General features: G+C 43.1%; 1 protein-coding gene and 1 long non-coding RNA gene across 2 annotated transcripts; both read right to left on the bottom strand.

The window, feature by feature from the left end:
- Positions 1-33,815: 33,815 nt before the first annotated feature.
- LOC143185943 (uncharacterized) lies at positions 33,816-34,970 on the bottom strand. The gene is made up of 2 exons (XR_013002972.1): positions 34,429-34,970; positions 33,816-34,188 (listed from the first exon to the last, which is right to left on the bottom strand). It is a non-coding gene; the product is annotated as an uncharacterized LOC143185943 (long non-coding RNA).
- Positions 34,971-39,622: 4,652 nt separating this feature from the next.
- Positions 39,623-143,663, bottom strand: LOC143185942 (uncharacterized). Its single transcript, XM_076389277.1, has 9 exons — positions 143,584-143,663; positions 70,890-71,033; positions 67,074-68,125; positions 63,855-63,952; positions 63,476-63,594; positions 55,747-55,915; positions 55,108-55,262; positions 46,707-46,818; positions 39,623-39,690 (listed from the first exon to the last, which is right to left on the bottom strand). The coding sequence occupies exons 2-8, from the start codon at positions 70,972-70,974 to the stop codon at positions 46,718-46,720; spliced, it is 1,779 nt and encodes a 592-aa protein (XP_076245392.1). The 5' UTR covers positions 70,975-71,033; positions 143,584-143,663; the 3' UTR covers positions 39,623-39,690; positions 46,707-46,717.
- Positions 143,664-144,179: the final 516 nt, after the last annotated feature.

The raw sequence follows: 144,179 nt of genomic DNA, 5'->3' as shown, positions 1-144,179 counted from the left end.
CGACGACGTGAACTGTCTTGCATCGGTAACGAAGGTACGACAGTCGTTCCACGTTAAGGGATGTCTCAAGAGATGCATAAGGTTTCGATATAGTGTCGTGACTGTCATCCGATGTTGGGTGTTAAGAAGTCAGAAGGGCATTCAGTTTGAAATCCACTGATTGGGAATGATGATGGAATATCATTTGAATAACTAGCCTCAAGTAGAATTTCTGAGTACTCTGAACAAACAGGATTAGCTGTTACGAATTTGTGTTTAAAAAAGAAGTCATCAGAACATTTCCAGAGGCAGAAAAAGCTTTTGTTGGTGTAATTACACGCACTGGACGTGAATTCTGCTCTCGCGATGAGATTAGGTTACTGCCACAGTTCGCATTATTCCAAATAACGCGAGAAGGTAATTGGGGTTCGCGCGAGCTTGGGGGTGGAGGCAAGATTGCGAGACGCGATATTCGCAATGATTACGTTCGCCGTTTATATCTCAGACATAATTGAATTCACGATAATATCTTTCGATCCGGGTATTCTTCGCGACGGCACGAATCGATTACCCTCGATCCTGACTCGTTTCTTGATTTTTACAACCCTCCATCTGGATCTGGACTCCCCTCCCATTTAATGAATTAAAAATGAGCGTGGATCGGCCAAAAACGGAGAAAACGTTCGTTACACGCCAATCTACCCTTCCATCGTTTTGTCGTTTCTAAAAAATTCATTAGACTCTTCCAGAGTTTTGAGTTTAATACCTTCTTTTGTTGCAGGCGATCGGAATAAAGTAACCAAAACTTTTCCTCGACGGAATCACTTTATTATCCTCCATTTGATGGGAAATAATTTTCGTTCTAAATATTCTGGCAAGGGTAGACACGGACCAATCCATTTTTATTACCATCCCACCTTACGCCATCGATCCATTTTTATTCGACACGGATCGGTTACTGCTTTCTCCTCGCGCTCCTCCTCCATCGTTTCCTGATAGATTCTTGTAGAATTCGTGTCTCCCGTCGCGGCTTGTTCCGCGATGTACTTTAATGCATTAAAAATGAGGAGGGCGTCGGCTTAACGACGAGTAAAGTCGACGAACGGAAGACGGAAACACTTTGGCAGAGGCTTTCGCAATTTATGATTCGCAACACATTTTGTCTCTACCCTTCTTCCGCGCCCCCGTGCGATCATCATATCGTGTTTACGCGCGCGATCGCTTTCAGAGAATCTCATCTTCCTAAATGCAGTCGTTATTATTCGCGATTGAATTTGGAATTTATACAGGTTATCGCGACTCGGCTGGAATAGCAAAATTTAAGGTCAGAGTATGATAGTCTGGAATTTTTACGGCGTGAAAGAAATACAAGCGATTTGGGGCGTCAGAGGTTTAGAATTTTATAGCTTAGCGATATCACATTTTCAATGTTTGTGGACTTTTTCAAATTTTAAATAATAGAAATATGAAGTATTATATTTCTCCTCTCTGTGACTTGTAGCTTTTAATTTCTGTCTCTGAATAAGCCCAGACAGGGTTATGAACGAACGTCGAGAAGTAAGAACACCGAAGGACGTTTCTTTTCTCGAAATAAACCGCCTTAATTGATATAATCAGACTACTGAAGGGGTGAACTCGTATTTCCAGCAAAGGAGAAGGCGATCTTTCATTGCACGTGGAAAGAAGAAGCGAGATACTGTTTCAGTTTACGGTCAACAGGGCTACACTGTGCGACAGAATAATGCGCGCATGAAAACCTCTCACGTTACAATTAATTTCTTTCACCCTCTTTCTAGCTTTCAACGGAATTACGCGCACAAGCATACGTACTGTGCGAGTGTTCACAGGGGCACTAAATTGTAACGATTATGTTGTACATTTGATAAATAATAACTAGGGTGCACTTATTCGCGCAGGAATTTTCTTTGCTACGGTTGTGGAAAAAGGGACTTGAAAACTCAGGTGAGAGGAAAGCTGCTAATTATAAAAGTGAATTCGTGCTTACCATCGCAATGAAGTGACGATGAAACGACACGTTTCTTCATGTCATTCGGGGAATAAACTACAACATATAGAATTTTAATCCGCTATAACGATTTCGTCATCGTTTTAGTATGAGCATAATTTTCGCATTATCCCCTCTTTGGCACTCTTTTAATTGTTTAAACGCATATTGATAAACGTTTACTATCTATTTATCGTGCGAATTAACGTGGCTATATGCGTCGAGATCAGCAAACAGCGAACTGTTTACTCGTATCGATGAAACAAACACGAATGTTTGCATATAATAATGATTTATTAATTTCGTACGCGTATCGTGACTTTTTGCAATTTATCTGGACGCGTTTGCAGTGTCAGCGACATTAATATTAATTCGAGCACCGAGGGTCGTTTGAGTCACAAATTCCTCTCTTTCCGTTCCTCGATACTCCGCGCTCGATACGTTAAATAAATAATTACGAACGATTCGAGTACCCTTCGCAATAATAAAATTTTCATCTTCTATCAATTTTCAGAAATATTATTGTGACCGTAATATTTTATTTTACGTGTTTTCGTAAATTATCGGCATACCGCTTGTTTAGTATTTTATCGTTTCAACGCGAGAACGTAATCTGGAATTCCCGATACTATTTGGAACTTTGTCACTTCGATCATGAATTTTTTTATACAGATCAGGTCGAACGTACGCTATCGAACCGATCTTTCGCAGCGAGACTGTTGTCGTTTAAGAAAGCAACGTTGGCTGGTTATGCGAAACGGCGGGAGGAAGCCGAGGTGCGATCACCCATCCAATTTGCGCTTAACAAAGCTGCTCCATTTCTGCCATCTACTTTTATAGGTGGTTGTGACGCGGTTGCGTTCTTTCACGTATGAAAATCAGGAGCTCGTCTCTTAATTCTCGTCATCTCTACTCCATTTTCGAAAAAATATATGTAGACGGGCGAAAGCTTTGCAATTTTATAACATATGTAGCCAGATATGCAATAAGTAGTATAAGAATCCCTGTGCATAAACAGAAAATCAGTAGTACAAGTCTTTATAGCGAGACACTTGCGCCAAGTAGTCTAACCAGACGTATGGGAAGACACTCGGTAAGTAGAATATCCCAGTATGTGGTCAGGCATGGGATAGCTTGACGGATTCACGGGAATGTCAATCTCTTATCTTCGATGAATCATTTCGTCTCTTAAAGAGTAGATCTTCCCCTTCAGAAATGGCGGAGCATAAGCGAACCGAGCGAAAGTACTGCAATTTTTCACGATTTTACGAGGAGTAAATTTCTTTCACGTGGGTGATTTTAAAATGCGAAAGAGCAGAGGCAAAGGGGAGGCGTGGATAGTGAAAAGGCGGAGATAAGACGGGCGTGGAACGTGTAACGCGACTAGTCACGCAATTAAGGCCAAACAAAGGGACTTCCTTTTTGTCGTGCATGAAAAACGGTCCTGTGTTTCTGTTAATCCCTTTCCTTTTATCTCTCCTCCGACGCGCGACTATATACGAGTCGTTCGAATCCTCGGCCCTTTCCCATACAGACCGTAATTAACTCTGCGCTTAATCTTTTGTGCTCCCTGAGTCCGTCTCTTTTGTTTTCCGCGTCCGCCACGACTTTTTCCTGAAACGTTCGCCAAGTTTGCGTCGGGCCACGGAAGGGAGGAATTAAGCGTCGATCCGAAAAGCCAGGATGCATTTTGCTGTTTTCTTTAATGCTTTCCTTCCTTGATCTGCATACGCTCCCTCGTGTTGAGTTTCTCTTTCTTCTTGCCAAGAACAATTAATTTGCGCATGGTCCAAACAGAGGATTCCTCAATTAGCTATACCAATTGCTGAATCAAACGTATCGTTTAATCTGTGGAAATAGCGAGAGCTGGGCCCCAATTCGCGGAGAAATTTATTGCAGGGGTATTATTAGAGCATCGCAAATTAATAGCAACAACAAAACTATTTGCAACGGCGTGATTAACGTTAGCGATTCATAATGGGAATTCAATGCCTCGATTCAGAAGGGTGAACCTGAAATGCTTTAGGTATCGATTGGGATTGTTTAAAATAATACTTTCAATTCTGATTGCAGTTTCGTTGCATTCCATAATTTTAATTCTTCTTTTTAAAGCTTTGTCTGTGACTGAATGTAACTAGAGGTGAATCACAAGTAGGTGTAGCAGCATCTTCCACTACTTGTCGCAGTAATTTTCCTTCTAAATGATTTAAATTGGATTGTCCACAGCACTTAAGTGATCATGATACCTTCAGTGAACGACATGTGCGTGATATAACACCATGTCAAATTAGGTATATAATACAATTCTCCTATTTTGATGCAAGGATGCAGATGGTTTGATGTAGTATCCTTAGGAGCTTCTGAGATTTCCAGGAAGGAAGTATCTTTTTCCAAGATTCTATCATCCCAGGTGCACACGTATAAGCTCTCAGGCGTTCACAATCAATCAGTCTGCACTAGTTATTCTTCATCGAGTCAAGCTGATCGATACTTGCCAACATCTAACGATATCGATAGCGTGATTCAATTTCTAACATCCATTCTTCCTCCGCTAGAGTGACACATGTACAAACACATCTAAGACGTAGTCGTAGCTTCTCCAAATCCCAAAGGCAAACGACACAGCCTGAGGTCGTCGCGGAAATCCTGAATGCGGAAGATAGTCACGCAGCTGTCGGATGCACAACCATGCCAGGCATAATGCACCCTCGGTTTGCTGAAATTTTGTGCTTAGAGCAGAGGTCCCTTCTGGCCAGGACTTCTCTCACACCTTGCTTAGAACCTCTGCGATTTCCTTCTTGTTCTCCACTTTTTTTTTCCTTCAGAAGCAGTAGTTTAAATAAACGAGTTATTCCAGGGAAAGGGTGGAAGACAGTGCTTCCTCGTGCTAGTTTGTATGTGTTCTAACTTTCTACTGCTCCTGCACCACGGAGGCAGAGATCGTTGGGACTCCAAGCGGAAATCGGCGTTTCCTATGCACAGTTACAGCGAGCGCGTAAATCCTCGCCAAAATCCAGAGGCTTTGGAACATTAATAAAATATTTCGAGCTCCACCAGCAGGTATCGTGGTTTATTTTGTCTTAGGTAGGGATCAGACCAGCTAACTAGAGATAATTGAAATCCATACAACTGTACCAGCGACGATAAATAACCGCGACAGTCTCGAGACGTTTGGAAACCTTGTAAAATCTCCCTGAGTAGAGTTTGCGAAATCATAGATATTATTGCAACACAGGGGGTGTTTAATGTCTCGCAATAAAATTATCGTGATAGTCTTCTGGCTAAGAGAAATACGACTCGGTCGTAAAGTGGAATCCTTGCTGGTCGCGAATTACAAATCAGCCAGGTCACAAATCACGGAAGGTGAAGAAAATGAGGATGGGAAAAATGTCATAATGTTGCAGAAAATGCGGCGGTGTGTCGAGTCGCGTCGTAATTTAATGGGATGTCGCGTAGCAGTGATACACGAATCATGGAATGAACGAGTCGCATTGTGCACCTTACGCGGAGAAAACTGGCAAGCATTTTTACGATGCTCCAGATGCCCTTTTTATCGGTGTTACATTTTATTTTATACGATTTTCTTCGAGCACAATGCGGGGTGTTTCGTTATTGGTGGTTTTACGACTCCAGGGGTTAATGCAAAAGAATAAAAAAAGTTCTTTACGTCTGTGACGTGCACAGCAAATCGCAGAAATCGTATTTCCTAATAATGATGTACTTTGAATATTTTAGTGCTCCGAGCAGGGTTTCTTAAAATCAGACTCAGTGAATTTGTAATACATTGGATCCATTTATCGAAGGAAATAGTGTAATATCGTACGAGTCTCACGTGGATGCTATAATTAATTCTTCCTCGAAGGGGATCTCATTAATATTTAATTCACAGTATGGCCGCCACTCAATCGGAATCCATAAAAGTTTTCATCAATATTCAATGCGTAATCACAATCCTGCGATGCTTCAATTTCGATCTGAAACGAACTTTACGATCGCAAATTTGCATCTCAGCTTTTACTCGTTCCAGTTTTATAGTAGTTCAGTCTTTATCGTAGAATAATTTTCTCTCTACTTGACAAATTTGACTCCTATCCCCCGCTGTGAGATTTTTTATTCATTATAATGGTACTGTATTTCGATAGTTACATTTCTCCTTTACCAGATCCTGAAATCTAATTACCTTCAGTTCTTGATCGGTTATCGCCCACATAAATTTCGATTAATAATTCACGGTCGTCCCGCGAACAACTTCACCGATCGATCACGGGCCAAGTTCACTGATTTGCATATGCGAGATATGGTATTCAGCTTCTGAGTGTCCTAGGGTAGAAGAGTTCACTGACTATTTGATCCACGCTAGTTCTGCTATCGGAACAGAGTCAGCCCTAGGACTAGTCTTGGCCTAGCATTTGGTCTACCACTATGGACTAGCAATTGGAGTGACTCTTACTCTAGCCCTTGGATACCAGGGCTTGGATAGCCCAGTATCCAGTACACACATACAGATCAGTTGTCAAGTTCCATACAGTTAGGGCATCGTTATGCAATTGTCGCTGATTGTCATTAATCACGACGATGTACGCGCGCTAACGTAATAAAGGCTAATTCGCGTATTCTAATCGATAGTAGCTGTACAGTCACGGTCCATTTAATGAAGCGCCACTAGTCGAAAATCTATCGACACGATTTTCGTCAGTCTAAAGGATTTCATCGGGACAGGTAAAGACGTTAATGGAGAGGACACTTTCAAACTCAGCGATTCATGAACTCAAAAGACTCGGGGAAACTTGGGTAGAGCCTCGTTTCCTTCCCTTTTTTCCTTTTATTCAGCTGCCGCTTATCGATCAGTCGCGCCGTCTCCTTTAATCAAGTAACCAGGGCTCGGACAAGTGGAGGAAATTACTAAATATATTTCTGGTGGAAACGCGACCAAACGTTGCTCAAAGTTGTGATAAGTACTTCTATTACCGGTCTTGAATATTGCATTATCACACTGTAATATTCACAAAGAGTATCTGATGGAACCTTTTTACGATGGCGCACCTGCGCCATTCATGACACGATTTATTTCAAGGGCTCAGGGATATAGATAATCTTCCCAGATTGCTGATTGATAAAGCTGGTTTTGAGCTATTAAAACGAAACTCAAGGATGCAATTTGGGATTATTTTCAGTGCTAAATTATTCCTTCTTACTATTTCCTCAAGACTTGAAGCACTCAGTAATGGATTAATACTAATTCAAGAACTACACCAAGCTTTCCTTTTAATTAAAGCAATCCCTAATGTTAGATAAAGATTGGTTCGACGATCGCACGCAACCTGTACCTCCATTTACAACGAAGCAAGGGGCGAAGAGAGGCAAAGCGAATTCCATGACGTCTGAACGATGGATGTGCGTGAAACAAACGATGCCCATCAGTGGTCGAACGATACGCCACAGATACTACAACTTTACTTGGGAATCCGTATATCAGTCGAACGATAACTGAACACGATACGAAGTATACACCTCGCGCGGACCAACAGTCTTTGTGCAAATACCGAAACCTGATAGTCGGTGGACAACCAACCACGATCGCAGTTGTAACGCAATCAGAGCGTACTTCAAAACGACAAAATTTCGTGTATTTGCAAGACCCAGTTCGGTTTTTCTATGCGTGTTTTTTTCGATTCCTCCCACTCGACACCTGTCACGCTTTTTTCATTTTTTGTTCATCACTTGCAGTTTGGACATTTCTGTGCCACTATTTTACTATTGAAACATATTGTTGAAAAATTTCGATGTAAAAGGTTGCGTTTAGAAACGTTATTTTGATATCTAAGCCACTAAATTAGGCTGTTTGGAATTTTATCTGAGGAAACTTCACACGATCATCGAGCATTACAATTAGAGTTAAAATGCGAATTTATGATGTGAATGACTCATTCGAGTATAAAAGAAAGTACGATATTTCGCGAGGCTGGGTTCAATCTGAATCACTCAAACGTTCTAGTGAATCGCGATTTAGTAGAACGCTGATAAAATACGCCAAGCTGTATTGCAAGTATACGAAGCTAGCAGGATTCAAGTATTTCGTGGAGTCTGAAACGACATGGTTCGACAGGTAGTTTGAATCAGCGGGAGCGAACGTTATTTCGAAATTTATGAAATTTTAATCATCTGAGTCTCTAACGATGAAACAAGTTCAATATTATTTCAACGACTGCTGCTCGTGACACTCCATTCGCGACATTAAATAATTTTAATTCACAACGATGGAACTTGTTAATTAATATTTGTGTCACTATATAGTTCTTGCTGTGCCGCTAGTGGAAATTTTTGTGACATTTTTAGAGCACTGTGGTCCCTGCTGTACGTGGTCACCGTCCCAACGATGATCTACACGATTTACTACGGCTACATGGACATTATAGACAATCCTTGCTTAACAAACGTGGAGACCGAGTACTTCCCTACGCAGCATATAAATTTTCCAGGTGACTCAAGCGCGCTTTCCACTAAAAGCACTAATTTCACCCTTTTCACTTTTATCAGACTTCATTATTATACTTCGCCTACTACAATATATAAATTAAAGAACGATAATTAACTCTTTAGTCTACTGCTCTTTTTCATACTTTAATATTACCTTCAACGATAAAAACCAGGGAGCAGAAATTGTAGAAGGCAGTTAGTACTTAACACGATGTCCTCAAATAGGACACTACGTTTTTACATTTTTCCAGAAATGAATGTCTAATTTCTCGGAGTACGTACGTCTGCACAGTTCTCGTAGCTAAAGAGTTAAGTAGCATCTAATGAGCACGGTTCAGCGAAGCACGAATTCATTTGAATGCGCCAACATCTTTGTTCAAATTTAAAGAACATTCATACTTCATTTACGCATATTAAAGTATTCATTACTCACATAATGAGACGAGTACGTAATGGCTTCAGCAGACGCGGGAACGTTCGTTTTCAGGCGTGTCCATCTGCACCGTTAATCGGATAAGTCGTCAGGCGGCCCTGGAAATGGCGAACGAAGTGTGAGGAGCTTCCGGTGTTAAATGAACACGACTGCCATTCACGGGTTGCGCACCGCGGCCACAGCGGTCGAAAAGAGTGCAATCGAGTGGGGGATGGTTTGGGTGCCGGTTCATTGGACGACACCAAATTGCACTGCATGGATAATTTCGATTGTGGTTGACGTTGCATTGCGCGTTGTTACACCGTGCACTGGCACCTTGCTGTTGGCTTTCGCAAACAAATACCCTCATTGTTCCCACCATTCGAAAAATTCAGGTTCGACATGCTTATTGTAAATTTTGCGAAATTTTTGTAGGATTGAATTCTATGAAAGGAATACTTGGAAAATGTACGAAGTAGGTGTCTTAATTTTAGCATTTAAATTGCGATGGTACTTTGCAAATTTACAAAAGTTCTCTGCTCTGATATGTAAGTACATGAAAGGGAAGAACTTCAGTGAAAGGAGATCTATAAATGTGCCCTTAATTAGCTTCAAATTCGTGAGAACTCTCGTTAATATTCCATCTGCAAGACCTATTTTAAGTTTGCTTCTATAAAAAAAAGTCTGCATTAGTATGCAACACGTACAGTGGCAGCTCTAATTAATTCCGGTCCGCAAAAATGTCCATTAATATTGAGATCGTGACTGCGGTTTCACTTAATCGCGATTCTCGACAATACCAGATAAATATTTAACCCCGTTTCTGTAATTCCGTCCGAACGCGTGTTGCCCGCGGATTTTTCGCGCGGATATTATGTGCTCGTCGCTATGGACCTCGTTAGTATTTCACGAGATAGAATTTTTAATTTAATTTTTAACCAAAAATGTTTCAAAACTTCGATGGCAATTTCCGCTTTTTGATATTTTATCGTCACCCAATCTAGACAAACCGACCATTTGCACGACTTTTTTGTTGAATTGAAAGATTTCGTTACGTGTTTGAAACGCACACCCCTTTAAAACTTTTTTATATCCTTAATGACATTGCTTTAAATGAATCTCGCAAATATTTAAACAACACGAAAAAGTTTTACGTTTATGTATATATTATATGAGGTATACAAATATTTAAAGTTATAATATTGGTTAGTTTCCAGGCAAACATTTCTTCATTATCCGTTAAAGAGATTCTTGACTCGATTTCGCAACTGGGCAATTTATATGATTCCGCGTTTATAACCCAAAATGAGACTTATCCAATTGATCAACTTTTGATGCAATTTTATCACGTATCCAACATCACGAGCATAATGAAGCGTGTAAGTGGTATCAGTTCCCCAAATATTAGTGATTCTATTTAAGTTCCACTTTTACCTACACCTTTACCCTTCACGTTTGATGAATAATTAAATTACAAACATCGGAGGTATTTTAGCTAACGCCAGAATGTTCAGAAGTACTAGCGATGTGTCGTTTTCTCGACGAGGAAAAAAACTGCTCCGAAGTATTCTCATTTCGTAAGACGCAAGACGGGTTCTGTTGTACGTTCAACTACGCCACCATGGGAGATGACATACCCTTGTGAGTTCCAAAGACTCCTAATTTCTCTTCACGTGGTTTGCAGTATCTCGTAGTCTGTATAACGAAAGCTCATTTTCCACTGTATTTGTTAAAGGTGCATGTAAAGTTTCTCATATTTTGTGCTTCCTTTTCGTACTAACCACGGTGTAGCTGGCTTCTACTGCTCAGTTCTTGTATCTCTTGAAATTATTTCATGGATAACGATGGTATTTCGTGTCACTGTGTGCTTCTTTGGTAAAATTTCTCTCGTTCTGTTTTCGCAGAGATGATGGCATCGATCACAGATTAAAGCCGCTCGACGTGGGGAATTTGGGTGAGAGGAACGGTTTAACTGTCCTGTTGGAGTCAAACATGGACGACTACTTCTACTCTATTTTGCCCATGACTGGCTGGAAGGTGAATTTTCGCAATAAAGTGAAATATTGATGGTATAACAATTACTGGAAACTGTGTAATCACTATATAGATTATGTTTCAATATTAGTCCTCGTTCGATCGCGTGAAATTCTATGATCGTTGAGTTAATTGCCTGTTAATTGTGCCTTCGCTCCCTGAATTCGCCCATTCGAACGCCTCGATGACCTTTGGGTCAAATTATTATCGACGGTTCTCAGTGTTTAAATCCGTAATTGTGTTAGGAGTTCAGTCGAAATGTTAGCCAATTACATGAAATAATCATTTTCGGGAAATTAGAAATATTGACTGTTTCAGAAAAACGTGGTTCATATAATAATCCAATATCTATTCGACAGGTGATGATTTTCAATCCCCACGATTATCCTGATGTGGCCAGCGGTGGTGTCATAGAGATCCTTATGTCACCAAAGGTGCAGAGAAACATAAACTTAGAAGGATTAATGTCTTACAGTACAACAAATGTTCTACCATACGCGACTAACCAGCGACACTGTGTATTCTCTGAGGAGATGGTTTCGATACGAGCTTCTTATACATACAGCGACTGTATCGTCGATTGCAAAATTGAAGAAGTACTACAGCTCTGCAACTGCATACCCTTTTACTGGCCTAATCGAAGTGAGAGCCCGCAATAAACATTTTAATTTCATTATAATTTGTATAATTTTTAAGTAAGGCAAAAGTAATAAGATCTCTTACACTACTTCATATATTTCACATAACCACGATAAAATTAATAACGAATATTCGCAATTAATCCCTGCTGTATCATATTATCAAAAGAATTTTTCTGTACAGAAAACTATTTTACAAAGTTAAAGGTTTAGATTAACGAGTGTGTACACATTTCTAGCCTTTGATTAATTTTATGCGAGTTATTTACTGAATAAATTCCCTTCAGAGGCAAACCCACAGACGATGTCGTTGCTACCGCTTTGCTCGTCATATTTAACAAAATTCTGCATGACTCTTCTCTCGACCGAGAAATCAATTTACTGGAAAGTGGAAACTCGTGACGAACCGCATTTACCCGTACCAAAAACACATTAGTCGTTTAAAGCCGCTTTTGATCTACCACTATTTAAGAAAGCTTCCTTTAATGGATTCCCTTGATTTTTTACTTTTAAATCTTCCTTACTAGTTTACTTTCTATTTCTCAAAATTCCATAATGTATCGATATTGCCCTACTTTCTTCTTTCGAAAACACTTGTTACTTGAATCCATTTATTTCATTTGAATCCTATTAGGCACTCCCCAATCAAGATCTTAATTATTTGGCCATTGTGGGGGCTTGAAAAATACCATGGATCGGATAGCGTAAGGCCAAGGGCAGACCCAGGTCCTCAAAGAACCCTTCTGTTTCTTAGTTTTACTTTTATCCCTAGACGCGTAAACTAACCACACGACGTAGGCTCGAGGAACTATTTCTAAGAAGTTAACAATCCCTAGCACCCTTTCTCCCTTGGGATTAGAAACAACGAGCTCCCAGCAATCTGCGAAGGAACTGGTACCGCAACGTGCGCGAGCTTTCTCTAACGAGGCTTCCTCGTGGCTCGGCTTAAAGCGTTAAAGCGGATCGCGCCAAGCGCGGAATTAAACCCAAAGAAAAGGACGCGGTGGACCGTCGCGAATCCGAGATCAACTTCGAGGCGTTCCTTCTACCCTTTCACGCCCCAAAACGATCCCCAAGCTTCTCGGTTGCTTATTAAAATAATACGAAACGTCCTAGCGGAGGCAGCCGAGGCGAGAAGCTAAAAAGTGGGATTTTGTAACAGGCAGTACTTTAAGTAGTTTTTATTCCGACGCTTAAACTTGTCTGTAGATAAAGCTGCTTCATCATGCAACTTTGTGGATTATTAATGGAGGACTATGAATTATTCATACTCTCCTCGTGAGATGCTAAACAGTGGCTTCTCTAGATCGTAGGATTTTTTCCCACATTACGTTTCGAGTTTATAAATTAGATTTCCAACGAAGCTAATTTTCTATGTAGAATCGTTTTATTTTTATAGTGGCTTTTCAGTACTTCTGAGAAACGATTTCGATTGAGACAGTTCACTGGGAGCTTCCACATTTTATAAATAGTTCAAAGCTGTTTTCTGTCCACATATGTTTGCTGTTTGACTGTCCTCTGAGCGGTACAAAATTCTGCTTCCTTTCAGATTCACAGAGGATCTGCAAGCTCGAAGACCTACCCTGCCTGAACAAGCACAAACGTAAGCACCATCGAAATCCTAGCGGCATTAATTACATCCCTCCTCCAATTAGTCAGTATTCACAGCTGCATGCACGCCTGACCAATTAACGAACCCGTTACTATCGACTTCGGCCCCTCTTAATCGTTATCTCTGCAATTTCCTCGCAGTTGCTTCTATTTCTGTTTTAATAAAATATACTTCTTACACTCCAGTCAAATGGATCTCAGTCATTCCGCACGAGGACGAGTTCGACGACTACGATACGGAGGATTTGGGTGTACTGCGTTGCTATCATTGCTACCCTGTATGCAACGACGTGAGATACATCGCGAAGATATCCGAGGCTCGTCTGGCAGCCGACTACCATGGCACTCTTCTGATGTGAGTAAACGCGACAGGCGGTGTTCGATATCGACCTGTCTCGTTGCTTCTCTAATTGGTCACGTTTGAACGATTCGAAGGGAGGACGATCGGAATCACAGCCTCCTGCACGTGTACTTTAGCCGCTTCGGAACGATACAGTTGAAGCAGGACGTGCTTTTTCGTTGGTACGAACTTCTCAGTGAGTATCCTGTTTACGTCTTAAAGATATATCTAGTTTATCCTCCTCGGTGGAAACAAGTATCTTTGGCAGTGAGAAGTTGCGAAGAGTAGGATATAAGTTTTCATGCTTATTCGGGTTACTTGAAATGTGAGATTCCTGGAGATCTGTTTCAATGAAGGGCCTCTGAAGTATTCTAAATTTTATACGAACATTTAGGACTGAATAGTTTTTCCAGATTTTTGCATTTGATCTTAGATAATATTTGGTGAATCTAATATTGGTTCAATGAAATTACATTTGATCACGACTTACGTAGCTCGAGGTACGGTAGGCGAAGCTAGAGAGCCAAGAATGCAAAGATCACGGCAGAGAGGATCTCGTTGTGTAACGTAGGGATTCGTAACATAAAGTTTCCGCGCGCGACTATAATCTGTTGCCTCAGAAAGTCGGAGGAAATAAAAGCGCGCGGAATGGCTCCGCCACGAGTTGATCCATTATGTTACAGACACGGTCGCCTCGGTACACGTTACAAGTGCTGTAATGCCCTCCCGGGATGAAGGACTTACAATTTTTTGCCGCGGAAATCCACTTGCAGCCGCTGGAATGCGACCAGCGCGGCGCAGCCAGAGAAAGGAACGTTTTTGCACCGCGGCGCGCGATGACGTACATAATTTCGGGTCCCCGTAACAGAAAAATATGGCGGTTCTTCTTACGAGCCCTTAACAGCGTTTCAGATACGCAAATTCGATGTAAATTTCGCGGTGGATAAAAAAGGAGAGACCGACGCCGAGAGATTAAGCCCTTTCTTTCGTCCGCGAGGAATTACAATTTTAAAACCTGCCCCTACGGTGCTCAACCTTCAGCTTCTTTAAACAACGAGCTCTCATACCTTGAAGCTGAAGTGGCTCTCCTGCTTCTATGAAACTAATTTTTGATGCATGGTGTTTAGACGAGAATTCTTTCAACTAATTTGATTGTTAGAAAAATATTACTTGTGTTTTATAGGTGATGCTAGTGGCATCGGAGGGATCTTCATTGGTTTCAGCTTAATTTGCGTCATGGAACTGTTCTATTTTTTTTGGATCTTCGTGTGCGATCTTTTAAAGGAATCACCCTCTTACAATGATAATGGCATCGAAGTCGTGAGTAAGCCATCGGGGGTGCAGACGATTTATTGGGACGAGTTGTATCCCAGTATGAGACCTAATGTGATGACACGCAGACACCGAAATTTTGATAAGTATTAGCGAAATCTTGCATACTTAAATGGGATTTCTATGTACTTGGAATCTGAAGAAGATATTTAGTTGTATTCAGGAAATAAGAAGAAAAATTCTATTCATTTCACTACTGTTTCTAGTTAGCCTTGAGTGAAAATCCATAAGGAGAAATGTGAATGTAGTAGTAATAGGAGATATTTTAATGTGTTGCTCCATATTTTCACTTTCAACCGCAAGTACATTCGAGAGGAAGACATACATGTATCTTCTAGAGAAATTGGTAAACCTTCTACGGTTCTTTCCTCAAGGATTTAGTAGGAGTAGCCCCCAATCCACTAGGAACGCCATATTGCACCATAAGCTTGCGAGCTTTCTAATGAGGCTTCGCAGCGAGTTGGCTTCAAGCATTAAAGCGGATCGCATCAAGCGTGGCATAGAATCGAGTATAGAAAAGTTCTGGTAAACCAAAAATGATATTTAATTAGAGATCATTGCCATGAGATTTCAAAGATTTGTTATCAGAATATCAAGGTGCCTATCTTAAAAATTATTGAAGTCTACTGCCACTTTAATCAAATTTTAATCATTGTAAGTTCATTGATATGAGAGTGAACAGTGACAAATTTAATAAATCCTACCTTGAAGAATAGATTTAATAAAGCTTACTGGCACAGTTTAAAATATTGAAGAATGTTCTGCAAATAATTACACGCTGAAAATGTTTGATATTAGCTTTCATAATGTGGTTGGAGCAAAACGTTTCATTACATAGAAATTATTTCTGACGTCTTGCACACTACTGCAATACTTTTATAAGTATTTTATACTTGTATAATATCAATTAATATAGGAATCTACAAATTAACATCAATTTTCTGTTTTATATAATAGCGATCTCTATTGTACTGTTCAAAGCAGAGAAATTTGTAATAATGTACAGGATCATGCTAATTGAAGATAATTGTAATTTTACCCTATAATTTCCATTCCACATAAATGAGCTCCCCAATACTCCTTTAATTAGAGAAGTTAGTTTTAATACTGTACTTTCTCAACAAGAGAAATTTCTCTAATTTGTGATTTTTCTAGAATGAACGAGCAGATATTAAGTTACAATTTCATAAAGTCGAGTCACTCTTCCCATAAGATTATTATGAAATAGCGTGGCGATTAATCCTCCGAGCTCCCATTGAACTCGTATCTACTTTCAGTTCGCCTATCAAAGCTCGTAATTCAAGCTGCTATATCTGCTTTATCAGAAATACAAGGGAAGTGAAAACAATTGGAAAGCTCAGAGTCAACACTCTTTCAGCTCTCGAATTTGTACCTTGAAAGTGACGACACGTAGCATAGTATAACGTTTCGGTTGGCTTTAACAGCGGTATTGTTATGAAATTCGATCGTCTCGGTGTGCTCGAGGCTTCGAGAGGATCGCCTTGCACCAGGAGAACCGGGATGAAGATGAAATTCAGCGTGAACAGGCGATCTACCCAAGTGAATTATTGCCACGCTCGAGGAGCCCGTGTAGCTTTGTGGAAATAGATATTGATATCTCCTAATTGTTGCTCGAATATCACAATGGACTCCCTTCCACTCCGATAGGGAAGTCGAGGGCCAGGTGATGGCTTTTGTAATCTACGTCCGAATTGCATTACTGTTCCATTGCATTACCTAATAGCCTCCCTTAAACCTACACTAGAAATTTCGAAATTAAGCAAGAAAATATTTAGAAAAAAAATTTCCAGGGAATTGTGACGGCACATAAAAGAATATTTGATCTTCCCAAGGCTTCGTCGAAATGAACAATTAGACCAGCCACGAGTCCCCCATTGCGAAACAGAATAGAATCCCAGGGAATTTTTATCCAGATTCTCGTTGTCACGTTACCATGTCAACGGCCATTGAACAAATTCGCTTCTGTAGCATTAGTTTCAGTCAATTTTCGACGTCCCGTGATGCATCGATATCCCTAAATACGCCATTCGGGAACAAAAGCGATAACGGGAGAGCGTACGGGCGAATTTGAGGAAAAAAGGACAAACTACAAAAGCGCATCGCGATGCAGTGGAACGCGTGTTCAAAGCCGTGGCACAATGAAATCGTCACGTTTCGATTCTCATTGTCGGTCGCCTGTGCGAATTAGCAGTGCGATTCGCGTGCTCTCGTAAAACGGTGTTAAAGGATTCAAGGGATTCGCGAGCGGAAGGTCCAGCGATCGATGATGAAAAACCGAGAGCGATCCGTGTTCCGCTGGAAATGAAATTGTTGTGTGTTCCCACGGTCAAGTGTTCGCTGGGCAATTCCGTCGGCTCTTTGTTTGTGATAATCTTCGCCCTGATGAATTCTGAAAATAAACAGCCGAACGCGCGTGGAGGGGGACGCGGATTGTTGCAGCGATGCACGCGCACGGTCGCATCGATTTTCGCCGAGCACCACGGTACTACAAAGGGCAAGGCGGAAGTATGCTGTTCCCCGTCGCGTGAATTATCGTCTGGTCTAATCTAATGCCCAGCCGACACGGTTATGGGGAGCAAAGCGTCGACACAGTGTCATTAATTATTCATCTGAGCGGCGCTTTGATTCTAAACGCTATGCCAGAATGAATGCACTTAACTGGGGCATCTTTTGCGATAGTGTGCGAATCAAAATATTGGCGAAAACCTACACTCTGGGAAATGAAATTACAAACTATATTAGGTGACTCGCCAATATTACATTCGTTTAAACTAAACTTCGCATAATTTGGTTTCAATCAGCGGTTACGGTTTACGTGAAAAAGAATACCCTCTGGTCAGCCGCATGAAATAAACGAACCAAAAAGCTAACAAAATATTGGACCAATTTTATAAATCTTTTTTCCCCGTAACGTATCATGAAAATATCAAATATAAATCCAGCAATTGTTGCATTTAACGGTACACAAATCTCCAGTGAATGGTTGCCGATAAAATCCCTTTTTGAGCATCGCTACATTGGAGATGCAACAGAGGCTACATCGCAGATGTGCTGGGGACAAGTTCACGATTGTAGGTGGAGACAGGAAGCCACGTACAGACGTTCACGTATCGAGGGTGTGAGGGGCTGTAAAATGGTACAGTATGGAGATTCGATTAACGTCGTGTAAACTTAATCTAATTTACGTGCACTCACTCGTTTCTAGCCCCGTGTCGGGGTTGCAAGGTTGCAGCCGACGGATGCACGTGCGTCGCCCTTCGCCCTTGTAATGTATTCACTAGCATCACGTCCAACAGACGACGCGTTTTCGTAACGGCACACGTACCTAACACGAGGCAGGCACGAGGTGTACCTTCGACGATGTAGCGTGAGATACACCGCGACTAAAGGGGTATAGAGACCTCACTAGATCATTCCAGTCACGAACCTAACACCTGATGAACTTCTGAAGTTTTATTGGCTTAATAACAGATCGGTGGAGAAGTTCAAGGGCAGCTAGTCGATACGATAATTCTCGACCCTGGGGACTACTTGTTGAACTAGAACCTGTGGACCCCTACCTTTTTAACTAAGAAAAGTAATCTGCTTTTAAAAAGTGTTGTGTTTTAAATTTAGAGGGCCCACTTGGGATTTCTATACTGACCGAGGACTTTTAGATTATTCTATCGTGAAGAGGAACCCTCCTTAATTTGGGTCATCAATAATGAATCACCCGGTAGAGAAGACTCATAGCTCGAGTACAACACACGGAAGTTTCGTGTCCAAGCGAGGACTGTCGTTTCCCAGCAATAGAGCAACTGACCGTGCGTGAGATAAGCGGGACGAATCGGTAACTGAACGACGAGCGAGATACGCGATCTTCTCCAAGTAGAATCGCCATGTCATGCGTCAGACACGTATAATCAGCGAAATGAGGCCGCGAGCGTTTTACGGTTCAGTAGGTAAGCTCACGTTATTTCCAGTCGTATAGGAAGTCGACGTATCGTAACAATAGGTGCACGACGCTGCATCGAAGTGCATTTGCTTCTTTAATCGTCGGAATTTCCTGCTTCAACGAGTAAAACTATACTTTCCACTCAATTTAGCGTTACTGACACGAAATAGGACAAACACCGAGAAATTTTTCCCTGTTTTCTCCGAGTTTTCGCGAGTTAACTAATATCAGTACTTTATACAAACTTCGTCTATTGTTTGAGCGTGCTTTTGTAGAGTCCAATGGATTGAGTTCAGGTTAGAAACCTACATCTCATCGCAATGTAAAGCTATTGTTATCTAGAACGGTTTGAGCGAACGATCATTGGTAATTACAGACACGAATCGCTTACGTTCACAAACGAATACCTCGTCGAAATCCAGCCTTCTCTCTTTACCAGAACGATGGCTACAAAGAACGGAGAGGGAAGCATAAGCGAGGAACATAGAGGAAAACTCACCACCGTTTCGTACGAATGGGTTTCGACGGTTACACGCAAACGCTCCGCGCAATCAAGCTGCTTTCAAACATTAATAAAATACTTCAAGCTGTACTGCAAACATTCCAGTTTGGTCGGCCTCAAGTATCTCGTGGAGGAACGAGTAACGTGGATCGAAAGGTAATAGAAATTTGTAGAAGACAGAGATTCAAAAGGATATTTTAAAACACGGGCTTTATCTACATTTTTTGAGAATTCAGAGAAGCAAGTAGAACGTTCTCAATTTTGCGCCGTCAGATTGTAGCTTAGAAAAAATTTACACAAATGCATAATTCTGCGAGAGCGTTAAAGTAAACAACCATAAATCTTGTCGACTCTTACGAGTGGAGTGTACACATTCTGAGTTTACACGGAAATATTGTTTTAAGAATTGATTAGGTGCGTCGTGCAGGGTGAAATTTACGATGCGATTAAGATTAGAGCCACGTACCTTTGCTAGAATCAAAGGGGATAAAAGGCGATGAAATTTCGCGAGATATTCAGGTTGCGAAGCAATCACCGTAATTGAAGGTGAAACAACGTATCGCGTGAACCTTGTAACCTGAATCGGTAATAAACGGCACTCATTTTCCCTGGTCGTTTTACGAGACGACTTTGAGTATTATTTTTTATAGGAGCTCGCGTTGCAATCAGGCCTGCTTAATGGCAGTCGAACGCGTTTTACGCTCTCGAAGGGAAGGAGTTGCGAACTTTTTCCCTTCGCCCTTCGATACGAGCTTTTTTACGAGACTTTATACTGCGACGAAAACTTGATTAAAAAATTCGGTATTATCGATGACGTTTTTATGGAACCGTGTATCTAGTTACGAAGTTGATGTCTGTACATGGATTCTGTTTCCATTCCTTGGTGTTTTTAGATTTTTATGGATCGCTGTGTATGCATACATCGTACGACTCGTGTCTTCTTATACGTGGGCAGTTTACGAAGAGTACGTTAATACGCCTATAACCACTACACTCGACGGAGAATACTTTCTCACTCAGAACTTGGAATTTCCTGGTAAACATTTAAGTAATGGATTTTAATCCAACTCAAGATAACTCAACTTTTTTATATTTTCAGCTGTTGCGATTTGCTCTGTTAATCGAATGAGCCGTCGAGCAGCTAAGAAACTTGCTACAGATATGTGAGAAATTTTAAATAACTGCATTCACATTGTATTGTACGTTTTTTAATAAAAAAATTGGAACTCTTTTCGAAATAGGTTTAATGCAAATATCTCTACTCTAAGTGCTGAGGAGATTCTCAAAAGGATCTTGGTAGTCGGTGATGTGTACAGTTCATCATTTATGAGGGACGACGATTATAGCGAAGCCATTGATCTTTTAACAAATTTTTATGGTAAAGATTACGATATCACCAACATGATGAAAAATGTAAGTAACATGAAAGGTTAATTTTTGGAAACAAAAATTCAGTCTTAAGTGAAAATTACAGCTGACACCGCAATGTTCGGATATGCTACAACTTTGTTCCTTCCGTGCTGAAGTACGAAACTGTTCAGAGCTCTTTCAAATGCACAAAACACAGGAAGGATTCTGCTGCATTTTTAACTACGGTACTGAATCTGAGGAAATAATCAAGTAAGTTCCTAAAGATTAAAGAATTCAACATTTTCAGGAAGAAATACTTTATAGAATTTGGAAACTTCATTTGCTGAATATTTTCTGCTCTGATAATCAAAAGTTCTGTATAATTTTAGTCAGGCTGGGAAGCCAGAAAAATCACCTCTTGTTCATAAGGTAGGAGAGATAGGCCTAATGTATGGCCTACACGTAGTAATGGAACCCTTTCTAGACGATTACTTCTACCCCATCATCCCTGCCACTGGTTGGAAGGTAACTCTAACACTAATCCCAGCTCAATCTCATATCTATGCTAATTACACTCTGTTCCATCATTCGCCTATTGATATATCCCACATATTCCAGTATTCACGAAAAAAAGCCATTTTCCTGTTGTGCCACGCGATTCAGTGGCCCTAATCGCTGCCTTTTTTCACGGTCGGTCACCAACGGTCATCGCATTTCGTAGTGCAGATGCCCCCCGATAAAAAGCCCGGAAAAGTCATTAGCAGGACGATGCAACATTTCCCTTTACATTGTAAAAAGTCCGTGGCCAGCGACGTTTACAACAGTTCCGAACGTTTCCCGTGGTGTGACCCATTTAACAGTCCTTTAAAAGTTGCCCTTAGGTTATTGGACATTAGAACACCCTTACCGTATTCTTCCCCCACGTACCCAACAAATTCTTGTCGAAATATTCGAGAGAGCGCGTTGGGAAAAGGCGGACTCTTTTATGCCGCGGCGTCCATTCAGACATATCACGCGAAAGAAAGTGTGCTGCGTCTGACGAAACAAACTGTAATCGCGTTTTTCGTTTAAGCACGCTGCTCCCCTTCTAAACGGATCGCGTTTTCTGGCCCCGTAAATGCGCGCAAAGAAGCGAACGAAAAATGAAAGACGAAAGAGGAAGTCTTCACGTGAATTTGAAATGCGGTTCGTTTCATCATGCGTTGCCCTTTGAAAACGGAAGAACGTAACACTTTTTAATGGAACAGGGTCATGGATAACTCAGGCTGCGTTGTGGATGCAGCTTAGATGCACCACGTGATAAATTCTCTCTGTACAAATGCATGAGCGTTGATACTTCTCCTCGTCTAACATTAATTATTGTCTCAACGAATAAAAAATTCACTAGGTGATGATACTCAATCCCTTCGATTATCTCGACACGGCCAGTGGTGGAGTTATCGAGGCTTTGGTCGCAGCTTCCACAGAGAAATATCTGGAAGTGCGGGCAGTTGGACTGGAAAGCACGGAGGACATTCGAAAGTATCCTATACAGAAACGCAGATGCATATTCGCGGACGAGAAGACTTCGATTTCGTCGAAATACAGCGACAGCGATTGCATACTCGAATGTAAGATGGAGGACCTGTGGAAGGCGTGCAGGTGCAGGCCGTTTTTCTACCCGTTCCAGGGAATTGCGAAACGTTAGTAAAAAGACCGTGCCTCATTTGCCTGGTTAGAATTCTTAACTTCTCGGGCTTGGTTGAAAGCCACGCTAGGTGCCCTCGTATTTAATTCAAGCTTACGTTCGTACGCATTCTACCATTGTCAGAGGTATTGTGGGAGTCAAGTATTAAACAGGCGCCGTCCCATTTGAGAAAGGATGAAAATGTGTGGAGGATGTCCCGAAAGACAAAGGAACATTCTCGATTTTTTTTTTTTTAAGAGTAGAAATAAGATGAAAAAAAACATGTGAATTTCAGGCTTGAAAAAAGTTTGAAAGGGGAGGATGAATAGAAGACTACAGGCCAGAGGGATGTTGAAATTTGTAGAAATTGTGTCGTGGTTAGTAGCGCGAATTTGACTTCAGAGACAAAACCGTAAATTTTGTGAAAGGGAGTAATTTTAGAAAAGTTGCTTCATACTGTGACATTCACGAAAACTTTAACGCGAATTGTTTTAAAGTGTTAAAGTAGACGGCACCGTATAGACATCAATTCTGATGTATTTATAATTTATGCTTTCACCGAAATATTCACCGAAATATGTACATAGATAATTTTTATTTTAAGAGTCTAAAGAGTACCTTTCTACTGAATTAATGATCTTCCATTGTCAATTATTTAGATATAAACCGAACATGCGGTGTAGAAGATATATACTGTTTATGGGATTACAAAGGTAAGCAGGATTACATCGTAAATCTATAATAATTTATTGCATAAGCTACTACTAGGATGTCCCAGAGAATTTAATATTCAATACTGTAATCCCCAAATACAATACTTATAACCATCGAGAGCTATCGAATTTTGCAAAAGAATCTAAATTTTGTACCATTTTTGTGATGATAGGTAAGATTGATCACATCGTAACTTTTATGGAAGATTCTTTGAAAGATTTAATAGACGATGCAAATAGAACCCTATATTGCAACAACTGTTATCCTCCATGCAACGCTATAACTTATATTACGAGAAGTATGATATTTGCAATGCAATCTGGACAGTACAAATCGCAAGTACTGTAAGAATCTATTGTCATTTGTACTATATTGTATTATATAATTTTTACTATATTTTTCGACCCATTTTTAGCCCTGCTATTAACATAACAAACCAGAGTGTTCTTCACATATTTTTCTCTGAAGGGCGAACTACGTATCTTAAGCAAGACGAGAGCTATCGATGGTACGAATATATGAGTGAGTATATTTTGCTTATTACCGCTAACATAGAACCGTAAAAAAATATTTCTCTTACCTGTTGACGATTCACAAATAGCCATGCACTCCAGCGATCTTCTGTTTCGCAAGTTCGATAAGCAAACACTTCAAAGCACTAATACGTAGAAACACACCCAACTTTACACTATCGTAGCCCACGCGTAAATGATAGGTCAAGGTGTAGAAATAGCCGGTTTCATTCCTTACTGACAATGAGTCGCTCGTGTCGTTTTACCGCCTTTGCTTACCTCACAATAATGGCCGACCTGCTGAACTGTGGACGAAAAAGTGTACAAAATTTAGACCAAGATTTTAAGTGTTATGAGCAAGGTAGAACTTAATACTAGTGTTTAATTGATTCCATAAATATTAAATACAACACGGATAGCTTATTTTAGTTCAATTAAGCGAAAATTACCTTAATTTTGGCTAAATATCGGTGGATCGACCAGCACGACACGCATTTCAAAACTCTAGACGCACTGGGCTGCTCACACGTCAAGGCGCATGCGCGGTGTTAGAGCGCGGGTTATCCTGCGCATGCGTCGTGGTTAGAGCACGGACTACGGTAGCGCGCGAAATTTTGAAACTGCTTCCCGTGTGGAAAGTGAATTTCTTTAATGAAAGTAACGATTTTAATCGGGTTTTTATAAAAATAGCTTTAAACCAATTGCTTGATTATAAAAGGAAGTTTCCCTACAGGCGACGCTTGCGGAATTATCGCGTTCTTCGTTGGCTTTAGTCTCATCAGCCTCGTGGAGCTGTTTTATTTTAACGTGCTCCTTTTATTGGATCTCCTGGAACCCGATCCCGATCCCAGGACGATAAGGGAAGATGAAATTCCGCATAAGCAGTCTCCGGTGCGAGCTATCTACTGGAACGAGCTATTTCCACGTTCAAAGGATGACATGGAAAAACTTGGACGAAGTGGTCTCTTATTCTAAAAATATTCTTGTTTCTGTATTGTTTTCTTTCATTCACTTTAAGGTGTATAATAAATTCAGCAAAGAAAAATTTCCTCTGTGTCTCTTAAACGTTTCCCCGAATTCCCCGCATATTCTCTTGATCGGAATTTCTCTTCGTCGAAGAGAAATTTCGTCGAAGCTAAAAAATTACAGGAGCGACAAAATTCCGTCTACCTTCCACGTACGAACCGAATTGCGTCGTTTTATTCCAAGAACCCAAAATCGAACTTCGTTTCCGTTGATGGAGTCTTTGACGATAAAAATTGTGGTCATTGACCTTCTCATGCCTGACAAGTTCCGATTTCGCGGAAACAATTCATCGAATTTGGACTCGAACGTTTGATAGGGGAACGTATAACTCTGGATGTGGCCCCAAAGAGTTTCCGCAACTTTTCCATTCGGCGGAAGGAACATAATGCTCCGTGGCAGAGCAGTATCCAGGAAGATCGAGGTGGTAGTAGAGGGAAGAAGGTGTTATTAACGAGTCACATACTCAACGGCCTTGTGGTATTGATGGTGGGTCAAGGGAACGAGTTGGTCGCAGGAGAAAAATGTAGTTATCAAGAACCTAGCAGAGTTGTAATCCTTGGTCGCAGTTGTAGGATATCGAACGAATAACTTGTTTCGGATCGAGGGCAAAAAATGGACCAATCGGTGCCTGAAATATCGTGGAAGCTCCGCGATTTTTAACCCGTGACAAATTCGTGACATTTAACCCATGATATCGTTCCATAGTTTGCGTCGAAAGTACTTCAGCTTTTACCTCAAATTTAGCACGCTATTAAATTAACTTGCTATTCAGTAATTGCCACGTGTTTAAAATGCAGACCTACAATCAAAGTACAATTGAGACAGATTGTAGAAAGAATTAATCGTTTCCTTGTATTTGATCTCGTAACCGCACAGAGTTCGTGGAGGTTTGCCATCTGGATATCACGGAACGAGTTTCACCGCAATTCCGTCCGATGCAATTCGAACTTTCCGTACTCGCAGCGTTCAAGAATTTTCGTATGAGCAAACAAAACGACGGCATTGTGTACACGCCGGAAGATAACCATCCGCGTCTTCCAGCGGTGGCTGGAGCAATAAAATTTGAGACCTACTCTCCAGCTGGAAACGCGATTCACGGGGAGGGAAATGAGAACTACTCTGCGCGAAGTTTACTAGGGTCCGAGAGTTGCCTGGTGTAATGGATCACAGGGAAAATATTCTTCAAATATACGGCTTCGAATATTTTGCTTCGAATATTCTAAACTCTTATTAAACAATCCCCTAACATACTGTGTAATTCCTCTAGCTTCAACAATTCTTTTTCTACTTTTCTTCCATCTTTTCTCAAGGACTCTGGCAGCCATCTTAAATCATCCGTTCGCTTGGAGCAACTTCCAGGGCCAAGAAGTTCGCAGAATTCGCGCGTGCAGGGAACTGAGATGGGATAACTCATCAGTCGTAGATATTGATGCCTAAGAGCCCCAGGGCTGTGGTTCTTCGCCACCAAAACAAAGTAATTTGTCTGGCCTCTGACGTGGAGATCCCGTGTTTCACGTTCTGAATTGCCCCAGCACGCGGCTAGCCCTCGTTACAAATTGCCCTGTAACATCGCTCCTGTTCGACGGTCATCCGAATTCGCCGCAGGTGTTTCCGGACAGTGGGAATTTGGATCGAACCGCGCGACTTCCTCCTCTCGCTCGGTTGTGAGTGAAGTGTCCCTGGTGCAATTTGCCGTGAATGATCGTGGGATCGAAACGGAAGCTCCAATGGAAGCTCTTGAAATCTTTCAACTATTTCAAGTCCCAGATGAAGTATAAACAAATGAATAGATTAAGTCTGTTCTACTCTTGCGAAGCTTTTCATCGGTATTAATGGCTGAGTATTTCTTGAAAGTTTACTGAATCAGAAACTGTGGTAAGTGGAACAGCAATCCCTTGTCCCTGCGTTATTGCATTACGTTATTGTTCGAAGCTGGAAAAAGAACGGGCGAACGAACACGGCAGAAGCGTGCAGTGTAATCAAGGAAAGGATCCCACGGACATCAAAGGCCGAGACTTCGAAAATCCAATACCCGTCGTTGCGACTAGAAATTCAGGATGCAACTTATCAGTGCACAGAAAGGATTCTTCTAAAAAGATCGCCGACATCCTCGAATCAGAGGAAGAAATTAAATTAAACGTCCGTTTAAGTAGTGTCCAATTCTAGACGTTATTTGTTCTTTTATTGCTTCTTTTAGAACGGAAGACGATTTTCCAGTTCGATGTTCGACCCTCGGAGATGCTTCTTTCGACCGCAGCTTCCGTTGCATTCCCGCGTTGATGCCAATTTTCGAGGGAAATCGATAGCTCTTTCCTAGGTTCACTAAAATTGCAACAATACTTTGGTTCTGCGTGAACCATATTTTGTGGGGCGATCGATTCATGCACAGTGACCTATATCATGGAGACTTCTTGATTGTTGGTTTCAGTTGCAACAGTTCGTCTTCGAAACAGGTAGGATGTTACAGTATTTTATGTTTCTAATCATGAAGTTTTCATCGAGAGTAGCGAGTTTGTTTTTTCTGAAGAAACTGGGATGGAGAATAAATGAGCATGCCAACTTATGTTAATGCCCCAAGCTCCTGGATGCAGATCGGCGATTTAACTTTTAAAAGGAGCATCGATATCCCGCATAAAGGTATGCACATACGCCTCCATAAATACAGAAAGCAGAGATATAAAGCACAGCTGGAGACGCCACATTCGTGATTTATAAAGCGGTATTGGAAACCTTTTTATTGGAAAATTTTTGGACGTCTCCGAAGGCAAATAAGTCGGACAATTTAAACGAAAGGCTATTCGAAAGTTTGGATTCAGGAAGGATTTGAAATCATCATAATCCTTCATTATCTTATCGAAAGGGTTTGGCCCAATCCAATTTCCTTATGTATAAAAATATCTTGTGAAAAGGTCGCCGTAGCAATTGAATCAAACATCGGTAGCAGGACCAAGCCGCAAATTCGTTTTGCCCCAATCAGCCACTTGTGAGCTGCCTGTTAGCTTTCCACGTACCTTCGATTTTCTTCCGCTCCAGCTTCCAATGATTTGCCGTTCATCCCTTTCTCTCACCCCTTCGGCTACACCTCGAAAGTTTTATCGGTGCACGCGCTAACATTCTTGCTCCTTACGTCGCTTTATAGCTTTCCATTCCTCCCTCCTCCAGCGTTTTCCTATTTTTACTCTGTGCTTCCTTGTTCCCTCCTTCTTCACTCCTCTTCGGCAGTATCACGTTTCAACCACTCATATGGTTCTCTTACACTATTTTCTTTTCAGTTCCCTTTTTTGTTCTCGTTGCAGCCTCTATTTTCCTTTCTGTTATCTGGTCTTTATTTTTCTTTAATCATCTCTATTATTTTGCGTCTTCTTCTTATATTTATTTCTGTTTATTTAATTTCACCAGTGCTCGGATCTTTTCCCAGATGTATTTTGTAATAGGCCTTATTCCAATCACACCTTAGTCACTCGCGTAAACTTTACGAGGAACAGTCACTCTCCTCTTCATTCTCTTACGACGTCGCGTATCAGGGTAGCGAACAGAATGGGGGTGGCTTTTGCCGCGGCTCGAACTACCGATACGTGAATGCAGAACGGAGGGTTCTCCTGATAAGATTTTATAGTAAAAGTGATGCAACCAAGTGCTTCATTCGGGATGCGCTCGATGCGTTCTTTTGTTCTTCGCTCTCCGCAGAGTGCCTCGGATCGACTGGATTTCGATGAAGAGAACCGTCGTCTGGAAGTTGATATTTCAATGAGTGCCTTCATGTGATCCTTCTTCAGTCTTTCTGTAATGCTTTCACGTCATTGAAAAATGTTAACTCCTATTCTGCAGGGACGCCATAGCAGAAATAAACGTTAAAGGCTTGCACGTCAAAGAGAGCGGTATATGTAGTTATAGAACAAGACTTTAACTAAGTAATAAAATTCCTATTTTAAAACACATCTTTTAATTTCATTTTTCGACATCCATTAGTAGGAATTGTCTCCTGTCGCTCTTTTCTGATCTCCAAAGGTTTTTGGTGTCCTTTATAAATTGTTCCAGGCTTGCAATTAATGGCGCAACATTCGTTTCAATTTCTGAACGAGGGTGGGATGCATTTCTATTTCCTCTACGCTGGAAAGCCCGTGCAAAACGTCAGATAAATCGGCGAGCATATATCCCGCGATCTATTTCGATAGAACTAGCCACGATGGACGTACTTGGCGGATTCCCTTCCCCTCTTTCGAATCGGATTTTCGGTCGTAAAGGGAGAAGCTCGTTCCACGGTCTTGGTGAAGTGGCGAGATTTTCGAATGTTCCGTGGGCACCCCTGTGCAGGGGTTGCCGACCCGTCGGCGTATATCTTTATAAGCCCGTATTTCGCAGGCGATGAATATATTCGAGGGGACCTCGACGCTAGTCGAAGTCGATGCGATCGTCGACATCGATCCACTTATCGGCGGTGGCGGTGAATTTTTGTGGCGAGCCACGATGGACGATAAATTTGTTTGCAGATGGCAAACGACAGGAAAGAGGACAGCAAATTGGAGGCCCAGTTATGCGGGCAGGATTTGTTAACGAGAAATGGAGATTTTGTTGCATAAGAGAAGCACAATTTGCGGTTGATCATCCGAATGCCCAGCAGATTTGCATTTATGGTCCATATTTAGACTTTACTGGCAGTTTGTGAGAGATACTTTGCTGTGACCTGCATCAGAACGCGATTCAGCATGTCAGCTGAGTTATTTGTCGACGGGAAATGTTCCATCCGCGGTTAAAAACAATTAAAGGGCAATTAACTCAGTAGATCGTGGCAAATGTGCATCGTATGCAATGTTATGCATAATCCTGGAGGATAAATTTCATGATTTACACCTCGGCCACTAATAAATTTCAACTTCTGCCCGTTGCTTAATTACCGTTCGAACATATTATTTATGGAAAGCGTGTAAATGAGAATTTGCGGAATACATGATCGGTCACTGAATAAGGTGCTAGCTCGATATCAATCGATTAACCCAAAGCATTGGTCCCATGTCTGTGATCGCTCACTCCGTGCAAATTAACGCCTCATGGTCAATTGCTCGGTGGGTATAGAGTGCAGAGAGTTCCGCGATACCCTCGGAATTCGACCATCTCGCGGAGATGAATTTCGGTGGGCTACGATTTCGTATTTTTTATCGTTTAAATTTCCCAGTCGATAGCTATTGGCAGCAGTTCTCTCGCACCCTCGATATTTCGTTAGCACTGTTCTGTTCCCGTTTCTCCTTTCTGCATTTTTGTCTGGATGGAATTTGGGACTCGAGCACGAGTTATTTGGTATGCATGGTGAGAAAGTAAGAAAAGTATGAGGGATGATTATTCTGTGAAATCTGTGGCAGAAAGTCAGATAATAATGTTTCTTCCGAAAAAAGAAGCTCGATGATGCAAATGTAATTGTTTTAATATAAAGAAATTCCCATTACTGTAGAAAGAAAATTGTAGCAGCGTAATACGAAGAACGATGATTAAATAAAATCTTATTAAAACTGCAAATTAATTTCACTGAACATATAATGTATTAATCTCATGGTGATCGTTAGCAACTGTCGGACACGGTATTAATATTAATATCAAGGAGGATTCTCATTGATTTGAAATGTAGAATGGAGCAGAAAGAAAGACAAGGCATAGCAGGGGTGGCGCTGCTTATATAAGCGGAATATATTAATTTTTGGTGGAACACAGGAACGCGCGCGGCTGCGGTGAATAAATTTTGAAACTGGCCGTACCTCAAAACTTTGGTACACAGCACAAACTTTCGAGCCTGCTTGACGCTTTTTACCATCGCCCGCTGTTCTCTCCACCCCCTCACACTAGGTTAAATTTCCTACTTCAATGTAACCAAAGGAGCACTTTCCACAGCTTTGATAATCGCTGACACGTTGCGCGTTATGGGAATTTTTTAATTGTAGGACGATGTCAGAATAATAAAACTACACCTTGGGCTACTGTCGAGCATAAATTAAGAACTGTTTTCGAGCCTGTAACGTGAAAAAATTGATGGCAAGCCTCTTAAAACAATAAACGATAGCTTCAAAAAACTATTATTCCATTTTGTTTCCTTGTTTCGAATTCTTTTTAGAGGAGTGGACAAAAAGTTACAACTAATTCTCACCGGTAGCGAAACGAAATACATTTAAAAATACACCCTTTTCACTGTGAACCTGCCACACAGCACGGAAACTGCGGATCCATCAAAGCGTCAATTGTTTTTACTTTCACACGCATACTATCCACCGAAGGATGGAATTGTTTCTCGGCGTTGCTCTTTTTGCTTTGAAAAACGGTATAAAAAGAGGGAACGCGTACGACCAGTTTAAATTGGAAAAGGCCACCGAAGGGTTAGCCATTTTTTCGAGTCTCGTTCGACTCCCTCGGGTTCAGAAACTCGCCACATTCTGGGAGAGTTACAGCAAAGAAGAGTGAAGAATGAAATATCTACAGAAGTATTCGGTTTAGAACTGTACGATAAAAATACACTGGCGAAATGGATAGGAGGACTCACGAAAACAATCGCGAATGCAGTTTTTATGTCCATGGAATAAATTTCGCTTGCATCTCGCCCTTCATTGAATTTCATAGTTCACTGGCGATGGGATCGAATCAAGAACCTAGGGCTTTGATCGTTTCCCGAAGGCTCGTCGAAAAATATTCTGTCGAAAATTGAGTCTGCAATAGCGTGCTGTGATTTTAAATCATGACGCCTTCTTGCAGTAATTTTTAGGCGATTGATAAAACACATAGCATATAGAAGCTACACAGAAACAAGGAAGGCGAAAAAGTAGGTTGCTATGATTTAACTATCGAAGACAGACGAGTCAGGAAACGTATAAAAAATTTTAATCGAAAACCTCGAAACTAGCGTCGTAAATCATAGTGTCCATCAACGTAACACACAAAAGCATGACGGTGGAAAAGGCGAGGGAGCGTGGTATCGTATCGACGATAGGAGGACTTAACAAGAATGTCATGCGATCGATCGATCGCCGACAAATCGGTTCGCACCGACGACGGACAAACACTCGCATCAGACGTGTTACCGTCGACGAGGGTGGGAAAAAAGCACGTTCTACACGGGTATAAATCCTACCGCGAGCGGAACACGTCGATCGGCACTTTATCTTTTCGCTGAACGACTCCGAATCACGGTCCAGCGAAAGGATCGCGAGATACGTTGTCAATTGCCATAAAGTTTCCACGCTATCCAGCCAAGTCGTTCTACTGTCTATGTTCAGTTTTCGAGAAGTCTGACTCTTACTGTTTTGTGACAGAATAGCTACGAATAGGCTGCGTATCCTGGGAAATAAGTGGCTAAACTTTGGGAAATTGTCCGACCTATTTTGGAGAGCAACGAAGCACTATTCTTTACAAGATATAAATAGTATCAGTTTCCTCCAGTTCCATAACTGCTTTGATTATTATAAACTCTTTCAAACGCGGCTAATTCAATTTCAGTCTCTGTTTTCCAACTCTCTCATTCCCCTCTATGTATCACAAGTTTGCCTTGGAATTCAAATGAGGCCGATATAATGGCAATATGCATTCCGAACTATCGGAATGGTCCTTTTTATTTTTGCTGTGGGTTATGAAGCGAGTTTTCGAAGTTGGTTTCGAGTTAACTGAATGTTCATCAGGGCAAAGTATCTTATAACTTATAGTAGGAAAGTTTTTCCTGTTGTAGAATTACAAATTCTAGCGCATTAAGTTTCATTAATGTTTACAGTAGAATTAAATTCCAGTTCTCTTTAAAGCAGAACGAAGCTTAATCTACTAGAACCCAGGTGTCTGACCAGTGACTGGTTAATTCTACTTTCTACTTGCGATTCCGCGTACTATACAATCAACGTTTCCTGCCACAGTTATTTTAGCCCTTTCATCTTCTATATACTCCTTTCTCAATCTACTTTCAAAGCCCAATTGTCCTGCGAAACTTTCTCCATAGAGCTTTCGTTTCCCACGACTTCTAATTTTGCTAAATACATGGGCGAATGGTACGTTAAACGCGGGATAAATCAGGGAAGAAACGAAACGTCAGCGTATCACTATATTATGTATATGTAGGACCCCGGATTAAATACGAATTTAATCGCGTGAAAAATGAAAAGCTTCATTGGAAAGTGCCCGGCGTGTACCGTTAATCGCAGAGAGTACGTAATATCGCGCTAAACGGATAATTCGATGTTAAATAGCGTGTTTTCGATTACGGAGCATCGTTGGAGCGCGTTCATTGCTGTTTTATATTCCCGTGAATCGCTGAAGCACATTACAGCCGGATTATCCTGGAAACGAGTTCCATCCCTTCACGCGCTGCTTCGCGATCCTTTATTTCCACGGACAAAGCGTCTCCCTCGATCTTTCATGATTATCGTTCATCGGTTACTCTGGTACCGTGAATAAATAAACTCAACATGGATAATCTGATTACATTCCGCCTACGTAATGGCGCTGGTCGTAATTCGGGGGAAACGCGGATTTCCATTAAACCGTTCTTTTTTGACAGTTTATATTTCATATCGCCATGGATTTCGACTTCATTTTTAATATAATTCATAACGAACAAGATTCCATTTATGCATCAGCGAATACACGCGTTTACGTATTAAACGCATACACGGTGAGTCTTAATAAATTTAATAATTAGTGGAGTTCCATCGCGCGAGGGTAAGCAAAGAAAATGAATAGCACGAGAGAGATGGGATAGAAGATTTGGTCAGACAATACTGAGCGAGGGAATCTCTTCGCCCGTTTGATTCATTAACTAATACTTCGTCGAGGAATATTTATCATTCCTCGTCCACTCGGCGCAGTTTGCACAGTTGTTGAACGTGCACTGAGTTCCGTGTTGAATCTGCGCGAACTTCTCTGCCGTCGAACGACGTCACTGTTGCAATCGCTCTCCCGTTGTATTAATCAAATAAACTTAAATAAGCGTGCCTCGAGAAAGCGTGTTTAGACGGGGCCTGTTTAGACTTTGCCCACTGGCAAAATTACCGATATTGTTTCGTCTAAGCTGCTATTGGCTTTTTAGGCAAGACAAATTTGGATGAAGCGTGTTTACTCTGAACGATTCAATTAATGAATTTAATTCAGCACTTACCGTGGTGATGTCGGTAGACTGCTCAGCAACTTCAAACCTTTGGAAACATAAAAAGAATATAAAAATAAGGAGATTGAATAAAAAAAACTTGTGGTGTAAATGAAATTGTAATAAATTACCCTTGGTCCGAGGAATCAATGGCTGGAATGGTGCTTTCAAGTTGTTTATTTAATAACTCACAATTGCTTTACATATACAGCTTCGGAGCAAACGCGACCAACCGCTTCTATGATCTATCCACTCTCCTGTTCAGCTTCTCAGTTCGATCTTTGCTCCTTAACTTGGTTCAGCCGCGTCGAATTACTTCGTCATAACGTTTTCTTTTTCCTTTTTACAGCGGTGATGTCGATAAGTGCGAGGGACCTTAAGGTATTATGTATGTATCGTATCGTAGTACGGTTTTATATATAAACAGCTATACAACTTATTCGCTAGATCGTAGTCGTAGAATTTCTCATTCACATTCCTTGTTCTCCTTCTGGCAGGCAGAAGCACCGATATCTTTCGCACATAACTATAGCTAAAACATTAACTCTAGTTAAACAAGTATAGTAATTATTGAAAAGATTGGAAGAGAACACGAAACAAATTTGATTTATTTTTTGTGTACCTGCACAGAAACATTTAATCAGAATTCGAAAGAAAATTCCAACAGTAATTTCAATTTAACTTTCTGAACAAATATTCCGGTGCATGCTTAATGAGAAACGTTATTACGTATAAAAGCATAATTTTAAGTAAAACCTTTCCAGGTACATACCAATGCATGTTCATTGCAACAACAGCGATACAAGCATGAACAACGTAACACGATGCGTGGTGCTGTTAATTAAACATCCAAATGTATCATCTGTAATACTCCCACAAAAGAGAATGAGAATGTGCTACCGTGGCTGTAACGTTCTTGAAAACATTGCTTTAGTTTAACAAACAATTGCGTTTCCAATCCAGTGGATATTTTATCCCCGATCCCCATACTCATCCAACTTTTTATTTTCCAGGAGCGACATTTATCCACCACGAATTTCTGCTTCATTTCCCGCCACCAAAATGTTCAATTACCTTTCGCGACGTTTGACCCTTCACCGAACCGAGAAGCCTCCTCGACACTCGGTTCCAGAAATTGGTGCCCTTCCAGCGGCCAAATTCTCGCTGCAAAGGCGGTGCATCCAAGGAATGCAGGCTGCAGCCGGAAGATGGGTACAGAGCCGCGGGAAGAATGCTCAATTGCATTCGACCAGAAGGTGCTCCCTGGCTCGTTGTGTCCCGCGTGTTATTGCGAATGCCTAGTTCGTTTCGCATTTGCGGCTTCCAATTGGTACTGGCACGATCGAATCAGCGCTGCGTTACTCCTCTGACCTCGGTTGTAGAGGGAAAGCTCGCGAAAGGAGGGGAAGTCGTAATTTCTCAGGATGAATCGCGAATTAATTTAACGATGCTACGTGAATCGCGTGCACCGAACGGCCGGAACAAAACGATAAATAATTATTCGACGCGGCTTCCTTCCTCCTCGAATAATTCGTGGCCGAAGCGGAAACGGAAGAAAAACAAAATTTCGTGGCGCAACTGTGGGAGAATTAAATGTTACGCATTCCCCAGGCACAGAGTGTATTGAATATTTTTGAGAGATTAGAAACTGGATGAAGAAGGGCGTTTCGACAAATTCGTAGGGATTCTAGAAATCTAGTACGAGAAAGAAAGGTCGAAAAGGGAAGTAGAGTTTTATGCACGCACGCGCGATGAAATAGGACGAAATGGGGTTAACCGCGTGAACTGTTTGATGCGACAATGAATGGTGAAAAACTGACGTCTTTTTTTTTCTTCTCTGCACGCGCTACGCCCGTTTTTTCGCAATTTTTAGATGGTACGAGGAAGGCTGCGATCGTGACACGTTGCTGACAGCGCAATTTCGCTAAAGCCTGACGTATGCATTGCATGTGTATTTTCTCGGGATGGCAGCGCGGCTAGATTTGCGAGTCGCGATTCGTTGGCCGAAATTAGCGCGCCGTGATGAGGGAAATTTTCTTTGACTAGGATATTTCCCTTTGGAGCCACCTACGCAGCGAAATGTTCGTCGAAACAGGAATTCGTGGTGGTGCGTATTGCGATACTAATCGCACAGCGAACACAGAATTTCGACCCAGCCTGCGACACGATTCCACAGATCTCAGCTCTGCTGGGCCGCGTGCAATGTTTCCCTGTTGCATCGTGTTGCTGCATCGCGAACATAATGTCATTACGAGCGCGACAAGCCCCGAAACTCGACTGGACCGACGCACCAGCGCATTTAATGGATGCATGCCCCACACGCCATTTATTTTTGCATACAGTTAGTGTTGTGACACAGCTGACTAGGCAGGATCGATATTTTTCTCCAAATAGGCAGAAGTAATAAGGTCTGTTAGGAATTTTCCAATAGTTTTCCAAAAATTTCAAGAGAGATTTCAGTTGCATTGAACCAATTTTGAACAAGCTTGCATTTATGAATTTTGCAATGGAATGCTTCCTGCACTCTACGGGGAGCTTTCTGCATTTGATCGACTAGTTTTATTGTACGCGGAAGATTGATAACCGTGCGTGCGAATTCGCCCAAACGAATAAACGTCATACACAGAACACTCAAACAGCAGCATTTAAAGGCTATTTTAGAGAATCTATGACTCTAGAATAGTTTTTTATTGTACATTGCACAATTTCTAAAATTGTTCATGAAGGCAATAAATATTTGTTAAAACCCGTATGGAAGCTTTTTGCTCCCCTGATAAATGAATGCTCTCTAATAAAAATTTGTTAGCGAAGCAATTGGTATAAGGATTAAAAATTGTTAGTCAAGTGGTTGCAATCACACTAAAAACGTCAGAAATGACTGGGCGCTCGAGGGTATAGCAGAGATCGAACGAGCCTGTTTCCCACACGAAATAAGATATTACCGGCGTCAGACGAATACCGATCGTGCCCAGCAGGCTCGATGTCTGGCTTTGAAATCGGTGCTTCCCCTGCTCCCCGTTTCTTATGAAACATTCATGGGGCAAAGCAATTCGTCTGTTTCGAGGTGCCGCCCATTCACGATGGGCGATCGTTCTTTCGCATCGACAAATTCGATCGACGCCCCTGATCGCGGCGCTCATCGCGTTTTTATCTACCTCGTCGATATTTTATCGTTTAATGAGATAACAAGAAGGAACGCCATATTTACATATAAAAATATAATCTTATCGCGATCGATCGGGCCTATTTATAATATGTATATCGTGTGTGTACGGTAATTAAGTGTAGATAAAATTTCTTCCCTCTTCCCAACGTCACCCCCTCTTGCTCTGATACGTTTTCACACATCACAAGTACTTACCACCGTGAGAGTCTTACGATCGGTCCACTGTCATCCGGAAACGTAAGGAAGAGTGACCAGAGCGATGGTGAAGTACAGCATCGTTGCTGGCGACAGCTAATCGCGAACGTTGCGGTCGTAATCGGATGAAAACTTTCGTCTCTCAGCTCGACGATTGGGAGAAAGGAGACTGGTCTAAATTGATACGCTCTTAATTGCCAGGTTGTGTCCTCTCGATATCGATCAGTCCTTAAGAAGGGAATTCCAGAGATATTTCATGAGAAATGGGATCGAAAACGGCAGAGGAAAACAAGCGATGGGCTCTCCTAGAATTATCATTTATCTTCTTTGAAGAAAAAAGAAAGAAACTTTCGATTAATCAAATTCTTGCTGAAAAGTGTTCAAATATTCATGCCGAAAGTTCTCCTAGAACCGAGGAAGTGTCAAGAAAACGTAACAAGATAAATGCATATACGTTCCACCACTTTTCGTTCTTGCAGTGATTGAATTACTCTCACAGAATATTGCATCGCCTCTTGCCAACCTGAAGGTCGAGTGGAAGAGCACTTCTCCCAGGAAAATTGCGCGTTCTATTGCCTTGAACCTCGCCCTCGAGGGCTGCTGTTCCGTTGATCCTGTTGGCACTCGCGTCGTCCTTGTATCACGGATATTGAAAACGTTGGCGTGGCCTGAGTGCAGAGTTTTATGATCATCGAGAGACTCGAAAAAGGGGAGGAACGGCGTTTCGTTTTTGCGGCGTTCAAGTTAAACCAGTTTCCTTCTCTTCCTGGACCAAATCGTTCGTTTTGACGTAGATAACGCCACGGTTCTTATCGCTAGAGCGCAGGTAAAATTAAATCGCCTGAATTATAAATAGATGTATGTATATTCGACGAGTTTCTTCTTAAAATGGAAAAGGTCAACGTTCTTTTAATTGCATTTCCTTCTCGAGACGCTTTCTTTTAACAGCAGAACTATTAAAAAAGGAAGAGAAGAAAAATTTAGGATTATATCCTGAATTTTTCAAGCTCTCAATACCTTTTCCAAAATTGCGATAAATGCACGTGCAGCACAGGAAGTAGGAAATTGATTAGCGATTTGTTGTAGCTCGTTGAAAATATTTTCGAGCAAAGAATCCTGGCCTGTGAAAAGCGGTTCCTGTCGATCGACGTCTTGCAGCCTTCAAACGCACTGAATGCACCCTCTTCTCGTTCAAGGAAGTGCTCCCTTCTTCTCTACTCTCGAAGGAGTTCATCCAACACAACCATCTCCAGTTTTCCGTGGTGGCCCCTTCCCGGATCTCGGACCAAGCGAGGATATCCCTTTTCTACTTTCAGTCTTGTACTCGTCTAAAGTATAGCAGGCGGTATACAAATAATTCACTCTGGTATTTCAAGTAGAAGTACTTCCAGGCAGAAAGTTCCTTGTCCAGGACATAGAACTGAAGGAGCTCTCACAGGGAGCTATGGATGAGACAAGGATGGGTAAAAAAGAACAAATGTTGAGAAAAGCAAAAGGAAGAATATTGAGAGGTTCAGGAATGTCATAACAGAAGATATTTCCATCGTCGATCAACTTTCTTCCGCTTAGGGACCGATCGTTTTCTACGATGTAAGAGATAGTTGAACAGAAGTTTGATAACTCGGCTAATTATCCTTCCTCGTCCAACATTCTCCTTACCAAACTATTTGAAAATTTAAAGTCAATGATGTTTCGCAGAATTTGGGTCAAGCTGAAAATCCTGATGCGGACCACGGAAGGTGATATCAAGGGCCACGTTCCCTACTAGATATTCCCTACACTATTGCATCCAGCAATTGCAGTTGCAATCTGAAGTTTCTGATATTGGAGGCTACTGATTTCTGGGAAGTTTTCTCCAAGAATCCCAAAATCGGTTCAGGAAATTTCGACTCGTTGTATCAAATTTCCCCACTTCAAGACTTCTTCAGAGGCATCACATTTACGAAGGAAATGCAATTAGTGTATCAAATAAACAACCATTAATCTTCGTAAAAACAATACTCAATTACAACACCGCTTTCTCACTCAACATTCCCGAGCCAACAATATTTCTCTTCTTCAATCCCAACGCATGATAAATCATCTACTAACCTCTACCAATTCAACATCAAAAACTGTTCGAGCTCCTTCCCAAATCCACTATCCCTCAATCCACCATCCCTCAATACACTTCCCCACACTCTGTACACCCTCCAATCGCAGTCCACTTGTCAATCCCCAGTAGTCCATCACCGCGACAACGAACACTAGGAATAATGAAGAACGTCGCGCACCATGGAGCGTCCACCTAAATTAGACTGTACAATAATGGCCCACAGTGTAACGGCGATCCGTCTTTTCCATCGAGATGGTGCAGGACCTCTCGCGGAGGTCCTGCCAAATGTCTTTGTTGACGAAACGATCACCGAGTCCGTCGAGGTTGCGCTACCGATCAATCGAAGAGAGGATATCTATTAAAGGTAAAAACGTTTCACCGACTGGTTCCGCGTGGCTGGATCGATCGGTCCAGGATAATCCACGACGACGGTGGAACAGGCGTTTAATCCACGTTCAGTTGAGTCGATCGAGTGTATGCGCCTGCATCGTGCAGCTGTCCACGTGTGCCCCGCGATGTTCCGCGCCGCGAGATTGAATCCAGATTGCCGGTGAACCCCTCGGCGCTGATAAAATGGCCTGCAACAAATGAAACCAGGGCTTTGTGTACTTTCGCCACGGATCCAGGGCATAAATACGGCTGTCTGTGTTTCATCGCACGGGCACGGGTATGAAAAGCTCGCTATGTCTGAATTTACGGCGCAATGGCACGAAAGGAATGCTAGATTGCGCTTTGGATTGGGATCCTTTGCTTTTTCGACGAAATAATATAACCTGTTATGAGTAGAATGTTATTCTATGGAGAGGAGGGAAAAGGAGTGGAGGGATTGCAATTCGCGATGAAGAAAGTGTGTCAGAGTGGTTAAAATATTCTCAAGTATAAGGCTAGTAGAGTATCAAAGCCATTCAACGTGCTTCTGAAAGAAAAGTCCCTGTTTAACGAGCCAGATGGCGAAGTCGATCTCAGTTTCACAGCCGTCATTCACCAAGAGCGGGACAATAAACGCGAAACAACGTATTAACACAGAAAATAAAGGGGTACCGAGATGAGATTTTTTTAACACCTACAGTTCCTTCTTTTCCACTTGACGACTATTTGTAGGAGGGCCCTGCGTAACAGCTCTCCAAGAAATAAACGGGTTCCTTCGTGGAGTGGAAATCATCCCCTGCATCTTCGCCAGCAGAAACTTTGGGAAGAAGAAAATCGTCCTTTTCCTTTCCCAGGCGTATCGCTTATTAAACTATTCGAACGTTGCTCGAGAATCAAGATGAAAAATTCAAGCTGGCCAGTCGGTCCAGGGCGTTATTATGAATTTCAAGCGACTAAAATACGAGCGCTATCTCGGTCCAATCTACCGCAGGGATTGAAGTACCGATCGTGGGGATGTAACTTCGAATATGAATATATTGAACAGAAGCGTGTACAGTCGTCCAACGGAGTATTGTCAGGTACACGCGCCTCCACCCAAGTTCTGCCCGCTCTGTACATGCGAATTCAAATCAGATCAGCCGCGTGTGGATACGTGCGTGTAATGGATATTTGGACAGATAGAGGTGTACACGCCGCGAAAACCGTCGGCAGAGTGCCACTACACAGTGTTTAAGTGTGTTCCATTTGAATATATTAATTATTCATTTTACACGCCGCGTTACCGTCGCGTACCAATCCCCTGACTGTTACGCGCGGCGCCGTTCAACCCTCGCGATGCTCGAGCATCGATTGCCTAAGTATTTCGGGCACGATTGGACGTCGATGCCGATTTATTGCCCACCGATGCGTGGGCCGATACGTCCGTGTAATGAGAACATCCTGGATTCCAGGTTACATCGGATTATCGTATCAGTCATTAGGTGGGGAATGCTGGTGCGCCGCTGGGAACTCGATTATTTGCTGGCTGCTGAACAAGGCTCGGAACAAGCTATGCGAATGCATTCATTATCCACGGTTTATGGGTTGGAAGAAAGATTGTAATGGGTAGGATGATGGTAAGAAGATTTCGATGTAATACCTATTTAGATACTATTTCTGTAGGGATGACGTTCGATGGTCTGATATGGAAATTCGAGTACACGTAGGAGGAAAATATAATCCTTGTATTTGAGGATAGAGATAATCTTATTATTTAAATCCAGTTACCAAAATGAAACTATTCTGAGCTTTATCAAAGAAGGTATTTCACTACTTCATTCTCGGATTCAGTCACTGGAATCGATACAGCCTTTTCTGCATTCATCCAAAGCAACCCATCCATCACTGCGTCATTGTATCAAAGATATATAAATCAAGCGAAGTCTGTCGACCTCCAGCATGCACTTGAGTTCTGAATGCAGTGATACTTTTAGAATCTAATGTTCGAACGTGTCCAGTTCTGTGGACCAAACTTGCTGAACAAAGGGCATTGTTTGAATAATGGTTGCGAGAATCACCCAATAAAACGATAATAAATTCCGATCTCTGGCAGGAGGTGGCCTTAGAGAAAAAATATTCGCGCGAAAATGTGAATTCAACCTTCTGTGAGGGGTTTCTCTAATAGATATTTAAATTTTACGGCTCTGTTTCCGTTGATGTCATCGACCACTAACACCGTCTCGCTCTATTTGGGTATCGCGCCTGGGTACCGGAAGTGAAAAGTCGGGACGCTGCAGTGCAGTGACAATCGCTCCTGCTTTTTAAATTACTAACAAAAAATATTTTTGCTTGAGGTATTCAATGAAATTTGATAAAAACGAAGAATAGAAAAGCACTGACTACTCCGCGAACATCAACCAGTTTGGGAGGTACGTCAACCGTCAGGCCGCTGCAGATTCTGCAAAATCTGCAACGTGCAACCGTTGCAGGAGTGACGGATAAAAAAAATATAGGGAAAGAAAATTGAAAATTCGGAGTGGATCACAGAGGAAAACGGTGACGGAGATAAAACGCGATCGAACAATGGAATGCGTCGGTTATAACTCGCTCACCGAAGATTTATTACGGTTTGACGAGAGGACGTCAAATTTCTCTTTTAATATCTTCCGTTCTCTATCGTATATTTCTTAAATATTTACATTTAAATATTGATATGCTGTGACGTGAAAATTTCCATTTTTTTTTGTGCACATCGAGGTCCGAAAAAATTGTTCGAATCACTCGCACAGAATTCCGGCGACATACGCGACGTTTGCAAAAATCCGTGTGTTTTCCCAGCGGTCTGTTAAAAAATCTGGCTCGCCGCGTCACTTTCGCGTTTCGAAAATTTAAATAAAAATCGTTATGAGTTTTAACGTTTTGCAGCTTCTGCCATGACGATTAGTTGTACCGCTAACTTTATTATTCAAATACTTTAATTGAATTCCGCGATCGATAGGGGGTTTGGAACGAGGAAACGGACAATTTTCTCAAAGCATACGTGTTTAACATTTCGCCCACTGATACGAAAGTTCAGAAGCATTAGTAATTCCAAACTACGCTCATACATCAAGAAACGTGTAAAAAGAAATCTTCGCGAAACGAACTTCATGGACGAAGTTGAAAAGTTTTCGTCTTGGAAATAACTTTTCGTTCCAGGAAACGTTGCGAAATTTTTGCAACTGGAGCCAAATATCCCTGTTCTAACACAGACGTTCAAATAAAGTGCTTAGTAGTTCTCTTTATCAAATTGTCTGGAAAATTCTTTAAACGGGAGAACGAAAATTATCCTACGTTCTTCCAATGTACTGAGAGCGATGTATAAATTACAAAATACAAAGGATTACCGAGTAGTAGACATTATCAAGACTTGATTATCGAAGAGAAGACGTTTCTAGTTTAGAGCTTTGGACCTTTCTCCCATTGGGCTGACTGAAGCAGACGGCGAGGGCCCAGCTAGACAAGCCACAGGATTTAATGAAGAATCCGCTTTGCGCACTTTTCCCAAGGATAATTGGCACTTCGGTCTGCCCTTAACTGACAGACCGATTTTATCCTCTTTATACCGCTTATGGGAAATTGACTGTAGAGAACGAGACTACAATTAATGCACAGGCCATTTGCAGCGTTCCCTTCACCCAAGGAACGCTTTAAGATCACTGTCGAATTATTCAATCGCGTTGCTTCTGCTCAACTAAATTCCCTAGAAAATTTATTGGAGCTCGTTCCAGGGTTTTCGAAATCCTTTAAAAGACTGGCGCAATATTGAAGCTGAGTCCGTGCACCGACGACAAACAGGGGATTTTCATGGAAACAATATTTACGTGCGTTCTCGCGCAATAGTCCAAGGATTAAGGAACGCCCTCGGGGCGTCGGGAATCGACGGTGAACGACTGAAATTTATGAATTCGCCTTAAAGCCGGTCTGTGTCTCTGGAGATAGCGTGGGGCCGCCCAGTAATTGGATTAAACCGATGAATCACGGTCGTTAAACTGTTTACGTCGCGGATCAGTGTTCTTCTGCATTCCTTCTTTCCCTGTTCGAGTGCGTAATAACTGGGCTTTCCTCGCACAAGCGAGATATTAAGCCTGAAGCAGAGTATTCCTGCCGATACTATGGCTATAGTGTTCCTGACTGCATCACTCTCGGTTTACAAATGCAGCCTGAGAGAAATTGCATTACATCGTGTTTAAAGTTTCTGCTTTAATATTCTGGACAAGATCTCGTTGAAGTATCTCAAATATTGGCTCGGTTTACGGTTGTAAACCGAGACAGGGAGATTGAATTTTAGATGGCCAGATACTTGGCGGTGAGAAACCGATGCAACTGAAATCTTAATTCCTCGATCGCTCGATGAGTCCGTAAATTTCGGTGCATTTATCTCGGATGAAAGTGATCTAAATTTCTGCGGGTATGGCGCTGTAGAAAGGGGATGCTGCGCTATGTCATTGGCCGAGTGCAACGCCGCAATGAAGGATGGACGGATGCGATGTCATTGGGATCCACGCGGTGATCTATGGTAGTTGATAATGAAAGCACGGAAGGTGAGATACCGCGTTGCATAAGCTATAGTCCCCGCGGAAACCGTCACATGGTGTCCCGGCTTCCTTCTCCCCTGCCATCGCGAAATTACACCTTCACAATACGGGGATACCTGCGATAAAAGCTTGAATTATGAATATCGGTTAATTCACGGCTGCTATCGTTCCCGATACACCTGTCCGCGATATATTCTCTGGGAATCGCGACACGGAGGGATGCGCGCTGAAGTGGAAATGAAAAACGACTGTGGGATGATGTAATAATGGGAGATAACGAGCTATCATTATATCAACGACCCCCTTCGTATCTCATTCACGAGATTACGGCATTCGAAATAATTTACAGTAGCTTTTAATCCCGATTTGGTGACAATATTTCGTTTGTTTTAAAGTTCTCGGAAAGGATATGAATTCTTTCAGAATTTTCGATATTTCTAGGTAGTAGAACTCGTTAGTTTGAAGAAAGCAACAAGCGTGACGGCCTTTAGAGACATTTCGGTTACTCGAATTTCCTTGTCAGATAAGGTTCTAGTTGTTTCCCATTAAACGAACTCTGTTAGTGTTCTACACTGCGATAGGATTCTATTAAACGTGGAGGCGGGCATTTCACAGTGAGCCTTTTCACAGGAGTTGTGTTTATTCCAGCGACTCGGGCAGCGTGAAACGTAAACCGTGTGAAATCCAATTAAGTGGATTTCGATTTCGTAAGGGGTCGTGATCGAGGCGGTGCTCGTATAAATTCAATCGATCCTTACTATTTATTCTTGCAGTTTTATATCGAAGTAAAACGAACGACAAAAATTAATTTCCTCTTTCTCTTTCTTTGAAGGAAGAAAGTTTCTTGTATCGAGATCAAGGATCCGTAGGACTTTTATTAATTCACTCAAGTGTTGATACTTTCACGAAGATTCCTGTGAACTTTAACGAAGGAAATGTAATTTCCACAAATATTAATCAAGAAAATTTAATCAGTCAAGGAACTCGATTACTCAAGAAAACCTTCTTTAAACTTCGGGAATTAAGATCGATGAACTGGAACTTTCCATTTCAACTGAGAAAATATAACGTAGAGCGGATTCAGGTGCAAAATTTTTGTAATTAACGAGTCTTCGCTTGTTTAATGGCCAGCGTACTTACAGCCTGCTCTCCAGGCGAATATTAAATTTAACGTTAGGCTAGAGCACGCGGTGACACGTAGAGACCTCCAGGCAATTTGTTGCTCATTAAAGCGTCATCGTATTCTTCCGGTTTCTGTCGCCCAGCAAGATTTCGCATTAACCTAGCAAACTTTGCGTAACTTTCTTGCGACTCGATGGACTTCCGAGCGGTCTGGAAACTCATCTAAAACTAAGATTGGGGTATCTCGTTAAAAAAATAATTGATGGAAAAAATGGAAAGAACGTGTTAGGAAAGCGCGACTGGCACGTGGAAGGAACACCTAGAAACGAATAGGAATTTCGAGCGCATTTGAATATCGAGAGATAAAACGAAAAAGTGCACCCTGCGAAGGAAAGAAAAGGATAGCGATTTTCTGTTCAGGAAGCAGGGGAACTACGAATAAAAAGAAGAAAGGAAAATAAAATAAGAATTACGGAGATCATGGGTTGAGGGAAATCCTGATGGAAAACAAAGTGGCGAGTCCAGTATGTAAAGATAGGGGGAGCGGAAGGTGAGCGGTGTCTCGGGCAGAGGGGAAGGGTAAAGCGAAAATAGAGGTCATAAAGTGGTGAAAAAGAACGAGCAAGATGGGCGAGCGGGTAAGGGAAGGTGAAAGAGGGCAAAGGGGAAAAATGGAAACAGAGTAGCGGAGGGAGTTCTCAACCCTGGGAAAAGGAATCTGGGGGAAACGTGTCGTGCAAGAAAAGTCACGTGGGGAAAGTAAAGAAAAGCGTGGCGAGCTAAATTGACAGGCATTAAGGGCGATAGACGTTGGGAAAGCTGCAAACGAGTTTCTATCGCAAATAAAAGCATCACAGAGAACACAAGGAACTTTGAAAGTGTAGTCAAATAAATTACGAAATAATTACAGGGAAATGAGAGGCAAGACGAAAGAGTCCAATACAAAATTTCATTATACAACGAACAATAGACGAAGTAAGTACTTTGACAAGGTGTCGAAGGCAAACTGAAGCAGCACAAGGGGAGACAGGAAGGGCGATGATAATTGCAAAAGGAGTTGTCGAATTCGAAGAGGGTTCCAATGATTCTCGAACAGTGAGAAAGGGATATCGAACGATTTAAACGCTTTACGACGTCTTGGCGTCAATAATTACGGAAATCGACGAAGTTCCAGCGGAAATCTCGACGGATGTAATAATACTCGACCATTCTCGTAATCATAGTTTGTGGACGGTTTTATACGATTGCCAGCCTGTTGGCAGAGAGTTTGCACCAGAGTATTCATAGCGATTCTGAGGAAGACCTTATCGAATCGACAGAATTTTCTTCGTTCCTGGTGACGATTTCACGATGGGTGAAATTGAAATTTCATCCCAATTTCAGTGGAACTGAATTTCGAGGGAAGTATATCGACATCTAATATCGAAATCCTTGACACTGCTTTATCATTCATCATTTTAACAAGATACTGTCACAATTGAAACTATGTACATATAAAAGTAAAGTTAGGAGAGAGGAAACAGTTCAGACTCGAAAAGTCGACTCACCCTTAGTATTGTCATCTGGAAAACACGTAGCTCATCGTTAAGTGAATTAGCCAGAGGTTGAGAAACGCCCTGGAGACTCCGTTCCCGTCGTGCACCGCAGCTGGTAGCTCCCCTGGAACCAAGAAAAAGGATTCCTAGTTTAACTAACATTGACATTTTGATATATCGATGCCAACAGCTTCACCTGTGAAAAAAGAACCCTCCTAATTTCTCCAAAACTAATTAAACCTCGAATCTCCTATTAGAGCACCAATTTCGCTTCATAAATCCACGCGTCACGCTCTTACCCGACGTCGATCGCCTTATCAAAGCGAACTGATCGCAAGAAGGCTACATACCAGCTCCAGGCAACGTCAGATCACGAGAGCGATCAATCGGGGCTGCTCTTGTTCGGCGTCGAGAGCTACGAGACGCATCATAGAGTCGCGTTCGTAAATCATGCGGTCGAATATATTTTATTTTCCAGCGCGGCCTGGCGACAGGCTTGTAAACTCTCGCTCGTGCTCTCGCGGCTGACTGCTCGTGCCGTCGACAAGAACACATTTGTCATTTCATTAATGGTTGTTCCGTCTATAGGTTTTCTGTCAGGCGCAGCCCGCCGCAGCTTGACGTATTTTGGTGGCGTCCGTTTAATCGCTCTTCGACCGAGTTACGTTTCCTAGATAATAGTTCGAGGCTGCTGGCTTTCATGAAATTAGGCACTCCTTATTAATGGCTGCTGCACCGCGGCCTACTGCTTCTCGACGGTTGTTCGTTTGTGCAACTGGAAGCGCGCCCTTTGCTTCAACTTCGGTTCAACCCTGAGCGCGACCTATTAACCTAGCATAAGTCACACGGTATTATACACAGGAACGCCACTGAAGGAATGGATAATACATAGTGTAAGCGTTAAAGAACTGAGGTTCGTTGAATCACGGAACTGTGAACGTTCCTTGAAGCTCGAAGAAAAAAATTCCAGCTCAGATTGAAATGGAACTTAATCACCAGTGTCCGAGATTCGAGATTCCCAGAGGTTGCGAAAAATACCTGGCTCTGGAAGCCACCGTGATTATCGATCGTTCGATTCCTTCGAAGGATCGGCGAGGGAAAATCCTTCCGGCTCGACGCGAGGCTCTGATAGGAAACGTGCTTCTGGCCGGTGTCCAAGATCGCTCTGGAATTTGTCTCTCTTGATGCCCCTTTTCCGGCGAACCTGCCTCCCCGCCCTTTTCGTTTTCTTCCTGGAATTTTTCAATTCGATGCCTGTTCGTGTCCCTGCCCCACTCCTTCCATCTCTTCCTACGATTTTCCGCCGATCCCTTGCGCATACGTCTGCCCGCTGTACTCTACTCAGCGGAATTCTCTCTTCCGGTTTTTCATCGTCCACCCTTTGATCTCTCAATTTCTTTCCCTTTCTGTCGCCTCCTCGAATGCGAGATTTATCCCTTCCGCGACATTCACTCGCAACAGTTTTTATTTTCTTCCTTCATTATTTCCTGTTGCAATTTCTATATTTTATTCTTCAGCCGATTCTTCTTATTGCCTTTCATCCGACTACCTTCTTTCACCACATCGAGCTTACCTTCTTCCACCTCATTGCTTCCTTCGCTTCCAGCAGCCCCTTTTCATCTTCTTTAAATCTGTCACCGCAGCTCGCGTTTTACCTTCCATTTCTTCCAATTTCATCTGGCCGTTCTCCTTTCTACCGTCGAATGGAAATGTTAGTATTCGTGTTACTTTCTTTAATTGGCCCGTCGATAAGGAAGCTACGAGAATTCTCGAAATCATTCTCGAATTTGCTAAGTGATTCAACGATTGTCAAACGAGTTTCTTTCTTTATAACCTGTTTGGAGCTATCCAAGTATCCTTGTATTCTGGTTTAGCTTTGCCCCAATTTCGGCGCCACGTTAGCGTTCTAAAGTTCGAAACAATATTGAACAGTCGCTGCTTCGATATTCCCTCGATAATCAATGGAACGTCTGGTAAGCCAATAAACGAGGCTATAACGTTAATTAATTCACGCTGGGATCGAAGTTACACTGAATTCCTTACGAAACTGTTTGGCGAATGGTTTTCAATAAAAAGGCTGCGCCTCGAAAAAATTCGGTCATCTGCGGTCGTTGAAAGGCTCGCGGTGGATCGATAAAAGTAATATTGGGATACTGAGGCTGGTCTGTGTTTGAAGTTCCAGGAACAAGAAAATAACCAAATCTATATACATTGAGAGTAATTAGCCGCTATAAATGCTCGGCTAGCCAATGAACAAGCGTGTTCGGTGAACGCTGCACTCGTAACTTGTTCATCTACTGTTCCTTGTTATTTTGATTCAGCCCAGTCGGCTGCGTTTCCTATACGCGGGTCAGTGTTCAGGGACGACGGTGCACGTAGTAGAACTTCCTATTGACCACTTCCTGCCTCACTCGGTCTGGAGTCAGGCATTCCAATTCCAAGGCCCTCGAGCTGTGGTCAGCCCTGGGATCGTCCTTTTGCTTTTTCGAATTCGTAACTTCCTCTGACGCTTCGCTAACTTCTCTTTGTTTTATTCCTCTTTTTGGGCTAACTTCGCGCACAGTAAGGAAGTTTCGCAACTATTTTGTTGACTACTCTTGAAATATGCAGCTTTTCCTTATCCTGGAACCCGTATGTTTGTTTTCTAGACTACTTTTACGACCGTATTCCTCTTTAGGTCAAGATTTTTTGCACACGAAGCTTTTATCAAGCTGTTGTAAAGCGCATGCGACTATTTTTCTGCTTGCTGCGAGAAAGTCGCAGTTTTTTTCGTTCCAGAAGTTTTGAGAAATATCGTTCACGTTAATGTGTCAAGGGTACGCATGTAGCCCATTTATATCTGCGTTATTTGAGAAATATATCAAGCATCAGGGTTGCCAGGTTCCACCGACAATTTCCCCATCGCATATTTCACGATTTCATGTTCCCTGGGCGAACCCCTTCTTTGATAAAGACAAAGGGATCTTTCGTGTTCCCGTTTTATCATACACCATCCGGTGATAAACTTGCTGAAATGACGGCGCGCGAGGGATGAAACGGAAGGTGGGTCAGAGGGTCGTTTCGGCTCATATGTGGCCACGTTTCCTAAAGACGGAACCCTCGTTTCGGAAGCACGCACTGGAAGTTAGAATTGACCACTTCCTGGCTTTGCAACTGTGGCCTAGAAATCCAAGACGCAAGCCTCTTTTTTCTGCCGCTATCGACTTTTATTATACATAGTGTACTTGTAAAGTCTGTGTAATTGGAATTTACTTTAAAAGCTCAAGTGCAGGTCCTTCAGTGAAACAACAACGTTGTTCTTAGGTGGCCCTTTGAACCCTTTAAAAGCCATAGGTACAAGAGGCTCTTCCATTTATTCCTGTTATTTTAACGATGATATCTCATGCAGCAATTTTTTACGGATTTATGTATCTGAAAATACACAGTCGATTAGATACGAGAGTGATCATGTATCAAAGGTGGCGAAAATAATTCCCAAATAAAGCGCTGTCGACGAATTAAATTGGTTAGGGCTTAATCAAGCGAAGACGTGGATCACAGACGAGAACCTCGAATTATCGAGACCCCAGAGGTACTTTAATTAGACCCATGTGATCTTAGCGTTGCCAATCTTTGATTTTCTCTCTGTGGCGTCAGAGCAGACAGAGAAATTAGTAGATTAAGCCCCGTCTCAGTCAGCCCAGCGTCCACCGTCCAACGATTTTTCTCGACGCTGAAAATGTCATGCTCGGCCAAGAAATATCCTAGTGGGGTGTCGGTTCAGTGTCACCTCGGTGGAAATAAAGCAGCCACTGCGATCGAGGAGCACGGAAGAGCTATTGGTCGCTTCTTCGATTATCGGGTTTCCCTGAATCCGAGGCACGTAGGGGCAGTAAGTTATTTCGTTTAAGAAGAGCCGACGTGACGCGTTAGCTGCATGATTTTTCGGCGTTCGTAGACGATAGTTCAAGCTCGTGCCCCAATAAAACTGACGCGACGCGTGGGGAACATTTTAAAAAGGAGAATATTTCTTGCTTTCTTCGCGACTCGAACACTCCACACAAGAAGTATGGAACTTGATTTTTTCTACTTTCATCGCGTCGAGGAAATCGTGTACCCGAGTTTTATATACCCCGTGTCGCCGGAAATGGATTCTTTCGAGGCGTGAATTCCGCAATAGAGATCGCAGCAAATTCTCGATTTCAGCGGGAATCGGAAAAGGGGTTTCTGTATAATTTGAATTATTAATTAGTACGACAGTAGCGGTCGACTATGATCATCCACGAAACTCTCTTCGAATCCTTTCGAAATTTCCTCGTTAATGAATTCGTTTAGAAAAGTGAATCCTCCATTAGCTACGATTAATATTCAATTATGAGTATTATCACGCCTGTTAAATCGTTCTTTGAAATGTACGTTCCCATATAAATCATAACTGAAATTATGAAATAAATGTAGCTTCGACGAGTGACAAATTTCGCTCAGATTTAAATCTCCGTTTTGCCTTGGCGATACATCATGCAAACTTCCCTCGTGATCTCGCGAGGATCAACGAGTGGGATTTACACGGATTCTGCTTCTTGCGCTGGTTCACGAGTTTAAGCGGTCGCGTATCACAGGGAACAATGCTGTAAAACCAGGCAGGACCATTTTTGCGAGCAGAATTTCGCGTGCGCGAACTGTCAGAAGAGCCACGTAGTTTGCAGTTTGCTACCTGCTCGAAAGCTGGACGATGTTCGTCGTTTGGAACTGGTCAAACGGATCGAAATCGTCTGGCTATCGTGTTTATCGCGACGATGGACATTAAAGCGAGATCACGTTGGTCGGTATAAAATTTTAATGCTACCGTAGCGCTTTAGACGCCAAGTTAAAGTTTAAGCGAGTTGAGGAAATAATGAGTTGGCGGCAGAGATTTACGTTGAATGCTCAAGTGCGCTAGAATTGATTACGCTGGAGGCCAAGATGCGAGTTAAGGATAAGTTTTTACCAGAAACTTTTAAAGTGGAAGTTTCTTTTATCGCGATATATTGATATTTTAATTGCAAATTCCGTGATGGAAAATGTCTGCGGATACTCAGTTCAGAAACAAGGATTAGTCTCAAAGGTAGGAGGGACCTCGTTTCATACCTTAAAAGTCAGTTTTCTGCCCGCCGATAATTAACCTCTTTAGAAGCTGAGCATTCAAGACCAGCCTGGAATTGGTCTAATTTTCTAATTACTCGAATCAGCTCAAAGGCTCTGAGCAATTAGAATACCATGGCCTTTGATGTTGGGCGAATTACAGAGTCCCTAACCTGAGCCCTATTGTCTCATCTAGACCTTCACCTAAAGGTGATTTATGAGTATCTCTAAAAAGATGCACGATTCATTGATCCTCTCAATTTTCAATTAATGCACTCTCCCTACAGCTACATAAAACTACATGGTTGAAGCAAAAAGCCCTCAATGAACGCAATCGATTAAATCGCGACAGTCCATACATGTATTCCATAAACTCCACTCTGCACGCGAGAGTCCCACCCTCTCCACCCGAGCACCATGTTCAATCAAAATTCATTTCTCCCCTAAGTTGGCGTTTTTCCCTTTCCAAAGAAAATCACGAGTTCTCGTGGCACGAATCTACCGTGCCGCTGGATCGTCCATCTTCCTTCAGCGGCTTATTATGCTCGTCCGAGTGGAGCGGTGTTCTTATGGCGGATCGCGCGGAGCCTCAGGTCAGGAAGCATTAGCAGTTGCCTCCAGACTTGTACGGTCACGAACAGTCGAAGATTTTCGAGCAGCCGTGGGGGATAAGGCTTGCAAATGGCGGAAAAAAGTGGCCCGCACGATAACGCGATTCCTCTCTCCGCCCTTCGCTTCTTTCACGCGGGTTGCTCGCGCTTTTCCACACCCATTCCACGGCAGCCCTTCTCGACGCGTTCTTCCGGTTCGTCAGTGGCGCTTGGTCCCTTCGTTTTGAACTGCGTCGTCACATTAGGCTGCAGGCGCTTCCATTTTCATGAAACGCGCGTCGTTTACGGCAACGACGGTCTGCTAACGGCGGAACGAAGCTGCTGCTATGAAGATTGCATCCACACGACGGGTGAGCCTTGCTGGTTAATCTGCATTAGCGTCCGCGCGTCGCATCAGGGCGAGTCAACGCGGCTCAAATTTAAACAGGGGACTCGAAATGGACGAGGGTGGAGTGGAATGGGTGAATGGGTGAGTGGAAGGTTGCGGTTGAACTTTTTGGTAGAGGAAAGAATATGGCGAGCGACCTGGTGGATTGTATTTTACGGGATTTTCAGATGTCGCTTCGAAAGAAGTGCAATAAGCTGTTGGGGAACTGGAATTTGGGAGACATGGAGTTGGGGCATTGAAATCACTATTAGTTATTTGTTTTAAGGGAGGGGTTCTGGTTAAGTTCGAGCAAAAACTCGGTCAAGATTTCGAGGAAATCCAAGATCAACGTCCACTCGTGTCGATTCACAATACAAAGCTGTTCCAGCCGGAAAACTGGGGTTATATCCGCTTTGCGACTGACCCCGTTCGTGGAATGACTGTTATGTTTGTTCAGTCGCCGTTCGAGTTCGAAAAGTCGACGCGAATTCGATGGAGGAATGGAAAAGGAGTGGAAGCCTCTGGAGACATTTTCAAGAGGTTTAGCACTCGTCAGACGAGTAATCGATACCTGCCTTAGCTGCAATGCTGACGGGCCATTCGAATTTTTATACAGATATATTTTACACTCACTGTAATAATTATTACTTACTGTAATAATTCAAGCATCGAAACTGCAGAAAGAGAAATCGTTATAACTACAACTCATTCAATTCCAAAAAACAAAGAAGTAGAATGGGTCTGTAAGAAACGGACGCTGAGGAAAGAGGTCAAAGTAATTCGATGGCGGATTACCTTTCTAACGACCAGATTAATCTCGCGTTATCCCTCCGCTACTCCCACTGCAACAGTGGTCGGAAGCGATTTGTAATTCCAACGAGAACGACGGTTATTAGGGCTCGAGTTGAGGAAGATCGAAGTATCGAAACGACGGCGGGATGGTTAAAGTCCTTTTTCCCACAGCGTAGAAAATTTCGAGCGTGGGATACCCTTGACGAAAGTATAAACGTCTGTTAGATCTGTGATCGCGCAATCGAGGACGAGGACAGGCGAGCTTCTCTTCTGTATCTAAAGAGCGGAAGAATCTCTGGCGAAAAAGTGCTTTTCCGCGAGAGCTCTCAACTTCCTCCAACCCGAAAACGTGAGCCACGTTATAATGCGAACGGGTTCGTCGCGACGCCGTCGTGCCTCCGAAATTCACGTGACTCCTGCCGATACGACCGAGCATATTGTCGCTTCCCTCCTTTCAAACGTTCAAATGGTTTTTCGTCAACTGTCTCGCCGTCCATCCGCTCCGCTTTTCTTGCTCTTCCTTACGCGAGAAGAACGCTAAATAAACGAGAGCAGGGACCAGTTTCAGCTGGGAAGGTTGACACTGTCGCATTTTCACCTGCTGCTTTTTGCGAATCGTTATAATCGCGAACAGTTGCGCGATTCAAATGTCCCTCGCTGTAATTGCAAGAGAAAAAGCCGACGCGCGATAAATCGCGACCCCTCGGGGAACGAGCCCATTTTTTACAGGAATCGCCCTTTATCACGCCCTCGAGCGCTTTAATATACGATCGCGCGATTTAAATTAATGAATTTTTCAACGTGACCGCGCCAACGCGGCGAAGGCATTAATTTCACTACGAAGGCATTCGACCGTTCGACGGTAATTAATGTTCGCTCGCTTAAAAATTTATGCAATGAGTTCTAAATGAGTCTCGTATTGCGTCCATTTCCTTTAATGTATTTGCGGTGTCCTGCAAGGCGTGAAGTTGAAAAGGTAGATTCATTGGGCAATGAGCGGTATAATTGTAGGTAGTAGAACAAGTCAGTCATTCGTCAGACGCGGTATTAACAAGTCTGTCGCCGATGGCGCAATAATCAGACAGTGAAATAGGTATGTCAATAGTCAGCCACATGCACAGGCATAGCATTAAGTAAAGTGAGTACGAAATAAGTCAGACACTTCTATAAGTAGAATAGGTCCATCACTTCTGAAATATATTCCCTGAACAGAAATGGTATCCCTTCCAGTTTGTTAAATAATAAAAAAAAGATTCAGCTCGCACATCTTATCCCTTTATCCTTCATTCCATAGATCCATCCATTGGCTCAAGGAAACAACACCCCATCCTGTCCCATGATTAAAAATTTATCCAAGCAAAACTCTTCATCCCCCGTAAGAGAAACATATCTAGCAATCCACCCCCCATTTTCCCGAGGACCTATATTCATCTCCTTCAGGAGCATCGTAAACTCAGCTCGTTCCCCATTTCCTCGTCCCATTATCCCCTGGATCGCAAGCTTCTCCTCCCCAGGGGGAGGTGTGAAAATTAAAAACACTCACCGTTGAGAACGTGCACAGCGATGGTGGTCTTGGCCTTTCCTGGCACCACACAGCTGTAGTTCCCAGCATGCCTGGGGCTGGCCCTCTCGACGATCAGCGTGCTGACGATCACGAGGACCTCCTTGCCGGCCGAGATCTCCATCGTCCTGTTCTCGCTGGAAACGAGATATCCTGGGTTAACCTACATCCGACTCACGTACAGAGGTAATATTGGCGTGCAGGAATACGTATTCGCGTAATGGCGTCGAGGAATACAAGCTGACGAAAAGGCAGACCAGAAGGGAAAGTCGCTAGTTTCCTGCAGCTTTTCGATGTTCACGTTCTTGATAATTTCATTAACGGACGGCAGTAAGGCGAAATAGCTTTTCGCGAAATTGCTCCTGCGCGATGGGTTTCTATTTGTCTGCGTTACATGACGTCTTTTGTGGTTCGTGATAGTTACGGATTGAATGTGAGTGGTCGTTTGATTTCTGTCTAAAGGGCTATCTTTGATCTGGACGGAAATGTAGAGTTGACTCTTTGCAGGGACTTGAGAGTTGAATTAGTATTGTAGGGGAGATGTTACTTCTCCTTTAAGAGTATGGGGAAAAAGGTGGGACTGGAGGGAATGAGGAGAACAAAGGCTCTGGGGAGACTTACCTAACATCCTCGGTGAGTGTCTCGTCTCCTCTCGTCCAAATGACAGACTCTTGAAGGGACTCGAGGACATCTCTGGCTTCGCACCTGAGTTTGAGAGCACTGCCTGCTTTCAGGTGTCTCTCTTTAGGCACTACTCGACCGGAATCGTCTGTTATTGTCAATTCCGGAGCTGAAATTGAACACAGGTTCAGTGAGTGATACTGTTGTACATAATAAGCGAAGTGTTTACGAATAGATGTCATAATATCTCGATGTTTCACTTATAATTGAATATTGTATTGAACTGAAATAAAAATATGTATTAGTAGAGTAGTAGATGCCTACTGTACTGTCGTAGAGGATTTCCATTGCAACAATTTCCAACGTCGTTAACAATTTCCCAACCCACCCTTCAACCCTTCTCGATCACAGAAACAAATTTCCCACAAACAAGTTACGAACGTAATTGCACGAATTCCAGTTAAATTGCCTCTCGACGAATGCGTTTACAACCTATAAGTCGTAAAACTAAGACTCCTTCGAAACTTTGAGTACCTGATTTACATCGTATAATTGAACCATCCCGCGAATCGCTTCTCTTGGATTATCCCGTTAACGAGAGTTTCGTCGATTAAATGGAAACCGAACTGACATCTGTTCCATTGATCATCATCGCCGAATGCGCTATCTGGTGATTGTCAGAGGACCGTGAAGATACAACCAACCGGAAGTCGAAGAGATATCGGGTGTAGAGCTATCTTTCTGCGAAACAAACGCTGTGCGGTGACAAATGGGGCACAGATAGGAACGTATCGGACGTGATCGTCCATACGAATTAGAAAAGAGCTCGAGAACTGGGGTTTCCGCTTGAGGGCTTCGTGACAGAAAATCGACGTTGCAGAGCGTCCGTGACCGGGAGTGCAAACGTTTCGAAACAGTTAAACGTCGTAAGCCTCTTCTAGTCGCGTCTCGGCGCTGAATCTTTAGATTCGATGCCTTGAGCATGCTTCTTTCTCGAGCCAGTCGTTAGGATTCAGCGCAACCACGTTGACTATGATTCACGAGTCGACCGCTATGCAAATTTGTGCAGCCTCAGTTTTCCTTTTCTTCTTTGCTTTCTCGTCTGTTTGCATAAGAACAGAGAAGTATTTCGAGCTGACGAGGAGTATCTGCTTCGAATTAATCCTTTCCATGCCATCTGTTGTGCAGCAGATCCTGCAATAGTTTGCATCCTCGTTCCGTCAATTTCGTCACGGTTATAGTTACGTTAACACAATTTTCTGATTTAAGTGTCAAGCGAGTTGTGGCTGTTGCACGATCATTCACGTTCAATTGCCTCGTTTCATGAATTTACCACCCAGAGGAGAGTCAGACCGACACAATACCATTTACTGTCGGGGGACTGTTTCAGTGACTAGCGCTCGCCAAGTCGAGACAGTTTCCAGGACGAAACGGCAGTTTCGACTTCATCGAGGACAGTACTTACGAGGAAATGTAACGATATATGAGGGACTTTAAGGAGGGCAGAGGAGATCCTTCCTTCCCACCGTGGCCCTGCTATCATCCCACACGACTTTCGTATAATTCAGCGATCTTCCCTTCTGGATGACCAATGTTCTACACGCTTGAACGAGGAGAAGGTACGAGGACGTAGGGAGGTATAGACAAAATGACGACTTCTACGACTGGGAGTCGAGTCGTTGATCTATGCTAATACGATCCTTTTCCAGCTAAGGTGTCCAGTACTAAATTTATCGTTACAATTGCAATAATCTTACGACACTGTTCTAGTAAAATCGTTTGAATTCTTGGAACTGTTCGAGTTCTTAATACTAAATTATTTCAGTCTTTCCTCGTTTCTCAGAATGTTTCTCTTTTTCAGATATCTGTGTGGATCAGCGAGAAGCCTTGCACATAGTCGTGCACTCGAGAATTGTTAAACACAGCTGTATAACACGGAATTTCAGAGATGCAGACGCCGTTGCGGCGAGGAAGAACAAAGCGTCACGCGCGTAAACTCAAATTTTATTCCGGAACGTTGCGCGTCGCGGAGGCCGGGTCGTTCTACGAAGTCTCGTACAGCTTTTTGAGAATTTCAAACGTGAGGAACGCTGGGAATTACGAGACACATGGGGCTGCGGTCGTGGACGTCTCTATGTTAATAAAATTTCTATGTGAGCGCGCATCCGCGTCCTTCCGTGGTCCCTAATCTGAACCCTGAAACATCCGGGAGACTCGACGCGACCATACCTCAGAAAGAACATGCATTTTTCACCGTTAAAAGGGTGCCTCTGAAGTTATGAGGATTTCCCAACTTTTTTATTAAAAAAGAAGTGATGTTACGGCGCGTAGAAGTGTATGCAGCGGACGCTCTAAATGAAAAAGTGGCATTTTGATACTCGCGAAACCTGCCGGCGTCTCGGAGCAAGTATTACAAGCGAGTGAATAAATGAATTTAAGATTTCAACTCAGACTTCACAATTAATCATGGTAGAGATACCTTTGCTAAACTGGTGATCTTGCAGTTTGGTAGATAAATAAAAATGCTTCGTAAGTAGTGAAAGTAAATGACATACTATCGATTATAATATCTTGCAGGCTACTGTATAATCGGATAGCAATATTCTAAGTAGAATGAGATGGTAATTTGCTTAGAATTTGAGAAATTAAATGCATTCCTTCGCTTATTAGGTATTTTTAGTAGAATACCCCTGACATTGGTCAGACGCGCCAATAAGTAGAATAGGTCCGCCATAAAAGCTCCAGTACTAAAATACTACACAATGTACTTCACTAAAAGAACCTATTAGTCCCTCTGGCATACATTCTTCTACCAAATTAAAGAAATTTAGTCTTGACTAAATATATCCACCTGTAAGATAATCGTGTGTGCCTACTCCCAAGCCAGGGATGGATCTTTTACAATATTTGCGTCACTTCTAAGTTATCAATTTCTATGCAACTTTTCCTGCAGCAGCGAGCACGTTATTGAAAACGACAGATTCTGTCGGGAATTTTGTCGAAACTCTCGAGCCCCGGAAAATCTGTAAACTCGATCGTATAGGTCTGTTGAACGTATGGGATCCGAGCTGCGGGTGACTGGGGTATGGGACACGATGGATCCGCCCTGTCAACTACTCGAAAACGAAAAGCCTGTAACGCCGATAGATCGGCTAAATCCGGATGTTAGTGTCGCGTGACGCGAATCACCGTGCCGAGGATGTAGGTTTCCCGCGAGCAAACGTCCCTGACGAAAAAGCAACCCCGTATCGTGTGGTACACACGGATGGATCACTTAAAATAGTCGGCTCGCGCAATTTATCATGTCACGCAAGCTCGTCGAAGCTTGTGTTCCGACTGATCGAGGTTGGTAAATAATTGTACAGCGAACCACGGCCCCTAAGCCCTATCGAAACCACGAATAAGCATTTAGAAACAATATCATTTCCATAATATCCTCGTGAACCAGGGAAAAGAATACTTGAAGTAGTGCAATGAGATTCCTTTGGTCGGTACCCATAAGTACTGTTGCCTCGAGGTCTTTTACATCTCATTAGCTGCTTTAACGAATCGCTAACTTTGTATCCGTAGAATATTTTTCTTGTTATACTGCTGGAAGTTGTACAGTTGTAATTATTATCGCTGAAGTAGAATTCCAGCGAGAAGTTCAACTTATTTTCTGGCAGAGGCGATCTACGGAATAACATCGAAAGGGGATAACCATTCTCGAGGAGGAAGCGTCGAATCGACGACGTAGGGACGCAAGCGGAATTCAATGGAAAATTTAATCCCGTGGAACAGGACGACGGGAGACGAACGTTCGAATCGCGTTCGAAATTTTCTTTCGACGGATCTTTTTTTAAGCTCCCTTGGGATGAACAGTCACAGATGACAGGGGGATGGTGCACATCCGGATGCTTTCCCATAGAGACGCCAGAAGTCGCGGATAGAAGGAAAGAAAGGCGAGTATTATTTAAATTGAATTCTATATGTCGTGGCTTCCACACTGCCTCTATCTTCCTATTCTCTGTTAGTTTCGCCAATCGATTTCTCTTCGCTGCTGATACATTAAGCTTCTTAAAGTTAACGTATTTGTATGAGGTATTTTCTGATATTGTTGAGGAAAGTTGGTCTACTTTTCTGGAAATTGGATTTCCCAGATAATTTTCTAAAAATACCTCTGTTAACATAAATCAAATTTAATTTTTGTCAATTTTCCTCATTCATATAAAATATTCGTCCAGAAATATACTGTCAAAGTAACAGAACCATTAACTTTATTAATCGCCTGTTTGCACCTGAACTCTAATTTTAGACCAGAAACTTCTCAAACTCATTTTTTTTTGGTTCTTATTCACTCCACTTTCTTCAGACTTCATACTCGGCGCAATGCAAATCCAGCGCGCCCGAAAATCTCCATATTCACGAAGGAAGTTCGATTAAGTGGAGTCTAACGTCCTCGAACCAAGATATAGGGACTGTTATTTTTCTCCAGAGACATTCACTCGTTGTGTGGATTGTTTAAAACGCCCACGCCACGAAATATTTTCCTGAGGGTTAGTTTATTACGCAAATAGGGCTGGAGGCTCCATTAAGCATGGTGGTCGTGCGTAAATTTTGCCTCGAGATGTCCACGAACGTTTAGAAGAAAATTCGTTTCGCTGGCGTTTTGGTAGCTAAATCATTGTTCCTCTATTTGCCACAAGACTAACCAAATTTCACGAGCTCCTCGTGCTTGAACGCTGGGAATCAGCTCTCGAACATGGTGGTGGTGGTTTAAAGGCAAGGAGAACATGATTCGAGGATCCTTTAATTAGAGGAGAGCTCACGTTGACGGTTCCAACGACACCAGACTTGGAAATTATCGTCGGCTTTTTGCTGGGAGCTCCTGTTGAAGAATCTGGCTTTTTTGGCTAGTGTCATTGAAATCACAGTTTACGATGGGCTTTGCGAAACCTGTTACTCTACCAAACATTTTCATTTGCCTTGAAATGATTCAAAATTTCAATCAAGTATTTGGAGTGTATTTTAAAATTAGTCTTTCACAAAATTAGCTACTTTGAAATTTGACATATGATCTATGATTGGATTCTGGATACTTTAGGATCGAACACCTAAATTTAAATACGAGATGTCAACTGTCAGGGAAAGCGGCAACGTCCATGAATATTGAGCGCAGTTTTAAATAAATTTAATTGGATATTCATAAAATTTGAATATTCATTGAAATTATTGACAAATGTCTCATAGTTTATTGACAAACGTCTCATAGTTTATTGACGCAGCCCGTGTCACTTCCACTGTTTCCGATCAACCATTTACGCAATTAATCTTCCTTCTGTCCGATCTTTCGATCACTGAAGCTGCTTTTAAATTGTGTAACGACTTGATGCAATTGTAACTCAATACATAAAACATTCCAGCGTATTGGTTTCAAATAATCTATTTACAAACTCATTGATAATCTTCTCAGTTTATGAAAGTACATGGACCACTCCAATTTTCCTTTTCGTTAATTATAGAGATTAGAATGTTTTAGATGCCAATATTTAGCAAGAATTTCGTCGACAATTCCAGCATTTCAACTTTTTTAAATTATGAACACGCACGTACTCAACTCCAAGTCAATATCCACTGTGGCAACATTGAACACACGTGTTTGGTACCAACACGTGATCCTAAGGCTCCTCCCAAGATCTCTCGAGTATGTCCAATAAATATCTGACGAAGAAAAGCCTGTTACCTCCATCGGGAGTATCCCACAAGGAAGCGACGTGATAAAGAATTTAATAAATCGCCCTGCGCGAGTACAGGCGTCCTCCGTGGCAAATATTGTCACAGCTTTCACCATCCAATGAATGGAGTTCGATGAAACCGTATCAATCTCCGTACTAATTTTATCGGTGATCGATGATCGGCTGACGTTGAGTACTTTTCCCTCCAAAAAAGTCAGTGCACTCCAGAAACGATTTCATCCTCGCAGTCGTTGACAAGAAATATCTAACAGAAGAACGAAGTGCAGAAAATTGAAGTTTTCAAGCTTGCATCGTAGTTCCCTCGATTTTTCTTCGCTCCCGAGATTTCACTCCAAGGTGAAACAGCTAAAAGCTTGTTTTCTTTCAGAGAAAACAGAAATGTCCCCGATAAAAATGTTGCATTGTCTCTCAGGGCTGTTTACCTCCATATCGCCTTCAAGATTTAACGTAGCTGAATCTTCCAAAACTTTCTTACAGTTCAGATCCTCTTTAATTCGACTTCTTCTCTTACGTTGCGTCACCGTAAATCGCGATTCAACGAGTGCTGTCCCTCAGCCATCCCCATTCCAACAATGCAATCGTTTCGAGCGAATTAAGTAGCACGATCAATCACTCCGCCAATGTCTCCATTCCCTCGGTTAACCACTGTCCGAGGGAGGCGGCCCTCCGTTGATACTTACTTAATCGGGAGCCAAAAACCGTCGCTCATCGATCCTCCCACGCCGAAATTACCCAGCCGCGATATCCCTGAATTTCCTGCCGCCCTCGTCAACTTGGAGGACCGCAGAAAGGGGTCAAAGAAATTCCAGCGAGCGATGGACGGAGAGCAGACGGGGGTGGTGTCGGAAGACGGGCAGAGACAGGGGAGGGAAGGAGTCGTGTAACAGCGACGGTCTATCCGGGTTTGTTCTGCCCTGCTTGGTCCTTACGGCGGCTTTTGTTCGACGGCCAGCCCTCTTCGGATCAGATCAGATTACCGGCCACGGGGCGCTTTAGCCGAGGAAATGCGGGTTTCCATTGCACCGAATTGGCGACGTAAGGGGATTGGGGATACGCGAGAGCCATTGGGCTATACCTATCCCGAACCTAACCCTTTCCATACCTTTCTCAGTCCCGAATGTCACCCCCCTGAGCACCTCTGTCCTGGAGCTCGTGCTCGTTCTTCGTTTCGTCCCAGCCGAGATTCGCTCCTCTAACGTCGATGGGATTTTCTGTCGGAGGAAAGATGCTCGATGGACACGACCGGGGAAAATGGGATAAGGGAAAAGTGGCTTCCGTGGTCCACGGGCGAAATTTTGTTTGCGCGCCACGCGGTTTTGTTTACGTTCCCCTGTGTCGACACGTTGGTTCTTTATCGAGAGGGTGTCCGGGTTAAATGGTCCTGCAGAGTGGATTGGAACGTTTTGGGGCTTGTCTAATTGCGTTAGGGATTGTGGGGGGAGGATTCCTTGAGTTGGAGGACAATTTTTCTGTGGACCGTCGAGAATGGACCAAGACCTCTTTTACTAACAATAAGAATGAACTTCTTTTGAAAGTGAATTGATGAACTGAGGGAGAGTGTTGTTAGAAAATATACGAAACAGTATGGTCACTGGAAGTGGTAACGACCCATACATGGTCAGCCAGATTCGATAAATGATGCAAGTACGCTACAAATGGTTCCAAGCTAGACTCAGGGATCGCCAGTAGAATAGGACTGGTTATAGTCAGACATCGAATAAATGTATAATATTCGAAACAGTATAGGATTATTTTATCTAATTTAACTAATCTAGGAATGATTATTTTAATACCACACCCCATCGTCTATCCTTTTACTAATAGAACGAGGTAAATTGAAAGCTCTCCGTCACTTTCATCAATAAGCAAATACTGAACGAGCCTCTCCAGTTTCCAACGACGTTCACGGCACATTCAGCTTAAATGAAACTTGTCAAACGCATCGGTGCACTTTTTCGGCGAGGGCCAGAGACACGAGAAAAAGGTTGACTCACCCGTGACGACGACGTTAATCTTTTTAACCAGCGGTGGATGCGTCGCAACTTGGCACTTGTACAGGCCCGAGTCCCTCGGGGTAGCGTACTGGATCTGCAATCTCCAATTGCTCGGGTACCTGCGGAGTCAAACAGATAGAAAATTTCATTTGCTTGATATCGATAGAGCATCGACGGACATAGAAACTTCAACCCCCTAGCGACAGTGTTTGCACATTCCAAATGCTTTGACCATTCATTTTTAAACTTAGAAGCAAAATTGACGACTATTACTATTGTTCCCTCAGTTCTATAAGAAATGAAATTTCACGTAACAGAATTTTCAATTTAATTTTCAAATAATTGAATAGTAGATCTTTGTCTTGAGAGTTTCTCTTACCGGAAATTCAAGCTGATCCTCTGGTCCACGCTGTACGGCATCCTGCCGACGGTGAGCAGTCGAAAGGAGTCCTTGTTGTGCTGCTGCACCCACGTCACCTGAATCGCCACACAGAAAGCATTCTTCGTTATTGCCTCGTAAATCACGGATATAGCGCGAGGGGAGGCAACGCCTCCGCTGCAGGGAAAAGACGTCGTCGCATTGTCTCCGACGGGCGAGCGAAATTAAACGGGATCTCGTCGAAAATTAATAATTTCGCGGCGAGGAATCGAGAAGACCTTTCGCCAGGGAATCGTCCCTCGCGAATGAATGCAACGAGCAATTTCTCGCTAAGCGTTCGAGAAAGACCGGCTTTAGCCTCTCGCTCCCTCGGGTCACCTTTTCATTGCTCTTCTCGCCGCTCGACCGTCATTTTTTCTCTCCACCTTTCGCTCGGAGAACTCGATTTCGTGCCGTACGTGTCGAGTGTCGCGATGGAGGGATACAGATCCAGAGAAACGACGACGAGTTTATCAGGCTCTCCCTCTGAGAGTAAAAAGGTGGAGGACGCGAAGGGAATTTCCTCCCTACCCTATACAACTACTTTTCTTGTGTTTAGCATAACTGTTACGTAATTGCTGATTTTTTTGACACTTTAATGGAAGCATTTGTGGGTGACTGGGAGTGGTAACCTTTTAGGATCGTCACAGATGGTATCGCTTTCCTTTTATATTCTAAGGATGTTTATTATAATATTAGAACCGTATAAAGTTCTGAAATGACAAAGTCTATAACATCTTTTCTGATTCAGGATTAAACGATTTTATCGCTGGTGCAGCCGGGAAAATTTAACAGATTAAATAGTATCTCGCGTTGACATTAAACCAACCTGCACCCACCCAAATATGCTCAATAATAGCCTGAACGGTATATCGTTCACACGTTGCCTCTGTTACGCGATATTACGTGAACGTTCGGCTTTGAACACGGCAGAAAGTTATAAGCCATTAAGCGAGCAACGTTTTATGCAAATGTCCCGTAGAATCCACGCGGCGGAATTGTTAATTAATCGACTGCAAACGGACCATGTGCTCGTAGCGATTTTAAATAGGGTGCATTTAACGAGGGCCCTGTGTTTGAAATGCTTTCTAAATACCATCAACAGTGTATGCATAATAATTCAAGAGGATTCCCGCGCTTCCACAGATTCATTAAACTTAGGGGAAAATAGATAAACACCATATCTAACTTTTCCTTTGAGCACTGAAGTATCGTGAGTCATATAAAACTTCTCCTAGATAAATTATGTGGTTGGAATTTTGATCTATCGTATCAAAGTCGCAGCAGAGATTCGGCGCATCAAAAAATAGGCTGGCCAGTCCCGTTGTTGTTTCGCGATTAACTCCGCGGGTCGAGAGCTCGCTCGATATTCTCGAGGCGTATCCGCTCGTACGACTGAGGTCGCTACATTTCCTTCTTGGAATCGGTTTCGCATTACGTATTCCGGCGAACATGAATCCATCTGGAATCTAAAACCGACCGAGCGTTTCTCTCCCGTCGACGAAACCAGAGGCAAAGAAAAACGCGTTCGATGGGAGTCGTTCTGATTACGATGCGAAAAGTTGCTCGCCTGAGCGCACGACGCTAACGAATCGCGATCGTTCGTGTTTCCGTACTCATTCTCCGATTTTCCAGTCGCATTTCAAGGCGAACGAGCGAGCAGAAACTTTCCAGAGTTTCTACTTAAACGATCATTACGATGGCCTGAGTTGAGGTTCTTTCTCTGAACAGAGGACTGTTTGATGCGCCCTCGCGGGACAGTGAGTCGCTGAGATGCTGTTGTCTTAAAGTAAGGGATGCCTCAAGTTATTCGAATCTTGAATATTATTCTAGGTCAAAGCGCTTCGCGTTATACAGTGGATATTCTGTTTCGCGCAGGGAACGAAGGGATTTAGTATTCAGTAACCAGTGGCTCGTGATATGTCTCTGAGAGCTGTCTACATAGAATTACGTCGTTCAATGTTTACATATCAATCTCAATATTCCCGATTCAACGCAGCAAAATGTTTGACTTGGAGGAGCAGGCAGGAAACTGTAACGTATGATCCCATTCGTCATCGTTACCTACTATTTTCCTCGTCCAGCGGACAAAAAGGTCTTCGAAGTGCAAGCGCACCAGTTACATGGCGCGCCGCGTACAAATAGACAGACCGACGATTTTCAGGGGATGGTGTACCGTCGCGTGTCAGCCAGTATGTAACGAAGGGTGGCAAAGGCCGAAAGAATAAAATTGATCCGTGTTCTCGCCTCTCTTCATCATTTTCATCTGAGGGACCTCTTCTATCGTGCAACGCGCGGTGATCATAAAAATATAACAAGGCCGTTGCAGCCGGTTTTTCATCATGTCATCGCCCATCCTATTTTCCGACTTGCATCAGACACGCCCTCGTAAAAGCGACGGAATAATAAGGGTAGCTGAAAGGCAATGGGAGGAAGAGGACGAGAGGGACGACGCGAGCGCAAAATAGATAAACTTTCGCGACGACAAAGCAAATGTCGCGCACTTCTTCAACGCTGAATGAAAAAACCGCGGCGCGGTGACTAAGCATTCTCCGCGGTACGCGGCATTTCTGTCTCGTGTTCAAAAATAAACATGAAATTCTTTAAGCACTGTCTCATTATCGACTACTGGAATGGGAACTCATTCGGTGGTCTGGGACATTCTTACTGTGACAGCCCAGATATTTCTGTTAGCTAGACATTGTAGAAATTAATCGCGAGGTCCCATGAAAAGAAATATATAAAAATTTTAAATACTTCCAATCACTTAGTTCCCTAATTCTTGAGAATCCTTAAAGATCCCATTTGAAGATCATAGGGGAAGAATTTAATAAGTTATGGAAAGCAATTTTAAAATATGAAACGTTTTAAACCAACTCGCAGAAGCTTTTTCAATAAAATGATTAGAAATTATTTAATAACTTTGAGTCAGCAAACTATTCTCCTATTTGACATGGACATATCAAGTCACTTCCCTCTACATTGATAATGAGAGTAGCTAATCTTGGAACTTGTCAAGATCTCCATCTTCTCAACTCTGACACATACACCCTTTCTTTCAGCTTCCAGATGACATAAAAACCAGAGACTCGATAAAAATGAACACGAAGACAGCCCTAGGTAAGAGCAAATTTAGTCATCAAGTAAATTTCGTCATGGAAGAGACCTTCGACCACTCACCTGCTTATCCCCAAGCATGCCAATCTTGCAGTCCAGTAGCATGGTGCTCCCGATCCTAGCCGTGATGTTCATCTCTTCATCGCCGTCCTCGAAGTAAGGGCCGAACTTGCCGAAGGCGCTGTCTACGCTGGGAAGCACGAACTTCCTGCCAGCGAGGCTCCTCTGCGTGGTGCTGGGAAGCTGTTGATCGTGCTCATTCTCCATCTCGGTCTTGATCGAGGGTTTTATCTCGTAGAAGCCTTTGGTGGACTTGCCGCCGCCCAGCAGGAGATTGTTCACCGGCCTGGAATGATCTTTCTTCGGCTCTACGAGCTTTCTTGCCTCCTCCCCCTGCTGACGAGTCTCCTGCCGCTCGGGCAACACGTCGATGGGTGATGGCACTTGGAACGAGATTGCCCTGATGTCTTCCACGTTTTTCTGCTCCATAGGCCACTGCTCCGTCGCTAGCTCCTTCATCGACGTCACCGTGAGGCCCAGGGAGTCTCTGTTGTGTTTCTGGTGCTGGAAACCGCCCACCTCGGTGTCCTCGTGCTCAACGACGTTCGACAGTCCCTCGTCGTCCACCTGGATATCGTCTAACAGGTCCCTCATTTTTGCATCGACTGACTGACCGTCCCTGAGGCCAACATTCGATTCGATTTCCGCTCGACTCGGTCTCGTCGAGGTTTGGTAATCCCTGCTCGTGTCCTGTAGCTTGCTCCCTGAGCTACCGTGCTCTGCTAGCCTCTGCTCCGCTCCCAACAGGTCACGCTCTCCATCGTGGGCGTCGTTCAATGCCATGGGGGAAGGGAAAGAGTCGCTTTGATCCCGTAGAGGTTCGACGTTTGTTTTCGAATCGATTCGCGAAATGTTTGTCATGTCGAAGGTTATAGGAACGCCAGTGGAATCTCTGGGTAGTGTCATCTCGCTGGCAGTGTCGTTTCGGTGGCTTGGAACTGTTGGAAAGGTGGAGTCGCTGTTGTTCGCGGTCCTCTCGTTCTCCTGGACCCGTCGATCCTCTTCAGCGACCGCCAGAGGATTGATACTGTGCTCGATGGCGCTGCTCTCCGTTTCTACGACAGAGGAATAAGGATTTTGTTGATCGTGGACTTTCTCTTTGATCGTGACTCTCGGGGAAAGTGTGCTTTGAGGATCTACTTTCTTTAGGATCCGAAATATAAACCTTTGTAACTCGCTTCCTCTGAATTATAGACAAAAATCGATTGCACACGTTTCGCTTGTTTTTCTTGCAACCACCCACCCTTTCCTCTGTCACGTCTCAGTGAACACCTCATGCACCACTGTGAAAGCCAGTAACAGCATTAAACGGAAGATAAAACACAAATTTGACGGGAGCGAATCGCTCGTACGTGTTCCAGGCTCAAGGGAGGAGTGCTCGGGGGGAGGGGACAGAAAAGGAAAAAGTCGATACTCAACCTACATCCTCCACCTGCAGAGAAAGGGAGTAGGTAACGGGTATATTGCTCGCGAGATCCTGTTCGACGTAAAATTACAAATGACGCGCATTTCTCTTCAAAGTCCTGAAAAGTACAGAGCACCGTGCCCGAGGGCTACAATATTCTCCTCCGCTTGTTATCTGCTCCACGCGCCGTTCCTCGTCGAGCGGTGCTCCGCCGTGGAGAGAGTTACACATTCATGAAACGCAGGGAACCGAGTCGCTTTCGTGCGATGATAAAACGTCACTTTCCGATGGGTACTGAAAGATGCATCGATGGCGGGACGTAACAACGGGAGAAACTCTAGCGAGCAGTCCTTCGAGTTGACTTTGTACAAAGAAAAAACGCCTCGATCTCTATAAAAAGAAATAGACTGGAAATGAGATAAGATCTGCCAGCATCTGGAAAGGTTTTTAATAAACATCAGCTTGATCATCGTAGAGAAGGCAACTCTGGAGCTCCAGTTACTATGTCACGGTATTAAACGCGCAAAGAGTAATTGAGAAATCTTCGCTATGGGCCGCGTGACTCGCGTCATTTAATGGCGAAATTACAGGAGGGATTAAAATTTCGTTGCATTCTTCTGCGGTGGAATGCCCTTCTCGAGCGAAATATCTACTGCGCCCGGAAAAATTCCAGACGCTGCGCGCGCGGTAACAATGCCATCTAATTTCTTTGTTCAGAGACCTTGGCGTATTCCCACGTTCCCGAAAAAAATATTGCTGCGGGAATTTCATTTTGAACACACAACGAAAAATGCGAGTATTGAGTACAGTTTCTCTGGAGAAGAAGTTTCGAATTTTTTAGCCCGACAAACTTTGTAAAAATTCACCCCTTTTTCTAAAAGTACCTCGTTGACAACATTCTGTAATTTCGGTTGGAAGTTCCTGAACCCCACGTACTTGGGAAAATTTTAACAAAAACGACCGACACACAAACTTTTGAAACGATCTTTCATTACTCGCAATATCAAAGCAGCAAAACACAATTTCTTCCACAATGCACGAAATGAAGTTCCTTGCAACGTGCACGTTGATTCGCGAAAAAAGTAGAACAGGAATGAGGGTTGAAACGAAAAAGTCGTGCTAATTTCGCCATAATTACAGACCAAGGTACGAATGATCGGTCACGTAACCTCGTTTGATCGTAGAAGCATAGTTCATCGATCATAATTTGCTGATGTTGTCAGTGAATTTACAACACGCGCGAACTGCCTGATTCGAAGAAGTACTTTCGCGATGGAATCGTTTGAACGCTTTCATCCTTTCTGCGATTATCATTTTATATCCTTTTTCGAGGCTACTGGAAAATGTTCATTATAGACAAGTTTATTACAGGTCTGAATGATGGGACGCGAGTAGAAAAATTATTTTTGGAAAGTTTTGATTGAGTAACTCGATTTGTTGTTGAGGATGAAGAAGAGATAGTTTTTCAAGAGAAATTTTCGAGAATCGGTCTCATTAAAAGAAAATGAAAAATTGGGGAACTTGGCAAATAGTTTGAAAAACCGTGTCACATGGAATTAAATTTGGACTAACAGAGGAAATATATATCTAGTATATCATTGTAACACAACTTTCCATCACGTTCTGTCAAAAATATCCGACAATGTCCCATTTTCGACTGCAGTCACGATTGATTTTCGGTACTCGCGCGTTGTTTGCGCGTAAACGAATTTCAGAGATTATTTCCGGCCCGCGAACCGCGTCATAAAAAGCGACGAACTGTGATCTCTCCGTGTTATGTATTTTTTTCCCGTCCAAACGATCGAGCGCGGTAAACGATCGAAGCGTTTATCTGGTGGCCGTGTCGGAATCGCTTACGTAGCGGTACGTGTACGAACCGAGTAAATAATCGCGTTCGTTAGGAAAATTCGGTCGACGGGGGAACAGAGGGGACCAATATAGAAGAGCTTTTAACTGGCCACGGATGTAACAACAAAGGAAAATTAACCCGTTGTCTCGATGTTCCGACGGGTTTTCGGGAAACGCTATTCTGCGTACATATCCACTAAAGCCATGCAAATTCCTTATTTTCCTACTTCAGAAAAAAAAGTGCTGCAAGTTCTCATTGAAGCTTAAACTTAATAAACTTTACACTTTCTGGCTACAGAACAAAGTTTTCGAAGTTACCAGTGCTGTAGTAATATATCACTACAATATTGTAAAGTTTTGTTATGAAGAAAATTTTGGACACCACAATTTGGAGCTCACAAAGTAAAACAAAGTTACTACCTTCTAGAACACTCAATTTCCCTCAAAGTTGAACAAGCATATCGCTAAGCAAGAGCCAGATATACATCTTCCCCGGAAGTAGCACACAAGTGGCTAGTAAAAATTCCTGGTAAAGGGATGAAAAGACAGCGAAAGAGGGTGCTCACCTGACGCCGTGGCAGTGATCATGACGGAGAGGATGGCGATGACGCCGAGCGCCGATGCAGTCGGCTGCATTCTCCAGCCGGTCATATCGAGGATCCGCTCGCTCTCAGCCTTCGGGGATCTGCTCCATCTCGTTCATCTTCCCTCTGCGCAGAAACGCGAAATAGCTGCGTTAAAGTCTTACGATCGGAGTCGTCGTTTTCGCATAGGGCTCCTTCCTTCCTCGCGTCCCGACGCTGTTAAGGAGCCCTCGTAAAGACGGTCGCGAAACTTAGTTTCAGCCGTTCCACGAGATTTAAGACTTCGACCCAGAGTTTCGACGATTAAGTTCGCGCCCAGCTGCAACTTTCCTCGATTATTCACGCTGAGAGATCGCGTCGATGCGGATACACGCGGGACAATCCGCGAGATTAATTGGCGCGATCGTTTCAGGGTGTTGGATCGTTGAAGATTGTTTCTGACAAGAGACTTCGAGTAAGTATTGTTGGATCAGGGAAGAGATTTATTTTTCTGTGGGCTTAGTTTCCTTAGTTCCTTGTTTCAGATTAAGTTCTCTAAGATTTATTTTCCACTGTAAAATATCGAGGAAGATAAAGGATGGAACGGATTAATGAATCCGCTAACAAGTTTGGAGTCTCATAATCTCTTGCATCACTCGCCACTTGTGCAAGAAATTTGTTATGTGACTTATTCGAAGTTCGATGATTTAATGAATACCATGAGGGGACCAAAGTTCGCGAAACTTCGTAGCATGCCGAGACACCCTGCGATACTAATTGGCGAGAGCAAACGCGCCAATTGTCAAAGAGTCGGAGGAACATTCAGCTGAAATAATTCGCCAAGACAAAAGTTTCGGATGGTAGTTAACGGTCTCTGCTAATGAATGAAACTGCACAAAAACTCTTCGTGTCATCATATAGAAGAAATACATTGGAGTACTCTACCGATTATTGGAGTAACGCGCTCGCTATCGGGATTAACGCAACTTTCGTATAAAACACTCGACAAATGTGTCTACCGCAAAAGTTGGATCAATTAAAGTTCTAGGGAATGTAGAATATTTCAAGACAACTCTCTATTTCTTTCTCTCTTAATTTATAGATTCCTGAAGTCCACTTCTTATACTCCCAGCACGATGTTAATTAAATTCCGCGGTCGTTCCGCGTTTCGACGCATTCCAACGAGCCTTTAATTGAGAGAAACTTTTACCCATTCCCGAACACTGCTTTTTAAATTTTCTACAAAATCCGAGTCACCCGTGGGTGTAGTGTATTTTCCAAGATTTATGGGAATTGCCTGCTCTTCCAACATTTTCGTGAATAATAGTTAATTCAAAAAGAAAGTGATCAATTTTTACGAATTCTTCAAGGAAAACCTTCAAAATCCCTTTAAATTGTTATAATTAAGCATTTTCAATATTAATATCAAATTTTTAATAATATAAACATAACGTAAAACCTCCTTCAGAAATTTTGGGGCTTAGAAACCTTCGTTGCTCTTGTGAAAGGCGATCGTGTAATTTACGCCTGATCCATTATTGGCTTATCTACTGACAATAGCGTTACAGGTGTCCAGCGACGTACAAACTCGCGGGACGCGAACGCTGTTGCTCCGTCGAGCGTTCGTAAATTCCCGTGGGGGTGTGTGGTTGAAATTTTCAGGATATACACGACTCTACGTCGGTGTCACCTAACACGGCCGCAATTCTCTGTCCCTGAGCACGGGGACGAAGTAAACGTCCCGCGACACGTCAGCGAACCGAACGTACCGGATATAACTTGGGCGTATCGATGAAAACGACGGGCGAGATCGATCGAGGCTTACCGTGGAAATACGCTCGATCGGAGAGCTAGCGGCGATCGAAACCCTCGTGTCGCCAGGGCGATTCAATTACCTCGGACGGGGCCATCGTTTGTAATTTACAAATGGATTCGTTTTACGTGTAACGGGTTACATCGCTGAGTGTTCTGCCGAAGATTGATGAGGATGGTTTTGATCGACGATGACCAGCGGGTTAGACTGATTTCGTTGTAATGCTCTGCAGCTTGTCGATGCAGAATGAAAAGGAGGTCAGCAGGACTCCTCGAATAAAAATACCTCGAGTATACTAGAGTCATGTACATGGAATTCTAATTGAAAATAAAAGGTACATATGACGAGTGACTTTATGTTCCCTGATTAATAAGACTAGCTTTGGAATTTATGGATCCTCGAATGTACATAGATCTACGTATGTACCTACACATTGCTAGTTGATTACAGGATCATATTTTTCTAATCTATTTTTTTTCTAAATTATTTTCCACACGAAGACATCAGCATCAGATATTAATCTGATATCTCTTGTAGCCTGACTCGCTCATTATTGGAACAGGTTAGCGGAACCATCCCCGACCTCGTTTCTTCCGCGACCGAATTACAACGCGTTCAAGAGACTCGGAAGGCTGGAACAGACACGTCTGATAGGGACACCGCAAGGCCGCCGCAGTCGCTCGTGACAAATCTCGGCTGACTCGCAATTGTAATGTTTAATCAGACGTGTAATTATGTCTACGAAGCGCGGCGGCGCAGGGCGGCTGCCACTTGCTAACCAGAGGCGAATGAAATTTGCCTAGCACGTTGCAAAGTCAAATATTCTCGCCACGAATACGATTACACGATTTAACACGGCCCCGCACGCCGCTTCCGGGGCTTTCGTGCAGCTTTGCGCATACTTCCGGCCGTGCCTCTTCACCGCCGAGTAATAAACGCTTGCGAGACGCTTCCGCGAGAGCGTTTCCTCGAGCAGCCACCCCCCTCGGCTGATTATTCGATTATAGCGAGAAGCAGTATAATTGGTAAGCGGATTTCGAGCGTTTTTACCAATTCCAGCCACTTTTAGAGCTGCTTCATTAATCTGTTTTAGCTTTCTTTGAATTTCAGAGGAAACGAAAATATGAGTTTCATTTTTTAATCTTCTCGATCTTATTTTAGTATTTCCTTCACGGAAATGCGATTTGAGAAATATTGCGAGAGGAGGTTCGACTTCCCTTTCCGTGATTTATTAGTCAAAGAACGAGAATCTTACCGAATGTTATTAGAAAAGTTTAAAAAGGTTCCGAAGTTTATACGTTTGCCCTCGCCGGAAGCTTGTGGAGCAACTCGAGATTTCGAGCTGTTTTAACAAGTTCGAGAACAGGCAGGCGCAAAAAGTTGTCAGTTTGTTTTTTCAGGGGAGTCAAAATGGCGGTCTAGCTTCTAATTTAAATTGAGGGCGGGCTGAAAGGTGTCTTGTTAAGTTGCTCGGCTACGAAAGCTACTTCAGAGGGGTAAACTTCCCTCTGTCATTGAGTTCTAAAGCTGTACACACTCCCGTTTCGATCTCGAATGTAAATAACAAAAAACGGAGAAGAGGATTTGATAGAAAGAGTGGTTCCAATCTTCTTTGCCCGTAGATTCCATTCGACAGGCTTACGATCCTGTAGATATCTTACTATCAATTTCTATAGCCCTTAGAGACTTAGAACAATTTTTTCAAGGTATCTATTTCCTAAGTATTATAACTTTGATTCAATTCTCAACAAAAATTTCTGTTCTTGACACCTAAAGAATTATGCTTATTAATATACTCGATAGCTTGCCTTCTATGACGCGATACAATCGTAGATATTAGTCCTTCCAATTTCTAGCAGGAACTTGTCGCCATACGGTTACCTTTCACAACCCTCTGCGCTCACGAAGGCAATATAGCCACCCTTCTCCATCGATCCTCGCGGGACAAAACAACCGAACTCGATTGAACTAAGTTTAGATCCAGTTGGATACCATGGACGTTGCAAATAAGGATAGTCATATCGAGAAACATGTCTGCACGTGTTGCTTCTAATGTCTGTCAGGAGTTTCCACTCAGAAATACATATAAAAAATTGTCCAGAATTCAGAGTTACTATTTTCTTTGCTTTTCCTGACTCAAGAAGTAATTCCTCACTTCCAGTCAACGTCAAATACCTATTCCTAATCTTATTGAAATATCACTGTTATCTACACGTGTGTCCTCAGGACATCCAGTTCTATAATCTCGAAGGATTAAAGCAAATAGCGTTTTAAAACTTGAATGTACTCGGTGACTGTTAATCAAGACCATCGTAAACCTTAGCGACACGGTGCAGAAAGTTTCCTCGCGTCGATCAGGAACGATCGATGCGCGATCGGTGCTGTACATCGAGTCGCAGGAAATGCAGGTCCTGGCAGAGATATCAGCGAAGACGATTTGACGGGAACTTCTGTGATCGAGTTACAGGCTGGTTCTGATATTCGAGTTAATGGTAATTCTCCACAGAGACCGCAGCTGACTGATGGAAATTACGTGCAAGATAATCGAGCTTCAAAGGGGCGTAATATGTAATATCAAATGCAATTTCACGGAGGTACAGCCTCTGTCAAAAAGTTTTGCAGGTGCATGTTCTGCGGTGAATTACATGCTCCACTTTGAGCCGACATTATCAACGTCAAACGAGAGACGGTAATCAGGATTGTCGAATGTGATGAACAGAGCCGCGATTGAGTACTATTGGAACAAGTTCTATCGGATCGAGTTAAAGGGATTTGATAATTAAAGAGAAGTGAAGAGTTTGCGTTTCTATAGTATCTAATCGATCAGAAGAGGAGCTTTGATTTGGTCATTAAATGCAACATGCACCACTTGGCACCTGTAATGTACAGAAGCCAGGGAGCTGGACTCTGTGTAATGATGGGAAAAGGAGTCGCTGAGTGGTCAAGATCCATCACGCAACACTCTCCTCAGGGTGAACCCAAATGAACTGTAAGGACAGTATCAACTCCGTTTTATGGAGAATCATTTGTTCAAGTCTGGAGCAACAGGGGTAGATTCTAAATTCTATCTCTATCTCAAGAGTCGATCGGTTCTAAATTTCTAGTCACATGGAATCAATTGCATCTACTTTTTGCACTCAACAGGCGCATCATGACTTAACAAAGTTAGTTGTTCCTGGACTTGGTCTCTTCCAGAGAAACTTCTACGATCCCGAATAAAACAAGATCGAAAAAAGGCAGAGAGCTTTCCTTCCACCGATTTCGGTATTCCAAAACACGTAAATCGACTACATCCGTCGATAGCCTGCCAAATTGTCCCAGCCAGAGTGACGGATTTTATTAAATAATCAAGCCTGTCCAGACAATTTTTTTTCGTCCCTTCCCACGGAAGGTAGCGATTGGAAAAATCAACGGCGACGGTAGCTTTAGCCAGAGGAAACAATATAGCCTTCGATTCAGGGGTGAAAGGGGTTGGAGGGCTGGAGGTCTCCCGCTGAAAATTCAATTTTTAATTGTGTTCGATCTATTTGACGAGCGCCAGTTTAATCTCGACGCACGTTCACGCGTACGTATTCCGCCGACGTTCTCTGCACACAGTGCTCAGAATTCATGAGAATTTGCTAGTCTGCTGGCAGAAAAAAGGAGTAAAAAATAGAGGAATGGGCTATTTAGACGAAGATCAAAATACATGGTGTTAAGCGTTTAATTCTCGATCTTCTTTGAACCAGAACACGATTATTATACTAAAACTTTTCTCCAGAATATCCAGATAATTTTTCCATCTCGAAGGGATCATAGTTCTCCAAGTTCCATCCCTATTTTTCAATTATGTGGTCCACATAATGAGTTATAAATCAACCACAAGTAGATTAGGACGTTAGTGGTCAGACCACTTGTATCTAACCTCGATTTTTATTAGCCAAAGCGAGACCAAATTTTTCTAGATTACTTTTTGCCATCTCAACGTGGACATTGAGCGTACTACCCCTCAGGTCCTCAGTGTCACTCATCAGCAATTTAAAATTCGTCCCTCGACAAGGAAGGTTGTCGACTTAAAGAGGCGTCGAATCACATCTAAAGATAATAGGAGCTGGCCTCGCACGCGGCCTTTGCCGCGTTAACGACGTGTGTGCTTCCTCGTTGTTCAATCTCTCCACTTGTTTCTGTCCTTTTTACAGCAGAGATATTGTAACGAGCTCGTTCCGCTCCGAGGGTAGCAGAGAGCAGGGGACGCGCGGTAGCTTTTTCCAGGCGTCGTTGATCCCGAGCAGCGCGAACTTTGACTCTTCCTGATTGCGCGCAGATTGCCCGTCACTTTGTTAGTCGGAGAAGCGAAGCGTATCCGGTTGGGTAAAAATATAGCACGACGTTGCGGCTGTTCTTCGTTGCTTGTGCTTCTTTAAAACACGATCGATTGGAAGAAAAATATAAAAATGATAAGAAGAACTACGTATCGTTCTCTAATTGAATAATATTTCGCGCTTCGAGTAAACTACCGAGGGAAGAAACATCCGTTCGCTGTCATGATTCCCTTCATTATCAAGAAATGTTCTATGCGCAGCCATACCCTGCTGAGGGCTCATTAGACAGAGGAATAGCCTCTCGAGGCTAATTAGTACCTCATCAACAGTCATTCAGCTGCCACCCTTGAGAATTGATGGGTATTCAATTAATGATCACTGTGATTGGATGATCACTGTCAAGGAGTAATAACCAGTGTTTATTGAGATGTAAGTAGAAGCTTCTCTGGTGGTCAGACCGTACGATGTGCTGAGGAAATAAGGATTCGATTGAGGGCAGGAATCTATGCACGGTTCGAATCACTAACTCGGCTGAAAAGCGTTTCATCGCCGAGACGGAACGCAAAATGGTCCACATAGTATTTAACGTCCCCTAATCTGATCCCTTTAATCCTATTCGCAGACACCGGGCGCGCACGTTTCTCTCTGCGCTCCTCGTCAGGAGCACACGGCCCATGCCATCTCCTCTGCTCGCTAACGTCGTTTTAACGATTCATAAATTTCATCGTTCCTCGCTGCTCGTATTTGTTGGCCACGCCATTCTGAAAGTTCTCAGGAAAATCTAGGTCAACGTCGCGCGGCAGGTTTCAGAATATTCCAGGATTAACCGAGGATCGATTCTCGAACGTGGATACTACGGACGTCGGGATTACGTTAACACACCGCGGGAATGAATAATTCACGCCTACTCGTTCCACGGTCAATAAAATTTATACTCGACCCGTCCCTTGGAATGATCGAGTGCTTGCGACAATTTTTGCTCCCTTCGATTTCGCGAGTAGATATTTTCTTTGGGATTTCGTTCAAGCGAGATATTTCATTCGAATGAAAATCTAAAGTCTCCACTTTGTAATTTTAGAGTGGTTACAAAAATTGTTCTTTCTCAATTGCTCAGGATGTAAGGCAAGAATCGTCGTGCAAGAAAGCAGAGTAAACGGTCAGACAAGGTTCAAAATTAAGTCCTTAATTAAACAACCTCGAACTTCTAGCTTCCTTTCGGTCTTAGTTGGCAAGGGTGGACGAGAAATGAGAAGACAAGGGTACGACTAAATCCACCCCCGCGGAAGGATCTAATTTCACCCGAGTCGTCTGTACACGTGTAATCGCTTTCGTGGACGTGTCTTGCGAAAGATAATGAATATATTGCAGCTAGTAGGGACATAAGAAACTTTTCTTAACTGTAAGACAGTCTTATAACTTGCAGTGTACTTTCCTTAAGACTTTAAATTTTCGCAACTATGGTAAAATCTTGAGCACTTTTTCTTCTTTAGCTTCTCTTCTAGAATATGTAGCATTCATTTAAGAAATGAAGAAAGAACGAAGATATGACAGCGAGTTCTACATACTGATTTTGATGAAAATTCCTTGCAAGCAAAAGTCGTCATTAGATTCCGTCTCGTTCGATGTCCTGGAGAAACGAGAAGTTTTCTTCCTTCTCCGAGTAGCCGCGAAACTTGCCTCGCATTGTGTAAAAATTCCAAACGTGAGTTTCCTACAGTTCAATTTGCGCGAGTGCGACATTGCTCGCTGTTGTCCCCCGGTTTGCGTTACACGTTCCCCTAATTAAACGTGATATTTGAGTTTGTCCTTTGTGCAAAGTTTCATCTTACTGCTTGAAAGGGGAGGCGCGGAAGGCTAAAGAAAACTAATTTCGCCGTTGGCCCGGGCTGGCACGCGTATTTATTTTCAGAAGTGTATTCCTCCGGCTCTAATGAATATATGGCGAGGAGAGGGCTGAATACACCGGGAGAACCGTAAAAAAGTTTCGCGTCTTTCTCTCTTCGTATAATGGCGGTGTTTTTGTTTTCGGGAACGACAACTCGTAAAAAACGAGGAAAGAAAAAACGCAGTTTCACGCCAGTGTCTTGAACTTATGAGAATTCACCGTAAAATTTTGACCCAAATCAACGACGAAATTCCGACGAGACCTGCAGCTGCATCGTGTATTAAGCGAAGATTAATTTGCAGATACAAGCTGCTTTTAAGATTGACTTGCTGATTAAGCTTGCTTACTCTGCTCTGGAATATTAATGAGAGTCGTCAGCGTTCTTGAATCTCTTCGCCGTATCGGCCCGGTTAATGCGAGCACCGCCATTTTTATCATGTCGAAAAGATGCCGCAGTGTAATTTAGTGACGATGAATAAGTCGGTCACATACTTTCGCTTGAATCATCGATACACGATATTATATACATTTATCTAGCAGCTGAATAGATCTTGTTCACCGGAGCGACACGAATGGAGATTTAGAATTTGAAACCTATACGACTGGTCCTTTTTCTCAAGTTTTCGAGTTCTAGTCTGTACTAGAATACTATTTTCTGTATAAAAACACTTCCTTTATATCACTGACCATTAATGTGAAACCATTTTATCCTATTTTGACCTAAGACAATGATCAACATCCCTTCTGTCTCCAGACGCATTAGCCTAATATCTATAACGAATCCTACGTTACGCAATAGTTCCAAACTGTCTGCCCCTGTGTCCTTGCCACGACCAATTACAGAAGCTCTCGCGAAAACTTATCCGCCACGGGGATAACTTCGATAATGACGTTTCGCCGTCGCGTTCGTCGCCAAGAATTAGCAAACTTGTCGACGTTGCGGAGGTTTTTTTTTCGACGTCCACGTAGAAGCTCAATGGCTTTCTCTCCCGAACGAATTCTCCCTAACCATGACTTCCACGAGCTTTCCTTCCCTTTCCACAGCAATTAGAGGCTAAATGACGAGCTAAACGATTCGAGGGTGAAATTAGTGAGGCGCAGAGAAGGCGCAAGCGCCGATTGAGGGGTGCATCCGCGTTGCAGCTGTCTGACGCCTCGAGGGAGCCGTCTCCGAGTTGATTCGCGGTGCCTAGGTGAAAATGCAGCTCCGTAATCGTTGCCAGGCTCCCAGTCACGTGTTACGTTAACGACGAGTCGACTTCTCGGGACGATTTCGAGTCTGGAAGCGTGCTGGACTAATAAACGAGCTGGTGGTCGCGCAGAGTTCGACGATCGACGAACGAGCGCTCTGGGAGCGTTAATTGCGTCCGTTTGGTTCTGGCTTTACCTCAGCGCCCGCGATATTTAATCCTCTAATCCGTAATGAAATTAACTGTTCGAGTCTTGCGACGAAATTGATTCCCCCTGGAACTGAGTTCAAGTCTGTCGAGCCTCGCGAACCGAAATTCACCGAAATAAAACGCAGGTACGATTTTTTGCTCATCGTTTATCCGCAAGGCGTATCTATAAAGTTCCTGGCTTTGCTTCAACCTCAGCTCGTATATTTGACGTGAACTGGCTCGCGCGGTAAGCGGAAAGTTTTTAAGATATTTCGCCCCTAAGAATAAGAGGGAAAAGGACGCGTGCAGGAATAAAAGCAGTCTATCGTTATTCGCCCTGCAGAAGGGAACTTCCGTGAGGCACTTGGATGCTGGTCACCCTCCGATATCCGCCATAAAGCACGCACGTGAGAAACTTTCAGTTCTGGCTTCTCGTCCTCGGTCCTTTCTCGCGGTGGCTGTACCGACAATCTGTGCCGTATGCATTTTCCACGTGATTGAATCGAGGAATCGTCCACTGCAGCAGACGAAACTTTATTCGAGGTATTTTACTGACGACAGAATTCGTAAATTATTTTCGATTCCTAGGATAATATAAACGATAATTGAATTATGATCCATTATAAATTGGCTACTATTGTCAGTGAAAATTTGTAAAAGAATGAATAAAGTACCAACTAAAAATAGTCCCAATTTCTCTTAAAATGTTTTCGCGTTGAGTTTTCTCTCCAAAATCTTTCCCTGCGCAATTCACCGTGAAATAGTACTTATTGACCATACGCTCGATGAATTTGTCCAAATAATTTTCCTGTGCGTAAAGTTGCCGCATGCACATGAATAGGAATGATTTAAGTAATGCCACTGACCCACATAGAATAGATCGAAAAGGGGCAGAGGGGAAAAGAAGCATCGCTGATACGGCGTCTCGACGCGAACGACCGAAACAAAAAGCTGACCCACTTGAATTTCTGGGAACGCGGGGTGGAAAACCTGCGTCGACGACAAGAAAACCGCTGAATTCCTGCATTCCATCGGAGCTAGACAAAACATGTCTTTCCTTCCTCTGGTTTTTTATTAAATAATATTTCAATGCACGTAGAATACAGACATTCATGCTTTCCAACGAAATATCCATTGGAACTGGTCTGTGCTTAAAAAGTCACAGAAACATTGGAAGATGTCTTTAGTATTTCCCTTTTCTTTGTTTCATTTTTTGGACGAACACTGCACGCTCTGTCTTGCGTTTAATAAACGTGTGACAGCGCTGTGGGAGGATCTCGGGGCTTGTTATTAAAATACACACAGTGCGGAAAAAGTTTAATGAAGGTTCCTCTATATGAAAATTCACGCGGAAAACTATTTCGGTATGGAGGCAACTCGCTCGTGGAAATAGGATAGTAGGGATGGCATATTAAAAAAGGTTTGTACATATTTCGCGGAGAACTGACCAAGATTTTTCCATTTGTTGCTTAATACGCTTCGCGTGGATTTTACCTAGTAAACATTCGCACGTAGATATTTGCTAAACGCGAAAAATTCGCTTAATGAAAAAATTGATCTCTTTCTACCCTGAATATACCTCAACGTCACAATTACAGTACGAACCTGGCGTGGACGATTAATTTCTCCTCGTTTCTTCAATATTCACGAAACCCGGCTATACAATTCTCCAGTTTTTTGCCAAAGCAGCGCAGGAGTTCAAACGATACCCCGAGAAACTTCAGCACCTAACCGCGCGGAACCTGATATCCCCCAAGATGTGGAAATAAGCTTATCAGTCAAGACGGGGGTGGAAATATCCCCAGCTGACTGCAGTTCCAGCCAGTCTTATCCGTCGTGAAAGTCGGTGGCCACCGGTTGTCGCGAATAAAACCGACGTTTCGCTGCGCTGCCTTCGGGGCAAAAACAGGATATACTGACAGACGCTTTACAACCGTTGGACTTCCGGCAGAGTACGACATCCGGTCGAAGTGTCTCGTTCCCGAGCACGCCTGTGAGACACCACTGCTGGTCGTCTCCGGTATGGACATTCACGGTTGAACGAAGCGTTCTATGCATCCCCTGGCGATTGGGTTTCACGAATCAGCACGTTTCTCGAAACTGCTCTGCCTCTCAGGCAGAAGTTGCTGGAAAATTTGAAAGAATTTCGCAGAAGGTTTAACGCGGAGTGTCCAGAGTGGTCGACGTGGAATTTTCAAAGTTATTCGAGAGAGATTTTTTTTCGGTCAAATAAAAAAAATCACTAATTTTCGGGCTAAAATTGTCGATATTTCACCTACTGTAACTTCGTGAAAATGAATCGTACGGTAGTGAAACTAGAGTCATTTCAAAGAGCAAAGCCTCTAATTTTTCACTCCAGTATTGAATTTCTTCGGAGGATTCTTTATACTGGGGTATGAGGCTAGAGAGAGAGGGTGGTTTTTACCTTAATATCATCCAACTTCGAACGCCTGTACAGAGCTTAATAAATTTTTTTCACGGTCAGATTTAGGGTGAAATTTTCTGCTCAGAATTAGTGATCACTCAATTTTGCTCCGAAATATATACAAGAAAAACTGAATGTTTCGGTTATTATTGATCTTTACTACTGAAGAAGAGAATGTTCAGAAGACATTATCTGCGAGAATGTGAAATATAGTTCTGAGAAATTGCAGAGAGGTGGCAAAGTACTTCCACCTTCTTATTCTTGCATCAATGGTCAGATTCCCGAAAGTTTCACCCCCTAATTAAATTCTCTACTCGGCAACCCTTAAATCGTGATAATTATCAGAATCGAATTACCAAAGTTGACTGTCCTCCGGCCGCTAAGAGGAAAGTTGAGTAATCGAATAAATACTCTACTATGTTCTTCCATTCGGTACAGTTCGTCGGGGCTCTTAAGGTAATTAGAAAAAGTTAGTTTCGTCCTTGCTACTATGCCTGGAATGGAAATTCATTCTTCGACGTAGTCATTGAAAATAGTAAAAATATTAACAGCTTCTTTCATTTTATCCAGGTAAAAGAACACACAAGATATCTCAGATAGAGAAGATCTCAGGCAGAAGATATTTCTTTTACCCTTCGAAATTTCCCTTACAGTATAAGCAAATACCATAGGACATCCTTAATTCCAAGATTTCATCGTCCTTCGTTTCAGTTACCCTAATCGAATAGCGCTAAACGCGAGTACACGCTGTGAGCGAAAGAGAAGCTGCTTTTCTTTATTTCATTACGGTTTCCTCGGCCGAGAGAAAAAAGGAAAATTGCTTGGCGGTAAGTCCTTTTAGTGGCTGGCCTCGGGCGTAAAGCTGGACCACCGTCTTCGCCATTATTTCAACAACATTGCAGCGACGAAGACTGCTTTAAAGGGCGGTATAAATATCAGCTTTGTCGATATAAATTTTTATTGGTCCCGCTCGCCGCGGGCATGGACGTTCTCCTGCATTGTCTTCCTCGAATATCGCTTTGATCAATGTCCTTTCATCGTCTTTCCTTTCGCACAATTGCCTGTATCGATGCTTGAACACTTTTGTTGATCAATGAGATGATCTCCTCTTCTCTATTTTGAAACTTTCGGAGAATTGTGGTATTCATAAATCTCAGGTAATTAAATTTGAGATTCTAGTTAATTTCTACGTCCTCCAAGACCGACGAAGTCTAATTTTAGATTTCTCTTGGAACGTTTATCTTCAAGAATCCCTTAATTGCGCGAAGAGATTCGTTTGCAGGCGACAATAAAACTAACAATCTTAGCGCGCGGGAGCAACCATTATATCCTCTTCTCGCAAGACAACCCTGATGCTTCTCCGCGATGCGACGCGGCGAAAGCTTCGGCCCGTATTTTCTGGTTTGCACTCATTTACAATTAGGATCCAGCGAGAAGAGGCTGCTGCACCGAAACACCACGCCGCTTGTAATTTCAAGGTTTTAAGTGGCGTTGGGGGAGAAAGCAACCGGGACAGGAGTATAATGAGCTGGTCGGATGAATTGGACTATTCTCGAGCGCGTCCTCCCTTCCTTTGCAACGTTCGCGTCGCCATGAAAAGAAGCTTCTTCTTTAAGTTGCAAAGTTGCGCTCATTTTGAAATTTTCTGCTCTGAGTGATTTCCACTGCTGGTCGTCATTTTCTATGGTCACACCCTTGTAATCTGATTTCACTGGCGCGGCAGCGTAAATTTTTCAAAGTTTTTGTTCGCTGTCCTTTGTGAAGACTTTCTTGAATGGGAAGCTCGTTACCTAAGAACTCGAAGTCATCTTGGATGGCTGTTTTCGCAAAAAATTACCCCTAGAGGACCATTAAGTCTCTTTCATGTCGACTCCAGTTCTATGTTCCAAGCGTTCCAAGGTCAGTAGATAAAAAAATATTTTGTGAGGCTTACCGCGAGTGGAAAGTGTCGGACTTGTGCTACTTTGCGGTGGCTAGTCGCAATAAATAATCGATAAGCAAAAGAGAGGCATTAAGGGTGGGTTAGGTAGCGTTATCGCGAAAGTTCTAAACGCCAAAGCACGCGCATTAAGTGCATCAACTTTGCGTATCTCCTCGTTCCAGTTCACAAAAGCACAGTTTATGTCTTGGTCATAAACGTCCAAGTGTCCCTCGTAAAAGTAGGGATTCAACCGTATTAAGCACGTGTGCTTGATGCCTCGACGTGTTTAGTTCCGATTATCCTGCACGCGTCATGCGTTCGCGAGCATAAGGTGAGCCATAATCGTGCATTTCGAGCAAAAACGACGAAAGCGTTGAATGACAGTATTAAGCTCTAAAGGGCAGCTTATCTCTGGAAACATTCATTCAGGAAACTATTTCAGATTTGGGGAATTAAATTTTTAGGATCCACGTGAACCCAGAGGTGTCTTAATAAAAACGTTATCATTACTTAATAAAATAGGTAATGAATCCTTGGAAAGATTAATAACTGAGTAAATTTCTGAATAAAATGAATCTGGAGTTTTTAGAGTAAGTATCTAGTAGTACAGGCAAGAAAATAGTCAGCCTTTCGTAAAAGCTGTAGCCTTGTAATTGCCGAAAAAGTCGTGCTGCAGGCAACGACCAAGGTTGGCGACAAGAAGCGATTCCAAGTCCTTCGAGCCTCCTCATAATATCCTGCGAAGATTTATCGCGGCTTTTTAGAGTCGTTGCCCGTAATGTGCCACTTAGCAGGTAGCAATACTAGTTTAGTTCTTCCCGGGAAGCTACTGCACCAACAATATTTTTCTCTGCGCGAACGTAAAAGCGACGAGGCGAACTGCGAGCAAACCTTTTATGCCTCATAAGTTGGCGTGTGCGGGAACAATAGAATTTAGTGTTCCATGGACGATGATCTATAAAGAGCAGCGACGGTGATATCAACGCGGAAATTGCTAATAGCTTCTTCCTTTAATTAAATTGCAAAAATGAACGAGGGTTTACGTAGAAAAGATCGACTGTTATTCGAACATCTTGAAACACGATTCGAGTGGGGGAATGCAATTTGTCGCGCACAAGCAGGTACTGTAGCTGGTTCGCTTCGTTTCCGATTAACGTGTGTCGACTCCTTTGAAGAGAAACGTGGGGAACGCGGACCCGCGCGAAGAATTTAATTTTACGAGAGGGTCGGGTTGTTGGGAAAAGGCGTTGTAAACGAGACACCTGCGCGGAATGAACTTTTTTCCGAATGGAAAAGAAAACAGAGATAAAGGAAGATGATTCCTGTGTCACACAAGCCTCTCAGACGCGTCAATTTCCACTTCTGTTGTCAACAATTATACTTTGAGAAAGAATACGTCTATATTCAGGCTCTTTCATTCTCAATCGCTTTTAGTCAATTGTATTTTCTTCTGTATTCTATGCAGTGAAGGTGATACTGATTCAAATGAGATTCAGATTAAGCTTCAGCGAAACATGATTTAAGTCCGACTTGGATCAGGGTGAAACACCTTGTCCATCGATGAATATGCAAGTGCAACACCTTTATGCAGCATCAGACTTCCAGGGAGGTTCCCCAGTCGAATTCCATGTTCCCAGGCGATCCTCCATTCACAGGTCAGTCTGAATTCGCGGCGTTTTCAGCAGTGACCGTCGATTGCAGTGCCGAAGGGAGATTGCAGTCCTCCGGCGGCGATGCATTCTCCCCGACCGCATTCCCAGCCTGCTCCATGCGCTCGCTCAAAAATGCTCCGACGACTTTCGTCCCATTTCTTTCACGCTCCTCTCCTTTCCCATTCCTATTTCTCGGCCACTGCTTCTCCCTTCGTCCCTTACCTTTTTTATCTCTACCATTTCCCTGATTCTCTGGCTTGCCACCGCTGCGACCTCATCTGCATTCCACTTTTGCATCACGAACATTCCGTCTCTCGCTAATGGTAAACGCGGGTCTGACCGCAGAGCGAGAGGAGATAGGGAAAAAGTAGAAATTCGCGGCGGTGTGGCCTTCTGGCTTCGTTTTGTACTCGTTCCCAGTTTGCTTGGGGCAGGTCCAGTTGCTAGGAGCGCCAAGGAGTTAAGCGCTTAATTTAGCGCGCCTGATCTCCCTCGCGCTCGATTTCGTCTCGTGACCATTCTTGAATGTACCTCTACATTTTCATGGGTAGCAGGATGTTTACTTCCTCGGGAACTGTTTGAGAGTGAAGTTGGCGAAGTGTAGGGAAACGTGGAGAATTTTGATGAATTCTAGTTTCAAGTAGTCGAGTAGAACACAGTTGGAAATTTAACTCACGGATTTTTGGTAATGAGCTTCAGGAATCTCGGATGTAATTTTTAGAACAGATATGTCTCTTTTTGATCTTTTTAAAGACTTTTCCTTTGAAGAATCGACAGTCTACGGAAAAGTTCAAGTTTGGCTCGAGTCTCCAAGACGGTGACAGTTTAATCAATATCCGATACGCATTTTTCTTCATCTCGTAACAGGTGTTGGACGCAACGAAGGTTGCAGGGGAAGATCGTAAACTGTAGAGTGCATTAATCGATGGGATGGCCTCGCATCTTCCTATTTTATTTTTGCAGCGAATCCTTGATGGCAAGTACCAGGCGCACTTTCTCATTATTATTCTCCATTATACTTTATCACATAACAATTCCTGCACTCACTTGTGAAAGCTCCGTATTCACCAACTCCCACTACAATAAACTGCGCAATTTAAGAGAACATCTCCAACAATTAATCCCAAATTGCGTGCCAATGGTTCGAAAACAGTTGGATATAAACTCCCTCAGAGCTTCTGGTGATTCGAACGACGCGTTAATGTAAACGATGTACCGCGATTAGCCGGACGTTTACGTTTAATTTCCGCTGAAACGACGCGCAAACTGGTTTCGTTATCCCCCAATTTTCGTGGAAACCCGCCCCACGAGGGACGAATTACCCCTGAAAACGATTCCCTCGAACCCCTAGGTTCAATTTCAATCCAAACGAATCGACTTTCCCAGAGACGATTTCCAACCGATCGGCTCGAAAATCTTTACTTTCACGACTCGATTCGCGCTCGATTGGCAACGATTTACATCCCTCGCGTTCCAGTCGCCCCATTATGCTAAAACAGGACCAGTCACGTGGCGGAAACGGAGCCCCTGGCCGGGACATCAGGCCGTTTCCCTCAAGTTTTTCCATAAAGCTCTTACACTGGCCATTTGATCGCTTATTCTCAATATCGATCGCATTGACGCAAGTACGTGCTCGCTATTATAAGTTAATGGATCCTCTAGCTTAACTCCGAGCTGCATTAATATCGGCCCCCTACCAAGGGTTTATTGCAATCCCCGCCGTGTTATTACTGATTGCGTACCATCGCAAATCATCCTTGATTCCCTGAATGGCCCCTCGTATTTATGCCATCAGTGAGTGTTCCCGATGAATGGTCGTTGCAGCTGCTACACGCTGCACCTATTCCTCTGTGCTTCATTTGTTTTTCCCATTTCGAGTTTTAGTTGGCCCCATGGTTGCGGATGAATAAATCGTTCTCCAGGAGGGTTAATTTGGGGACTTTCGATGCAATATTGAAGCCCTTCATTTGTAGTTTTCTTATGTATTCGATATCTTTTGGTGTTCTGCTTTTGCTGCATTCAAATTTCCTTCCGTTCCACTACGATCTCCGATTTATTGTTTCATAGAGGATTGCTTGGTGTTTACGGTTCAACTGCTTTCGATTCACGCGGAGGCTCGAGCACGCGAGAACGTGGCTGGGAAAGAAACTGCGAATCAGCGTTCGCTACGGTCGCCGAAATTCAATTTAAGCCGCTTTACTTGACACCTGCGAAACGTTATTTCGCGATCGTATTGGATCGCGTTCGGGACGACACTTTCCTGTGGGACCGACGTCGAGCTCCATTTTCAAGTCTGTGAAAACATCTGGGTGTTGCTCTTGGAGGCTAAACGAGCTTTCGGTTTCTTCCTCAAACGAGCATTCCCTGAGGAACCCCTCTTACTTACAATATTATTCCTACAGATTAGCAACACTTCAAATAAGCTTTTTTAGCATAACTCGGCAGCCAGAGACTGGGCGTACAGCAGAAACTAGTTCTCCCATGGCACAGCAAGTGAACATGCTGCAGACGTAAACTTGCCTATACAGCGATCGGATACGTAGCAAGTGTATAGAAGCACTGGTCGAATTACAGTTTCCTAACCCAATTATGAACTCGCAAGTATTGGTTATCGCGAACTTCCAAGCGTTAATTGCGATCGCTAATAATCAAACATCCTAGACCAGTCTCGAAGTCAATTCTGAGATTTCCACTTAAACCTTCGATGCTCACAGTGATGAGAAACTTACTAAAAATAATTCTCTGCGGTGATCTAAACGAATCACACGAACAAAGTGTAGATTAGAGGAATAGGCGGAGGTTCGACCACGCAATTTGCTGTGGGCGAATTGTCGGCGAGAATTCAATTTAGCAGGAGTGAGGCGCGCGAAGATCGAGGAAAGAGGGTCAGCGCGAGGAGCTTTGTTCGCGGAACATTGTTCGCCTTTGTGGGGGAGCAGACAGGACAACCGGGACACGGAGACGCTCCCAGCGACACAGCTTCTTCGGCGTCGCCTAGCAATGAAAGGAATCGCGAGGAGCAGTCGAGACGGTGTCCTCTAAAAGGGAAACAACGGAGGAGAGGGGTGAAGCAGTGGTCGAAATAAGAACATCTCTCGTCTGTTCTTCCATCCACCTTGCTAGGCGATCTCCACGCGTCTTCGGGGAGAACTAGAACCCTTTCGCTTCCGTTCGAGTCTTCCCAGCAACTCGGCGAACGAACGCGTTTCGTAAACAACCGACTCCCATTATGAGTTTTCTTCGCGGAACGAGTGGCGAGGGCGTTTCCGCGGGGCTGAGATATCGCGTACGCTGGGAATGACAAAATCAATGGAGTCAAACGGAATGGAAATGTTCGTAGATTGGTCCTGCGGAGAAAAAGTGAGGATATTGCAGGGAAAATTGTGTGTAAAGTTTCCGGGAGTTCCCACGCTCTATTTTTCTATGCCGACGAGAATTATGTGTTTTTAGTTTTTTTACTATAAAAAATTTGGACCATTCTCTGGTGGATCAGCATCGATCAAAGTGTAGTCTCTTTTTGTTCTTTTGTTGAAACCTTGCTCGATTTCCCCTTCACGTTCTACCAACACCCTGCCTTTAAACCCTATAAGCGTCATTAAGCGCAGCATTAATTTGAATTTCAATGCCTCCTCTCTTGTCTCGTGCTGGCTGTAGGAAACCACGGATTCAGCGAGTCTGCGGCTCAGGAAAGTTATTACTATAACATCTCTCTCTAAAACCTCTGATTATGAAATATGCTAGTGAGGGAAGGATTTAAATTGAACATAATCTAAGGGTGAGCTTAACAAATTTCTGTTTCCTTGTAAATGAAGATTGAGTTTCTGTATACTGATATTTCTGTTTGTTTAGTTTCCCAATTTTCTACGTGTCGAATTATTATACTTATAAGTGGTACGTAAATGCACTCAAGCTATTTGTAAATCCACTACTTTGAGATGCAAGCGAAGAGAACACGCAAATTTAATACTGGTGAAATTTTGATCGAAGCCCTTCCCCAGAGTACCCTCAGAGGAAAATTTTCCCCCCATGATTCCTCAGCTAGATAGTAATCGGATGAACGTTCAAATTTTCATTCCATAAATTACAGGAAATAGTATTAATATAAGCAATCCTAGTATAATTTTGTTTATGATTCAAATTATGATTTAATTAATTCCACAATTACCGAATATGATCAATCTAGTGGATATTCTATCGTTCATATTTATATGAAATCCAATTATCTGAACATTAACAGCGGTATCTATAATATTGTTGACAATGAATACATAAACTTGCGGTGTGAGCTGATGTAATCGTACGTAGTGAACGTGACACTGATAACTCTTCAACTAAAATTGATTTGAATCTGTTATCAATTAAAATAACTGTTATTTACGGGGCAATTAATACTGAAACCACAATGCTGCCCCTATCTAGTAAATATAATTACTAAAAACTCAACCACCAATTTACTCAACAGACTAAATATACACTTAGCTAATTCGTTGTTAAGTATACACAAGTCTCAAAATCGGAACCACAAATCTTCTTACAGAGATAAGTTCACGTCGCCTTTTTCCCCGAGTATAATTTCTGTTCAACAGCCTCGCGCAGCTAGTAGTATTTAATAACCGCGATTAAACGCAGCACCATTATTCTCCAGTGTGCAAAGTGCCTTGACCGGATGGCCTCTTTTCCACCGCTTCCTCTCACCCGCGCTTTTGTTCCTTTTTCCATCGCTTTCCTCTCGCCGCTAGTCGACCGACTCGAACGTCTGAATTATCGCAATTGGCATTTTTCCATGGACCATCGTGCTCGCGCGCGTTTCCTTTGCGCTGTATAAATTATCAGGGCCCCGAATAAATCTCGCGGCACGGTCCAACGGTTGATCCGCAATTCGAGCTGGTATCCATCGATTCGTCCTTTGTGTGTACCTTCCTCGCGTGCCCGATCTCGCGTATGCACGTCGCGGAAGTGGGCCACAATGCGCCGATGATGCGCGCCGACATTATCGCGTCGAAACCAATTCGTTCACCGTTGCTCTTTAATTCCCTTTCGCAAATCTCTTCCGAGCCGAGCGACTGCGACGGATACACGTTATCGGGCAAATATTTTTCACCCCCGCCCAAAACTATCGACTCGTTATTATCGGTTCATTTTGCGAGTTTAGGATAACTGAGATTGCTTAGCGGAGTGGGAAGCCAGAGAGAGGGGGAAGATATTATCGTGTCCCTTTTCTTGGGTGCAGCTTGCAAGTGTAAAATGCAAGGATGTAAAGTGCTTAAGTGAATAGATGCATAGGTGCACGGGTGCATACATAAAAAAGGATGTGGGTACGTGGGTGCGTTGGTGCATAAGTAAAGGAAGATATGAATGCATGGATACACTGATGAACAGGTGCAGGGATGCATAGGTGCACAGGTGCACGAGTGCAACAAGTATAAATGCTTGAAATAAATTCTATGGTTGCACTTTTCATTGAGGAATATCTCTTGAGAGCTACTATAAAAATTTAATCTTCTTTTAGTTCTTTTTTACTGTCCCTTTTTTAGCTTACATAATTTAATTTAAAGAGGAAACTATAAGTCGGGATAATATTTTGAAATTTCTAGTATCAAGCAATCGATAATGCTAGGAAGAATCGAGATTTCTTAAAATATCGAAGAGAATATTCCCCTCTCTCGTAACTTTCAACAGACTACAAATCGCCAACAAGGAATTGGTCAACTTCCAAATTTACGTGCAACATCTCGCATAAAACATGGTTAACGGTGTCAACGACACGCATTGGCCACGGCGGTGGGATATTATAAGCCTATGAGGATAAAATACGGACTCATCGATCACTTATAATTAGAATAGCGCAGTTCTATTTCTCCACCCAGCGAAGACATTAGTACCAACCTCGTTTCGCGAATAAGTTATAAAACGGAGACCAATCATTCGTAGTGCAAGTTCTAAAAAAATTTTTAAAGCTTCGAAGACTATAATTTGTAATATCTATCGAAGTATCGTTCTTCGACGAAACGAAATGAATTCTTTGAAATTGTATAAAGGGAGCGTCGAAGTACAAAGAAGCCATTTAACAAAATATCTTTGATCCGATTTTCATCGAACTTCGGTGAAAAAAGATATTCATAGTCAATATAGTCTGGTTATAAAATATTGGAAGTAAATGTAGACTCCCGCGGTCTATATTTCTGCAGCAGCACGCTTGTATTTCTTTTTTTTTTATAGTTAGCGTCGCTGCTGGATATCGTGCGTGTACGTGCGTACGCAAAAGAGGAACAGAACAAGGATACAGCACAGCTAAAAAAAGAAAAAAAAAGGGAGCTATCGGACAACAAAGTATATTTTTCGAGAGATGAAAGCTTCCGATAGGGAACTGCGTGGTGAGGTATCGAAATTGACGCCGTTGCTAAAAACGACGAGATACAAATTGTTTGATAGAATTTTTCTCTTCGAACAGAAAATTACTAAACGTTCTATCGATTACTCCTATAAAAAATGAATCCAAAAGGGAATATTTTCATTTCATGACTCTCTAAAAGCTTGTTTGAAAAATATTCCCTAACTAACGCAAGACTCATAAAGTCACCTAAATTACTTTCAATAAATTTTCAATTAGTTTCGCGACCTTTTAAGTGATGTTTCGTAATCAACTTCAAATAATGCCCCTCTTTTACCAGATAATATTATCTACGGATATGCGCGGTATTCATGGCACGAGCTTAATTATGTACGTAGGTTCATTAAGTTTATATCATGCGCTTATGCTCGCGTTATTATTAACAAATTTCCCGTGTAACACGTGTGCTGGTTATACGCGGAACGTCAAACGGCTTAACGACGTGCGTATCAACGACGTGGTGGAAATTTCCCGCGGAAAACTTTTCTCTTGCCAGTTTCGGCGCCAGGAATGGCCGAGATGCCAGGCTGCATTATGCATGCTGTATTCAGGCCACGACTCGGGGCACGATGCATCGCGCAATCGTAACCACCGCAAGGAATTTCGTCATTAAAGTTAGAATGAATTAATACGGCCCGTTAACGGGGCGTTTTAGGGGACAGCGAGGTGGACAGCCTTTGTTATATGCACTTTTTTTAAGCTGTCTGCGGTATTCAAATTGCACGATGCATAATTGTTATTCCTACATGTATTTTTGTACCTTAATTGCGATCTCGATTCCCGCGCGTTCAATTCTTTTCACTCGCTGGCGAAATAATGCAGATTTATTTCAATAGCTTAGCGGATCGTGTGAAGTATCGTTCTTTTGTCACGAATATTCTTCGAAATATGAATAGAATTATTTCTTACCCCATTCCGTAGCAACATCCCAGAGGTTCCCACGCAACAAGTCTCCAAGATCGTGCAAGAAATCTCAGCAAGCCCAAATCGTGTGACACAAAAACACGGTTGTACCGCTTACAAACCTCGTCGTACTTGAACTTCCGTTGCATTCGCGAAAAACGTGAACGAGCCACATGCACAGTTGCACTTTCACGGTCACAGTTACTATTTGCGAAAGTGAAAAACGCACAATCACTGTAGTGGTTTCAGGGTGTACATTCACTTGACTTTGTGCCTGTGTCCACGAATGTCCTGACAGTTTCACTATACCACTCGTTTTATTGAATAAAATATGACCCGTTTCGATTCTGCTCGTCTGCACGTTACTCGACGAAACGTTACGGCCGAACACTCACGTGCATCCTGGCAGAACGAAGGACGAAACAAGACTACCCAAACTGAGGGAGTGGACCTCTTTTGTGTCATTACACTTTGAGGTCAGGACGAGGTCTGGAAACCTTCCTGTGACAGCAGGTGGAAAATGTAAACAATGGACGGCTTTAGGGAATCTGTTTTGATTCGACGATAGAGACCGCTACATTGCCGTGTATTTTTTTCTTAGAAGCCATTTACTACCTGGAGTATTCAATATTTTTTTGACTCGTTTTTATGTAGATTCATAGAATATTTTTTAATGCAATGAAAATAAAGGTTACTTGAGAGTAATGTAGAGATGTCTATTGTCTGAAATAAATGGTCCACAATTTTCCATACAGTATCCGCCTTTTCCAAATTTCTCATTATTTAAATTTATAATCACTTCCACCAAATCTACCTTTCCTCTTCCCAACCTTTTTCTCTAAAGGATACGCATAAATTCTGTGCATAAATACATGACGACAAAAATGATAAATTTTGCCTGTCAAATTTCCTATCTCCGTAATGTTCCAAAGACGAGCAAGAAGCTTAAAATTTTTCTTCAGCGAAATTCGACGCATATGTCAAGGGTTCTGCAACTCCAAGCGCGAAAAGATTGAGCCGCATAGGGTGGGGAGACGATACCCCGATAGAAAAACTTTTTTATACCCGCGAACGGGAACCGAGCAAGTTTCCCACCCCCTGGGAGGATTCGCGGCTGGGTTTGCCTCTCATCGAACTGCATAAAAAATGATAGCGGCATACAGTTACGACGAAACTTGGTTGTCGCCTGGCAAACCGACGGTTCCGCGCTCCCTCCTCCATCCCCTAACCGCGTTACCAACCACCGACGCGGGGCTGCTCCCTTTCTTCCCATCCATCCACGGAAGGACCAACTTCTTCGTCCGCGGCAACGGCAATTTCCGCGCGAACGAACGCCTCGGCTGGAAAAACTTTCTCCAACGGCGGATCTCCGTGAGCTCGATGCCTCCCTTCGTTGTCGAAGCCGCTTCTCAAGAAGGCCTTTCAATGGAAGCCGTTGCAAACAATATCGTAAAATCGGGGAACTTGCGTAAGAAGATAAGGCAAAACCACTGGGAAACTATTACAGATTGTGGACGAAGAGGCGCGTTGGTTTAGGGGAAAAGTATTGCGTTTTTCGTGTTGACAGATGCAAGGAGATCTTCCGAGTGAAGAGGGACAAAGTCAAGATGAAGTTTAAATGAAGAGAAAATAGTTGTAGTCTGAGGTTCATCGCCCTTGCTACTGCTTATAGCGCCAAGGTACGGACATCCTTCTACCCTTCCTTCTTAGTTGGAATTTAAATTAAGAACAGTCCAGGACTATCGTTTTCAAATAAGCGAAGCGGAAAGCTCTCTTTTCTCTTGATTGATATTGGTTGATTATTCTAGTCCAACGTTTTACGACGAGCTTTACGATTCTCCAACGCGTGCTTCTTTTTCGAATGGTTCTGGCTACTTGGAGCTTAATAAAATTAAATTCTTCGGGAAGTTCGAGTCGTCTCGTTTTAGTGTACCGTTTAGTTTGGCCTGCGAGTTTTAGAGTTTTCCTACCTGCAGCGTTCGCAAGAGTTTAGAGATTTTCAGAGAAAGGATCAAGATTACCCAGACTTAAAAATGCAGCAACTATTTCAATACCTAAGAGACGAATATATTTTATTGCCCCCATAAAAATTGTACTCCTAAGTACAGTACATAAAATAAATTGTTAAATAATTCTACTTCCTTTCTTCACCTTAAACCTATACAGACTGCTTTCACTGTGCTCAACAATTGCTTGAATTAGTCAAAGATTTCCCTCTAAAATAAATGGCTCTGCATCGTCCACTTACTCAAAGACTCCCACGCCTTCTCTCTATAAATTATTCGCCTGATGTTCAACCCCGTTCGAGGATTCTTCAACCCAGATACCTTACAGCCAAGAACGTTTCAATTTCCACTCATTGCCCTTAATCGCAGGCTTTTATTTACCACCTGAGAGAATTCATTCGCCTACGCAGGTTCGCTGATTTTCTTCATCCTTTTTCGAGTCCACGTAACGGTCAGTGGTTAATGACCAACTGAAGCATCGCCCTGGGAAATCAAGGGGTGAATGTCGGCACGCCTATCGACGCGACTGCGTTTTATTTCGACAATTAGGACCGGAACTCGTTGCCCGAGGGTGCAGCCGAAAAAGGCTGGTTGTAATTTCCGGTTCACGACGTGTTCTTTTATGCCGTACTTCTGTTTGGGGTGAAATTCTCGTAAAATGAAACACAGAGAACATTTTAGGGTTCGATGATTTATTTCACGCTTGAAGTTTTCGAGCATTGAAAACTCAAATACAGTTTATTTAAAGAAAGCACTGGTAACAGTTGAAGTAGTTGTATGGAATGCTGTTTGAATTATTATTATTATTATTTTATAAAACAAAGCCCACGCATGAAAGCATGTCAATAATGGGTTGCTTCGAATTTCCAATAATTGCTGGATGTTACACAAATATTTCCCGGGAGAGCTGTGAGATCATTGTTGTGTTTTAAAATACGGAAATCTCGATCATCGGCCGAGCACAGAGGCCGATCATAATACAGCAACAATGGAATTGGTCTACTATTCAGTCTCATTCAAGTTTGTATAATTTTCGAGTGGTTTCACGCATTGCCGCAACTCCGATAAATGGAGTCGTAAATTCGATCGGAAGTTCGTTATCGCGTTGACAAAAACAGGGAGGCTAAATCTTGTTTCGATTTAAAAACGGGCTTATAAATCTGCGAAATCCTCGCGGCGCACCGCAATTCGCTGCGATATAACGAAAAATTTACATCTGCATCAGGGGATTCGCTCTAACGGGCCCGTCGCGAATTGTTTGCCTGATTGATCAATGTGCTTTGAGCTTTATATGCGACCACTAAAATCTACTTTACGTATTAGACCAGTCGAATGAACGTGGAAAAATGAATACAGAAAAATATCTGTGGAAAGTGTAGAACACTATGAAAGGTTGTAAATTCAAAAAGCTGCAAAAATTGACTTTCAAAATCCATCTAAATTATATTGGTACATTTCTGAAATTGAGTGGGGTCCCTAAATGCTTCATAATTAATGGATCACTCTATACATTATTGTATAGGTACTTGTATTTAATACACTTTTCGTAGAATTCATCAATCACTGCCCAAGAGCGGGAAAAAATACTTTCTCACCATTTATCAGCAGTCACGTCGAAATTCAGCAAGAGCTCTCACGATTTCACGAACTAATCCCTTTCCAAGGGACAACGAGGTTCTAGATGAGGATCATAGAGTGTGTCTCGCCAGAATCCTTCGGCTCTAAATTTTTCCAATCTCTTCCAGAGGCGAAGAGATTAAACGTTCTTGCGCGGCATGATTCACCGAGCATTCCGCGTGGCCAGTGGACACCCACGTTCATCCTGCCAGAGGATTAAGTTCCATCAGGGCAGAATCCAATCGATACTCTGCTCGGAATTCGATTCTTTAAATAGGTAATTCAAAAATGAGGAGCTGGAGCGAGTTGCATTTGTCGCACGATTCGAGTGGGAATCTAGAGCTAGGTGTCTGGATATGAGGGACGATGATTGTCCTGCCTGGAGGGTGGTTCGCGTCCCCAGAGGAACGCCCTTTAATTTCCGGGACAACGCTGAGCAACGAATCCCTACGTCGCCACTAGTGTCTCCAATGAGACGATATTTATGTCGACTAAATATAGAGACCGTGAAGGTAGGAAATCGTACGAGGTCAACCGAGGAACATCATGAAAAGTGAAAATACCTGTAAGGTGCCTTGGTTGTCAAATAATTGCCTTCTGAAGGTTTTGATGCAATAATTTATAATATTTTTACGAAAATTTTGTAGCCAGCCGAATACTTGCAACTCGTAGTTTAGTAAGGGTAATCAATAGATAGTAGAAAAGGCTGAAAGTGTTCAATCGTGCTTCGATGAACAAAAAGAATTTTCGTGTGAGCAGCAATTCTATTTCGCTCGAAGCGAAATGAGAGGGCAGTAGAATTGGCTGTGAAAAACACTTTCCGTGGGTAAAAAGCCAGCGCAAAATTGTTGAGGCAATTCCAGGGCAATCGTTATCCTCCTCCTAACTTCATTTACAAATAATAAACTCGACAGCACGAGGATGGAGCAGTAAAACGGGGGAAAGAGAAACGAGAAGCTTCTCGGCAAATGGGTAACAATGGCCATCTGATCCTGCCCTTTCATACTTATATTCTCTGTTGAAACTACTGTCTCTTACCATTATTACGCTTCTTCATTTACTTAAAAACCTTCAAGTACATCTTAAAAAGACGTTTATTCTCTATTACATCAGTAGAATAGAAGAAAACATCTTCAACATATTCATTGAAATTAATTTACTATATTACGAGATACGTAATATTTTTAAAATTTATCTCAAAGAAGAGATTATTTATAATCTTGATTAAATACTAAAATTTTCAGTTTTGGCGACTGAAAATGTAAATTAGTTCATTCCCTCCACATGATCCCTTTATTACTACCTATCAATAGGAATATACATATATTAAAACTAATTCGATATAATCGAAGTCACACAAATAGGAAGCCGATTTACGAATACAATGTAATTAGCTAGTAGGATTATCTCTAATTAATCAAGTACAGCAGTCGACGGGGCACCAATTACAATAACACTCTGTAAGTGGCCTAACGACACTGCAAGCCGTACATCTAGTAATCGTACGTTCACCCGCGAGCATAACCAATCGAGGATTGCCCGACATCATTACTACTGCCGTGGTAATTCAGTTTGCCTGACGTACTTCATTTAACGGATGCGTTGGTATACGTATGGGCGCAGAGGATCGCGGTAGCATGGTGCCATGCCTGCAATTTTCCTGCAATTACATCGGCCAAGATCAGAATTCGCCTCATTATGACCCACCGTAGTCGTTCGCGTTGCGCGAGGTCGGAATTCTCTGTTTATTGGTCAGAAAAATTCGAGTCGAAGATATTTCACGCGACACGAGAAAACAAGAAAGAAGAAAATCGTAAATTTTTTAGCTGCATGTTAGAGAAATGCAGATACTTGCTCTGGAATTTTGGAATGACTCGAAATTATTATTAAAGTCGCTACTTCTTTTCAAATATATAAAATACCTTGAAACTGTTTTTAATATAGCAATGAAATAGTCGCGGATATATACCTCTTCAAGTAACTGTTTCCTTGTTAAGGTAATTCAGTTTTGGACAATCCCCATAAATGCATTAACCACAAGCAAGGAAACAAACACGAGAACCGATAAATGTCAGCGCAATTGGCTTGCTCGAGGGACCGAAACTGTAACACAAATTAGACTGTTGGCCCGTCTATAACACCCCTTTAGTAGAATAGGGCCTCCTTGGCCACCTGTGACCCCAGTAGAATAGGGCCACTCCTGATCAAATACCTCATTAGGAGGGCAAGGCCGTGCATGGTTAGACGACCCATAACGAGATTATGATCATCTCCGTTCGAGCGTGCCTGAGCACGTAGAACAGAGCTATCATTGATCGTACGTTCTGCAAGTAGAACGACACAACAAATGGTCAGACGTAGCGCAAGTAGACCAAGACTTTGCACAAGGGCGACTGTTTCGGAGCATCGGGCATGCACCAATTAAAACTTCGATTAAACAGAAATTCCAAGGACTACATTCTGGGACAAAATGGCGCAGCAAATGCAAGGAACTCTGTGGGGTAATTACGAGTTCTTCCCTTTCGAAGTTTATTTTCATTCGTGGCGGGCTACCCATAAAAATAACGCTGTTCCTCGACGGATCCAAGCGGAGGCGGGATTTTCGAGAGAAAGAATCCTTGGGTCGTAACCGACAACGCGATACTCGCGATGCGCCTTAAGGAGGAGGCAAGAAGAAAATTTACCGCTCTTCTTACGACTCGCCGTAAAATTCGGCGCTATGGGGACGGGGGTTAATGAAAAAACAGAAACGATGGAGGAAAGGGGCGGTCGAAGGCCGCGGAGGCGATAAACCATGCGGACGAATCGTAAACCTCGACGTCGTTTCTCTATCAATTAACCGCTTTCTCTCCCTCTAACGATTCCTCGGCATTTAGTGCCGATTATAAAGCTGCAACCATTGCGTCTTGTATCTTTCCGAACGCGTCGTTATATGACTGTGGTTCTTCCGTTTAATGGTATTGTTTCAGTTTTTTGGCTACAGTAATCTCCCCTTGGTTTATTTCTTTTCATTTTGTTCGAAGTTTTATGACTACTAGAAACACTGTATCAGAAAATTCTATTTCATACGATAATTCAAATATTATTGGCAAGATTATAGCTATCGTTGTCGATACACATTTATCAAAAAAGTTTTATCGCGTCGAGCAAAAGAAAAGAGTTTAACTAGTTTTTCCCGAGTTTAATAAATTTGTCCTCGAGGAAGTTAAAGGGAAAGATCGTTTCTTCAGCGTGACAATCAATGAGATAAATGAAATAGTTCTGTTCCGAGTGTACGACACAGAGTCTCCCGCGGCGCGTGAAATTAACTACCTTGTTCGCTGGTTTTCTTGCGCACGCTGTCTTTTGCATGCAGTTCAATAACCAGAGAATCATGAACTCGCTGCTGTGGTATTGCGGTTTTGCAGTTCTCGCTTAGATATACTGAGGTAACGTGGAAGGTGAACGAGGCAAAATCCAGTCAAGAGAAAGATTGAAGATCGCGTCGTCGCATTTCATTCCTATAATAGAAACCCTTATCGATTTCCGCAAAATCCTCCCTTTCTCCCTATTTCCTTTAAGTGCTTTCGAAACTTTATCGACATCTTTTCAACTTTCATTTCCTATAACTTACATACACAGTCAGTAGCATTTCTTATTCTCAAAACGTGCGAGAGGGAATAGAAGAGAGCCTCAAATGCTTGAATAATTAACAGCATAAAACATCTTTACTCTCGGTGGAAGTGACTACGACAGAGCATACTTAATTCCTCCAAGGATCTTTATTACCTTACCCCACAATCATGCTCTAAAATTTAAGCCCTATGACAGACATAATCAGTCCCTTCAAAATGAAGTTCCCGTTGGAAAACCTTTGACATTTCAATACAAGCACTCAGAACCATGGTAATTCGTTAGTATCCTGGAAAATATCCTCCAGCGATTCAGAGGTTACTCCACAACGCAGTGTTTCAATTTCAAAGAATCAGTCTCTGTTAATCTCGACGAAACGAGGTGGTCCGAGGAGCGGAAGAGGATGAACGTCAGCGGAGCTAAAGCCCAGGAAGAATGAAAATATTCGAAGGAATGCTTAAGGTCTGATCTCAAAGAAAACGCATCTCGAAATATGAGGTAATCCCAGCTATTCAGGAATTGAATCTGCCCGTTACCCAGACTGCAATCGGATCTAGCGTATTCACTATTTTATCATTTTGAATAGAAATCTGCTTTTCGACTGATAAAGCCAGGCGGGACGATTCGATTCGTGGTACCGATAGTCCCAGCAGTTTACATGTTTTCGTGGCGCCAGATATCTTTCACCGGATTGGTGTTTCGCCCCACACAGGCGCGCGAGGTCACAGCTGGCGAGCGACGTGTGTACGCAGAGCACACCGAGGCAGGCTTTTCCACGAGGTCCAGGACACAGGAACTGTCGACCCGGCTTATCGTACGGCGAATCCTGATATAAAGTGGCAGAAAGTGCATCTGAATGGTTCAGCGGTCCGATGCACCTTCGCTGCCCTTTATTCCCTTCCAGTTGGCTGGTAAGACGCTCCATTTTTATACAGTCGGATATATAGCCCTCCGTGTAACAGGGGCTTCCATGGTTCAGCTTCACGCGAGCCAAAGCGGCGATTTACATCGCGGGACCTCTTCCCTGGGAACGACGAAAGTCACGGCGAGAAGCAGATAAACGTTGATTGAATGTTGGATATCGATTGCAGCTGTAGAGTGGTTCGGGCGAATGGAACGTTTTACAGGGTTTCGGGAAACGCCGCGAAGCGGTCCGAGATTTACTGCAATTCGGTACAAAGTTTCGTACGATGGCAATTTGCATAGATCAGCGAATATGGGTCAGTGGAACGCATGGAAAGGGGAGCTGCAAAACTGGTTACAACGTACGGCTGAAGCTGTAATACAGGATCAGATACCCCTCGAGTAGATTGTGATTGTATATAATCAACGAAGCGGTAGAATATGCAGGTGTATGTGCTTCATTTACGGTATGCAGATGAAGTTGGTGTGATGGTAGAAGTTGGTAAGTAGCGTGGGTTTTACGTGGTCAGACGAATAAGTAGAATGAAGCAGTGTACTATTAAATTTAGTAAAAATTTTATACAGTGGGTACTTATCCAACAGACATGGTTTAAGTAAAGTTGATCGGACAGATATGGAGGTCAGGCGAGTGGAAATGGATCGTGTGTAGTCTGGCGAGTACTCACAGTAGGAACGTATTATATATGGCAGCAGCCCGACAAGTAGAATTGGTCTTGCTTGGACAGACATATATTAGGTAGAGCTGATAGTGTGTTGTCAGACGAGCAGGTAATACAATCAATTGTACATGCTGAAACCTCGTAAGTAGAATTGGCTATGCATCGCCAGACGTCAGCTAAGTCACATTATGTAATATTTGTGCAAATATCGAAACTAATTATATTCTACGAACACTACATACCGAGAAATAAACGAATTTAAGAATAACGTGAAATAGACATTGAATCTAAGAAAATGTAAGATCCAAACGGATAAGGAAGTAAATTTCTCTACTCCGTTAGAACGTTCCCAATTCCATTCGAATTTATTCCACCCCTAAGGGATAGTGCAATTCCGATTATTGCCAACCGGACGCAACGACTCACCACTTCCACCCCCTGTTTTCCATTAGCAAAAGAAAGTAGGGTGACGCGTTCTTAAATCGGCCATTCAGTCGGCGCAAGCCAGCATTATTTTCATATTCTGCGTCGGAAGCATTTGTTGGGTCCATTCGCAGCACCTGCAATTACTCTGAGAGCCACGAAGAAAGCAAGGAGAAGCAACGCGGAAAATTGTTGCGCGATCGACACGAAATCCTATGCGGAATCCCAATAGCCTTACCCAATGCTCGGGAATTAATGGCAGACCTCGAACGAGCACCTTCACTTAATAGTCACAAATTTCTCAGGGGATGAAGTAGTAATAGCCTTCAAGAAAGAGGATTCAAAATGATGCTCTGAAAAGAGAGATACGATAGCTAGGTACTTCTGTAAAGCATCCAGGAGAGCTAGTGAATAATAAAACTTCGTATCTATGTTACACGATCTACACGATCATGCGAACATCGAAATGTAAGCTTTATAGGACCCCTCGCTAGCTTCCATCATTTCTGTGATCCAGATCATCGATCAACTTTTTCCTTCTCAAGTTTCATGTCTATCAGCGGCACAATGAAAGTTTTGTCGAGTGTGCAATCAGTCGGAGCTTTTGAATTTCGCGTCGACTAACGAGTGTTCGGCACCGTGCCCCACGTACGTCGCCTCCAGGCGGTGAAATTAACGCCGGAATAATTTAACGCGTCCCACCCCGCTCCGGGGTCCTCAACCCCTTCTGGGCCGCGTCGACCCACGGAAATTAGATTTCCGCGGGAAAGTAATTGCTGGACTAGAACTGACCGGCGTTATTTTGTTCGTTCGAACTCACGCCAGATACCGACTTTTCCGTGGTTCCTCGAAGATAGATCGATGGAAGGGTAATAAGCTGTATTTGCAAAACTCTTTAACACATTCATTATTTATATGAACACTGTTGTCAAACATTTGCATCATATAAAATAAATATAAATAATCTGAAATAAATTACCTACACAATGGTGTCTCCAAAAATTGATCATAAATTGATCAAAGGGAGGAAAGTGATCCACGCTACTGTGCCAGCAATGCAATATCGCAGCTCTGTGTTAGTATAAATAAATTTGTGTGAAAAGAGCCCGGAAGTAGCGCGATAATGTTAGCTTTGAGCGCGCAGGGAATGACGGAAATTGATAGAATGACGTCATTCGTGGAAGCGGGATCCCTTTTCAACGATAAACGACTAAAAAGCATTAACCGTAAGTATACAGTTATATAACCGTGGCTTTGTCCAGGCTGTGGAATCAATATCGCTCTTTATTCTTTCGACGTAAAGGGACTTTCCAGTCGGTAGTACTAAAAAGCTTGAGATAAATGTCAATGGAAAAAAACGGTACAGTGGACACCGAGTGAATTGACACAATTTTGTGACCGCTGCCGGAGCTTTTTGCAGGCTGACGTCGAGATAAATTCTGTTAGACGTTCGCCAGAAACTAAAGAAGCGTTGCAACACTGCTACGTGCATCAGTTTTCATTAAAAATAGGAAAAACATCTGGAAGACAGTCGACTGCGACATCAGCTCTAACTTTACAAACTTTTCAAGCCTATGAATCCTCAACTAAAAAGGACCGAAAAGTGAGGTGCATATAACGACGTATATAAATATTCCTTTGCGGAGAAAGGAGCAGCGAAGGAACTTTCTGCCGTGTGGACCTGAATTCACGAGTGTATACAATACCTCAAAGCTACGAATGCGCTTGTTGAACTAACTCCTTAAATAAAGAACTTTCCTTAAAAAAAATGTAAAGTGATCCCCACTGCTGAAGACAAATGAAGATAGAACATAAAACTGTGCTCTCATTTTTATTTAATCAAGTTTCCCCTGTTCCATCCCACCTGTCTCAAGTCTACCTTAACATGGCCACGATGTTCTCACCTGCAAATCGCATTCTACCCAAACAAGTGTAACAAGCAGACTTCTACGCAGCACCTCGACTTTTCCCCGAGTCCTCTTCAAAGGCAAGAACCTTCAGGCGTCGTCAGGCTGAACAAACTATCCTGTTAACTCGGCCAACTTCTTTATCCCGCAAACTCCGTCGCCGGCTGGACCCAGTCACGAAAAAAGCTCGGGATATTCCCCTTAGAGGACCGGTGAGCTGCCTCGAAGCACATAATCCAGGAGTGGTTCGATTTCACGGGGGCTGGAACAGTAGCGTGGCGGGTGGATCTCGGCCGAATGTGCGACCGGCTTGAACCCATAAGTCAGCAGGACTTTCGACTCTTCTTGGCATTAAGCGGCTCCACGGATCGGTTCCCCCCGCGAGGAATCGGGTCATCGATCCCGGCGTAAATACGCGAGAAGTTTGTCGAGGGTGTCTGTTTGTCCCGCAGTGAATACCCCGCTCGCTTGGTTAACCCCGCGAAGATGAAGTTAGCGGGCTTTACATAGTTCCAGCTTTGTTTCGTAGGGCTGGCGCGGCGCCAGAGGGCCGCGTGCCTGCCTGCACACGCCTGCCCCGTGCAGAAACGTACACCTGCGCCTAACATTCACGCCTGGATCCCTGGCTCGGCCTCTGTGGCAGCCCGCGTTTCGCTGGACCGAAGGTATGCGTCTGGAACGGGAAAAACTGCTTCGTTGCGGAAAGGGAGGATTTATGAGGGAGCTGCTGAGAGCGGTTTACGCGTGGCTAGACGATGGAGAGGGAAGAGTTTGTGGAACCTCCTTTTGTGCTCGCCTGTGGATTCTTTTATACGAATGGAGAGCAGTGAGGAGGTTCTAGGGAGTATATATTCGACGGTGGAAAGCGTGACCAATGTTTTCTCTACCCCCTACGATCGACTGGGATTGATGGATCGTGTGCGACGCTTGACAACTGATTATTATTGAGGGTATTGACTGACATGAATTGAGCGCTGAACAGCTCGATTGATAGATATTGTTTACTCCTGGGGTGACGCGAGGTCTAGCAGGCTTGTTTGATCGATAAGGATTATTGACAAAGGTTGCCATCTTCTGGAACTCATGACACGATATGCATCGAGCTGTAGGATATCGTGGAAGGATGTTCTGAGTATGAATCGAAGCAGATATTTTGTAATCTGCAGCGAATTGTATAGGGGATGAACAATTGTTTATGTTAACAAAAGTAAGATGACATTGTTGGTAGAATAGCCAGATTCTTTTGTGCCGGGTGAATGGTTCAACTGTAGCTTTTTAGAGTAGCAGAGAAAAGCATGCCACATTTTTATTCCACAGTCGCTGGAGCAGGATTAATGTCATTAACTCGAGGCAGACGATAACCGGAGAGAGGGCATAGTTGCCATGTCAATTACATGTTGCTACTAAAGCGATACGGGCGCAGCTGCACCGTTTATATCTGCGTTTCCCAAACGCTTGTTCTGCTAAACTGAAAAGAACACTTGACCCTTTAAAACGTAACTTTTGCTTTTCCCCTCTACAAAGTGAGCCGGTGCTCGTGAATGTTTTTGTCTTCCCTATCCACCGTACGAGTTCTGATCAAATAAATGTTTCGTTTTGGTAATAAAAGAGAGACTTGAAGAAAAAACGAAGAATAAATAAATTCAGGGTAAAATGCATCAGCCATTTTCTGTTTTAATTAGCGTTCCTTCTGCGTCAAACAGAATTCCAATTTATCGGCACATCAGCGAGCTTTAATCAACTCGATTTTGTTACCCATATTGCATAAGTGGAAACATTGATATTAATTTGCTCGTTTAATTGGTGATAATTTCCGTACATACGTATCGAATAACTAAAATGACGAATGAAATCTGAATCATTATAAGGCGGTATACATACCTTTATCAAAATGTACATATGTAACAATAATTGAGTTTCAAAATGTTTTTAATCTCGAATTAAGAATATGAAAATGTCCAAGGGAAATATTTGAATTTGTTTTAAAACAGTCTGGAAATCTGCTTCAAAGTCCTCGAAAATTTACAAGTGAGTCATGGAAAATTCACCAAAAGTTGAACTAGCTAACTTTCCAACAGTTTTAATGTTCCACGTCTGCAACCAACAAGTAAATATTGACCATGGACTAATCGAGTGGAGAACCCTCTATAGGTCCACCCCCAATATTTCTTTGCACCGCCCAATCGATTCCTGGATGTTCAGTGTCGAGTTTTGAACTCAAGTCCACGTCAACTGTGCCACGAATAACTTTTAATTGGCCACTTGGATTGCCTCATTTGTTACTGATCGATTCAATTTCCGTCATGGGCGATTGTCACGCAAAGTCTGCAAGTGGAATAGGTACACGCATAATCAGCCAAATGGTGAACGTAATTACAGATAGTGGATGAAGACATAATCAGACGGCTGATCAGCAAAACTCGTTTCTTCCCTCGCGTTTTTCATTCCATTTGGATCCCGAAATCACGCAACTTTCGGGAAAGGGACGATAAAATCCTCGTTACTTTTACAGCGTTGTTCAGTGACACGGTGGACAATCGCAAAATTTCCATACTCGCTGTTAATACGTACTTCCGTTCGCGTTTTCCTACGCCCGCGCCTTTCCCACGGAACTCGACCTGAATTATATTAAAATCCGTCGTGCAGACGGGCGCACGCGGAACAAGGGGAACGTGTTGGTACTCGAGGAAACTAATTTAGATTCGAGGAGTGGAAATACGCGCGGCGCATTTTCTCGAGAACTCGGAACACTGTGCCACCCGTCACGCCCGACTTCTCGAACGATCCCGTTATTATAAAATCCTGCATTTCCCTAACTGAACTCCCGATTCGATCTATTTTCGTCCATCAACCAAGGAAATCACTCCACCTGCTTCTTTCGATTGCGTGAAAAATTGACATATATCAATCAGGTGATATTAATTGCAATCAAAAGAAATTACGGTGAAATTTACCTCTGACTTTCCTGAACGAAAATTTTGGAAATGGATCACGAGAAAATAGAAGAAACTGTGTTACTAGGATAATTTGTTAGGTGAAGTAAATGGAAGTCAAATATTGAAATACTTTACTAGGCGAGAAAAAACTCAAGCGCTACGTGAAAAGCTAGGGAGCACATTTTGTAAGCATTTTTATTTCAAAAGTCATTCACAAGAAATATTTCTTTTGAAATAAATTCGTAGACGGAGAATCGAGCTAAAGTAACTCGATAATCGTGGCGAAGAAGGGAACCGCTCGTGAGATTTAACTTTCAAAGTGTCTCGTTCGCCATTCCAAGTCGACAACATTTAACAAACATTCAAGCCCCTTTCAGTAGAGCGAAATGATCAACGAGACTGTTAAGAAGTGAGAGAAGCAAGGCTAGGGGAGGTTCCTTCATTTCCTTTCGCACGGACTTCGCTCAATGTTTAACGAATTAAGGAACTTCACTGACTCGGTGACAGGACTGACGAAACGAATTTTCATTTCCGCGGTTTTGAACAGGGATGAATGAATCTGTACAATCAGAATACATTCGTCTTCAATGGAAAAGATGAGACACTTCTTCAAATACTCTGACGTGAGAAGAAAAACTTTGAAAATTCATCATCACATCAAAAATTCATTATCCAATTAACACCTAAAATTCGACCCTGATCTCGTCAAAAAAATCACAATTTCACCCTAGCAAGCTTCCTCGTTTCACCCACATTATTTCTAAACACAGACGAATGCCTTCATAACATCGTCTGCAGCCTCTCACTTTGCAAAAGGGTCCTCACTGTGCTGATTCATTAAAAGAACATCAGTTATATCGCCAAACAGTGTCCTGCGCGACATTTCACCCCAGAAACAGCACGAAAAAAAATGGGACGGGATACTACATCACCCAAAATCCTGGCAGTCCACGTGCACACTCGACACCGCGGCCGAATTCATCTCCGTCGGCTGGGTTAAGTGCCGCGCAACGACGGAAATGAATTTTTCATTCGTCGCGGCGTCGGGGGCAGAGGTCAGAGGATGTGCGGAGGTTGTCGACAAGCAACGGTAATATTTTCCGATTTTCCACCGTCCGCAGGAATCTCTGCAGCGCGGCTCGCGTGATGCGAGCTAATTTGCACCAGCTCTCTCTGTCGCCTTCGATTTTCCGACATCCAAAACTTTCCAGGCTGTTCGTCGCAACTTTCGGACAGCTAGTCTGATGTATTCCCATCCAGCGTGCCAGCACACCCCTTCTCTCGATTCGAAAGCGATAGCCTGAGCTGCAGGCGCTCGAAATCACTGGACAACTTTTGTCTCCATCGACGATTGCTTTCAATCTCACTAGTTTCTTCTCTCTAACGCCATAGCACTGTTTACGTTTGAAACTTCACTCGAAAGTATCCCTTTTTAGGGTAACAAGAGTGTTCTATGGTAGTCAGACAGTTCAGAGACGCCTTGGATCTTTAATGAAATGAAGTCGAGGAATTTGTGTGGAGAGAAAGTGCGAGGAGACAGCGTGAATTTAGCAGGCAGAAGTAAATAACTGTCGTTTCCATTGCAACAAGTATTTACCATTAAAGCCAGACCCAGGAGAAACTTATTCAGAAGTCCCATCACTGTTCGTTGAATTCCACCGAAAATCGCCATAGCAGGGGAACTATTCATAACATCAGGGGTGTCGCCCCTGACGAGGGTCAGTGCGTCTCAACGGGCTGGATAATTTGATGAAAAAGATACGTGAAACGTCTGGGACGTTGATGTCGCCTCGCGCAAAGGGGGATACGTGGAATGGCGTCACAGGAGTTGGGACAGCTCGTTGACTTCTTCGACCCTGTTTTGAGCGCTGGAGTTAAGGAGGCGCGTGGAACATCGATCATGTGGATCGAGAAGGCTTTCGAGAGGGATGTTATCGAACGCCACGCCGTGATATGAATTTGTCGACGTCGGACTTGATCGAAGGATCGAAAGATCACCTAGTATCCCTCCACCTAGCAGGAGGGAATCGTGTTCTAGAGGTTATTATGACTGACAAACAAGGTTGGGGTCTCGCAATCTGCCTTCTTATCCCTGCGGGGGTGGTTGTGAGATGAGCAAACAGGAGGCCTAAGCGAAGGGTAAACTCGGGAGAAAGTCGGAGGCGAGCTTCGAAAAGGATATTCATCTGGGGTTTGAATCCCGTGGGCGAGACAGTATAAATAGGCTCAGGGGTGAAATCGCTATCTTTGGAACGATCTTTAATGTGTCGTGACAAATTAAGTCGTATTAGAGAATCTGAGGGAGCGTTCAGAGCGTTGAAAAGGGGCTTTTATTAGGTATTCGAGAAGAGGGATGAAAAGCCCTTGCGTTTAGAAGACTGTTTCAATTTGTTCCTGAGAGGGTGAGTGAATTTAGATGGATCATCTTCAATGGATCACTGACAGTTCAATGATCAATAGAAAGCTTTGGAGTAGTATGGTATTTTGTAAAAGAGTTCGAGCGGAGTATATCTGTATATAATAGTTTTCTTATTAACCTGAATTCTACATTGCAAAGTTTCAAGCATCGCCCTCGGTGGTGGCGAAACTCTTAACTCTAATACTGTGACATTAATCTTGTCTCGAGGCCCTTGGAATACAAGGTAGGTAGATTTCATTAAAATCCAGACCGCCGTAAAATTTTCGACAGGCTGTTTCGTCCGCATTAATTAACCCAGACCTCGTATTATCTCCTCCAGGAACAAACGTAGCCAGGGTTTGTTCGAACACAAAGCATGAGAATAATGAAGAATAACTAATTACCTAAGAATAATTTAACCTTCATCGTAAAACCTGGCATCCGAGGTTTAGTTCATTTAAACATCAAAAATAACATTCGCCAGCATAATGCAACTATTGCAAAATTACGTAGTTACGAGTTGGAATCAGGCATTGTTTAAAACGTAAATTATGAATTTTTAATTCTGAGGTACACGCGAGCACATTTCACTGAATTCTAAAATCTGATCTCACAGAACACAAATCCGGGACTCATTTCCGACAACCAATCCTTTCAATCTACAGTAACAAGTGACAGGCGCATACTTTTTCCCTAAAAGCTCGCATTCAGCGACTGCACCGACTAAAGGCAGCGAGGAATTAGAGGGTGCAGATAAGGGCAAGTGTTACGAGGACTTCCGTGGCGCGCAGATCCAGCAGCGGTGTACCGTTATTAAAGCTTTCAAGATAAGAGGGGCGAGAGGGGGGCGGGCGTCGCACAGCGTCGGCTGGCACGAATGCTCCACGACCTGCTCTGTATCTTGCAGATAGAGAGTTCGACGGAGTTTTAAGTAGGCACGGTATCCCGTGACGAAGCGCACGCGACGTTAGATAAAACTGTAAATGTATTCTGCCAGTTTTTGTCAGTCCCCCATTGTGCTTGTTTATTTTCCAAAGACTTCGAGAAAACGAAGAAAGGAAAAGAGAAATGGGACAAAAGGCCGCGAGGGGGAAGTTGGGAGAAGGACGAGGAAGCAGTTGCAGATAAAGAAAGGCGAGGGGTGCAGTAAATAGAGTAGGGAAAAGGTTTGTGAAGTGGAAAATAATAGAAAGGAAAAATTAAGAAAAATGTTGACAAATCATACGCGAAGGATATACAAAAACAAGAAGAAAGGCAGGACAGAACAATAGATAAAGGAAAGGGTTGAATAAAGCGATGAAGACAGAGCACTGAAGGGGTGGGGCAAGAAGGGGGATATTTGACAAAAAATCGAGCAGAAAGACAATTTAGACGTAGAGAAATGGGGAAACGCGCAAAAAACAGAGAAGAAGTAAACAAGTGAAAGAAATACTATACCATTTTCCGATGAATAGGGATATCTAGGGTGACAGATCATGTCTAACATTATATCGCTCGAATTCCTCGCTCCTCCCATCGTCCTTCTTCCATTTTCGCTTAAAGGCCCGTGAATACGCGTCATGATACAATCCATTAAGAGTTCTACGCGTTGCCGCGGGCGAAATTTCAAGCCCGTCGAACTTTCGTCGCGACTACTTGTACCTGAGTGCAAACCGAGATATCTCGAGAAAGATACAGCTCCTTGAAGAAAGACTGGGGTAAACCGCTAGCTGCTTTCCCTGTTCCTCTTATCGAGCTACGACGTTTTCTGTTGTTCCCATTCTTAACCACAGTCTCTCGTTTCTTCATTTTGACGCGTTTCTGTACTAAACGTATTAAGCAGTGAAACGAGATGAGATGATAATAGCCGGAGTGCTCTATGAATTTCTAAAATAACTTTTCAGCTTTTCAAATTCAACGATGATTTTCAGAGAATTTCTACTTATCCTACGATTCGTAGGAATATTGTTTATCGTTGTGTTATAAAACCCGCGGTATTAGCATAAAGGTTTGTTTCATTGAAACTAGCAGTTGTACAGAAGCGTCAACACGAGTCGATAATTTATGCACATAATTATCTCGTGATCGCACACAATCGACTCGGTAATTGCCATGCAACTGTAAATGGAATTCAATCGAGCAGGATGTCTTTCAGGATTTAACAAACGACCAGTATCAGCAGTATTAACGTGGGAGCTCCTACAGGAAGCAAACAGAAGGTAAATAGCGTGAATTGTCATTGAAATTACGGGGAAGGAGTTCAAAGACATTGCGTTTCATTCTTATCCAAGGATTTCCCGGTCCGCTTGGTTCATCTTATACTCGGCATGATTTATTATTCGAGATAAACTGACGAGCGGAACGGCATTGATAAATCGATGAAAGGTGAAGGGAGCCAGACACGAAAGCGAGACGCGTTCACAGGCGAGCAGTCGGCCACACGCGTGGGCATGAATCAATATTCAGATTCAAAGCGACTTACCATTCGGCCGTCCCTTTGTTCCCGAGTTTGTCCGTTTTATTTCCAGCCTTTCGATCAGGATTAATCTAGTGCGAGTTCTTTCGCGAACAATAGGAGATATCGTTTTCGCGTTGCTCAAACTATTCTTCTCTCTCATTGACGAATTTCAATCGGGAACAGAGTGGGGGCCGACGAAAGTTTCCAAGCATCACCGAAGGCGTGACGAAGTTGAATGATTGAAGTCGAGCGGAAAAGTAGAGGACCGGCAAAAAGCGCGACCGATTGAAAAGTAGAATGGCTAGCAGGATGTGGAGTGGAAGGGGATGGGACAGGAAACGCGCGGGAAATGGAGATCGCGGGAACCTTTTCAAGAAGACAAGAAGGCCGTCGCGTAAAACATAAGTTTCGCGAGAAGAAGACCCCGAAGTGATGGTAAACTTTCGAGCGGACTTCTCGGGAAAAATCCTCGAGGACCCGCGGAATAGTATCGCTTGTCCCCCTTTCATCCGGCTTCCAGAATTAAACTAGTAAAGTTCGCTTGAATACGCCCGGTAATCCATTTAAAAGCGAACGAAATTAAAAGGTGAAACGAGTGGAATTAATGCTGAGCGCGTGATGATTAAAGCGAACCTTTTAAGAATGTTACTTACGGCGGACGATTTGGCGTTAAATATTTATCGTACGCTGAACTTACCTGTAACAGAAAAACAGAGTATTATTAGTATAAGAATTCATGGTGTAGAAAGAATTATTAATAATATAGGAAAGAAGGAGAGTAGAAGAGGGTAGAGAGGAGAGAGGAGAGAGGAGAGAGGAGAGAGGAGAGAGGAGAGAGGAGAGAGGAGAGAGGAGAGAGGAGAGAGGAGAGAGGAGAGAGGAGAGAGGAGAGAGGAGAGAGGAGAGAGGAGAGAGGAGAGAGGAGAGAGGAGAGAGGAGAGAGGAGAGAGGAGAGAGGAGAGAGGAGAGAGGAGAGAGGAGAGAGGAGAGAGGAGAGAGGAGAGAGGAGAGAGGAGAGAGGAGACTAGGGAAGAGGGTATGCTAAGGAAAGGGTTAGGAATCAAGGAACAACGGGGGTGGAAAGGGTTAGGGGTCAGGGTTATCCCCTATTCCCTGAGTGACCACCCCAAGGTTGGTGTGAGTGGTCACACACCATCCTTGAGGGTGGCCACCCTAACGTCCCTCGAGGCTCAGGGGAGATCTGTCTGTGGCGAAGCCACAGAGAGATCTGAAGAACTGACGGTCCCGCGGCGGTATTTATGCACTCATCGAAAGGGCAAGAAAGAACGTGATTGGCTGATTAAACCCGCGAAACCAAGTTACCAGGGTGCAGCCCGCGAAACTTTGATATATTATTAAACTGTGATTTTGGTATCATAATTTAATTAGAGCGAGGTATTATTTTCGTGTTTAGTGCTGATGAAGGTTTTAGTGAATTCTCAATTCACATGTATTCAATTGAAATAATTCTCTGATTATATCGTGGTAGTGTCTGACCGAAAACGTTCGAACGAGGATGGAAGGGCTGTTTCCTCCCAGTAACCCGATTACCCTCGGAATGGATGCTGCAATCAAGAAAGGAAATGACGATATTCGCCAGTTCGTAGACGAGGACGAAATCCCGTGTGTGTACACTGTTGCGCCTGTATTTCGAACAGTCTAGACTATCGGACACCTTTAAGTAAAGTCTACAGAACACTCGTGAGAATGGTTAGCGCTTACGATGCAATCGAGTTAACGAGCACCATCGTTGCAGCAACGATGCCACCACTGTGTGATGAATGGCGGGCTGAATGCCTCAATAGAATTTCGATTTTCAATCGTGCTCGTGTTTGAAGTGTTTCAAGTCTCTTGAAAATTAGAGTTGGAGTATTCCTACATTTTCACAGTATTGCATACGAAATGAACTTTTAAGCGGTGTCTGATTAGTAACAGATCTATACTACTAGCTAAGTTCTATTAATCAAAAATTCTAAAAATACTGTATCAAATAGTTCCATTAAATATAGAAATATCATATTTCTCAATCTTCAGGCTTTAGCGATCCCATTTACTTATTCACCGGATATAATCGTGTAACCAAACACAGCCACATTTACTTCTCCGCCCCTAAAAGCGCTGTCTGACTATGTACGTTCACGTTTCACTTGTCCGAAGTAAATGCCCCTTTATTCTAAACGTTGGATACGAGTGGCCAAAATTGAATTATTCCATTTGCATCACGTTGGGCGGTGGCGGCATTAACGCTTCAACCGTAACAATAACGAGGCGAAGGGTGAAACGAATTAATTCTCTCGGGTATTCGGGCCATTTTCATAAACGGCGAGCTGCCTGGCTTGCAGCAGCAACTTCGACCGCCGTCGGCCTACCGTGTAACTTTCACGGGCCGACACGGGGCAAAGATAGACGTGCGTTGGAGGAGTTACGAAGCGTAATAAGGTTCCACGATGAACGAATAGAATTAGAAGGGGTCTCGGAAGTTCTCGAAAATTATCAGAAGTTATCTGACTCCCTTTGCTGCGAGTTCCTCGTTTCTGATCGGGTTCCGTCGCGAAAGCTTGAATATTCTCCATGGAGAAAAGGAAACAGGTAACGATACTCCTACAAAATCCTAGTCAAGTAGTTTTATATTTTTCATTAAAGATGCAAGTGAATTGTGTGCGCCCTGCGCTGGATCTTAACCTGGAGGATGAATGGAGCGATCCAAAGTCGATTTTCTTATCATGTCGAGGACAGATAACACGGTATGCCATGAATGAATGGAACTATAAGTGTCTTGAAAGTTCGACGGAAAGTTATGGCAAGGTATTCACCTGTGTCACTGCGCGAGCTGTGTTCTGATGTAACTCTAGTAGGGGGAAAACTTCTAGCAATCAACATGTAAAGTGGAAATCAGTGAGCGGCGAGGAGGCGCAGATACTAAGAATTAACGTGTAATCTGAGCAGCGCCCGGAGGAAACTGTAAGCCGGGATTTCAACCGACGATCCCTTGGAATGGAAGCGAAAATCTAACGACTACCGACAACTCGATACTTGTTCCCAACTCGACTCTACGTTGATCGAATAACCGAGTATGCATAAAGGGTACTGCGTGACTTGCCAGCAATAGAACACCTACTTGCCTCCCTTATAATGCGAGGCAAGAAAGTTCTCGTGTAGTGACTAGAGGAGCTGAAAATTCATTTCGAAGAGTGCTGAAGAGGAATAAACACTGAATAAAGATCAGTGCGTACTCTAATGATAATGTAGGTCTGACTGGAGACCGATCCTATTTCACTTGAGGATGTTTGCTACGATACCAGCGAATTCTATTGATTGAAGCCTGGCTGGTGACTAGACACGTACCACTTGAGCAGCGTCTGACTCGAGGCGAGTGCTTTCTACTGATTCTAGTACTGATGTCTGGCCAGTGTCGATGTTCTACCACTTATTGAAGTGCCTGGCTGAAATGGACTACATCCTACAACTTCTCAACTGTCTATAGACTAGACACACGTTTCTCCTATGTTAGACTAATCAGGGATGAGTCTACTTCACTGCAGATTCTACAGACTTCCATTTCCACGCGAACCTTTCGAAATTATGAAAGGCATCCCATGGAGCGTAAAAGTTACTTCAACCAAGCGATCCCGTTTTTCAACATTAGCTTAGGAAGTCATTCGACCATGCTCAACTAGCAAACAGATTGCAGTTAGAGACTCTCGCGATGTTCCCAGCGTCGCAGAGGCACGGCAGACAATATTCTACGTATGGTATTAGGAACATTATAATCTACAAGTTTCACGAGAAGTTCTGTAACGCGTCTTGCGCGTTCTGACGTAACGCTGACGAGGAAACTTTGCGCTATCAACATATAAAGCGACGAAATAGTGGAGAGATGTAAGCACACTGACTTCGTATGCGAATTAATCCGTAATTCGGACGACGCGTGAGCAGAATACGCGAGGCTTTCGCGTGTCGATTCGTCGAGAAGGCAGACACTGTGTCAAGCACCGATGAACCGTCGCTTGCTCCCATCTCGGGGAATTTACTTTCAGCGATCGACGTGAAGAATATTCAACTAAATCTTGAACGAGCATTTCAATATTTGGAAACGTCTGTGCTTAGAAATCACTCATAACATTCGTCTCATGTTTTATTTAAATCACGCGAGGATATTTCCTATTAACACGAAATTACACTGAGTAAATGCACTAGCTTTACTAAGGCATGTCCGTTCAGAATTGAGAGCAGCATTAATCCATCATGACACGGTGGTCAGGCGTCTTCTAATCCGATAGATTGCTTACATCGTACATTGAGGCGTAAAGTAATGGAATAGGGTAATAGATTACAGTTTACTGTGACTGGACTCAGAGTAACTTCAAGAAACTCCAAGTTAAGTTGATTCCTTACACTAAACCCTTACTAAATTTTAATAGATGTCCCTATCGCTAGTATTAAAAAGTGTAGCCGAGATATGCGCGAATCTTACCACCCTAAAGTATCTTAAAATATTCCCACAAAAATGTATACACCCTCTTTCACTTTGACAGATCAAACACCCCGAAAATGCACTCATTATAACAGCAGCATTAAGATGTAGACAATGTCAAAGAATATTAGGATTAATGGATAGTAAATCACCGGGGCCACGTACCGCACGCATCCATCTTCGTTCTCCGTTGTACCTGTCGCGCATTTCATTACACTTTTACACACACCGCCCGCCCGCCCAGGAAAACAGTTTTCCAGTGCTTTCACACGGGGCGCGATCGCATTATCGCGTAATCAGGCGACAAGGGAGAACACGGTGACGGATCGAGCGATTCAACGAAATCGATCGGCGGATATCGTGCCTTTTTCACCGATTTGTACACCTCGGCGAAATAGAATCCGCAGTAAGGATTTTAGGTGACGAGCTCGGTCTCGGCGGAGACCGCGCGACTCGTTTCGCTCCCGCAGCTCGTCGTTTTTTCGGCTTCTCGGTCGCCCCGATAACGAGGGCAAGATAAAAAATGATAACGGGCACGGAGGTGACGGTGGTCCGTTCCTTTGTCGTTCCTCCGCCACGTTAGACCCTGGACAAAAGGTAATTCAGAGGGCGACAGAAAAAGGGAAAACGAAGTCGATTCTCGCGGAGACAGTGTTTGAATAGAGGTTTGATTTCGAGGTCCCGATGGGAGCTTCCCACGATTTTAAATGCTACGATCGTCGAGTGACGTGTTATAGGAAAATTGGAGGCATTGTGGAAGAGTTGGCACTCTCTATTCTATAACAAATTCTTCTTGTATTTGAAAGAAAATGCTGTTTTCAAAAATGAGAAAATAATATACTTAACTACTAAAAGAGAACTTAAGAAAATTGTACTCCCTTTCTCCTACAAATCGGTCCCAAAATTTAGTTAACGCAAAGCTATCGTGCAAGAGAGCATAAAGTCGAGTTACTGAAGAATCACGGCGAGAAGTGTAGAGAATGTGAAAATCAGAATGTACGATACGCTCGTTTCCGTCGCTATTCACGCACTCTCGGTCTTGGGAGGCTTGCCTCGTCCTACTTGCTCAGAGACCACCCCCATCGTGCCGTTAAACCGTCAAGTTACGTCGGCTACAGCTACCGTGATTGTAAGGGACAGCGGAAGGGTGAACGTTTACTCGCACTAAATCTCGCGAGACTCTTTTCTTCCGCGTAAACCGCCGGAGTCTGGGTGACAATGGTTACAAGGCTCATGATTGCCTAAAGGATCTACTCTTCTTCCTTCGCTCCGCTGCAGCTTCTTTACACGCTGCAATTTCGCAGGGAATTTGCAGGGACTCGTTGTAAATCAGTTCCCAGACCCCCTCTTCATCGCTAAGATACGTTATACCTTATCGCTGCTAGCGATAAACGAATATCCCATTCGATTAAGGGAAGACATCCGTCGAGGTGCACCTCCTCGAGGCTAGGGGAGGTACGAAGACAGGACCAGAGGAATTATTTACTCGTGAGAAAAGAGGACCCCGCGCTCGTATGCTCTTTTACGTTGCTTTTTTACTCGGGGCTGCATTTAAATTTTAAACGGTTTTGATCTTTTATGCATGAGCTAAGAACGCTCTTAAAATAAACATGTTAGACAATCGCTCCCGTGGGTGGAAATTCTATTTCTAACTTTCATTTGCCTTTAATTTCGCTGATTCTGGATGTGCTAATTCCAACGTTCCTGCTCTTGAAACTTCGTTACGTCCAGTTAATAAATCAGGAAAAGATTTCACCCCATTTCCTGGTGTCTTCATTTGCTTAACGTTCGAGATGTTCGCGAAGGGAGAAGACAGTTCGTACCATTCGTACAGTTTTGAGGATTACCTCGAAACCTCAGCAATTAAATATCCGATTATTAATTCCCATTGAGGGTTACCAGTCAATGCGGGTTATAGAACGACGTTCGACAATCGGATTTCCCGAGACGCGAACTGAGTGAGGGAATCAGGCTGAGGATCATGGGAATCCAGGAAAGGTTGCTGGTTGGAATCGAGATCCCGTTGAATCCCGGAAGCATTGGACGAGGACAAGCCACAATTACACCTGGACGTTCGAACCAATCACAATCCTCCTTCTTCGAGTAGTTCTATAGGGTGGCTCGACAGTGCATTAAGAATTATAGATAAAATACTTAATTTCAATTTGGACGGTTGGTCTAAGAATTCTCTAATACTTTGATTTCATGTACTTTACTATATTACCCCTTCACCCAAATTCCACTAACACTTTGAAGAAGGTTTACCTCCTGACCCACAATTCTCCTCTTTCCCGAACACTGGCTTTTCTGCCCCTTTTCCTCGTCAGAATGCATTCTCAGCTCCCGTCAGACGGTGTCTGGGTGTCTGCCCAAAGTGAGAGGAGAGAAATTTGCAGATAGAGTGAGTGCAGAAAGTCGAAGTAGTAGGTGAGAGGAAGAAAGAGAGAAGAGAAGACGAAGAGCATGAAGGCGAACAGTTCCTGACGTTTTCAATAACGCGCCAATGGATTTTCTCCGTTCACGTACAAACCCCATTAGGTTTACTCTTAGCGGAGCCCTGGCAAAAAGCAAAGAAGTCATGGCTCATTGATTGCGGTCGTTCAACGATGACGTAACCTGAATCACCGTGCTTTATCGCGTCCACGAGAGTTACAGGAAGGTTACGGCAGATTGGGCCGAGGGAACGTGACTGGCAGACGGAGCGAACTTATGGTTGGACATTAAAAGCTCCTAAATGTCGCTGCTAATGTGTCCTGTGTCTCTGAGTCTCTCTAAGTGCCTCTCTCGTGAAAGCTGTTTCGTCGAAAGTTAAACTTCCTCAGTAAAAGAGCCATCGCTGAAATTAGATTTTCAAATTCCTATCGTGATATTTTTATGAGTGTAAAAAATTAATTGCTTCTATAGTAGCGTCATAAATGCTTCACGGACAAAAATATTGGAGAGTAAATTTATTCATAGCACGTGAAACGTCACCAGAAGACTGCCAATTTCGTAGAGTCGTTATGTACCGTCATAATAACACGATCAAGGGGTGTATAAAAGTGAATGAATCCCATTCAATTCAGCCATAACCCCTGAAAATGACGAGTGGGGAAACCTCCCCACATTAGTTTCGCGACGGTCTACGGGGACTCTCCCCTGAAAACGACCGATTTCCGGCGACGTACCGGAAGTGCCGCATGCTTTGCTGCGGCGAATCGAAAAGCCGATTCCGGCTGCGACAGCATCTTTGCTGGGATTTTTCTTCGAATGCGTCACACCGTGAAATCGACCGAGGTATGAGTTCTATAAATTATTTACCGATCCTTGCTAGAAGAGAAAGGGAGGCATAAAAAAGGAGCTTGGAATTTAGAGAATATTTTTGGCGAAAACAAGAGTCGAGTGAGAGAAAGAAACAGATAATCTCGTTATGAGAAAAAAGATTGTATCTTCCATTATATTCTCAGGGATAGTGTTCAATATATGATCTTCCACGTTGGCCATCTGCAACCAACAAACATATCGACCTTAGATATGACCCAGGGTCTTCTTATCGAGGGAAAGAAACACGCCTCCGATGCACTTCTGCGTCCGCCACGTGTATCTGTTTCCTGATCGTTCTCTCCGTTACCTATCGTTCTTCAAGGATCGAATATCCTGCGCCTCGAAACGAAACTCTGCCTGACGTGACCCCCGTCGTTTCGGTATCGTGTTCTGCAGAAAAGTATTCGCCTTCTTTTCAGCCTTCTATTTTCTCCTTTTTCACCTTTTCGTCTTCTATTTACCAGTTAACCTTTTCCCAGTCGGAGGACGGATCTCTGTTGTCACGAGATCCTGCTAGGTAAATATATCCGAATAAAAGGTGAAAGAGGTAAACTTCTTGATATATGACATGGCCTTCTTGTTTTTGAGATTATGGATTTTATAGCTTCAGGAAGGAATCGAAACCTGAAGCGAAACTAAGAAATCTTGAAGCCTGTATTTTGGATGAATTATTTAGTTGATTATTCTATCTTTGGAATTTTATATTATACTGTCTACGCAGATATCTGAGTCTCAAATTTGATTGCTGAGCATCGAAAAGCCCGCGAATATATCATGGAGAAGAACTCAAACATAGAAGAGGAAATGAATGCCACTCGTCTGTAGTGTTCACGTTGACAATTACTCTATATTGCACTCCGAAAAAGTCTATTTTTTTCGCCTGGCTTGACGGCAAATAGCCAGAGGTTGATTCGTCATATGGACACGCATATCCACGTTTCATTCACAGTTCCCTGAAATTCGAGGTTCGACTAGGAACACGTATACAGTGTTGAGCATGCTGTCATGGGGTAGCTCGAGGAAATTTGCGTTGAGTAACACGTCCCGTCGGTTCGTTCGACTGCACGGACGTGAAGAATAAACACGGTAAAGGCGGAGGCCAAGACGAACCCTACTAGCCCGAAAAAGGAAAGGAATGCAAATAGATATACAATTACATGGAGGGAGTGATGGAGTTAAAAGATATACTGGAAGCAAACTTGGTTCTCTTCGATTTTTCTGATTTGTGAGTTAGATATCGTGGGTGGAACCAGAGAGGACTGTGTATTTAAATTCCCAGATATTCAAATATGTAAATTTCACCTCTGAGAAATTTGTTTTTCTCTGACTTCTGTAAATGTCAGCTTCGTATTAAAAGTGAATTATGCTCCAAAGCAAAATGAATTATGTGATGTTAAGGGAAGATTATCGACGTCTTTCAGCCACTATTCAAACAGCAGTACTACTGAATACCAGTGGGCAGTGATCTTAAGAAGAGTCACAAAGGAAGAAAGAAAATCCCCGCCAACGAGATTAAGATTTGATAAGAATCGAGCACCTCTCCGTAACCATTCCCTATTCTACATTTCAGAGTACAATGAATGAAAACTATGTATTCACTTGCTAAATTCTAAATGTTCCAGTCTACACACTGTAGATCCAACGCAGCTCGTGATAATATTTGCACAATTCCCTCTTTATTGCAGAATGCTCGACAGACTGCTCGACGAAATCTAATTTGCACCATTAACAGTAATCTTCCCGCCCAATCTCTCGCTCATTAATTAAAATTATTTTCGACGTCGCGTACCGAAATCCGAGGATCCTCTTGGTAATCATCTGCTATGGCTCCGCTCGTTTTACAAAAGCTCAAAGCGTCAATCGCTCGAGAGAGTGCGGCTTCAAAGCCGCTCCTTATACCACGCATTCTGGTTTCGTTTATAATAATTATCGGGGTTATCCAACTATACACGTGTGTGTTCGTGCGTGTTTGATGTCGCGCAAAACCGGCCAAGTAGGCTCGTTGGCGGTCGTACACGCGCGTGTGTACTCGGCGATGTTTTCACGAGGAAACGAGGATGCTAATTAGTCGCGCGGCGAAGCGAACGTGGCCGTAGTAGACGTGACTTCTCTCGTTCTTCTTGCGTCACGAGACAGAGAGGAGTATTTAATTTAAACGTACGACCGAGCACCCGTAAACATGGTTTGTGTCTTTGCAGAGAGAAAATGAGACCCGCCACGGGACTATTCGTTGGTTATCGTTCCTCAACGTTATCCTTCCTCTTTCTCCTCGAGAGGACGATCTGGAATTAATCTCCTGATGTCTGAATCTGTATGTGAGTATCTACGCGAAAGGAAGAATTATGGGACTCAACTGAAAGGAAGATGAAATGGTAAAATGCATATTTTGGCACAGTGGTCCGTTTCTGAAAAATGCAATTTTGAAGTTCGAAGTAAAGGATGGGAAGGGGTAGTCAAAATGCATACTAACACTGTGCCAACGTTAAAAATTGAAATTTTTGTTACTTTTGGTGTTCATTGTCTAGCTGAGGTATCCTGGAATCACCAATTCCGTTCTGGAATTTAATCCAGACTCCGGGGAACGCTATTGTATACCTTTGTAGTGATAATGCAAAGGAAGGACTTAGTTTTCAGTTTACATTCACTAGAACTAAGTCTTTTTCCAATATACCATAAATTCCAACCCCCGGTGAGAAACTGAATCTTGTCATACAAAACGGGGGGCTTAATTCGTAAAAGCCCTGCGTATGTTTTGACTCTGTGCTTCACTAACTATAAAAGAAATGTTAAAAAGCTGTGTTTGAGAGCGTGGGAAAAGCTCGGAGCGGGAGAGCTACTCCGCGCAGTGGATCGAGACAGGCTGTGTCACTACACAGCCACGTTAATTCACTACATTCACTGAATACAAGGTACAAGACGACGGACGCCACTTTCCATTAAGAGATTACACCAGAGGAAAAGATTTACACTGCAAAGTCGAGAGAAATCAAGGGAAAACTAACACGGACAGAAATAAATACTAATAATTCTCCTAGACCTGAGAGGGAAGACAATTCTCATTTCTGTACACCTATTATTCTCATTACCTCTAGCGGTGTCCTGCGTTGGTATTATCGCACTCACGACATTCGATTCACGTGACCAAAATAAGGAACGAGGACATAGTAGTTTGTGGAGCTAATTTGTTCAGATTTCATGGATATCATACGGGAAGAATAACTACATTTCAAGTACACTAAAAATGTCTACGAACGCTACTAATTTTTCTGTCTTATCAGAGATTATTCTGCTTCACTAGAGATTAAACACATAAAAATGAGTAGAATTTCTGTCATAGTTCTCCAAAGCCACACCCTTTATTTCATTTCGGCCGATAGAGAATCGACTTGGGCGCATTAGTATCGCATGCGTCGCACGTAATCGAGTCGGTCGATTACGCGTCACTGCAAGCGAGCTCCCAGGGAAATAAGAAATCTCCCTCCTTCCCTAGTGTCCTCCTTGTGCGGATTTGTGTAGATCTTCGTGTAGGGGGATGCAGCGAGTAGTGCATTGAGATGCATAGCGGCGGTCGACCGGTAGATCTTACGTAGACGCGGCAACTGACAATGGTAATATCGAGCTGGAATGAAAATGGAATGTATCGCCAGGGTAGTGTGCCGCAAGAAATGGTCAATTTCGCTGGAAGCGTCGCCCCTGGGGGAGGTCGGAACATCGCGTTTCTTCGTTGGAAAATACGTGCCCATTGCAACTCTGGCGAAGCGCATTGGACGATTGCACTCTCGTTTTGACTCTGTAAATTGTTAAACTGAAAAAGGAGCTTCATTTATTTTAAGGGTAGAATTCAGGAAGAATTCTCTAAATTTGTAGAAGAGTAGAATTTAACAAGAGCCTGGTACATATTTGAACACAAGACCAAAGTTGTTGGTACAAACGATATTTTTTAGGGAAGAGATAGTGTGACCGAAAGATCCACGAGGACTAAACGCATAAAACCATTGTAATCCACCCTGGACAAAGAGAGGCTGGTCATCTCTTTGAACGTGACTTTAATTAAAAATTACATTAATATTGCCGTACAATTAGCCCTTTAGCTGGTCGCGACACGATCTTTCGCGGCGATGGCAGAAGGTGGAACGCATTAATTATACGGTGTGCAAAAAGAACAGGACCTCGGTGTCAAACGACCGCGAACGAGGACAGGAAGAAGGATGAGGCTGGCGTCCGCCTTTTGTCGGCGTTCTTTGTTGATTCTGATCACCGTCCACTGACAAATTAGTCTTTCTCGACTGAGGACGATATAGGGAAATTAGTGCAAGTAGAGGTTGCCCTTTTTGCACCGGCGTTGATGGAACGAGCGACGCTCCTGATGCCAGTGTTAACTGTTTAAGTAGTCTAAAGTGGTCTGGAACTTTTGTATAGTACTAACAAACCTGTGGTGGATATTTGACTATCTAACATTTACGAAACTTTAATATGAAATTACTTCGGTCAGGAATTCTTTGGCGTCGAAGTTTGAAAAGTATTTAAATTAGAAAGGGGATATTTAAGTTAGCTTAGGGATCGATGATGTGATCTTGCACTCTTAAATTTTACGTTCCCATAAGATTGAACAATCTCATTCATTAAACTTGCACACATTTTTGGTGCTTGCACAAGTATATAATAACCAAGTTACGTTATAAATTGCTTTTACCTATGGCTTCGATGGCCACGATTTATTATATTTCCAGCGAAAAAAGGAACGTTTCCCAGGCACAATGTCGAAGCAACGAGTATAGCGGTTTGGGATCGGCTTTTATCGTTGCCCTATATTCATCTTGATCACCGTCGAGCGTTTAAAGTGATAAATTATTCCGTGAGAAAGAAGCAACGGCAATGGGAAGAGAACCGTACAAGTAATTGCGCTAATTTTACGACGCATCGTCCACGATAAGGGGAAGACAAAGTCGCGCGGTTTTTCCAGCTGCTCCGGAACTGAAATGGCTCGATCTGTCGCTGTGGCAAGAAAGGAAAAGAATGCATGGGGAACTTTGTCACTTACTTTTTATCCTGCCAGCCATAAATCGATCTCGGTAGGGGAATCGAAGTGACAAATTGTCGCGGTTGCATGCATCTAGGGAACACGGCAGTAAACTTTTATGAGTAAGTTGAAGTGGGAGAGAAGTAAAAATTGTACAAGTCGATTTCACAGTGAACGCTCCTAAAAGTCGAACGTCGGTAAGGAGAACTGATATGAAATCCGTGTATTAAGATCAAGGAATTTTATTTAAATATTCAAGCTTTTTAATTTTCAATTTTGCAGGTGTAGGGGGAAGATGAACATATTCCTCAGATTGCTGAGTTGATAAGCAACGGAGGACTAATAGATGATTGCTGACGATTATTCTAAGCAATAGAACAATAAAGATCGTGCAGTTCCTGCGCTCCGAAATTGAATATTCGAAACGGTCAGCATAAACGAATCCTTTATAAATGCATAAAAGCTAGCTACAATGAATATTAAGTGAACAGCTCCAGTACAGAGATCTCGACATAGTTTCGTGATACAGACACTGCAAAAATGAGATACAGGAAGAAAGGTTCGCATTAAGGTAGTGGTGAAAGGAAGAGCTAACGCGAGGTAAAGAATACGGCAAATTGGATAAAGAGATGCAAAGGAAGGAGACTAAATAAGGGGAAAGAATAGGCGAAATGAGAAAGCATCTGTTTTCACTCTGTAGACGGATATTCAACTTCGGGTACGATTTGTTGTGCTTCAAAACCAACCCATTTCCACGTGCTACGAAACGGAGAAATATCTTTTAGCCTCGACAGCAAGATAATGCGCGCGTTTGCGAAGAAAAATGGAAAGAAAAATAGGGGATTTTTACGCAACAATAACTTTCAAAATTCTCGCAGAGTAATTACAAAAGGAGATGCAATCGTTGCGTGTAAAAAAAAATTAATAGTTGATCTGTCGTGTCAGCCATCAGCTTAGGTAGATGTTTGGAACTTTCTACGAGCTGAAGCTTCATGTCACGGAGCATCCTCGCGCGAAATTCAGAAAAAATATCTTTCTCTTTGCATCGCGAATTCTGTACGTATCTGCAGTGGCGCATGATTTATCATCCCACGCCTTCCTGGTTCCAATACAACGTCTCGTCGACTCTCTTTTCTCTCCAAATGTAGTTTGTTTGCATTTTGCTTTTATGTCGTTTTCTATGTGGAGGTATTTGGATATTTTATGCTACATGATGCATTAAAATGAGTTATATGCAACACTCTAAACAGAATTTATTGTTACTACTATACATACATGTAACACATTCTAGTTTTGAACTCTTTGTTCATTGCTGGTTCATTAAAAATTTATTGCGATGTAGATTTTCAGTCTTTTATCTCTCTTATATCTCTCTTTTCGGAAAATTGTATTATTGATTTTTAGAGAGTATGTCGCTTTTAAGAAATACATTTCGAGTACCGTCAAACCACCTCGATTTATTTTGAAATTTCTGGAGAAATTTTATATTTATTGACCACTGGAATCACTTTAAACAATATTGCATGTCGCAAAAATTACGCAATACTCATTTTCAAATTACTCATTCCATAATTCTCGCTTCCCGTGTAAATCCCTCAATCTTTCCTTTTGTCACTCTCCCTCGCGACTAAAAACACATACTCAAAGCACGATTTACAACTCGTCGACTCGTTAAAGTCGTACGAGTGGTCTGGGACAGCGTCAACAGCTGTTCACAGTTTCGACAGCAGTTAAGTCGCTTTCCCGTCGAACTGCATGTTTTCCCTGTAGTGAATATTATTCTTAACAGCGACGTTTACACGTTCGTTATTCTCACTGAATCCTCCATGAGCACCCATTTTATTACGATCCCCGAAAAAATCCTATCTCATCGAAACAAACAATGAGATACGAAATCAAATCTGTCATTCGTTTACTTTACGACAAAGAAGTTAGAGAGTTTCATCGATACTGTTCGTTACGAATCAGCAGCTTTCAACTCGAGCACGCTAGAACGTTCTGTCGTAAATCGGCTTGCTGTTACACGCGTACGAATAGCGCAGGCGCTGATTCAGCTAGATAGAATATTAAACCGATCCATCGACAGGGCGCTTTTAGAATTGTCAACTTGGATAAGTGGATTACGATAGAAATTACGATTGGCCCCTGACAGCTATTGCTCGGGCGATACAATGATTCACATTATATAGATCGAATAAAGAATCTTGAAGATTAATTTTCTCTTTTCCCCTGTATGATAATTGTTCCACACAATTGTACGAAAAGCATGTCATAACATTCAATTCTTCCGTCCAACTCTTACGTCTCAAGCGTCCGACACTCGGCAATTATTACCTCCACAAAGACTACGTCGCTTCGTCATTTCACTGGCGAGGCGTTTCTACATGGAATAAAAAGCAGAACAGTCGGAACGTGACATCCTGATCCACCAGACTGCCGCAATATTTCCGGTTGCCGATCGTGAACGGCGGAATTTTCAAGGAGCCGACATCGACGCAAGAACGGAGACGTCTGTGAGGCTCCAGCACGAGAGGGAAAATGAAGAGAGGGAAGCATGGGCGTGAATTTCATTGGAGCCCTGGCGATACAGTCGACAGAAATCCGATAATTCTCTTGCCTCGTTTCTCGATAATAAATAGAAAAACGATCGCGCGATGGCATACAAACACCGTGGAAAACAGTTTGCTAGACGGGTTTCTGCTCGACCGACTAATCGCGAGTTCCACTTCTCTTTGGTAACCGTCTGTCATGGGTTTTTCGGAAATCGAAGCGATATTATAGTATTCGAGAGAAATTAGTGACAGCCAAGTGCACACCGATGGCTCCTCTGTCGGGGACACAAGACCCCTTGGCATTTAAATCTTTCTCTTATCCTTTTAACTATAAATTGGAATTTCAATCGATACATTTAATTCAGTGATCATTGTATGTCTTACGGAATATTTAATTTACTATTTTCAAGCTACTCCAAGGCGAATTTCATTTTTCTGCTCTCCATTTCTTCAGTCTACCTCCACTCGTTTCATAAAATATAACATTATGTGTAAAAGACGGCTCTCGAGGCAGTGAGCATTCTCAATGGCAGAAGTGAACAGGCCCTAGAAACGTTTGCAATTACGTAATTACTATAAATGACTCTTAAGGTCCTACGTAACTCCATTTTATTTGTTCCTGCGGTAAATGAATCAACAAATATTTTGGAAGCAATCACGCAGGGGCATCAAAGGCACAGCTTCCTTAAAAAACAAATTCTTCTAGCAAACCTTATTTTACCCAATTGAATAAAGTTGCATCATTCTCCGATTGACGAGTAGATTAAGACGAAAGTCTCGTTTTACAATGAGTATGTGACGCCAACAGCTGCTGTTTCTGTTTTTGATTCACAGAGTGCAATTAATATTATTTCGCGTGTTGTATGGGCATGTTGACGTTTCAACTATTATCCTTGCATTGTTCCATGCATATTACGATAGACAATAATTACTGTAATACGGAACAAACGACAGTGGGCAGCAGTTCATGCTTGAATCGTAATGGGAAGGAAAATGAGATCGTGGATTTGCGTGCTCCTATCGTATACCATTTTCTTCCTACTCGAACATCAGATTCATTCACGAACCACTTTTGTCACGATTTAGTCACAACGATCCCCCTATGCACACTGATTTTATTCCCCACGTCTTCAAACCGAAATACACTTGCAATTCGGCTAACTATCCTCCGCGAAAGGGGGAGTCCCACAAAATTTCATTAGGCGGGCAATTCATTGACCACTAAATTCTCATCGCGCCTTGGGACTTTAATCGTTCCTCTAAACCTCGCGTTAAATCCCAATTTCGAGGCTGCTTCTTTTCCCCCAGCACGGCCGAGTTAATGTCAGGGGCACTTCATTAATTATCCTCCGCCACAGCGCACAGTGAAAACTGGTCCTTGCAAGGAAACAGCCTCTAGGCGGTCGTAGATCTTGTTCCAAAGTTCGATATCGAGTTTACACGCGTGTATACGCGAGTTTGTGAACTGAGCAAACGTGCGTGGGTACGCGAACGAATGTTGGGAGGATCGGGAGCCAAGAGACAGAGTGGAGTTGGGGAAAGCTCCACGAGAACAAGACGGAAAGACGATGGGGATTGCTCGGAACATCAGGAAAATATATTCATCGTTGCGTGTACTGCCGACAGGATCGATAACGTAGCGCTGCAACATCTGCTGGCGGAATGTATCGCGATACATTCACTGTCGATCCTGACTGCGCTTTCGCTGGGAACCGCAGATACAATGGGAATGATGAAGGGCTTCTCAGTGCCTCTGAGTTTTGTTTGTTCCGTTACTGGGGATCGCTGTGAACGATCGTGGCTTGCAGAATTGCGTAATGAGGAGTATATTTCTAATGGATGAAGGATCCATTAAAGTGTGGTTACATAGGACACTCGCAGAATCGATAATAATTGCTCCACGTTAGCACCATCCAATATACCAAATGTTGACCAACTTGCAGACCTACAAACCATATCACATGAAACAGGACAAGAGCTGAATGATCGATAAGACGAAAGGTCCAGCACTGTGCGAGATTCGTTGCACGTGGTTGCATAAAACCTGGCTCTGGCACCCGAGGCCGGAAAGATTGCCACGAAATCTTGCAATTGCTTCGCCCCGATAAAATCTTGTTCCCAGGGGCTTATTGCACCGAATTGACTCCGATAGAAGCCAGTATATATCGCGAGTATCGGGCAAATCCTTTTTCCTCGGGCCTCGATTCAAGGACAAGCGTAACCGTTTGTACTTGGAAAGGGGGGATCTTATTATTGGATCTAAAAGGGGTCGAGAAGGAATGCAGAGGCGAAGACTGCAAGCGTAGCGCAATTATTGTTATAGAACGACAGGAATCCAGAATCTTGGCCAATTTCGTGACTATAAAAAACTGCGTCCTTGCATCTTACGACTCGCTTGGCCAATAAAAGACAATCTCTTTGTCTCGAGCGCGCGTAAAAGGGACGTTTGGGACAACGGCTAAAGTAAACTAAAGAGTAATCCCAGTGCACCGAGAGATTCGGGGCATTTCAGGGGAAGAAAAACGGAGCGAGGTACAAATTTGAAAGAATAATGTTCGGACTGGCTCACTTAATCCACTGGCCAACAACACTTTTTATTTTCAAGGAGACCACGATCGTGGACTTTTCTTGCATCCTGAGGTGGTTGGAATTGTAGCTATTGTCTTGAAATGGGTCGCCCTTTCGTGGGTCAGGCAACTGGGCGAAGGTTCCCGCGTTTAGTGGCTTTCTCTTGACTCGAGATTTTCGGAGAAACGAAAACAATTGCAATTAGAAAGCCTTTGTAACAGAGTTACCTCGAGTGGTCAATTTTGCGACGAAGTCGAAAGAAAATGCTTTAAATTTTAGTTGTGGTAATAAGTCGCTGGGAAACGTGACTCGATGAAACTGCTTCGATCCTCTTGCGCACTTGGGGACTGTAAAATGAATCTCCCGTTGCAAAGAAGGAGCAGAATTTAAGAACTTTTCAAGATGATTGAGCTGAAGTAAAGCTTTCCAGGGAAATCTGTTATTTCGTTAAATATTGCGCTTTCCCCGCGGTGAAGCATTGCTCTGACAGATTCGTACAGCGTGCAATTAATCAAAATTGCGGTCGACAACTAGGAAAAGCTTCTTCTGCTATCGCTACGAGTCTAGTCGCTCGACCATTTAGGGAACTTCGTCGCGGTGTTTTTCACCAGAGTATGCTGACGAGACTTAGGCGCACTAGGATCGTATCGTAAAAAACGTCTTCGAGGAAAGGAAAAAAGGCATCGATAAGAGGTCCATAAGCTGGATAACGGCCATCGGTCGGTCGTATCCCCCTCGACATTGGATCACTGGCTGTTTATGGCCGCTTCAACCATCGAAATTACTTTTTATCGTAGGGACGATGCTTCTTAGCCTCTCAAATATTAAAATCGTTTTATGGCGGTGTAACGCTATGCGTTTGGTACTCTGAAAATGCGAAGATTATTCAAAGAGCTATAAGATACTACGAAAAGCTCTTCGTGCTCAGTGAAATCACTGTGACCGTATATTGAAGATTTTAATTTAGATATTTCGTGAAATATTATCCAGATTTCCATTCTCTCGTACTAGAACAATCAAGTGTAGCAATACTCTAAAACACTTCCTTCCTAATTTTCTTTTTTCTCACACAGCACATGCTCCATTACCTCTAACAACATTTTCTACGAAATCGATCCTCTGCACTCGATGCGTCGAGCACTCTAACGTTGAATGCATTTCACGTAGCACATGGACAGCCGTAAAACGTGATTCGATCGAATCCCACCGGTTCAGTCTTGGTTTGTCGCAGGGACGCAGACGAATCGCGGTATGGCGATGCAATTAAGCGAACTAGCTTCGGAGCACAGTTGCATATCATGAGCAGGCTGATTACCCCGATTATCGTAAACCAGCGTGTTCACGAGAGGGAGGAGGGACCTGAATGAATGTAATCGTCAAGTGCTCGCGGAACAGAGGGAACCGACAGATACTGTCAGCCGCAGGAGATTGAGGACTGCGGTCCGCTGCTATTGCACATCTTTCCTGATTACTCCGTCGTGGTTTATGAACCCCGTTTTCTCCCGTCGAGCTCCATTTCCATACCGAAAACGGGAATTCTTTCTCTGCTTCTCCATCGTCGTTTTTTCCACTGCCTCTGTCCTACGAGCACTTTGTAAAATACGCCGGCGACGTGTCGGGACACTCGAGAGCAATTCTAATTCGGGCTCAAGCGACGTTAACGAGTCCCCCAGTGCGTGGAAAACATCACGTCCTATTTTATAACGCTATTCCAATTTCAGTCAACTCCTGGACTATTTAGAAGCTGACCTGAAATCAGTCGAAGCGGACACTCGTTATCCAAGCGCGCTAAAGCGAGCTTCGAATTATCGAGAAATCAATTAGAGGCGATGGGTTTTTGTTTTTTACTGTTTTAATTTCGAGTGATGAGAATTGATGTTTCAATATGGCCAGCCAGAAATAGATGTTTTCCTAGTCTCCATGTTATATTGAATCGAAGAGTATGTCGGCTGTTTATGACCCTAGTACCAGAGATCCATACACAGGTCTGCATAAAACACAAGGGTACAATTTCATCGAAGGGCCTGAAAGATGTTCTTTACGCAAATGTGTGCAGGCTGCATTAAAAATGTCAGCGATCTTTTACGATTACTGCAAGCTCCCCTGTTTCTGTAAATCTCGGCACAGGCACACATGGTTCGTTAACCCGCGACCCAATGTATTCATCGAATCGCAGCTGGAGCGTCTGCTGTTAAACTAATCTCTGTCACGCGAATAATTAAAATGAGGACAACATTGGCGTCCATACTGGAGATCCTCCCATCGTGCATCCATGTTCCACGAATCCACATATTTGAAAAAGAAAAAGCGAACAAAAAGGGGAAAGAAATGCATCATGTATTTACTCGACGTGCTCGCCGAAACGAGCTATGTGTTCCAGGACAGCATTCTGTTTTTCATTCTCATCCCTCTCCCCTGCCGCCTCTTCCCTCACAAAACTTTCGAGCGGACAATCACTTTATAAGATGGATCGTTTCACGCTGACCGTTAATGGGCTTTCGTTTTGTTCCCGCCGCTGAATGGCTTCCGGTTCCCTCTTTTTATAAGATCCTCACGTTGCAGCGCTGACGACTGAACGAAGCCAACTCGAAGAAATGGAGAAATGTATTTTTCTTTCAATATGAGTTTCACATGTTGATGAGATTAGTTAACTTGTGTATGAAGAGTGTACGAATCATTTGACGATAAGGTATACAGTGGTGCCCAGGAGCTAGGAGTTGCATGTGAAATTTCGAATTTTTTTAAACCCCCCAATTTTCAACTTTTCAGAAGCGCCAAGCTTCTTCATTGGTTTTCAAAATCACTGTCAGATAGATAAGTACTTTCAGTCCCTTTGCTAGTTCGCACCTTCAGCATTTATGAAAAGCAGCGCTAATCACCACCGCACACTGCTCGAGGCTCTTCAGATCAGCACGTATCCACTTAACAGAGTGGCACTTGGCAACTTTGATCTTTGTCGAGAAGGAGTGACTGGAGCGAGATCGTTGTGTGCTTTGTGCTTAAACCTATTTATAGATCCCTACCGCCTGTGTTTCGCGTGACCCATATTAGAAGGGGATGCGCTCCACTTTTCCCTCTTAAGCCTAAACTTCGTTCGCAACATCTATCACTCCGCAAAACGTGACACATATACTACCCCAAGCCAAATGATTCAAAGGGAAGAGCTTTCGAACCTCACATATAGATTTCACTTTCCAAAGATGACTGGAATCTCCTAACTTTGACCAAACACAGGAAATACATTGCAGACCTGATTCCGCTAGATCCATATTTATATCGCGACGTCGCCTCACGCCCCCTGCTCCAGGATTTCCCGCAGTCCCTATTCTACTAGCTTCTGGGGCAGCTTTCAGTTCCTTCAAATAAATCCTTCGCCCTAGTGCTGAGTGTCCCTAAGGCGAAGCCATGGGTCTGCCAGGTAGCTTTCACTGAAAGTCCACTCGCAAATCCGGGACGAAATTCGTCTTCTTATCTTCTTCTTTTCTTGATCCTCTTGGAATACTATCACTTAAAGCGTTCAATTTTCTCCAAATTCAAACTTCGATCATTTTCTACAAAATTGAATATTCCTGAGTCGATTATCGTCTCTAGATCACATTAACAAAAATTTCTAGATTCCATTTCTAATAAGATATGAATAGGAAATTGACTAAAGCTTTTCGACTTCAAGCAAAGTTGAACAGTAGCGATTCGCGCGAATCTCCGCAAGATTTCGCAGCATTTTCTTCGAGTCTGGGGGAATACTGTTGTTTACACGGCGCTTTCTCCTTTTCGTTTTGCCCGTCGCTGTTTCCGCGAGCAATACCTGTCTGTCAGCAGTAAGATGGATCGCTTCAGACGGCGCCGCTTTTAGCACGCGCGCTTACGCCGACAGGCGTCGAGTTAAACAGATATTCTGTTGCGTCGCGGCTCGTGCTTGAATTTTCGTAAATCATCACGTATCAGCCGTGCAGCGATTTATTACCCGTATAATGGAATCGACAAGCGGCTGTTATTTATCGTGGCTACCTATAAAATTGTGTGTCGTTCGAGTTGCAGCGGAAGTTCGCTCGATTATTTACGATCACCCGTAATGGGGTGGAAGCGTTCCGCCGTTAAAAAATTATACGAACTCCTGGCACGATCGTCGATCTTCCACTTTCCTGTTTCCCGCTCGTCGTTCGCCGAGATTCAATAGAGAAAATTCCCTGGGGCCAAGATTTGCATGGAATCCTCTATTTTGAGTTAATCAGAGTACTTCCGGCCTTTCACTCTGGTATTGGAAAGTAGGAGAACAGGAAAGCACCAATGGACGTTCAAAGGGGGCGCAAGTGTCGACTCCACGTGTTGCATATTGCAAAATTCTGCACGTGGCGTTTCGTTTCCGCTGCCGAATCTGGTTCCACCGAGGTCGACTAAATTACAGTGGAGCTTTTCCTGGTAAGCTCTAGAAAGCAGGTTATCGAGCTGGCATGTTCAGTTAGGTACTTTTCACAGGAAATATACCAGAGACCTTTCCATTTTATATTTAAGGCTTCGGTGTTCCTAATACGTATGATATATATTCGTGTAATGCTTGAGACTTGTTAGGTCGATTCATAGGAGTAAGATTCAAGAAATTCGAAAAGCCTGGATACCCAAACAAGATTTTCGCCTAATGAACGCTGTCCCAAGGATTCCTCGATTTAAAAGGGATCGCCTGACCGAATTCAGGAATTCCCTCCCCCAGAAACCGCTGGTTAGAGGTTCAGTCAGCTTATTTATAATTATATACCGGAGCACTATTGATCGTCCTAATTGGATCCACGGTCGAATGCGAGATAATCGAAGCGGCCAATTTAGACGCTAACTCTGGCTCGTTCGTGGCTGCGAATCTCATTACTGTCGACCGTAGGATCCTGGGGAAATAAAAAAAGACAGATCTAGCCGCGGAACGAACTTCCTTTCGGATTCCCATTCGCTTCCTTCGGGCTCGAGTCCCCTTCCTAAGCTGTTTTACAGTCAGCGAGCCTGTACCTCGGTCTAAACTTCTGAAGCGAATCGTCTGTCCCCCCTTAACGCTGACGTGTCCTAGTTTTTCAATAGAAAAGGTTGAGGCAAATGGAACTTTGAGCTAGAGGCACTTGTGGTATCATTAGCGACCAGGCTAACGAGAAGTCTAAAAAATCTGTGCTCAGAGGGATTCGAAAAGGCGATGGGACACTAAAGAGATCGAATGACTCAAAGGATAACGCCCTTGTCAGCGGTAAAGCTGAGTTCTACTGAAGCTCGGTCATCCCAGAATTTCTCTGACAGACCTCTTCCTGATAGATCTCAATTAGTGGTTAATCGTTATGAGGGGAAAAACGGCGACGAACAGAGGAGCTACAGAGAAGGAATGGGTCTAACCGGAAGAGAATTACCTAGAAGCTAAAAGAACTCGCTATAAGGGTAGATGTGTCTCATACTGGGGCATTTCACGGCGAAGGATGACAGATAATTATTTTCCCAAGCTTTTCTGAAAGTGGCTATGTCACGTAAGGCAGAAACGCAGCTTCCCCGCCAGCTCGAAATAGTAAGGAAGATATTAGGTAACGTTTTCCCTTCGAGATTTATAGCCTGAATGCTTCAACACGCAACGAGCTTTCACGAATATGAAATGTAAGCTGGCATTAGACCAAATTGCTCGGCGTCTAAAGACAACCGAGTCTTTATTATTTACTGGTTTTCCTCTCTTGTACCAGCGGGCGATTCTACTCCCGAGACGCACGCAAATTTTCACAGGCCCGTAGAGTTTGGGAACGTGGAAACGTTGCACATTTTTCGGGACATAAATCTTCCGGTTTGAAAGGGACGAAAGGCGGATTTTGGCTTTGCTTGAATTCGGAAAAAGGAATCGAGTTTCCTCGACTAGGCGATGACTCTTTAAAGAGGAAAGTTGCTGACTGTTCACTCAGGAAATTCGCGGTGAAAATTTTTACGAGGTAGCTGACTTCTGACATGGCAAAACGCAGCGTAGAGAGAAAATGAAGGAATGGAAGGACTTTACTGTCATGATGCTTTTCGAAATTGAATTGATGTTAAGATGTAATACCCTGAGTGGGTACTCATGGTGAAATTGAGTCGAACGCTTCGTCGGATTAGATACATTCCACGTGCAACGCAGCAAGTGCATTTCTGGGTGTAAGTAGACTCGCGCGCACAGGAACAGGATGACACTGGGATTACACAAGGTCCTCGTGCGTGGAATAATAGCTGCAATTAGCTTTGTTTGCTAAGAGATTGTTCCTTGCTAGAGGATCATTGATACGCGTATTATATTCAGAATTTTCTTACTCCGCTGATGAAAGGAATTTTCACTGCGTCAATGCTGCAGTGCTTTAGGGTGTTAAATCGTTATTGCTCGTATTAATTTACGAGGGTACTCAGCTTTAATATTTGAAGCCAGGTTTAATGACAATTATGGCAAATTAAAATTTCCTGTGTTTAGTTTACGACGAAATATGTACATTGCTTCGCTGAATTTTACTATTCACTAATTAGTACGGAGCGTAGTGCTCCGCCAACTGCTTCGTACTGTAACCTGCGTAGAGGCACAGAACTGCGTCAATACCTCTAGATATAACTCATGAAGGGACGTAGTATTACGTCAAAGCTTCCAGCTTTACGAAGGGACGGACAATTACGTCATCGATCGCGAGAGCATTAATATCCTTTGATATAATCTTGCAGCTACTGACTGTTCATAAATCCATGGAACAGCTATATCACACAGTGAGTAGAAAATGATTGAATCTTCGCCCTCACCCAATATCTTTTCATTTAACTTCACAACCACGAATCTGTAATCATTCTCCATATACTTGCCCCGTTCCAAACTGTGACTGTGACTAAGAAAATGTGCCATTTCGAAGCTAAAAAGGAGAAATGTAAACTTCATCTCTGTAAGCCAGATCCCATGATGACCAGCCCCTTTCACTGCTTTTCCCACACCTGTTACGAAGATCTACGGCGGACGTTTATTCTGATCAAGCTTAATTCACCGTGCAACCATTATTTCCCGCAAGAAATACGACCATTGCGCTTCCGACGGGTTTCGCGGCGTTAAATATTCATGGGAAGGCAGCTACGCGTTATTTATTACCAGCTGATCGTCTCGTTGAATTATAAACAACGGAAGTATGCGTAACAACCATTAGAGCCGCGCTTCTCTTAATGCCGAATGCAGGCGTCTCATCGGTTGCGTTTCGCGCTCAGCCGCGAGTAGGTGCGTCGCGTTGCAGGTCAGACGAGGGAGCAATGCGACAGAAGATCGCCCTGCAGCAAGCTTTGATCGAATAATAGTCGCAATCAGCTTTGTGCAAGTTCTGACGCATCTTCGCAAAAGGGGCGACACGCCGCAGCGTGCATAATCCGTGTAATCCCAATCAACAGCGCGACCACAGAGTTTTACAAATTAAGCTCGTTTCAATTAGCCGCCCTTTACGCGCGCACCTCCCTCCCCTCGCGTCGATGAAAAATTGAAGGCAAAAACGCGGCAGAGTGGTCGTGCCATTTGTTTATAGAGACCACTTTACGCTCGTTTCATTTCGGAATTACATCCGTGCAATTGGCGCTGCTTCTTTTTTTAATTTACAATAGCAGTAAACGTAATACGTAGCAAGCCATGTTATTGACGGCGATTCAATCTGGCGAATGTTGGTAATGTAATTTCCTTCCAGCATTTCATTCAATATTCGTAAAAAAATTGAAGGTATTGAACGTACCGAAATCAAACAATTAGCTACTCTTTTCCAGTCTTTCGGTCGTGCACGCGTCGAATCTAAAGTGAAACCGGATGCGGGCTTCTAATTGGAATTTTTACGACTAAATTGGACGAGAAATGCAAAAAAATCATTTGACTAGCAGCGTCGAATTCCCTGTAATTTGCTTGCTGCCAATCGTTATCGTGAATTCGGCGTAACAGCCACCGCTGGCCGTACGTAACTAAATATCGACAGTGTGCATTGTTTCGAGGCCAACAGCAGCCACTGTTACATCGTTGCGATTTCGGGTCTGCTCGTGTTTCGCGCGCGCAGAGTGGCAAACGCATTGTCGCATTGGGGGAAAGCGACGAATCTGGACGCCTTATCGGCTGACACGGTTTCGCGAATTACAATGAAGAGAAACGCATTGAATTCTATCAAATCCCACTGTGTACCCTATCCAATAAAATCCGTATTCAAAGATCACGTACTTCGTTTCTTGTTTCCCGCCTATTTACAAGCTTAATATGCTCAGAATGGTAATTCTGCTACGCTCGAAAGCTTCGTCGACAAGAGGACGATTCTCCACGAAACGCTGTCTCTGACACTGAATTAGCATGAAAAGCGGCGGCTACGTAATCCAATGCATTTCGCGGCGCTCACGCTTGTCGAATGCGTTTCCGTATATGCACGTTGCAGCGGCTTACATGGATGGAGACGTCATAGGCATGCACACGGCGTGTCTACACGGAGCTCGCAACAACAAGAAGTCCATAACGCGCGTGCAACCCTCGGATAATTCAATTCGGAGCGCCGACGAGTCGTGTAAACCCTGGAATTACAATAACAATGCTAATTCTATTACAATTACAACAACTTTCTCACATATCAAAATGGAATTATTAAAGCTACCTCATCTCTTGTTGCATAATTCTAAAATAATTCAATTCCACGCGTCGACGAATCCTGTATACTCTAGAATTATAATAACAACATTAATTTCCATAAGTACCTAAGCAAAAAGTCTCAGGACAATGTAAATTATTAAACCATCCCTCTTCCCTCTTGTAACAACAGGGCAGAGATTTACTTATCGAACAAACAACGACCCCTGATTAATTCAAAGGCTCCAGACGAACTTGCAGGGAGCAACAAACGAGGAGCGTGGTTCGCAGAGGGCAAACTTCAGACTCGGTGGGCAAGAAAAAAGCCCAACTCGAAACGTGTTAATACTCCTTTCGCTTGGTGAGCTCGCCGTTCTACCGAGAAGTTACCGAGCTTTTTGGAAAACTCCGACTAAGGAAAAAGGAACAAACGTGAACGGTGTTACGCGTCGAGCGGAATCCTGGGAATGGGGATCGCGGGAAGCAAGAAACAGGTCCGAAGGGAACGGCGGTTCTTTCGCGTTTCAGTGGAGGGAAGTTCAAAAAGCACGCGCAATCACGCGAGACAAAGGCGCGTGGTATCTCGGTGGTGCGTTCCAACTAGGGGCAGTTCGGACTTTAAGCAGCAGATTTCCCTTATGGCGGTACAATTTAACGCTTTTGTAGGTGCAGCGAGCCGTGAACTGGATTCTATGATCCTCGATGAACCGACAGTGTAGCTGGGAATATAGGGACCGAGGTTCTGCGATACAACGACGTTCGACTGGAGCTTTAATGAACTCTGAAGGTAACTCGACTACCTTGCGACTGGATTTTTCTCCTTTACAATACCTTGGGAATGAGAAAATACGGAATATTTGCCTTGGAGTGTCGTTGGAAAGTCAATGGAAGAGATCTCGTAATTTTTGTAGGACAGAAGAGACCTGGAGAGGACTATGCGCTCTTCTAGAGTTATTATGGTAATGAGGCCTGGACAATTACGCGCAGAATTGGCCGTAGATAAATATCATATAAGCAGGGCAGAGATGTAGGAGGCTCTTAGATATTAATTGCAAAAAGGCGTGCCGCAGTCAGCGTAAGGTGCATCTATACTACTGCGATCGCGAACAGTGAATTAAGTCCGGCTATGGGCAGACACGAAAAAGGCGTAGCCTTCTGGGAAGTAGAAAGCATTGCCAAAGGATGACCCAGGCATAACTACAGTGTCTGAAACCGAGCCAGTTCCTCCGTCACCATTTATACATTCGACCCCCGACTACTTTCCTTTTTCTGGAAAAAAATTTCAATATTCCATCCTCTGTCGTATGTTCCATGGTTTCGTGAATCCGCTGACGCTCGCAGTTTTCGATTATGAAAACAACTGTGGCAGATTTATGCGATACTACATCTTTCTTGAATCTTATTGTAAACGCAAAGTATTGGAAAAGGATTTCTAGCTTTGTAGAATTTTCAGGCGTAGAAGAAGAAGCTTTAAGGATAGTCTATTGTGCAACTTCTTCATTGAAACACTGATAAATTGGCCACTTCTCAGTAACAGTTAATTCCCCTTCCAAACTGAATGCCCACCACTTGGAAATCGTCTTTAGCAGGCCGAAGTACTCGAACGAGGTACTCAAACAGCGCACTTAACAAGCACTTCGTAATATCAGTGTCTCAGCATCAAATGAGGAGCAGTTCGAATGGAACCAACTATGATGGGGCTTTCGAAGGCTCCTTGATAACAAGTTTGTCAAGCGATCGGACGTATTAGTCGCTTCAAAAGGCACCCGCTTTTACCGTCCAGCAATTACGCGCACGATCGCGGCCAGAGACGCTTGTTAAAAGAAGCAGCCATTCCCCGAGCCATTTTCGTGTTGGTAATGGAATTTTTCAATCGAATTCCCGACGATTATTCCTCGTTATTCCGACTCGCTCCATGGCGTCCCTCGAGCGTCGCCAGTTGTACCTCCAATCTCGTCGATTGAACCACTACGTAGCGGAGGTTCCAACGCTTCGACGACGCCGTATCAAAAACGGAGGAAAAAAGAGCCTGAGAACTTTCTGATGGCTAATATTTATTTTGGCGAAATTACATTACCTCTGTGATAAGGGAATAGCGGGAGCTCCTGATCCTTAGAGACATACCCCTAGCATTCTCATTGGCCCTTTATGCCGATTACATAAAAGGCAACGACAGGATTCTTGGCCGCCTTAAGGATTCGCTGATGAATGCAAACCATCGTGGTGAGACAAGATGAATATCTGAATTTCATTGTGGACGGTGTAAATTTTGTGTGAGAAAGTTCTAGGAACACGGATAACCGTGACAATTCTGGGACTGGAACTTTAAATAAGAGTGGATAAGGAATTGCCAGACGATTCGTTCTGAGAAGAATGGTAAATCTTCGAGGTCTTCGTGGAGGAAAAATTTTACTAATTTTAGAAATCTACAGTAAGTACATCTATTATAATTTTAGCTATGAAAATAGTTGACTTGAACTATTATTTAATAGTAGACGGAAAAAAGAACGATCTAAAGAAAGTTCGTGAAAACGGATTCCAATTCTCTGCGATAGTTATGACATCCGTGAAGGAAAGTCCTTCCCAGACTTTCCTTCGAGTTTACCAATAAGGGTAAGGTAAGCGACGCTAGGGACGAGTTTCGATTGCTTGCATACGAGCCTGGAACCCTTTTAAAAGTTCCTGAAGGTGGGATATAAAGCGCAATGTTTGGGGAATAAGGAATATTGAAACTATTGGATACACTTTGAAATGGAGATTTCTTCTAATGCCGTGAAGGCATTATATGAGGCACTACGGTAAACTCAGTGCAGATCTCCAAATCACCTCTGGCATGAATATATAAATATTTTAACCTGGATGTATAAATGCGAGAATAGCTAAATATTTAGACTTCGGGGAATTAGGGATTTACAGAGGATACGTATATTCTATTTACTATATAGTGGCAGAGCATCTACGTACTTCGAAACCTAAATAGTTACTAAAGTCCTCAAGTAATCAGAGTCAACCTACGGTAAACTTCAACACTAAATACAGACACTTATGTATATTTAGGTACATGTAGAGTAAGTGCTGGGAGTCTGTACATTTGAACATCAGTTATTCGAGAGGAAATGTTTAATTAAACCTTCCTATATATTAAAGTGCCGAAACGTTTAAAATCCTGATTTCTATAATCCTAACTCTCTAATATTTGACACCAGTTTTTGGATGTCCCAGCTTGCTAGTGTTCCGTGGTTCAGATATTCTGAAAGAGCAATCTCAACACATTTCCGTATCAACGAATTTGCCAAAACGACCGCAACATTTCCCGCATTTCCCAGAGGAGTCCCACTATAGCTCGGCAACGCGCGTACATTAACGTCGTCTAACGCATTAAAGGCATGCTTCGCGGCGGCACATCGACCTGATGTCGGTCCTGTCTTCCAAGTGGCTTTTCTTGTTCCGCCCTCGATATTTTGTCCGCACGTCAACGGTCGTGCTCGTTTCGCCACATAAGCTTCCGCGCGTCGCCTGACTTTACGCTCGAAATACTTATCGACTCTGTGAGAAGCGACCGTAATCGGGAGCCACTAAAAAGAATCGACTTGGAAATCCCATTTGCAAACCTGTCGGGAACGTCGTTCGTTTAGTTGAAAATTTGCGATGCGATTTTCTGATTATAACGAGGAGGAAATGATTCGACAAAGTATATTCAGAATTTCGCAGCGTAAATAACGATTCAAATTTCTGCCACGGACGGTGTACATTTTATACAGATTTTTTCGCTATTTTCTTGATCACTGCGACCCCACATGGCCCATCGCCATTTTTCACGAGCGAACCTCTCATCTCAACGATGATTTATCGCGGCACCATCGAAAAACTTGCTAATGCGTGCACTACGGATGAAGATTCACAGCCACTCCCGACAGCAGAACCAACACCGGAAGTGGATCGACGAGTTTTCCCTTGGGTGCGTTATCGGAAATTAATCTCTTGCCAGTTCAATCGTGCCGGCCCGTACCGAAGAAGAACCAGAAGATATTCTCGAATAATATTGCTTCTTCATTATCGAGTTATTAGACTGGAAGCACCGTTTCCGGTCTAATAATCCGTTTCAGAAGCAGACGCCCCCTAAACGCTGAGCTCACCGAACCGAGGGATCACATTATAAGTTCGACTAATTCGAATACAGTGTTTCGTTACTTGGCAGAGTCGTGAGGAGTACCGATAAACTTATTTCCTGTTTCGCAAACAAACCCTAACCCTATTTCCTACAGGATCCTATTATCCGCTTTCAACTTTGAGGTTGCTTGGACTTCGTTTCTTTGAGGATTAATAGATCAAATAAGGAGCAAAATCGTCAAAGCTGAAGTTAAGATCCCTAAAAGTTCTTCAAACCAAAACGATGTTAGTAGTACAGCCATGATCTCTCAAAGTTACGATAGTAAACTTCCTTAAAGATCGAGACTTCCCTATACAAGTAGCTTCTACTTCAATTACACTGTAGTGTGAAGCAGTGGATTCAGTTTACGAAAAAATGAAGCGTAACAAAATTTATGATCCTATTGTGCTTAGTAATTTATATATTATCGAAATATTTATGTTTAGCGACTCACCGATCTTGCGTCGTTGCCTGGAGAAGCCTCCCGCAGTGGTCATCTCGCAGCCCGTTCAGGAAATGACGGTGATCAGCAATCTGAAGCAGAAATGGTTTGCCAATTAAACGACAGTGGCGGGGAAATCGGTGGATTTGTAACGGTTGAACGCGCCGTTTGACGCGACCAGTATCCCTGGTTTAAAGAAGCATCGGGGCGCGTTTCGCCGAGCCACGGGCCGGTGCGCAGTGCAAACTTTGGCACGTGTTGCACTGGAAGTTCGTAGCGTTTAACAGGCCGATAAAATCTCCAATTATAGTCCTCGGCGTGCCCTATGAGGTGCTGGTAACCGTGAATACCATGTTACACAGACCAGCGGTGAACGTTATCGCGCCTGGGCAATTTACTGCTTCCTGGTCGACTTTGTCGTTCCAGGCTCATTAAAAAATTAGGCTTCCTCGTAAAGCGAACTCGTGAACCACACGAAGGGTTGCAAGAGAGTACTCCAGGTTACGGTTATCCTTTCGGGACGTAATTTCGCAGATTAATATTAACTCGAGGAATATTTAGCCTTCTCTTTTTCATACGTATACATGCGCAGAAAAATTCTCACGAAA

This window comes from Calliopsis andreniformis, chromosome 12 (genome assembly GCF_051401765.1).
Source record: "Calliopsis andreniformis isolate RMS-2024a chromosome 12, iyCalAndr_principal, whole genome shotgun sequence".
In the NCBI taxonomy this organism is placed as follows: domain Eukaryota; kingdom Metazoa; phylum Arthropoda; class Insecta; order Hymenoptera; family Andrenidae; genus Calliopsis; species Calliopsis andreniformis.
This window is presented reverse-complemented; position numbering and strand designations above follow the sequence as displayed.

What these genes read in the sequence shown, in the direction of transcription:
- LOC143185942 (XM_076389277.1), bottom strand. Translation starts at nt 70,974, where the DNA reads ATGACCGGCTGGAGAATGCAGCCGACTGCATCGGCGCTCGGCGTCATC. An exon ending in ACACTCACCGAGGATGTTAG is followed by an intron (nt 55,263 to 55,746) that starts GTAAGTCTCCCC and finishes TCTCGTTTCCAG; the next exon opens with CGAGAACAGGACGATGGAGA. An exon ending in CGCTGTGCACGTTCTCAACG is followed by an intron (nt 46,819 to 55,107) that starts GTGAGTGTTTTT and finishes TCTTGGTTCCAG; the next exon opens with GGGAGCTACCAGCTGCGGTG.